Raw genomic sequence first — 101,866 nt, forward strand, 5'->3', positions numbered from 1 at the left:
TGGCGTTCCCACCGTGGCTCTGCAGATAATGAATCTGACTAGCATCCCTGGATGCTAGTTCCATCCATGGCCTTGCTCATTGGGTTAAGGATCCTGTGCTGCCATGAGCTGTGGTGTAGGTCGCTTTGCTGTGGCTGTGGCATAGGCCAGCTGCTACAGCTCCTATTCACCCCTAGGCTGGCAACCTCTATGTGCCACCGGAGCAGCCGGTAAAAAAAAAAAAAAAAAAAAAAGACTAGTTCCTCTCTCCCTTTTCTCTTTGGCTGTCAGGAAGCTAAGAGTCAAGTTCCAAATTTAACAAAAGCGGGTAGCCAGCTACAGTTGTACAACTGTTTTTTCCTTTGTCAAGGTCTTCGCTCCCACTTCATAATTACATTTTCTCTAACCCTGACTTTTTATATCCATGAGGGCAAATTGTTTGGTTTGGACAACAGTGCCATTTCACAAGTGTAAAGAACATCTTAGAGAGTGGTTATGGTCAGAATCACCTGCCGACCCAAGCAATGCCTAGGTAACAGCTTCCCTCCCTCCCTCGGAGCGAATCTCCGCCCCTCCTCGCCCCTTGGCTCCGCCCCGTCTCCCCGTCCCGCCCCTTCCCAACCGTCCCTCCAGTCTCTCCGTCCCCTGCGTCAGCTCGGGCACCGCCTCTTCTCGCGGGAGCTGTGCCCTGGTGGGAGGGGAGGGGTGCCAGGGCCGTTCCTAGGATACGACGGGTAACAGAGAATTCGGCAAGTGTGGACTCTGCTGTCTAGGAGCCTGAGAAACCGCTTCCACCAAAAAACCCCTGCACTTATTAGTCAGGTAGGAGGACAGGTTCTGGCTGCCCTCTACTGGCGCGACCCCCCAGACCGACCTTGAGGCGGTGGCAAACGCCCTGGGTTCTGTGCAGGGCGCCGAAGCCGCCGGGGCTCTGGGCGTTGTTTTTCTTCTCTAGAATGTTCCAGCTGTCTCAAAAAAACTGCAAAGCATCTTTCTTGGTCACTTTTCTGGCTCCAAATCTCTTATTTGGGATTCGGAAGCAGAAGCACCAAGCTAGGATGTGTACCTCACCTCACACCCGAGTGCTTATCACGGTTAATAATATTGAAGCAAGACGTTTCTGTGACCCAGATCTGGCATTTGAAAATGTTTACCCACTCGTAGTGACCGTTTTCAGTCTTGAGAAAATAGCGCTCTCAGACGTTCCTCTCACGGGCTTCGCTGTGGATCTTAAAAAACTTAAAAACTCAAGAGGGCTATTTGATGGAAGGCAAAACTGGATCCCTGCCTTTCTACCTACACTAATATTCTGTATATATATGTATGTATATATATATATATATATCAACGAAATTATGTATTTTTAGGTCAAAGAGGCACGTTCTGCGTGCAATCATCGTAGTGTTTTTCCTTTTTAAACAACTTTTAAAGATTATAACATTTACACTTGAATAATACATTAAAAATGATTAAAAAAAAAAAAAAAGAATGGGAGTTCCCGTCGTGGCTCAGTGGTTAAGGAGTCTGACTAGGAACCATGAGGTTGCGGTTCGATCCCTAGCCTCGCTCAGTGGGTTAAGGTTCCGGCATTGCCGTGAGCTGTGGTGTAGTTTGCAGAGGGGCTCGGATCTGGCGTTCCTGTGGCTGTGGCTTAGCCTGGCAGCTACAGCTCCGATTGGACCCCTAGCCTGGGAACCTCCATATGCCACAGGAGCGACCGTAGAAAAGGCAAAAAGACAAAAAACAAACAAACAAACAACCCCCCCCCCCAAAAAAAACTGAAAATCTGCTTTCCACCCATGTCCTTCTGCCACCACCCCACCCTCCACTTCACCTTCCAGAGAAATTCTATGCATATACAATTATGTAGTTGTGCCGGTAACACTGTGCATACTGGTATGTTCTTTGGAGGAGGTTCTTGAAAGGACTTGACCCCTGGTTTACCCAGTACCCAGGTGGGCAGCTGAAGACTCTTTTCCCTTTCCTGTCCTTGGAATGTCCCTTCTCCCATTGTGCCTGAAACAGGGCATGTGTTATTGAGACCATATGAACTGTATATATGACTGAACCCAGTTAAAGTCTCAAAACTCTTAAGATTTTGGCAGGTGGATGTTGAGATTTACTGTCTTTAGGCTGCCCAAGACAACCCTTGCTACCTGCCACCTACAATTTGGAGGGGTCTGCTTCTTTCTTCAGTTATCCTTGCGCTCTGTGTTCCAGGCTCAATTTCCGCTCTACCCAGGGAATTCCAGAGGTTGCGAACCAAAAGCTTTGCTTTTTCACTTAATTAAACCATACATGATGTAGCTTTTAGAATTGGCTTCTTCATTTAGCATAGCTCATTGGAAATTCATCCATGTTGTGTGTGGCAGTGGCTTATTCCTTTTTACTGAGGGGGTGATATTCCATTTTGTGAATGCATGCATCATAGTACGGGTATCCATTCCTCAGCTAAGAAATATTTGTGTTATTTCTGGTCTTTTGGTGAGTAAGAACGAAGCTTTTATTAACTCGTGTGCAGATCTTGTGTGAATGTAGTTTTCTTGGATACAGATTGCTGGGTCATATGATAAATGTGTGTTTAGTTTTACCAGAAAACTGACAAACAAGTATCTCAAGTACTAAACCAATTTTCACTTCCAACATCAAGGTACAAGAGCTCCACTTGTATTCATAGTCATTGGCTCTTGATATTGCTGGGCTAAATTTTTTTTAAACTGTTTTAATAGATGTTTAGAGAAATCTCATCTGAAGTTTTATTTCTCTAATGACCAATGGTATTGAGTATCTTTTCATACTCAGGGACAAGACTAGAGTGAGGTAATGAGGCAACTAGGTCCAACATTTTAGGAGGCATTTATTCTCAGGCATTAGTGTGTGTATAGAGCAGTGCAGGTGCCACACTTGCCTCAATATAGTCCTGGCCCAGCTTATTTTCTTCCTATGTATAATCTTTGGTGACTGATCTGTTTAAATCTCTTACTCATTTTTTTCCCCTTACTGTTATTTTTTTCAATTGTGTTTGGAGAGTTCTCTTTATATAATCTGGGTACAAGTCCTTTATCAGATATGAGTTTTGCAAAAAATTACCTCCCAGGCTATGGTTTGTCTTTTGATTTTTCTAGGTGTGTATTTTGGAAAGCAGAAATTCTTGATTTTGTTACCGTTGCTGTTTTAGAAGATGCCGTCTTGGCCATTTTGGGGGGAGGGTGACCCAACCAGATAGAAACAAAAGCATTACCCCAGATTCTCCAGAAAGGGCGGATAAGTATGATGCTACGTGTTCTAGCTTCTTTGTGTTACTTTCTTTCCTATCAGGCCACTAAATTTTATTGTGGGAGAAAATTATAACCAAAAGGAATTTTTTTTTTCCTGGTGATTGAGAGCCTAAAGAGGTTTCTTGAACTTTTAAAAAATTGAGATCTTGTTTAGTTTTGTCTCATTGCACTTTTTTTTTCTTTATTGTTCTGGATTTAAAAACTTCATTCAATTCTTTTATTGGTTGCTGTTGAAATTTAACCACATTTATTTATTTATTTTTTAGAGCTGCACCCATGGCATATGGGAGTTCCCAGGCTAGGGGTCGAATCAGAGCTGCAGCTGCCAGCCTACGCCACAGCCACAGCAGTGTGAGATCTGATCGGAATCTGACCTATACTACAGTTCAAGGCAATGCCAGATGCTTAACCCATTGAGTGCGTCCAGGGATGGAACCTGCATCCTCATGGATACTAGTTGGGTTTCTAACCCACTAAGCCATAACAGGAACTCCCTCTTTCATATTTTTCATGTGCTTATTTCTTTACAACATTCTATATAAAATTTTTTTGTCTCCCAGTTTACTAATTCTCTCTTCAGCTCTAATGCTGTACAAGTGTATACTCTTTTTTTTTCTTGAAATTTGTCATCTAGTAGCCAGAGAACTTCACTGACTAAAGTTAATTTTTCTTCCTACATAAGGATCTATGCTTAAAGTAGAAGTTCCAAGCACAGCTTTTCCATCTCACTGTGTTTCAAGTTTTAATCTTCCCTGTGCGGTTGCCACAGAAATCAGCCTCAAAGCCACTTCCCCTATCCTATATTCCTGGCTGCCAATTTCCATAAGTAAGTTCCCAGCTATACTGGCTCTTCAACACTCTGACCCAGCTCCTGCCTCTGAAGCCTGGCTCTGTGCTGCTCTGGCCCACCCTGGCCCATGCTCCAAGATGCTCTCATACCATCTCCCAAGCCAAAGCTCTTGATTGCTGTAGCTCAGGCAACCAAGCTTGCTGTCTGCTCCAAGATCAGTCTACATTTGTTGATATGTTTGTTTTGGGAGGCAGAGGTCATTGGACATCTCTGCTACAATTTGTGAGAGCAAAGCTCCTATGAAGAGTGCTGTTCATTTTTTTTTCATTTTTTAAAAGTTTTATTGATTTACAATGTTGTGACAATTTCTACTGTACAACAGAGTGACTCAGCCATACATGTACACACATCCATTCTCTTTCAGATTCTTTTTCCACATAGATTATCACAGAATATTGGGTAGAGTTGTCTGTGCTATACAGAAGGTCCACATCGGCAAATCATTCCATATACCTCAGTGTGCATCTACTAATCCCAAATGCACAGTCCATCCTTCCCCTACCCTGTCCCATTTGGTAACCAGAAATTTTTTGAAGTTTCTATTCTGCAAATAAGTTCATTTGTATCCTTTTTTTTATATTCCACATATAAGTGATATCATATGATGTTTGTCTTCACTATCTGACTAACTTCATTTAGTATGATACTTTAAATGAGTGGAAAGATATGCCATGTTCTTGGATTGGAAGAATCAATATTGTCAAAATGACTATAATATCCAAGGCAGCCTACAGATTCACGATCCCTATCAAATTACCGATGGTATTTTTCACAGAATTAGAACAAAAAAATTTTAAATTTGTATGGATACACAAAAGACCCCAAGTAGCCAAAGCAATCTTGAAAAAGAGAAATGGAGCTGGAGAAATCAGTCTCCTTGAGTTCAGACTATTCTGCAAAGCTACAGTCATCAAAACAGCATGGTATTGGCACAAAAATAGACATGCAGATCCATAGAACAGGATATAAAGCCTAGAAATAAACCCATGCACATATCGTCAATTGATCTATGACAAAGGAAGCAAGAATATACAATAAGTGGTGCTGGGAAAACTGGACAGCCACATGTAAAAGAATGAAGTTAGAACACTCTCTAACTCCATATGCAAAAATAATCTCACAATGGATTAAAGACCTAAATGTTAGACCAGATACTATAAAACTCATAGAGAAAACATAGGCAGGACACTCTTTGATATAAATCACATCAATATATTTCTGATCCATCTCCCAGAGTAATGAAAATTGAAAACAAAAATAAATAAATGGGACATAATTGAATTTAAAAGCTTTTGCACAGCAAAGGAAGTCATTAACAAAAGGAAAGGCAACACACATGATGGGGAAAAAAATATTTGCAAACAAAGTGACCAGCAAGGGATTAATCTCCAAAATATACAAATATCTCATACAGCTTTATATCAAAAAACAAGCGACCCAATTAAAAAATGGTCGGAAAATCTGAACAGACATCTCTCCGAAGAATACAGACAGATGGCCAAATAACACATGAAAAGATGCTCAACATCACTAATTTTTAGAGAAATGCAAATTCAAACTGCAATGAGGTGTCACTTCACACCAGTCAGAATGGCCATCATCAAAAAGTCTACAAACAATAAATGCTGGAGAGGATGTGGAGAAAAGGGAACCCTCTTACATTGTTGGTGGTAATGTAGGCTAGTGCAGTCACTAGGGAGAACAGTATGGAGGTTCTTTAAAAAACTAAAAATAGAACTACCATACGATCCATCAATCCCACTCCCAGGCATGTATCAGGAGAAAAACATAATTTGAAAAGATACATGCACCCTGGTGTTCATTGCAACACTCTTTACAATAGCCAAGTCATGGAATCAACCAAAATGTCCATCAACAGAGGACTGGATAAAGAAGTTGTGATACGCATATATAATGGAATATTACTCAGCTATGAAAAGCCTAATAATGCCATTTGCAGCAACATGGATGAACCTGGAATGAACATACTAAGTGAAGTATGTCAGACAGTGAAAGATAAATATCATATGAGATCACTAATATGTGGAATATAAAAGAAATGATACAGTAGAACTTATAAAACAGAAACAGACAGATTTTGAAACCAAACTTACGTTTATCAAAGGGAAAATATGGAGTGGGAAAGAATATGATTAGGGGGTTGGGATGATTACATACACACTGCTGTATATATGAATATGAGGACCTACTGTATAGCATGGGGAAATTTACTGTACTGTGTTGTAACTTATATGGGAAAGAATCTGAAAAGGAATGGGTATATTTATATGTTTAACTGATCTACTTTGCTATATACCTGAAATTAAAACAACTTTGTAAGTCAACTATATTCCAATGATTTTTTTTAAAGAAAAAAGACCTGTATACTTTCCAAGATATAGTCACCGTGGAGATGACAGGTTCCTTGGAGCTTCTTAACAATTGTAATGCCAAAAGTATAAACCCTGTTAGTTTTGTATTTAGAAAAAAAAGTTATTAAAAAAGTCCTTTTGCAAGGTATTGTTCATTGAATAAGAAATGACAATATGTTTTAAATTATTTTTAATATATTTTTCACAGGCAATTTATCTCAAATTTATTGCATTTTGATGCACATTTTTACTTTATGTGGTATTTTTATTAAAATTCACCAATGATTTTTTTACCTAATGCCATTGCTAAGATAATATTTAAAAAATAATGAGCCACGGAGTTTCCCTTGGTGGCGCAGTGGTTAACGAATCCGACTAAGAACCATGAGGTTGCGGGTTTGATCCCTGGCCTTGCTCAGTGGGTTAAGGATCTGGCATTGCTGTGAGCTGTGGTGTAGGTTGTAGACGAGGCTTGGATCCTGCGTTGCTGTGGCTCTGGCGTAGGCCGGTGGCTACAGCTCCAATTAGACCCCTAGCCTGGGAACCTCCATATGCTGCGGGAGCAGCCCAAGAAATGGCAAAAAGACAAAAAAAAAAAAGAAAAAAGAAATAATGAGCCATATTGTAGTATGTATATTATGAACTATGAACATTACTGTGTAACAGCAAGAATTTGATATTTGGTGTAAAAATTTTATGTGTAGTAGGTGTATTTTTTTTTTCTTTCACTTCAGGAAAATGTCTGATCAGGAGAAAAAATCTGATGCTCAGAACGTTGTTGATTCATCAGAAGAAATAAAGGATACTTTGGGGACTATCAGTATTCCAGTTTCCTCAGAAGAACTTCCAGACTCAGATCAAACTGAAGACAATGAATATGAACTAGAACTATCTGGTTGGGACCATGAAAGACCTGTTGAGGATTCGAGTGACCAGAGCCTTTCAAGTCTGGAACTAAACGATATCAAGCAGCTCATGGAAGACGTTATGTCAACTGAACAAGTGTCACATTCTCCCAGAGACAGTGGAGATTCTCTAACTAAATCTGATAATGAAGAGCAGTCAGCCAAAAAATATTCAAAAGATTCCCTGAGATTTCTGGAAAAAGTGAAGGCTGTGAAGGAATCTCTGAGAACATCAACAAAAGACTCTTCAGCAACAGGTACCACCCAGGGAATCGAGGCTATTTTTTTCCCCTCATTTTGAAGAATGGTTGCTTTTTGTTTGTTTTTCCTTGCATATTTGTTTTATATTTGATATTAGTTTCCTTATCCCTCATCTGCCAAACTTCTGTGACTATGCCACTTGAATTTCTTAATTATTTGTGAAGTCTGTCTTTTCTCTTTCTTTCTTTCTTTCTTTCTTTCTTTCTTTCTTTCTTTCTTTCTTTCTTTCTTTCTTTCTTTCTTTCTTTCCTTCTCTCTCTCTCTCTCTCTCTCTGTTTCTTTCAAATTTAAAGTCTGTAGATATAAAAGTAAAAAGTTTGCTCCATGATAATTAGTTTTTAAGTACTATATATTTTCTTCCTATAATTGACAAACAGATAATCATTTTATAACAGTTTTTCTATATTTTTAACATGTGAGTGTCTTGATTTTTTTTTAGAGTTGAGAGTGAGCCACATTATGTCCATTTTTTCCTGAAAAGTAAATTTGTGCAGTTATTCCAGATATTTGTAATAAACAATGATTTTCTGTTTTGCATTTTTCCAGCTATAGACATCAATCAGTTATGGGAAGAAGAATGAATTTATTATTAGGTAACCTTTTGTAATTGTAAGGTCAAAGAAAATTTTCTTTGAAAATTTCCCTATTTGTTTTTCTTCATGAATAAGAACTGATTTCCTGATGCCTGGTATCAATATATAATCAAAGCATGGACGTCTCCAAGTTCAAGTTTCAGGGTCTCCCTTTGTAATAGTACACAAAAAAGCTTGATTCCCTGAGAAATTTCCCATGTTTATAGCTATATAACATATTCCAGGAGTTCCCGTCGTGGCGCAGTGGTTAACGAATCCGACTAGGAACCATGAGGTTGCGGGTTCGGTCCCTGCCCTTGCTCAGTGGGTTAACGATCCGGCGTTGCCGTGAGCTGTGGTGTAGGTTGCAGACGCGGCTTGGATCCCGCGTTGCTGTGGCTCTGGCGTAGGCCGGTGGCTGCAGCTCCGATTGGACCCCTAGCCTGGGAACCTCCATAGGCCGTGGGAGTGGCCCAAGAAATAGCAACAACAACAACAACAAAAAAAGACAAAAAAAAACCATATTCCAGGTAGTGGGAGTCTTTAAAATTTTTAAATGATTTTAGAAGAATCCTTAAAAGAAGCTTTCATTTCCTATTTCTCATTGTATTTTGGGCGAAGAGGTAATCTTGAATGTGCACTGATGCTCATAGCAGGCAACGGAAGAGAGGTCTGAACTTTGAGCTGGAGTTGGGGGAGCAGACGTGGACCACTGATGCTAATTCTTGAGACTATGGATTGATTTTCAAAGCAAAACGTTGCAACTGTATGTTTGCCACTCTTCTGTCTAGAAAATGAAAACTAATTATCATAGAGGTGTAGTGTGAGAACATGGCAGAAATAACTTGCAAATTATCCCATAATTCTGTCTCTGCTTGTGGACTCTAGGTTGTTGACCCAACATTTAACTGTAACTCTTTTCTCTTTTTATGTGCAGTAAAAGTTGTACTTCTTCCTGTGGGCCAGGAAATTATAATGCCCTTTAAAATCGACATTGTTTTAAAAGAACTCAAGGAGCATTTTTCATCCCTGTTAGGTATCCCACCTTATAGCCTACAGATAAGACGGGCAGGTAAGCCTGGAGGCGAATAAAACTTATCAAGACTTCTCTAGTTTTAACATGCAAATAATCAAGATCTTCAATTTGCTAAATATCTTGGTATTTATTATTTGAACATTATATTGTAGTTATACATCCATTCTTTCAACATATTATTATTGAGGACATACTTTGCTCCACGTGCTTTGCAAAAAACCAAAGATATAAAGAAACATGAAATAAAATCCCTGTTCTCAAGTTGTTTACAGACTGGGAAGGAAGAAGATGCATGTAATAGTTACCACACAATGTGTAAATGTTTTAATGGAGATATGCTTAAAAACTGTGGGAACAGGGAGGAAAGAAAGTGCGAGAGTCTAGAAAACCTCATCTAATAAAAATGATAATACTTGTGCTAACTCCTAAAGAGGTGAGAAAACCTGGGACTTTGGGGAAGTGGTAAGAACTGGAAATAAGTTATATATGATGAGGAGGAAACAAGGTTAAAAAAATAGACGATGAATAAGCATGTATAGAAAAAGACCTCAAAAAGAAAAGAAAGAAAATGGTTTATCAGTCTTCTATTCATTAAGGTCAGTTCACATTCTGATGAGGTTCCAGGTTCTTTATATTTGTAGGCAATATTGAGCAGCCCATCTTATATTAGCCTTGTGTCATGAGAGGATGTAGTCTTCATAACTATGATAGAATTAAGCAGACTTGTGTAGCTAAATAAATGTGTCTCTAGAATATGCCTGCATATCTATAGATCATAATTTATTTTAAAAGGTTTTTTTTTCTTATTTTTAAATGTTTATGGTTGCATGGTTATTATATATTTGTATTTATGATGAGATGAGAGTTGTATCTTTACTTAGATTCTCAGGAGGACCACCTTAACTTTTTCTCTTTTTTGGGGGGCTTTTTTTTCCCCTACGGCCACACCCGTGTCATATGGAAGTTTCCAGGGTAGGAGTAGAATTGGAACTATAGCTGCCAGCCTTTGCCACAGCCACTGCAACGTAGGATCCAAGCTATGTCTATGACCTACACCACAGCTCACTGAGTGAAGCCAGAGATCAAACCCACATCCTCATGGGTCCTAGCTGGGTTCGTTATTACCGAGCCACGACGGGAACTCCCCTTAATTTTTTTCTACTGTGGAGTTTTCTGTATTAACATTATAGCAAGAGGTGAACATCATCAATACTCTATTTGGTAATTAAACAATATGCATTCACATAAGCACTTTTGGTATTTTCCATCCCATAAAGTGAACACATATAATCATTTCTTTATCATAACACTTCTAATAATTTCATCTTGTTTTTAGGAATGATTCTTAAAAATCAGGAGACATTACTGCAACATGGAGTTAAGCCCCAGGATGTTGTACAAGTGGAAATCTTCTCTTTACATCCAGATCTATATCCAATCAGAAGAATAGCTAGATTAAGTGATGTCTCTCAAATCATAACTGTCAGAGTACAAACTGGTTAGTTATTTGTTATCTTTTAGATAAAGTATTTTACAGTCCTTCTGTGGTTGAACTTTCATGGAATCTTGGCTGTATATCCTCAGGCATTGATGAGTATCAGGAAGTGGCGGTTGAGATGATAAGATCTGAATTTCACAAACCATTTCTTGGTGGATTTAGACATAAAATAACAGGAATAGAATATCACAATGCTGGAACACAAACTGTACCTAAAAAGAGTCCTGAAAAACTGAATGTATTTTGTAGGGATACCCAGGTAACATTTTTATTTTTCCATATAATCAACACATGTTGCAATGTGTATCTCTCTAAAATTAAAAGCTAAATAATTATATGGCATTTAAAATAAAAGATAATCTGTAGATCCATCAATATTGTTGCAAATGGTATTAATTCATTTTTTATGGCTGAGTAATATTCCATTGCATATATGTACCATATCTTCTTTATTCATTCCTCTGTTGATGGACATTTAAGTTGCCTCCATGTGTTGGCTACTGTAAATAGTGCTGCAGTGAACATTGGGATGCATGTATCTTTTATCATACTGAGTAAAGTCAGATAGAGAAAGGCAAATATCACATATCACTTATATGTGAAATCTAATTTAACAATGAACTTACTTACAAAATAGAAACAGACTCACAGACATTGAAAAATTCGTGGTATCAAAGGTGAAATGTCAGGAGATGGGATAAATTAGGAGTTTGGGATTAACATATATACACTACTGTATATAAAAGAGATAACTGTCAAAGACCTATTGTATAGCATAGGGAACTCTAAATATTTTTTAATAACCCATATGGGAAAAGAATCCAAAAAAGAATATAACTGATTCACTGTGCTGTATACTTCAAACTAATGCAACATTGTAAATCAACTATACCCCAATACAATTTAATTAAAAAAGTAAAAGAATATTAACCTAAATGTATAGGACAATGTGTTCTTTACTAACTTTATGTGTATACAGTGGATATTTATTTTTTATGCTTTTATTTTTAGACAGTTTTTCAGAGAAGGAAGCTCCAACAAACTACAAATACAACATCCACACAGATGACTAAAATTGGTGTATATATATCAAATGTGACTGATAAACTGGTAACACCAGGAAAATATCTTTCAGCAGCAGAATATCATGCTCGAAGATTAGAGGCGGTAAGATCACTTTTATTATAGGTGAATACTAAAAATTAAATCTGAGAGCCAATTTTTCTGTGTGTGTCTGTGTGTTTCCCTAAGCACACTTGCCTGTGAAAGAACTCATGTGGGTGTTGTAAAGAAAAAATTATTGTTGGCACTTGTTAAAGATGGTAAGGCATAGTTTATTCAAAAGGAGATACTGCAATGGAGTTTTGTAGTAGGAAAGAGAGATTGTGCTCAACTTTGAATGCAACAAGGAAAAGGGAGAAATTATAGCCAAGGAGCAGGGTAGGGGTCAGTGGATGGAAAATTGCTAATTGAAGACTTCAAGGGTAAGGGGAGATTCTGGCTAAACCAACCTAAGAGGATTTTTTTCTGAAGTCAGGCCAGAGTGATTAGTCATCTTCTGAAGGATGGAAGAAGACCCTGATGAAATATTGAGGGCAAGATATCAAGGTTGGGGATTCTGGTTAAACTGATTTAACAGGACTCTTGCTAAAATTGGATGATGCGGAGATGAATATGGAAGCCCAAAAGTCAAGACCTAGTTGGAAAAGAGCTCAAAGGGACTTGATTAGAATTAGGTCAAGGAGAGAGTCATGAGCAATGTTTTATTAGTAGTAAAAGCATTGTTGTCTCCAGTCTTCTCCCCCCCCACCCCCCCAGTGTAAGGAACCATTATCCCAAGGACTCCTCATCCTTCCCTTTCCCTTAGGGAATCATAGGGGCTTTGGGTATTGCCCTTGGCTATTGTTAGCTTTGTCCCCTTTGTCCCTTGGTTTCAATCACTCTGTCCTTTGGCCTTAATCCTTGTCACAGTAGAATTATCTATGAAGCTTTCCAGAATAACTGAAACCAAAAGATATTAAAATCTATTTTCTCTGATATTAATAAAGCCACTCCATCACTTGTATGTTTTGGTTTGTATGGTCTGTGGTTTTTTTTTTTTTTTTTTATCCTTTTACCTATTTGAGTCTTTGAACCTAGAGTCTATTTTTTTAGACAGTGTAATTGGATCTTGACTTTTTATCCAGTCTGACAATCTCTGCCTTTTGATTGGAGTATTTAATACATTTATATTTCATATAATATTTATTATTGTTTGTCTTTTTAGGGCCACACCCATGGCATATGGAAGTTTCTAGGCTAGGGGTCGAATCAGAGCTGCAGCTGCCAGCCTACACCACAGCCACAGCAACTCAGGATCCAAGCCATGTCTGCAACCTACATCATAGCTCATGGCAACACCAGATCCTTAACCAACTGAGCAAGGTCAGGGATTGAACCCACATCCTCATGGATAATAGTTGGGTTCAATATTGCTGAGCCATGATGGGAACTCCCTATTTCAGGTAATTATTGATGAAGTTAGTGTTTATCAGTCATTTTGCTATTTGTTTTCTATGTTGTGTCTCTCTGGTTTCCCTATTCTTCCTTTAGTACCTTGTTTTATGTTAAATAGATACTTTTTAGTAATATTTAAATTATTTTTTAAAAATTTAAAACCTTTATTTTCTATATGATGTATACTTTTAAAAAAAGTGTACAAATCAGTGATTTTTTTAAACTTTATAAACATATTATGCAACCATTACCACAGTCAATTTTAGGCCATTCTCATCATCCCAGAAAGAATCCCACTTCCACACCCTATTTCTCTCCAGTCCTCTCTGCTTTAGGCGGCCATTAATCTACTTTCTGCCTCTTTTTTGGGGGTGGGGGTCGCACCTACAGCATACAGTACTTCCTGGGCCAGGGATTGAACCTGTGCCACAGCAGTGAAAATGTCCGATCCTGAATTGCTAGGCCACCAGGGAGCTCCTACTTTCTGTCTCTTTTGATTTGCCTGTTGTGACTATCTCATATACATGTAATCATACAATATACAGTATTTTGTGACAGATTTCTTTTACTTAGCGTAACGTTTTCAAGGCTCACCTACATTGTAACGTGTATCAATACTTCATTTCTCTCTGTTGCAAAACAATATTCCATTGTATATACCCAATTGTATAGACCTACTGTAGGTATGTCAATATATATGCACCACATTTTGTTTGTCATTTATCAACATTTATCATCATTTATTTGATGGATGTTAGGTTTGTTTCCACTTACTGGCTGTTAGGATTAAAGATGCCGTAAAACATTCATGTACAATTTTTTTGTGGACATGTATTTTTCATTTCTCTTGGGTTGTGCCTAGGAATGTAAATGCTAGATCATGTGGTTATTTTATTTTATTTTTTTTTGTCTTTTTGTCTTTTTGCCATTTCTTGGGCCGCTCCCACGGCATATGGAGGTTCCCAGGCTAGGGGTTGAATCGGAGTTGTAGCCACCGGCCTACTCCAGAGCCACAGCAACTCGGGATCCGAGCCGTGTCTGCAACCTACACCACAGCTCACGGCAACGCCGGATCATTAACCCACTGAGCAAGGGCAGGAACCGAACCCGCAACCTCATGGTTCCTAGTCGGATTCGTTAACCACTGCGCCACGATGGGAACTCCCCATATGGTTATTTTGTTTAACCTTTTTGAAGAAATGCCTGATTGTTTTCCAAAGCAGCTGCACCATTTTATGTCCCACCAGCGGTTATGAGGATTCTGATTTCTCCATATCCTTATCAACACTTGCTATTGTTTGTCTTTTTGATTATACAGCCATCCCAGTGAGTGTAAAGTGGTATCTCATTGTGGTTTAGATTTACATACCCAGATGGCCAATGATACCGAATATTTTTCATGTGCTTATTAACAACTTGGGTATATTCTTAGGAGAAATTAACTTCAAATACTTTGTCCATTTTTAATGAGGTTTTCTTTTTTATTATTGCTTTAGTATTTAAAATGTTTTTTCTTAATCATTTCCTAAAGGCTTGCTCCAAGTGTAATTTAGGGATTAGAATATACAACTCAATTTATGGCAACATACTTCTCATTAATAGTAAGTGAAATTCAATAAAATATTGAAATCTTGCTCCAATAGAACTCCAATTTTATCCCCTCTTTGCACTATCATTATCACACAAATGTGTATGTTCTTTGTATATTCTAAGCCCTGAAGTTCCTTTTATAATTATTATTTTTATGCAATTGCATTTTAAATAAGAATAGAGAAGAGGAAAATATATATTTATACAAGATTTTACATTTACATACATAATTACCTTTTCTAGTACTGTTTATTTCTTTATGTAAATTAAAAGTGACGTCTAATGTCATTTTATTTCAATTTGAAGAATTCCCTTTAGTATTTGTGCATGATTGTTTGCTTGATGGTGTCCCCAAGGTCTCTGTCTCTACTCTGTTACTTTTTTTCCCCCTCTTCTGTGGAGTGGATAGTTTCTAATGACCTATAATGGAGTTCATTATTCTTTCTTTTGCCAGTTCAGATCTACTGTTGAGCCTGTTTTTTGTGTTTTCATTTCAGTTATTGTACTATTAACTCCCCACATTTCCATTTGGTTCTTTTTTAAAAAAATCTCTTTATTGATATTCTCTCCCCATACATTTTAACAAAAATCGATTCAGTATCTAACCCTGAACATACTCAATGTGATATTTTCCTTCTATTTTTTCAAATGGCATTAATCATTAAAAAAATTGCAGGAAATTCTTCAGTTAGCTTTTATGTTTTCTTACTTTCCACTGGGAATTTATCATACATGGAACTTTAAAGAAGTTTCTTGTACACCTACAACTATATCATAAGCATTTCTCTACCTTTTATTATTTATTATAAACAATTTAATAGTACTATATTGTTCCACAATATAAATACCATAGTTTAATTACTCTCTTTTGTAGGACATAGAGACATGTTTTCATCAAAATCTTCATGCTGTATAAATTATAATGTCCATTTAAGAAATACTTAGAGAAGATGTTAAAAGTTGAATTACTAGGGCAAAAATGATGACATTTTTAAAGTCTTGAGATATTACCAAAGTGTTTTTCAGAAGTATTGTACCAAATTATACATCCATAAACCATTTATGAGCCCATTCCACATTGACTTTACCCAGAGTACATATTATTTTTCAATTTTTTTTCCTTTTAGATATCACATACATTATCACTCACACTTAGTTTATGATGTCCTTCATTATAATCAGACTTATTTGGTTTTGCATTTTATATATTGGTATATATTGGTGGTATTATTCCACACATAAATATAACTTTCTTTCATAGTTTTTGTGTATATGATTTCATCTGGATTTTTAAAAATGACATGAAGAAGAGTTATAATTTTATTTTTTTCCAAAAGTAATGCCAATTACTCAGTACCATGAACTTTTAAATTTGTTCTCTCTATAATAATTTAATGTATACTTAATAATTTAATGTATACTAAAGGGTCTTGTTCCTTTGGTGACAGAAACACATCTGTTTCTGATTTCTTCATTCTCTCATTAATATATATGTCTTTTTATTCTTTGTCAGTAATGTATTTTTTTTTTTTTTTGCTATTTCTTGGGCCGCTCCCGCAGCATATGGAGGTTCCCAGGCTAGGGGTCTAATCGGAGCCGTAGCCACCAGCCGACACCACAGCCACAGCAACGCAGGATCTGAGCCGCGTCTGTGACCTACACCACAGCTCATGGCAATGCCAGATCGTTAACCCACTGAGCAAGGCCAGGGATCAAACCTCCAACCTCATGGTTCCTAGTCAGATTCGTTAACCACTGCGCCACGACGGGAACTCCAGTAATGTATTATTTTAATAACTACTGGTTTATAACATATTTTGAGACCTAGTACAGAAGGTATTGTACCTCATGGTTCTTATGTTTCAAAATTGTCTTGACTTTTTTTCTTTTTTTGAATTTTAGGGCCACATCTGTGGCATATGGAAGTTTCCAGGGTAGGGGTTAAATCAGAGCTGCAGCTGCTGGCCTACACTGCAGCCATGGCAATGCCAGATCTGAGCTGCATCTGCAACCTAGTGTGCGGCTTGCAGCAACACCGGATCCTTAACCCAATGAGCGAGGCCAGGGATAGAACCCGCACCCTCGTGGGTATTTGTCGGGTTCTTAATCTGCTGAGCCATAATGGGATCTCCTGTTTTGACTATTAGTGCAAAGTTTTTTTCCATAAGAATTTTAGAGTCTGTTTGCAATTTTTATGAAAATTGGAGAACTTTATCAGAAGTACATTGATCAGTTGGGGAAAAATGGATACCTTTACCCTATTAAACATTGGGGATTTCAGTTAAACATGACATAGGAAGCATACATATTTTATCTCTGCTACCTCCTAGCATTGTTATAAGTAAAAAGAATTGAAAGCAGTGATTTTGTTTTTTTTGCATGATAAGCAGCTAGACTGCTGGTCTAGCCCAGTTAGCCCAGAACCTTGAGCGATGAGCCTGTGGTCTGAGTTGGTTGGCTCATTGCACCGAAGGAGACTGCACACCAGGGGCACCACGGGGCTGGTTTTGTAGCTGACTTGTCAGTGCAGTTATTTACTTGACCTGCAGTATTCCAACCTGAAGAATTTCTACTTTTTGAGTCCAAACTAATTTTCACCTAAGGAAAAGATGGAGTTCTTATAGACTCTGGGGGAAGAGTGAGGTTTCGGTGAAATTTAAGTGATGCAGCATTTTGATTGTCTCCGTATAAAACAAGTCTGTGTGTAGATGGGTCAGCGTCAGGTCTGGACTGAGATGCGGATCAGGGTTCTGGTCCTTTGGTGACAGAAGTAGGAGAGAGTTGTGGAATGTTGTTTCCTCTCTGAAGTTCAGCGCATTGGTTGTAAATCGAGGCTGCTTATCTATGTCAAAGTAGCAGATATTCCAGGCAACAGTGGGATGTTTCATTCTTAGGGATCTCATTTCAGACAGCAAAGTTCCTCATAGGTTATGATTTTAGAGAACAAAGTTTCTCAGAGAGTAAGAAAATAGTAGTCACTCAGAGAAGGGGGTTCTTATTATGACATTTTATAGCTAAAGGGTGTCCTTGGGATGCATACTGTTTCCTATTAATTTTATGGCTGACTTTATTAATGCCAGTTATTCCAGCCCGATAGAATCTTATTTTCTCAGTCCAAACTAATTTTAATTTCTTACTGTTTAGGGCCTGGCTGGTGGCTCTATGATGCCATCAGGAATCTAAATTCCTTTCACCTTTTTACTCCATCAGTCTTTTCATGAGCTTGTTGGTATATGATGATAAAATTATTTATCAACCTTCAGCATAATGTGAGCATCCTGCAAGAAGGGAGAAGTCAAGGGAGCACATCCCATGTATGCCATTCAAGAATTTTCCCTAGGCGTTTCCGTTGGGGCTCAGTGGGTTAAGAACCCTACTAGTATCCATGAGGATGTGGGTTCAATCCCTGGATTGCTTAGTGGGTTAAGGATCTGGTGTTGCCATCAGCTGTGGTGTAAGTCACAGATGAAGCTTGGGTCATGCATAACTGTGGCTATGGTATAGGCCAGCAGCTACAGCTCCGATTCGACCCCTGGCCTGGGGACTTCCACATGCTGTGGGTGTGGCCCTAAAAAGAAAAAAAAAAAAAAAAAAGAATTTTCCCTAAAAGACCCACTGAATGATTCAACTTAATATCTTGTTGGCCTGAACTGGGTGATGTAACATCCTTACTGAGAGTGTGTTATAAATACATTTTTAAAGTTTTCTATTGTTGCTCCTCAGTAAGACTGAAATTTTCTTAGTAAGGAAGTAGGAGAGAAAGGCTCTTAGGTAGGGAAATGGACAGCACTAAGCTATACTGCAACACTTTCCAAACTCCAATAACATGATGTTAAAGGAATAAGAAAAGTATAAACATACAGGGACAAAGAATATATGAGAAGAGGGAAGAGTAAATGTCAGTCGATGTTTTAAAGTTGTAAAGCAGATGGAAAAGTGTTAACTTGACTTACGTGAGCAGAAGAAGTGAAAATCTAAATGCCTGCCAAGGGGGATGGCATCAAGAACCAAATCAGTTTGCCCCATAGAATCTTGGAAAGTGAATTGGAGGTTCTGTGGGAGATGGAAGTGGGATGGGAGCTGTAAACAGAGGGACTGGTTAAAAGCCAGTATAAAGAGTAAATTTCCATCTAATAAGTTCTTTGATCTTGATTGATTCCTTTCAATTTGTTAGCATGCTTATTTTATTCTTGAGCTTCTTGAGTTCAATGCTTTATTTTAAATCTTATTGTAAGCAAGATTATATTATGTGTGACTACTGATATTTTTGTACTCATTCCTGCCATCTCATTTTGTTTTTATTTATTATTCATTCTTGTTTATTTTTTATTAAACTTTCTCTTTTTTTTTGCTTAACTACACTTTTTCTTTTTTTGTTCTTTCATAGTTCAGGAGTAGGTGCTTTGAGTCTGTTTTTGTAGTGGTTACTCAAACATTTTTGATGCACTTAATATTTTTATACTAAATGTATATTTAATCAGGCTCTACATCTTTTCCATAAACAAGTCAAGGACCCTAGCAGGCTCTTCTTCATTTCTTTCTCATCATTCCTTATTTCTCCCATGCACTGAGGACTTGATCTGGAGTTACAATTGTATGTATATTACACAATTACAATTTACTATATAACATAACTTCAGATTGTTTTATATATTTACATTGATATATGTGAATTTTTTCAAATAAGATGTATTTAGTGCAAATCATTTTTTATTTTTTGCTTTTTAGGGCTGCACTAGCGGCATATGGAGCTTCCCAGGCTAGGAGTCCAATCAGAGCTGTAGCTGCTGGCCTACAGGAGAGCCACAGCAATGCCAGATCCGAGCCGTGTCTGCAACCTACATCACAGCTCACAGCAACGCCAGATCCTTAACCCATTGCCAGGGATTGAACCTGCAACCTCATGGTCTCTAGTTGGATTTGCCTCCACTGCGCCCTGATGGGAACTCCGCAAATAATTTTTTGGAAGTTTTTGCTTACTTCTTCGATTTTTCCACTTTATTACTCTTGTTGGATCATATTCTCTACTAATTATTTTCAGAGATTACGCATGAGAGGTAAACTAAGTCCTATTGAATAAACCTCATTTTGGATTTTAGTTTGAGTGGGTGTCGAAGTTTAGATTCAAATTTATTTTCCAAATTATTTCCTTTTATATATTGGAAGCTGTTTTTGATGTCAGTGGAATTCTCAGTCCTTTACTTCCTCTTTCTGGAAGCTTTCAGGATTTTTACTTTGTCTTTAGTAATCTTACCATGATGTGCTTGAGATTTGGTAATGGACCTTTTCTATCATAGAGCTCAGGTCTTTCTTTAGTTTTGGGAAATGTTCTTCTATTATATATGTTGAGCAGTTTCTCTAATCCAACCTTCTTCATTCTATCTGAAACTTGTATCAGACATATTTTGGAATGTCTATGTTTATCTCCCATGTCTCTTAATAGTTCCCCCTTCTTTCTAGTTTTTAAACTTGAAAGAAATAATCATCGTTGCCTTTCACTGTCTAGTAAAGTTGGCATTATTTCATTTCCTTTTAATTTAACTGTAGGTAATCGTGATACAGACTCACTACAGACGATGGCATGCTAAAGTCACGGTAGAGAATTTGAGAAGACAGAAAATGTTCAGGTTGAAGTGGGAAGCACAGGAAGAACTAAGGAAGATAAAAGAAAAAGAAGAATGGATGAAACTGGATTATTACCGGAGGCATAATCCTCAAACAAAAGAAGATTTTGAACTTCTTTATAATGCACTGGAATGTAAGTTTGAAATAGGCTTTGCATTGAATATTAATTTTATAATTTTTCATTAGTAGGAAAAACAGGTTTACCAAAGACAAAAGGAAGATCTTATTATTTTAGGAAGAAGATGCCTTGGGAATCTGGACTAGAGAATTTAAAAAGATGAATAATGTCTTACATTTGGGACAAGAAATAAGGCTGGAATGAAATTGGAAATGCTTTTTTATTAACAATAGTTAAATAAAATATGAATAGTGCTTTGTAAATTATTCAGTTTTAATATATTATCTCATTTGATCCTCATCCCTGTGAGATAAAAAGAGAAATTGTTGTCCAGTCTGATTCTCTGACAGTCTGGGGAATTTGTGAACTCAGAGTTGACCTGTCTTGAATCCTTCAGTCCAGCATCCTGTCTGTGATTCTGCTCTTTCTACTAGATACCTTTTTATTCCCCTTTATTAATGATTGTTTATGCCTGTATCTATATTCTGTACACATTCGACTTTTACGTATTGTTTCTTCCACCAGAGGTTAGTCACTGACACACTTAAAAACTTTAGTTACTTAGAAGTTCCCTTTGGGCGCAGCAGGTTAAGGATTCAACATTGTCACTGCAACAGCTCCTGTCGCTGCTGTGGCATGGATTTGATCCCTGGCCCAAGAACGTCCACATGCCATGGGTGTGGCCAAAAAAAAGAAAAAAAAAAATTCAGGGAGTTCCCGTTGTGGTGCAGTGGTTAACGAATCTGACTAGGAACCATGAGGTTGCGGCTTTGATCCCTACCCTTGCTCAGTGGGTTAAGGATCCGGCGTTGCCGTGAGCTGTGGTGTAGGTTGCAGACGCGGCTCGGATCCCGTGTTGCTGTGGCTCTGGCGTAGGCCGGGGGCTGCAGCTCCGATTCAACCCCTAGCCTGGGAACCTCCATATGCTGTGGGAGCGGCCCAAAAAAATAGCAAAAAAAAAAGACAAAAAAAAAATTCAGTTACCAGAACAAGCCAATCACTCCCTGCTTTGGGCAGTAGATACATTGTTCTTCTTGAAGACTTTCCCATCTTCCAATCTCGGCCTAAATGTCACCTTTACTCAAAGCCTTTTGCGACTGACAGTAAAACCTGGATATCTGATTATCACCTCATGGTGCTCACTGCACCCAAACCTTTATGTTTATAACACTACAATTTGTAACAAAACATTTTTAACATTAATTTTTACACTGGATTGTAAACTCCAAAAGCAAATAATTTACTTTTTGGATGATGTCCCTTTTTCTGTGCTTTGCTCACATGTCCAACAAATACTGGTAGAATGAATGGGTTATTCACTCATTCATTGACATGAATGGAAACCCAAATGCAGGGAAACCCAAAGATGTAACAGTACATCTAGTTTCTGCTTTCCCAGAATACCTCTAAAGTGGAAGTAACTGGAACAGGAAGTTAGTTATTACCTTAGATTCTGGAAAGTGAAGTTGGGCTCTTGTGATGATATAGAAGAATTAAAAAAAAAATGAATAGGTATATTTTATGATTATACATGATTTTTACAGAAGAAAATGAAATTTCTTACATAAAACATCTCTTAGCTTTCTTGGAGCTCTAAAATTCTAAATTAGAACTCTAAGAATAATATTTTTAAAGTTCCATTTTATTGTAGTTAAAATTCTGGCTCACAAGCTCAATAATTTATATAGCTCTTCTGCTTAATAAGGCTTCATTTCATAGTCTTTACTCCAGTCTTTGGAACGGCTGCTCTCTTGTGGTTCATAGTGACAATTACATAGTTTGAATTAGAACTAAAAACATTTACCTTTTCCTCCAGATACCCTGTTCCTTAGTAATAAAAGCAAAGTGATATCAATTTAAGAAAATGAACTTAACTATATAAGGTAATATACTATATAAAAGAGAGGACTATCTCCAGGCTACAATGTTTGATTTTTATGTCTTTTTATTTCTCTTTTAGCAATATATTGAGGGTGACTTTTTTCATTGATCTGAAATGTCACTCTCAGTCTCAGCATAGGAACAAATCTTTCCTGACAGCATGGGTTAGGCTCTGAGCCTCTTCTCCTTACCCCATAGTTTCTAAACACACCACGATTTTTTTTTTTTTTTGTCTTTTTGCTATTTCCTGGGCCGCTCCCGCGGCATATGGAAGTTCCCAGGCTAGGGGTCTAATCGGAGCTGCAGCCCCCGGCCTACTCCAGAGCCACAGCAACTCGGGATCCGAGCCGCGTCTGCAACCTACACCACAGCTCACGGCAACGCCAGATCATTAACCCACTGAGCAAGGGCAGAGACCGAACCCGCAACCTCATGGTTCCTAGTCGGATTTGTTAACCACTGCGCCACGACGGGAACTCCCACACCACGATCTTAACTGTCCATGTCTCTACCTAGGGCACCTGATAGGACCTTGCTCATTGTGTATAGTAAATGTTTGTTGAATTGAGTCTTCTACCCTTTGTCTTGTTTTGACTTGTGATAACTGTGCTTTCTGATCCTTCTTTAATTATGACCTCTTGAAGGTACCTTGACTTCTAGCTTCTGGAGACTGCCTGGGCCAGTCTATTGACAGAGCTGGGCCGGGGCTTTCAGTTTGAATCTTTCTTGGTTCTTTCTACTCAGGCTTCCAGTCTGTGACAAGAATTTTAAAAAGCCGGTGCATATAAATGCCAGTGGTGAACAAGATATTGTATGTTCTGCTGTTTAAAAATTGCAAGTTTAAATCTCAGAAGTTTTTGAATGTGTATGGACTTTATCTACTAATACTATCCTCTCATTTTGTAGTTGAACTTCAGACCCTGGAAATTAGGTAGACTATCCAAGAATTTAAGCGAAGGATGTAAGATAAATGTATTCTTCCACATGAACCAATTTCTTTAATATCTTTTTCTTTAAAAATATTGGTGGTTGGAGTTCCCGTCGTGGCTCAGTGGTTAACGAATCCAACTAGGAACCATGAAGTTGTGGGTTCGATCCCTGGCCTTGCTCAGTGGGTTAAGGATCCGGCGTTGCCGTGAGCTGTGGTGTAGGTTGCACACGCAGCTCAGATCCCCCGTAGCTGTGGCTCTGGCGTAGGCTGGTGGCTACAGCTCCGATTCAACCCCTAGCCTGGGAACTTCCATATGCCGCGGGAGCGGCCCAGGAAATAGCAAAAAGACAAAAAAAAAATGTATTGGTGGTTATTGATGTCTTTTATGGGTTGAATTGTGTTCCCGTCAAATTCAAATGCTGAAGTTCTCACCTTCAGTACCTCAGAATGGGACTGTGTTTGGAGACAGGCCCTTTTAAGCAGTAATGGAGAACAAGTGAGGTCCTATGTGACCCTAATCCAGTGTGACTGGTGTCCTTACAAGTGGAGGAGGTTAGGACACAGACACACAGTGATCATGTGAAGATACTGGAGAAGAATGGCCATTGACAAGCTCAGGAGAGAGGTACTCAGGATCACCTTGATTTGAACTTCTAATTCTCAGAACTCTGAGGGAATAAATTTCTGTTATTTAAGGCACCCCATCTGTGGTACTTTGTTATGGAAGCCTTAGCAAATAAATGCAGGATTCCAATTTTTTGTTCACTTTTATTATCATTTCCGGGGAACATATATTTTATGAAACAGGGGAGAATCTCTCATTTTTCTCAGTATCTTCCATGTAATGTTCTGGAAACTGTCAAATCAGATATAAGATCAGTTTTGTGCAGCTACTCCTGGCTACTGTGTTTTTCTGTTCCTTATTAGTAGTTGGGTCATGATATTTTTCTGATGCTGTGTTGTATCTTTCACTGTAGATTTACAGGGAAGTTGTTCATTTTATTGGAATTAAGGCCCATTATTTTCATTTCTAATTAGCTTCATTGGGTTGTTTCCTTTTTAAAACTCATACTAATGATTTAGGCAAAATGTAAAATCCAAATATATATGGATAGAAATGTATTTGAATACACATATGTGTATCTCCAGATTCACCCAGGACAGAAGGATTAATCGAGCAGACCAGTATATTGCTTTTTGGGGTTGGCAGACGAGCTTAAATAATATCCTAGTGGCCTAAATTTACTACCGGTCCCAAAGGTTTCTAATGTAAAACTGGGAAGTAAAATAGGCTTACTAATATCATTCATTTTTTATTTGCTTTCTGGGAACATTCATATAATCCCATGAGGTAAATATTCTCAGTTATTATTTTCACAAGCAAGCAATTTTCCTCTTATTTGTACACTGCCTTTTGGTATATGGATATTGTCAAATTTTTAAAAAGTTTTTTGGTTGGTAAAAGTACTCTTAAATGATAAACTCATCAATCATGGATTTCCTGGACTTTCATAACATAATTTAGCTCTTAAATTTACAGCCCTTTTGCTGAACACCATTTAGCTTTTAAATTTACCAGTGCCCTTTTTGAATAAACCAAGCAGTACAGGGTCTGAGTATTATATTCCTAGTAAGGAACAGAATAGATTCTTAGAGAGAACATGCGTGACAAGTCCTTGACCTGATCAGGATGATTTCAAGTCGAAATTTGAGAGGAGGAAGAAAAAAATCTGATAAAACTATAAACCTAAATCTCGTGAAAGGCAGTGGTTGTAACAAAAGGGCCAGAAACAACCACTTATGGTTTCAGATATTTACCTTTCAATGCAGAGACTAACGTTAAAGTAAACCTGAAATTTTCATAGAGGAAGGGAAATATGGTCTCTAATTATATAAGTTATATACAAATGTAATGTATTCTGAAATATCTCTGCAACAGGATGAGAAAGGAATCATGCCTGGAATATAACAATGGGAGAGTACATTTTACTTGATTGAATCATATCTAATTGATGTTAAAAGAAGTAATCTTGTGTCAAGAAGAGGTTTACCCAAAGAAAGTCTAAACCTAATGGTGAAAAATGTAGGCTTTTGGGTAAAGATAAATTGAAGGAGAAGCAGAAATTCTGTCCTAGTGGAAGGATTTTATGGTCTTTCCAACTAGGGAGAGGCCAGGAGATACATTTGCTCCTTCAAGAGGGCATTATGTCTTTCTTACTTTTTTTTTTTTTGCTTTTGCTTTTTAGGGCCACACCTGTGGAATATGGAGGTTCCAAGGCTAGGGGTAGAATCGTAGCTGCAGCTGCCAGTCTGTGCCACAGCCACAGCAACGCCAGATATGAGCCACATCTGCCACCTACACCACAGCTCATAGCAACACCAGATCCTTAATCCACTGAACAAGGCCAAGGATAGAACCTGCATCCTTAGAGATACTAGTTGGGTTCATAACCCGCTGAGCCACAATGGGAACTCCCATCTTTCTCACTTTTGTATGTACCTTCAAATCTATAGGGTGGCTTTTGGATAATTGCTCAAAAATTGAAGTTGGTGTTTTGAATGGCAAAGAAGTGATAGAGTTTTGGCAAGTATAATAATCAAATCAGGGAATTGGGTTTTTTGAAGTTCAGAGAAAAAATAGGTTTGATTCTATGGCCAGAGTGCAATTCATGAGACTCTGAAACCTCATCATTCTGACAATAAAATAATAAATCATATCTATGTAAAAGGAAAGAGTTACACGGCTAATGAAGTAATTACGGCTCTCCCTTCAGTAGTCAACCAAGTAATAAGTGTACATTGAAAGGATTAAAGTGACTTTATTGACTCTTTGTTCAGAATAAAGATCAGTAGATCACTGTTTCTGCTTTTGCTTTGCCCCCACGTTCTGTGAAGAACAGAGAACAAATATGGCTTAAACGAGTTTAGGTTCTTAGTCCAAATGTATATCCCAGGGGAACAAAGCCACACTGTCATCTTTCAGTAATCATGGAGAATGGGAGGAGTGCCCAGAAATGACCTTTTGGAGAAGGCTTGTGATTAACTGTCACAGGTATTACAGTGTTTTATAACTCTGCCCCATTCCCTGCCCCCATCACACAGTTCACAGGTTCCTGGTTTGAAGTTGAGGTTTACTTATGTAAAATTCCCCTAAATTTACCTTACTGCCATTTTTGTTCCATCCCATGCATTTTGATATGTAGTGCTTTTTTCTTTAATAGTTGACAGGCCACAACTTTTATTTCTTAACGTGATTAGAATGTTACTTTTGATAGTATTTCTTACGTTTCCAAGCAGTGCGAATATTTATTTTTTTAAATTTTGTTGTTAATTGTAGTTTAATTGTACCATGTCAACAAATGTGGTTTTGGCATTTCTGATTTGGGGGATTTATATTTTCTTCCATTCCTATTCCTAGAATTTATATACATTTATATAAATGTGTCATAGAGCTTTGAAAATAACATGTATAGTCAACCTCTGGTGTTCAAAGCTTAATGTGTATTAATTAATTAATTAATTAGGTTTGTGTAAATTTGACATCTGTGAAAGTGGAGAGGGAAGGAAAGACAATGAGGGATGGAGAGCCTCAGAGATCTTTGAGGAAGCCTGAGTCAGCTCTGATACAATGACTGACCACAGGGGAGAAACTGTGGGGCAGACCTGGTCAGGTCCTGATTCTTCCCGTGGTCCTCAGTCTTGGTCAGGGAGTCTGGTGGGGAGGGTGTGGCCTCTGCTCCAAAGTGGCAGCGGATCCGAAGGGCTGGGGCTGGTGCTGTCCACCACGTGTCCTGGCAACAGGTTCTCTCCTGGAGGGAGATCTGAGCCGTAGGTGTTCGTGGCTGCCACAAATCCAAGACATTTTTTTTTTTTCCAATACTAGGAAGTGTGCATGCTTTCTTAGGTATAATTTGGCATTATCTCTACTGCTGTCCTATGGCTTCTGTTTGTTTGGCTCTGCTTTTATTGCTTTAAGTCTCTCAGCTTCCATTTCATCCTGTTTTTTTCATGGATCAGGTGTACAATGTGAATGATTCTATTCATGTATAATTTTATTTAAGTTGATATAAAAATAAAATACTGCTTGTCAAGATGTGATAGTGAAAAATGCTCTGTAAAGATGTGGGGTTTTAAAAACTCAAGAGTCTTTCATGTTATTCCTTTAGTCTGGCGGCAAGAAGAACTCGCACGCATTAACCAGTCTTTCACTGGAGCTGAAAGGAAAGCTGCTTTGTGTGAACTTCTGGAAAAAGAAACCCAGATAATTGCTTCCATTGGGAGACATAGATACATTGCTTATACGGCAAACCGGGAAGCATCAATAGAAGCTTTTTTGGATAAGGTTAGTGAAGGAACAATTATTTAAATGTGAATGCATCCTGAGCTTAAAAATGTAGAATGGTGAACTAAAGAAGAGACTTACACTGTAAGAATTTGCATGAATTTCGTTTAGTATTTTGGTGACATATTTGTTTAAATTTTGTATTTATTTTTCTTTTTTCTTATACAGCTTTAGATTTTCACTGCAGCCTAGAATAATAATTAAGAACTAACATAAAATTAACATGCTCTTAACAAAAGAGATTTGGCCATGAAGTAAAAGACGGAGACACCTTCCTTGTGATTCTGTTCTCTTAGGCTTAGGCTGGCTATAGAAATCAGATGAATGGCACACCCTGATAGAATATAGAGTATTGAAGTCCCCAAATGTCTGGATCCGGGGTGCCCCCTGGTAAGCAACCTGGGGAAAATTGCTGTAGGCTAGTGTTTCTGCCTTTGCTCACTGGGTCCTTAACTGACTGGAAATTTCTGACCAGAGGAATATATGGAATAAATGAAAACATACAATTAAGGGAAAAACTATAGTAATTACCTTTTCGTGGTGAAACTGCCTGTTTGATATTGAATAGCCTGTTTCCATAGTGACCAATTTCCTTTTATAAACTAGATCTTTCCAAATATTAAAAGCCAATCCAATCCCAAGAAGAAAAGAGATGGAGTTCTTCAAGATACTCACCTGTAGTGATTCTGGTTGGATGATTTCTGTGATTTGAGAACATTCATTCTTAAAAACTATGTATTTTTTGATACTAGAAATGCCCGCCTGTCATCTTACTTACACACTCTCCTGTTTGATCTCAGTTCTTCTTGGGGCTTTAACTACTTTTTGCATCCTGGAACTCCCTGCAGTTCTAGGCCAGACCTCTGTTAGGAGATTCCAGATCACGTACTGAATTGCCTGCCATCATTGCTCTTTGAATTTCCTGAGAGTACCGTCAAGTCGACAGGTCCACCCCTAAGTTATATCATCATACCATTTCTTGGTTCCTCCCCTCCAAACTGATCCTATTCTGTTGCTCTCACGTAATTAATCTCTATGAATGTTTCATCATCTACTCAGGTGCTTCAGGCAGAAACCTGGGCATTATCCTTTTTTTCTTCTTTTTTGGCTGCCCTGCAGCATATAGAGTTCCCATGGCAGGGATCAGATGTGAGCCACAGTTGTGACCCATGCCACAGCTGGGGCAGTGATGGATCCTTCACCCACTGTGCTGTGCCAGGGATTGAACTTGTGTCCCAGTGCTCTAAAGACGCTGCTGACCCCATTGCTCTGCAGCGGGAACTCTGTGGACCTTATTCTTGATGTTCTCTCAGCCACCAGCCTGTCTGTTCTGTTACTATAATAATCTCTTCAACCCTTTACTTCTTCCTTTCCAAACCCACTACCAGTGTCTGCAGGGAAGTGGCTCTGCCTTGGTAGCATGATGACCTTGCATGTATCCCAACAGACCATGTAGGCAGAGATTTGAAGCGTGGCTAACCTGTGTCCTGGTGGAAAGCCTTTTGATCTTGCTGGGCCTTGAGAGGACCAGAAGCTCTGAGGAGATGTCATGGAGCAGCTCTCCTTCACTTCCCCGTCTGCCGTCACGAGACAGGTCTTGCCTTGTGTATGTCAGCCTGACATTGATTTAGTTGAATCTGAATTTTCTTCCCATCTGGATTGCTTTATGTCCCCAAATTAATGGGTTTGTACTCCCAGCCTCCTCCATCATCCATATTGCTGCCATCGTGACCTCAGCAAACACAACTGTGCCCCTGCCGCTCCTTGTTGGCCTCTGGGAACAAGGACCCTCCCCCCCCTCCCCCCACTATCATCTCTGCTCACACTCCACTTCAGCTACGCCCAGTTGCTTACATGTTCTCAGAAAGACCAGGTGCTCTCAATGGTTCTGCATCTGGCGCAGCCTCTGCACGGAACATCCTTTCCTTTCTTCTTTAGTAGCTGGCCGCGCACCCATTGAAACAAGCTTGGATGCATGTCCCTTCTTCCAGAAAGGATCACTGATCCTCCTCCTTTGGCCTGTACTATATGTCTTCATAAGACTCTCTTTTCTTCTGTCTTAGTACTCAGTGGTCAGTTTTTATTATATCTATTCATGGGTCTGAATCCTTCCTAGATTCTGAGCTTCTTAAAGTGAGAGATGTGTTTTGTTTCCATATCCTTGTGTCCTAACACAGTGCTTATCACAGAGCATCATTAAGTGCTTGTGGGAGTTCCCATTGTGGTTCAGCGGTGACAAACCTGACTAATATCCATGTGGACATGGATTCTATCACTGGCCTTGCTCAGTGGGCTAAGGATCTGGTGTTGCTGTGAGCTGTGGTGTAGGTTGCAGATGCGGCTTGGATCTGGGCATTGTTGTCCAGCAGCTACAGCTCCAATTTGACCCCTAACCTGGGAACTTCCATATGCCACAGGTGTGGGCCTAAAAAGACAAATAATAAAAAATTTTAAAAAATAAGTGCTTGTGGAGGAAGTTAGGGAGGAAAAAATAAGGGACAGAAATAACGGTTGTGTAATTTTGTATTTTAGCTACTGAAAGAAAATATGCCATGGAGATACTATCATTTCAAATTTTGAATATCTTCATTCCAGGAAAGATGACTTCTACTGTATGGAAGCCATAATATTCAGACTTCTCCAGAGTCGTATTTTGAACTAAATTTATTCCTTTAGTAAGTTGCTTTATGTTGACTCCAGCTTCATCACTGGCCACTGTGTTCCTTATGTGTCTGAGTGTTAACTTCTCCAAAGAGGATAGCATGGACCCAGGGCACAAGAGCATTTGAACGAGCTAGAGGCCTCTGAGGTGCCAGTGAACCTTCTTATAAGGCTGGACCTTCTACAGGATTTCCTGCTGTGCTTTATCTGCTGCTTTGTTCCCTACAAGCTACTTGGAATTCCTGTTGTAAATACTTATACGATGTCTTCTCTTCAGTATGCCTTCACACCCTCCTCCCCACCGCTTACCCCTGGCCTCAGGTCTAGCATCATCTCTAAACACTTTTTTTTTGTCTTTTTTTGCTATTTCTTGGGCTGCTGCTGCGGCACATGGAGGTTCCCAGGCTAGGGGTCTAATCGGAGCTGTAGCTGCCAGCCTGTGCCAGAGCCACAGCAACGCGGGATCCGAGCCGCGTCTGCAACCTACACCACAGCTCACGGCAACGCCGGATCCTTAACCCACTGAGCAAGGGCAGGGACCGAACCTGCAACCTCATGGTTCCTAGTCGGATTCATTAACCACTGCGCCACGACGGGAACTCCTCTAAACACTTTTTGAATTACAGAAAGTCCAAAGGTAGACCACGTCCCCACATGTAGAAGTGACTCTGGAGCCCGTTGAGGACCATTACTCCCTGTCCTCGAGCAGAGTGAGCACTCTAAGTTCTTTAACTTTCACTTTAAAAAAAGAGGTGATGGAGCAGTTTTGTTCACAAGAATTCCTATGAGGAAGGAAGATCTGGTTTTTGCTTTGTTTCTTTTTTTTGTAAATACTCTGATAACTTTTGTGGTAGAATCTTAGACCCTGAAGGATCTTGAGTGTGGAAAGAATTGCTGTGTGCCAGGTTATTAGAGGCTTTTGAGTGTTGCTGGGAGAGAATAAGTAGAGTGAAGAGACAGTCGGAAGGCAATGAGGCACAACGTGCCGTCTTGTGAATTCTCTAATTGTATTACTAAATAAATGAAATAGTAAATGCAAGGTGATTTTTTTTTTTTTTTGTAAGAGGAGAGGGAACTTTGAAGTGACTGGGCCTTGACATCCGGACTGATGATGATGCGGGGCGACACACAAAGATGCAAGACCGTGAGGCCCAAAGGAAGGATGGAAAAGTTAGCCGTGAGAACTTGAGGAACTCAAGGGAAAGGCTCTTGTGGGTCATAGGCTTTAGAACTGGGGTTCTGAACCCATAGTCACCCCACCTGATAAGCCAGTTAATCTCACCAATCCCCAAGCTAAGACTTAGAGGAAATGGACCTTTTAGCTGACACTAGGGAATTTTTCCTTAGTTTTGACTGAAGTCTTGTATAGGGCAGGACAGACATAAATACAGAGTGGAACAAATACATTTGAGCTCAATTCCCAGTCCATTAAGTAGCCTAACTAGTCCAGTCTTTGAAAATATTGGCTAACAGTGACTTTTGGTCTTCCTTTAACGTGTTATAGTGAATTGTGAGCTCTGTTCTTCGAACACAAAATCATTGTAGTTTATTTCTGTATATGATGCCATGCTAGAAATCATAGGAAACAATTAAGATAGATTTTTATAATTAGTCTTTTGTTGTAAATACTTACCCAAGTTCTGTTCCTTTTTAGGCCTGTCTTCCTCCTTTCACCCCCGCCCCCACCCGTGCCTACCATTTCTCTAGTAAATAATCAGGAGTCAGTGTTGATTTCATAAAACTCAAACTTATTCTACAGTTTTTTTGAATGCCGAGAAAAAATAGCTTATAATTAATACCTGAGGCTAGATAAGGTCAGTGTTTTTTCTAAATGTTAACTCTAACAACCAGAGCAGATTTTAAGATCCACATTTAGCACCATAACATGTAGATATATAAAGAGAGTATTTACTTTCCTATAATTTGGAAATAACTTTGGAAAAAAAAATTTTATGGTTTGGTTTTAGTTTAACTTCAGCGTGTCTAAGTATTACATGGTGTATTGAACCAATATCTTATTCTTCACCTTTTTATACTGAACATAAAGGATTTTTCTGAGTAATGAAATGATACTATTTTAAATTAGTCCAATCAAGACAGTTATTATGAATTCTATACTGAGCCTTCATTTTCCATAGAAGGCTTAATCTAAAGATTTTTGAAGTATTAATTAAATAATTTATAATTTTAATACATCAAACATTGATATCCCCAGGCCATCAAATGTTAAAAAAACTTGTAAGTTGACAGAAGTGAAAAAATTCAAGTCAAGAAATTTGAATGAAAAATCATCAGCTAGTTTCTAAACTGTGTAAAGAGACAATTTGAATTTCTGCAAGGGATTTTCTCTAGAGTTAAGGCCATTTATTTCTTTGATTCACAAACCACTTCTCACAATCACAAGCTAAAAAACTGCAATCTAGTTTAGCTGTGTCATTTAATTTTTTTTTTTTTTCTCCTTACTCAGGTGGCCAGCAACTAATGGGATAGGAGGATGCAGCCAGCCCTTGCCTCTCTCTGAGCCCCACAGTACACAGGGGTATCCTCTGTGGATGAACAAAACCCCTTTGCTGTGTAAAAGAAAAGCTGATCACTGCCCAATAGCTTTGGGGGGGCGGGGTCAGTGTTATTCTTAATGTGTGCCCTGAGGGACTAGAGTGTTAATTTAGGAGAAAGGAAAGAACTCCTCCCACAGTGCAGCCATTTCTTCTCTTCTGCGGAAGCTTGCTGCTCTTAAGGTTTTTGTTATCTCTCCACCTTCCCTTCCTTGAAATGTGTCTTCCTGCTGTTCTTCTGTTTCTCTCCTCTAGAGTCTGTGCTGTCTCATTTGCTGGCAGCTAAATGGAATTTATTATCCTCCTATTTTCTGAGGCAATTTAAGAACATGATTGTTGTACATCTCCTATTACAGCCAACGCATTCAGAGAAAAAGAAATAAGCAAAGCTGACATTTCCCTGCATCAGAGTAAAAAAAAAAAAAAAAAAGAAAAGAAAAGCAAAAACGACTTAAGGCCTGAAATCAAAGAAGCTTAGACCTGAAGACCCAGTTATCAGTGTTGGCAGAAATAAATCCACGTATAAAAACAGATTTGCCAAACAGCTTTTTTATATCTTTTCCGTGCTTACACTAGGGAACTCAAACTTTGAATCTAGGAATCTTTGATTGTATCACTCAGTTCCCTTTAATCTGGCTAATTCCTAGTTATTCTTCAGTTTTTTTATGAGATACTATTTTCTTTTCAACAGTTAAGTGCTTCATAGCAGTCTGTAGTTACCTGTTTACTTGCATCATCCAGCATAATCAACATTTATTTTAATTAATTTTTAAATCTTTCCATTCTCTTAGATTTAAGAGTTCTTGAAATCAGAATTTATCTACTTGCCACCTAGTACAGTGACCAATATATAGTAAACACAGTAAATATTTATTGAATGAATGAATGAATGAATACTGTAGGCCCTGTGAGATATATGGAACTACACGAGAGGATCTTATAATCTTTTGGGAGAAATAGAGTTAACAAATATAAAAAATTATAGAACAATTTGGATCCAAATTGCATTGTCCTGAGTGATTGAAATAGAGATGTTGATACTTCATGTGCATGTACGTATGTTTGTTTTTACAAATATAATAGCACTTCAGAGCTAGTGGTTTCAGTGGTTTCAAGCCATAGTAGTTAGGAATCTTTATAGAAAAGTTAGGATTTAAGTTAAAAATTGAATGGTAGAAAGGGTTTGGATATTGAATATATTTGGAAAAAATCCAAGGTATTACTAGGTCATAGTGCTTTAGATGGGGCTAGAAACTTGAAGGGAAGGTAGAGTTGAATCAGTACAATAGCTGAAAAAAATTCAATAAAGTAGATGAACTAAGTATTTCATTAAAAGGTTATTTTACTTGGATTATTACAAATGAAATAACTTACGAGCCTGCAGAACCAAAGGTATTGTCCACATTACTGGAAGAAAGGAAATTACATTTAATAGAACTACCCTGAGGAAAACTGTGTGCAATGATTAAGACTTTAGAACATTGCAGTATGAAACAGCCCAAGATTACTTATTCCTTCAAACTTTTTTAAAAAGAGCTTTGTGGCAAACATTAGAGTTCAGTAACACTCTAAGGCCTACCCCAAATAAAACTGTATCCAGTTAAAACAGTATTTAGGAGTTTCCGTTGTGGCTCAGTGGGTTAAAAACTAGTATCCATGAGGATACAGGTTCTATCCCGGGCCTCGCTCAGTGGGTTAAGGATCCGCTCTTGCCACAATCTGCAGTGTAGGTCGCAGATGCAGTTCAGATCTGGTGTTGCCATGGCTGTGGCGCAGGCTGGCAGCTGCAGCTCCGATTCCACCCCTAGCCTTGGCAGCTTCTATATGCTGCAGGTGTGGCCCTAAAAAGAAAAAACAGACAAACAAAACATTTTTTAAAAATTCTAAGCGATAATAATTAAATAAAATATTTAAATATTTTCTCATTGAGCTCTTTCCCTTTTATAATCCTTAATAATTTTATTAATTCTGTCAGTCTGCTAATTAACTCTGCATTATTTAATATAGATTTATGTTTTAAAAATATAAATTAATCATATGGCCACAGCTTCTCATTTGCTGGATTAAAACTAGAACTCAGGATCTAAATTTTCTGATGAAGATTCCTAGCTTTGCATAACTTTAATTTTAGTTTTGATCAGAAAACACTGCTGTTTCTTGGAAAACATGTCAAATATAGTTGTTAAATGTAGCTTTGCAGTTTTCAGTATAATGTAGCTAATATGAAATGTGTAAAAAAGGCAAATTGAGGCTGTAACTAAAAATTCCTCATACTATTGTCATACTAAATACAGCCTTATATGAATTCTCTATTTGGCTATTCTACATTCCTGATGATTTATTTGGATATGTGGACTTTTTAAACTTTAAATTATATCAAATCTAAGATTTAAATCATGGCTAGCATGACGTAAATTGCACTACATGTTTGCAAAGCAGTTACCAGTCAGCCTACAAAAAAATACAGTATTTGGACAGTTGATAGTCCTGATGAACATAGTCTCCTCTTTGATAGATTGTAATCAAGGAAAGAAACTGAGCAGCTTTATACCTTAAAGTAGAAGAGCCCGTGAGTTTTCACTGTGATTTCTAGGTCAATGAATCTTCTCTTTAAGTCTCAGTAGGAGGGAACAAAAGCAGTGGGCCACAGTCTTAATCGTTGCTAAAGATGGCGTTGGTGTCCCGAGTCAGCAGAGGACTGGCTTCTCGGTTTCCTTTCTCTGAATTCCTAGCCTGGAGTCCTCAGAGGAGCTTCAGGGCAAGTCAACTCCAGCTTTGTTTGACCCTCAGTTCAGAGGCAGGCTGGGTTGGAAGGCACGGAGCTAGAGGAGCTGGATTCGGAATAGGAAGTGAGAATCTTAGCTATCATGAGGACTGCAGGGGTCACAGCGCTGCTAAGATAGCTAATTACAGCTGTTTCATTGTGGACATCTGCTTTGTGAAGAACTGTGCATTTGTTACAGGTTTATCTTTATAGGAAACACAGTTCCATTTTGCTATATCTGTAAGTCTAAGGCATTGAAGGTTGTAACGGTTGTTCCACAAAGGTTGTCCTCAATTGGCAAGGCATGATCAAGACACATTCATACAACTCAATATAATAGAACCAAGTAGATAATTATTTTTAGCATTCTAAATAGCATACTTTTTCCCCAAGGGGGTAATGAGTTACTTCATAAACCCATCAAACTAACCATGATACTAGTTAGTACAACTTAGTAGCAAATTCTGAATCCCAGGGAAGTGTTTGCACTTCTATAGACTGAAGCTCTTTCATGTTTTTTTCCTATACTGTTTTATTTATCCATGGTCTAGAAATTCTTTAATTAATCTTAAGTTTTAGTCATATTTTCATAAAGCACATGATAATAAAGTTAAGTTATAGTAGAAGGAACAAATTATTTTTGAACCTTTGATTAACTGATAATTATAAACACATTATTTTTAAGTGTTCAGCCCCAAAGGTATGGAGAACGTTTGATGGCAAAATAATTGAGATGGATACACAGTTCACCATAAGATCCAGGGAGCTGCAAAACATCTATAAATGCATTATGCTGAGAAATATCTCTCAAGATGAGAGGCTGGATGTACTTTTAACACTTAAACATACTGTAAAGGTACGTTAACTTTCTCTTAGTTTTTGAATATCATTATCACTATCAATAAAATAAATAAGATGTTTTGAATTAATTGTAGATCTAATTAATAAATGTTGACATGTGTGAATTTTATTTTATGAACAACTATATTGCTTGGTATAATTTGGGGAGGATATGATTTATGCATTAATACTTATCTGAAAGTTCTAAAACTATATTATGACACATACAAGTGTAAATATGGCACAATAAATATTCTTAATGTAGATATCCTTAATTTTGCAATGAATCTCAATATATACAGCATGAGATTAATATAATCTCAATATATACAGCTCAGTATATACACTCAGTTAAATAAAATAGCAATTGTCTATATTTCAACACTTTTTGATCAAAATTTTATTTTTAACAGTTTTGAAGTAGCATTGGTATAAATATTTTTATCTCCTTTTTCCTCATCAATTATTGATTTAAGACCCATTAAGTAGTTGAGTAAAGGATTTTTGTTGGAAGGTAAGTCTCCATAGATCTTCCACATTTCTGCCCATTTTGAGAGCAGAGAAATGGACTCAGGCATTGACTGCCTTCGTTCTGGACTGCCTTTTCAAAGATGTTTGTCTGGTGACTATGCCTTTGAAGATAGGAGGAGAAGGAGAAGCAGTAGGTCCAGAGGAAGGAGACACACATAGCTATAGAGGGCAGTAAAAAGACCAGGTTGGAAAAAAGAGAGTGCACATAGGGAATATGGTAGAGATCCTCTTAACCTGACATAATTAGGACCATTAGCTGGTTAATTAAAAAGCCAAAATATGGACTCACAGAAGATAAGCTGTGCATATTTTAAGAAGTTTGACTTAATATATCCACATATACACTTATTTGATAATGTTTGATGGAGGATTAAGGCCTTTAAGCATGACTTGAATTCTGGCTCTATCCTATTGTAGCTGCACAACTTTAGGTAAGTTATTTAATATTTCTAAAAATGTTTTGTCATTTGTAAAATTAATTACTTTGAGGATATGAATATATTTATGTGTATGTATAACATAAATAAAATGTATAATTTGTGTCTTGAGCCTCAATAAAAAGTATTGTTTCGATCGCAGTTGCTAATACAGATGTGAATCTTGAATGTGAATGTACATTAGAATCATCTAAGAGCTAGAAAGAGAGAGGGAGATACACAGAGAAAGGGAGAGAGGGAATATGAGAATAAATGAATAGGCATGATATCTAGAGCAGTTAAATTAGATTCTCAAGTGTGAGGGCAATGTTAAAATCTTTTAAAATCTCTTCTAATGTGCCTTGAGGGCCAGAGACCACTAATGTAGATGCTTGCATTAGCCATACCAACTAAGTGTTAAAAAGAACAGAAGAACATTGTTTTCTGGTTATTGACTTTACCTTCTGACCCCTTCATTCAAACTGTTTCTTGTAGTCCCTTTTGGGCACTTTGAGCAACTTTTATTTTACTACTTTTAAATCCTTTTACTTTAAACACTTAACTCTTACTTGGGTTTTCTTATTCAATCACACTCATTTTTATCACTTTATTAAAAATTATTGTGAATTATATAAATATGCAGAAAAATGTAAGAATTATGTATGTATCGTTTAACAAATGTTAAGACATTCTGTCACCCTAAATGGAACATTGCCATTCCCTTTCTCTCCATATTTGCAATTCTACCTTCTCATCCCCTAAAAGTAACTACCATACTGACTTTCATGGTATTCAGTTCCTTGATTTTTTTCATAGTTTTATCATCTCTGTATATAACTCTAAATAATAGGGTATAATGTTGCTTATTTTGGGGCTTTATTAAATGAAATGGTACTGTATGTATTATTTTGTGCTTTCTTCATTTGTTCAACATTAATTTTTAATATTTAAATGTGTTATTGTATATAGCTCTTGTTAATTCATTTCCATATGTTAGATAATATTCTATTGTATGAACAAGCTGTCACTCATTTTTGTAATCACTTTATTTATGAATATTTGGTTGTTTCTAATTTTGAACATCTATAAACAGTGACTCCATGCACATTTCTTTAAAGCACTTGAGTAGAATTTCTGTATTGTAGATTGTGCATATCTTATACTCTACTAGATAATGTCAACATTTTTTCCAAGTTAGTTATACTAATTTATACTACCATCAACAATGCTTCATTCATTTCGAAATCTAGTTTTCAGTTTATTTGGGTGGTAATTTCAAAAACTAAGTTAGTGATTTTTAAAATTCTGTACTGAATGTGTTTGTGTTTTATACAGGAACATGAATGTAAACTGACTCAGGAGATTCTAGAATTGATTGACAGGGAGGTTGACCTTATGATGAGAGGAGTCAAACATGAAAACCTTGCAGGACTCAGAAAAAGGATTGCAACACTCTTTTTTCATTACATCAAAACACCTCTGTTTAATCCAGAAGTTGCAAGACACCTTAAGGTACTCATACTTTGTTCCCCCTGTATTCCTTTGCCAGACTTCTAAGATTTGCTTTACTACTTTACTAGGGGTCCATATGGAAGACCATTTTATTGGTGAAATTTCCTTTGAATGATAATTTCTATGTTGATAAGTAATCATTTAACTTCTATCTGTATTTCCAACTTTGAATTCTCTCCTACTCTTTGAACCAAATTTCCAGTTGAATATTGTGCTATGTTGAATGCATCACGACCTCTCCCCCGTTCGTATTTTTGCAGGTACTGTTGCTTCCACCAGGGAGGCTGCCCTTTACTTTCCCAGCCGACCCTCTTCACTTTCCTAGACTCACTTCACATGTGTTCTCTTTCATTAGTCCTCAGAGAGAGAGTTAAACTCTTCATTTCTGAGATTCTACATGCATCTGTTTGTCTTCCTTTATAATACTTAGCATGTAATTATAATTATTACTGAATAGATCCATGTAGATATCCTGTGAGAACTTCAAATGTTTCATGTATTTGAGTTAAAGTACCTTTTCCAACTCCAACATGCTTAGGCTTCTTTGGGGATATTTTTCTCTAAAGCCAAGATAAATGTCTTTCTTACTTTGCAAAACTATTTAAAACACTCTTAGTAAAGTATTTTGTTGGGGACGAAAAATTTGAAGTAGTTTTTTATTCTAGTGATTATTTTTAGAGTTTATAATCTAAGAAGCTGATTAAATATCTATTTTTCTTTTTTAACAAACAAAAAAATCTCTATTCGGTCAAAAATTTTAGACAAATTAAAATTGCTTAGTTTTATATTCTTTAATGAATTTTTAAAACTTGATTTTATTGTAGGGGAATATGAAAATATAACAAAAGTTCAAGAGAAAAGTTGCCTATTGAATTATTTCTCATTCACATCAGTGTTTCATTTTTTTTTGTCTTTTTCTTTTTTTTTTGTTGTTGTTGTTGCCATTTCTTGGGCCTCCCGCGGCATATGGAGGTTCCCAGGCTAGGGGTTGAATCGGAGCTGTAGCCACTGGCCTACGCCAGAGCCACAGCAACGCGGGATCCGAGCCGCGTCTGCAACCTACACCACAGCTCACGGCAACGCCGGATCGTTAACCCACTGAGCAAGGGCAGGGACCGAACCCGCAACCTCGTGGTTCCTAGTCGGATTCGTTAACCACTGCGCCACGACAGGAACTCCCAGTGTTTCATTTTTTTCAAGCTACCTTCTAGACTTACTCAGTTTTATGTACTTGCAGTAGTATGATAGAATTTAATATTCTATATATTCACATAACATTATACAATTTTATTCACTTTTTAAATTTTCCTTTGGTAAAATTCAGTCTTTTTGGTGAGTTTTGACAAATGAAGAGTCATGCAATCAACAATCAGATAATCAAGATGAAAAAATAGGCTTAGCACCTTCCCCAAATTCCCTTACTATACTTGTGGCATATGAATGTTCTCAGGCTAGGGGTCGAATCGGAGCTGAAGCTGCCGGCCTACACCGCAGCCACAGCAACTTGAGATTTTAGCCATGTCTGCAACCTACACCACAGCTCATGGCAACGCCAGCTCCTTAACCCACTGAGTGAGGCCAGGGATCATCTGCATCCTCCTGGATCCTAGTCGGGTTCCTTAACTGCTGAGCCATGATGGGAACTCCCAACTGCTACACTTTGTAATCAACCCTTTCTCTGACTGCCTAACTCTTGGCAAATACTGATCAGCATTTTATTTCTGTAGTTATACCTAACCCAGAGTGTCACGTAAATGGAATTATGCTATATATAATAGCATACTATGCTTTTTTATTTATTTTATTTAATTATTTGTTTTTTATTGTTATTTCCCCGAACACACTTTTTTTTTTCCCCACTGTACAGCATGGGGACCCAGTTACACATACATGTATACATAATTTTTTCTCCCATTGTCATGCTCCGTTTTAAGTATCTAGACATAGTTCTCAGTGCTACACAGCAGGATCTCATTGTTAATCCATTCTAAAAGCATGGATTAGTTTGCATCCGTTAACCCCAAGCTCCCAATCTCTCCCACTCCCTCCCTCTCCCCCTAGGCAACCACAAGTCTATTCTCCAAGTCCATGATTTTCTTTTCTGTGGAAAGGTTCATTTGTGCCCTATATTAGATACCAGATATGAGTGATATCATATGTTATGTGTCTTTCTCTTTCTGACTTACTTCACTCAGTATGAGAGTCTCTAGTTCCATCCATGTAGCTGCAAATGGCATTATTTCATTCTTTTTTATGGCTGAGTAGTATTCCATTGTGTATATATACCACATCTTCCTAATCCAGTCGTCTGTTGATGGACATTTGGGTTGTTTCCATGTCTTGGCTATTGTGAATAGAGCTGCAGTGAACATGCAGGTGCATGTGTCTTTTTTAAGAAAGTTTTGTCTGGGTATTTGCCCAAGAATGGGATTGCCGGATCATATGGTAGTTCTGTGTATAGATTTCTAAGTTACCTCCATACTGTTCTCCACAGTGGTTGTACCGGCTTACATTCCCACCAACAGTGCAGGAGGGTTCCTCCCCCGCCCCAGGCACTTGTTATTTGTGGACTTATTAATGACAACCATTCTGACTGATGTGAAGAGGTATCTCATGGTAGTTTTGATTTGCATTTCTCTAATAACCAGTGATGTTGAGCATTTTTTCATGTGCTTGTTGGCCATCTGTATATCTTCCTTGGAGAAATGTCTATTCAGGTCTTTTGCCCATTTTTCAATTAGGCTGTTGGCTTTTTTGCTGTTGAGTTGTATAAATTGCTTGTATATTCTAGAGATTAAGCCCTTATCAGTTGCATCATTTGAACTGTTTTCTCCCATTCTATAAGCTGTCTTTTTGTTTTCTCTCTGGTTTCCTTTGCTGTGTAAAAGCTTGTCAGTTTGATTAGGTCCCACTGGTTTATTATTGCTTTTATTTCTATTGCTTTGGGAGACTGACCTGAGAAAACATTTGTAAGGTTGATGTCAGAGAATGTTTTGTCTATGTTCTCTTCCAGGAGTTCAATAGCGTCTTTTCATACATTAAAGTCTTTAAGCTGTTTTGAGTTTATTTATACTTCAATAAAACTTTTAAAAGTGAAAAAAAAAAGAATTCAAGGCAGTGATCATAAAGATGCTTAACAACCTCAGGTAAAGAATGGGTGAACATGGTGAGAAGTTTAACAAAGAGTTATGAAATATAAAGATGAACCAAACAGCTGAAGAATACAATAACTGAAATAAAAATACACTAGGAAGAATCAACAATAGATGATTCAGAAAACGATCAGCAAACTGGAAGACAAGAGTAGTGCAGATTGCCCAAGCTGAACAGAAAATAGAAGAAATTTTTAAAAATGAGCATCTTTTTTTTTTGTCTTTTTTGCTATTTCTTGGGCCGCTCCTGCGGCATATGGAGATTCCCAGGCTAGGGGTCCAATCGGAGCTGTAGCCACTGGCCTACACCAGAGCCATAGCAACGCAGGATCCAAGCCACGTCTGCAACCTACACCACAGCTCACGGCAACGCCGGATCGTTAACCCACTGAGCAAGGGCAGGGATCGAACCCACAACCTCATGGTTCCTAGTCGGATTCATTAACCACTGCACCATGACGGGAACTCCAAAAAAATGAGCATCTTTTAAGAGACTTCTGGGACAAAATCAAACATGCCAACATTAACATTATAAGGGTCTCAGAAGGAGATGAGAGAGTAAGAAAGAGGCAAAGAACTTACTTGAAAAAATTATAGCTGAAAACTTCCCCTAACTTGAGAAGGGAAACAGACATCCAGGTTCAGGAATCATGGAGAGTATCAAACAAGATAAACCTGAAGAGGTTCACCTCAAGGCATATTATAATTTAAATGGCAAAAATTATAAGCAGATAATCTTAAAAGCAACAAGAAAAAAGCAACTAGTAACAAACAAGGAAACTCTTATAAGACTATCAACTGACTTTTCAGCAGAAATTTTTCAGGCCAGAAGGAATTGTTACAATATAGTTGAAGTGATGAAAGGGAAAAAACCTACCACCAAAAATACCCTGGCAAGACTGTCATTCAGATTTGAAACAGACATAGAGTTTTATAGACAAGCAAAAGCTAAAAGAATTTAGCATAACTACCCACTTTTACAAGAAATGTTAAAAGGAATTCTCAAAACAGAAGAGAAAAGGTCATAACTAGAAATGTGAAAATTATAAAAGGAAAATTAATAAAGGTGAACTTACAGTAAAGATAGAGAACCAACACTTACAAAGATAATAAGAAAGTTAAAAGATGAAAGTAGTAAAATTAGTTATATTCATATTAAATAGCTAAGGAATACACAAAATAAAAAGATGTAAAATATGATGTCCAAAACATTAGACATGGTGGTGAGTGATGGAGTAAAAATGCATGGTTATTAGAATGTTTTTGAACTTAAGAGATCATCAACTTAAAGTTTATTTATAGTGAACCTCATAGTAACCAAGAACCAAAAAGCTATAATAGGTACATACATAGAAGAGAAAAGAATCCAAACATAACACTAAAAATAGTCATCAAATCACAAGGAAAAAAAAAGCAAAAATAAGAAAGGAACAATAAAATAAACTATAAAACAGCCAGAAAACAGTGAACAAAATGGTCATAAGTACATCACTATACTTAAATGTAATGGACTGAGTACTCCAATTAAAAGATATAGAATGGCTGAATGGATAAAAAAGCTAGACACGTATATACTGCTTATAAGAGACACTTCATATCTAAAGAGATAGACAGACTGAGAGTGAAGGGATGGAAAAAGATATTCCATACAAATGGAAGCAAAAAGAAAACCAAAGTAGCAATACTTAGACAAAAGAGACTTTTAAACAAAGACTGTACCAAGAAACAAAGAAGGGCATTACATAACTATACTGTGATCAGTCCAACAAGAAGATAACAATTGTAAATATATAGTCACGCAACATAGGAGTGCCTAAATACATAAAGCAAATATTAACAAACATGAAGGGAGAAATCGACAATAACACAATAATAGTAGAAGAATTCAACACTCCATTTCCATCAATGGATAGATCATTCAGACAGAAATTAATAAGGAAACACTGGCCTTAAAAGACATACTAGACAAAATGGCTTAATAGATATATAGAGAATATTCCATCCAAAAGTAGCAGAATATTCTACATTCTTTTCAAGTGTGTATGGAACATTCTCTAGGATAGATCACATGTTGGGCCACAAAATAAATCTCAATAAATTTAAGAAGATTGAAATCATATTGAGTTTTTCTACCACAGTGGTATGAGCCTAGGAATCAACTATGAGGAAAAAAAAAACCTGCAAAAAACACAAACATTTGGAGGTTAAGCAATATGCTACTAAAGAACCAATGGGTCACTGAAGGAATCAAAGAGGAAATAGCAAATACCTGGAGACAAATAAAAATGGAAAGACAGTGATCCAAAATCAATGGGACAAAGCAAAAGCAGTTCAAGAGGGAAGTTGTTAGTGATACAAGCCTACTTCAAGAAGTAAGAAAAATCTCAAAATAAATAACCTAATGTTATACCTAAAGGAACCAGAGAAAGTTAGTAGGAGGAAAAAAATAGTATAGATCAGAGCAGAAATAAATGAAATATAGGCCAATATCAACTAGATATGTAGCTAAGAGCTAGTTCTTTGAAAAGATAAATAAAATTGATAAACCTTTAGCAAGAATATTCAAAAAAAGATAGGGACCAAATAAATAAAATCAGAAATGAAAGAGGAGAATTTAAAAACAACAGCACAGAAATATAAAAGATCATAAAGATTACTGTGACTAATTATATACAATAAAGTGGACAACATTAATGAAATGAATAAATTCCTAGAAACATACAATCTCCCAAGAGTGAATCAGGAAAAATTAGAAAATATGAATAGACAAATTACCATTAATGAAATTGAACCAGTAATCAAAAACTCCCAATAGTCAAAAGTTCAGGACCAGATTATTTCACAGGAAATTCTACCAAACTTTTAAAGAAGAGTTAACACCTATCCTTTTCAAACTACTGAATAGGAAGGAACACTTCCAAACTCATTCTATGAAGTCAACATCACCCTGTCACTAAAACCAGACAAAGACATCACAGAAAATTACACACCAATATCACTGATGAACATAGCTACAAAAATCCTCAACAAAAGATTTGCAAACCAAATTCAACAATGCACTAGAAGGATCTTATGTCATGATCCAAGTGAGATTTACTTCTGGGATGCAAGAATGGTGCAGTACTGCAAATCAGTGTGATACACCACATTAACAAATTGAAGAATTAAAATCATACAATCATCTCAATAGATGCAGAAAAACTTGACAAACTTCAACATTTATGATAAACACTTTCAACTGAGTGACAATAGAGAGAACATGTCTCAACATAATAAAGGCCATATATGAGAAACCTACAACCAACATCATACTCTATAGTGAAAAGCTGAAAGTGTTTCCTCTAAGAACAAGAGCAAGACAAGGATGCCCACTCTTGATACTTTTACTTAATATAATACTGGTAGTCCCACCACAGCAATAATACAAAAAAAAGGAAATGAATACAAATTGGAAAGATGGAAGAAAACTATCACTATTTGCAAACGACATGATACTATAGAGAGAAAATTCTAAGTTACCACCAAAATACTATTAGAACTCATTAATGAATTTAGTGGAATTGCAGAATACCAAATTAATATACAGAAGTCTGCTGCATTTCTAATAACATTGCATTTCTAATAAAGTAATAAAAAACTATTTTATAACAAAATATTTCTAATAAAGGAATAACAAACTTTCAGAAAGAGAAATTAAGAAAATAATCCCATTTACAGTTGCATCAAAAAGAATACAATACCTAGGAATGAATCTAATTAAGGAGGTAAAACTTATACTCAGAAAACTATAAGACATTGAAGGCAGAAATTGATGAAAGAAATCTTCAGTTCTTCATGATAAATTGAAATACATGTCATGCTCATATGTTGGAAGAATTAATGTTATTAAAATGACATACTACCTAAGGCAATCTACAGATTTAATGCAATCTCTTTCAAAATTTCAGTGTCACTTTTTACATAACTAGAACAAATAGTTCTAAAATTTGTATGGAAACACAGAAGATTTTGAATAGCCAAAATAATCTTGAGAAAAAGAAGCCAGAGGTATCATACTCCTTGACTTTAAAACAGTACTACAAAGCTTCAGTAATCAAAACAGTATAGTACTGCCACAAAAATGGATCCATAGATCAATGGAACAGAAGAGAGAGCCCAGACATCAACCTGGACATTTAATCTATGGACAATTAATCTATGACAAAGAAGGCAAAAATATACATCAGGGAAAAGACAGCCTCTCCAGTAAATGGTGTTGGGGAAACCTGGGCAGCTACATGCAAAAGAATCAAACTGGACTGCTTTATCACACCAAATATAAAAATCAACTTAAAATGTATTAAATACTTAAATGTAAGACCTGAAACCTTAAATCTCCTAGAAGAAAACCTAGGCAGTAAGCTCTTTGACATTGGTCTTAGCATTATTTTTTTGAATACGTATCTTCAGGCAAGGGAAACAAAAACAAAAATAAACAAACGGAGTACATCAGACTAAAAACCTCTTGCAAAGTGATTGAAACTATCACCAAAATGAGAAGGCAGCATGCTGAATGGTAAAAGATATTCCCAAATGATGTGTCTGATAAGGGGATAATATCCAAAATATACGACAACTCATACAACCCAACATAAAAAAATATTATTGAAAAATGGGCAGAGGACCCAAATAGACATTTTGCCAAGGAAGACATACAGATGGCCGACTGACACATGAAAAAGGTGCTAAACATCACTCATCATTGGGGAAATGCAAATCAAAACTACAGTAAGATATCACCTCACACCTGTAAAATAGCCATCATCATAAATACAAATAATAGGTGTTACCACTGTGGTGCAGTGGGTTAAGGATTCAGTATGCCATAGGTGTGGTCAAAAAAGAAAAAAGAAGACAAACAATAAGGGTTGTTGAGGATATGGAGAAAAGTGCACTGATATTGGGAATGTAAATTGGAGCAGAACATACTATGGAGGTTCTTCAAAAATTAAAGACACGACTATCACATGATACAGCAATTCCACCTCTATTTATCCAAAGAAACAATAAGACAAATAGACAAATATATACAATGTAATATTAGCCATAAAAGAAGAGCTTACCATTGGCTACAATGTGGATGGATCTGGAGGGAAATTTATGCTAAGTGAAATAAGTTACACAGAGAAAGAAGAATACTGCACCATCTCACTTATATGTAGAATCTAAAATATAAAACAATAAAACAAAGTGAACATAGACTCATAGATACAGAGAACAAATGTGATTGCCAGAAGAAAGGGGATGGGGATGTGGGTGAAACAGTTGAAGGCAATTAAGGGGTACAAACTTCTAGTAATATGGCAAGTGAGCCTCAGGGAGGTAATATACAGCATAAGGAATATAGTCAATATTGTAATGACTTTGCATTGGGAGAGATGGTTACTAGACTTATCCAGGTGATCATTTCTACTGTATGCAAATGTTAAATCATTATGTAGAACATTTGGAACTAACATAATGTTTTATATCAACCGTATTTCAATAATTAAAAAAATATATTTCATAAGGCTATAGTTGCCATAGATAGTGATTCCTCTGATGGATAGGGCAAAGTAAATTGAATACTTTCTGTAAAGTTTTCACCATTGTGGATGCCATTAAGAGCATTTGTTATCCATGGGAAGAGGTCAAAATATCAATATTAACAGGAATTTGAAAGCAGTTTATTCCAAACCTCATGGATGACTTTGAGGGCTTTAAGACTTCAGTGGAAGAAGTAACTGCAGATGTGATGAGAATAGCAAGAGAACTAGAATTAGAAGTGGAGCCTGAAGGTGTGATTGAATTGCTCCAACTCATGATAAAATTTCAACGAATATGGAGTTGCTTGTTATGGATGAGCAAAGAAAGTGGTTTATTGAAATGGAATCTATTCCTGGTGAAGACGCTGTAAAGGTTGTTGAAATGACAGTAAGTGATTTAGAATATTACATAAATTTAGTTGATGAAGCAGAGGCAGATTTTGAGAGGACTGACTCCAATTTTGAAAGATCCACTGTGAGTAAAATGCTGTCAAACAGCATTGCATGCCATAGAGAAATCATTCATGAAAGGAAGAAGCGATTGATACAGGACACTCAATTGTTGTCTTACTTTAAGAAACTGCCACAGCCATCCAAACTTCAGCACCCTGATCAGTCAGCACCCATTGAGGAGGGCAAAACCCTCCGCTAGAAAAAAAAGAAGGTGAGATGGATGGTTAGCATTTTAGCAACAATTTTTAAAAAATTTTTATTTTTTGCTTTTTAGGGCCACACCCACGGCATATGGGGGTTCCCAACCTAGGGGTCGAATTGTAGCTACAGCTGCCAGCCTACGCCACAGCCACAGCAATGCAAGATCTGAGTGCGTCTGAGACCTATACCACAGCTCACAGCAATGCCGGAGCAGGAATTGAAGCTGTGTCCTTGTGGATACTAGCCAGATTCGTTTCTGCTGAGCCATGACAGTAACTCCCAACATAACTTTTTTATGCACTAGAAAACAAAAAAAAATTATGTAACTCTTTATTTTGATATTTTCTGTACTGCAGTGTTCTGGAACTGAACCCAGAGTATCTCCTCTTTTTTATGTACTAGAAAACAAAAAAAATTATGTAACTCTTTATTTTGATATTTTCTGTGCTGCAGTGTTCTGGAACTGAACCCAGAGTATCTCCAGGGTGTGCCTGTAGTCTTTTGAAACTGACATCCTTCATTTAGTATATTGCATTTGATATTCATCCATGTTTTTTAGTATATCATTAGTTTACTGTCATAAGTGAATAATATTTTTGTGACCTTAATGTACCAGAGTTAATCTATTTGCAGTTATAGGACATTGGGTTGTTTAGAGCCTTAGGCTTTTGTGAATAAAGTCACACTGAACTCAATTGTGAGTTTTTGTGTAAATTGGTTGTTTGAGGTTAAATACCTAGGAAGTGTGGTTATTGAGGCATTTGGTGAATGCATATTTATCTTTATAAGGGACTGACGAACTTTTTTTCCCAACTGACTGTACCATATTGCATCCCCCCCCCCATATGCAATGTATGAGAGTTCCAGCTGCTTTACATCCTTGTCTGCACTTGGTATTGTCAGTTTTTATTTTAATTTTGGAATTCTAATAGGCATGTAGTTTCCTTAATGGGTAATAATATTAAGCATCTTCTCATGCACTTTTTTTTTTTGCCATCCGCAGATCTTTTTTTTTTTTTTTGTCTTTTTGACATTTCTTGGGCCGCTCCGGCGGCATATGGAGGTTCCCAGGCTAGGGGTTGAATCGGAGCTGTAGCCACCAGCCTACGCCAGAGCCACAGCAACGCGGGATCTGAGCCACGTCTGCAACGTACACCACAGCTCACGGCAACGCTGGATCGTTAACCCACTGAGCAAGGGCAGGGATCGAACCCGCAACCTCATGGTTCTTAGATTTGTTAGCCACTGCGCCACGACGGGAACTCCCACAGATCTTTTTGTTGCAGTGTCTATACATATCGTTTTCCACCTGAGTTGATTATATTCATATTATTGAATTTTGAGCATTCTTTATATATTTTGCATATAAGTCCTTTGTAAGATATGTGATATTTTTGCAGTCTCTGGCTTGTCTTTTCATTCTCTTAACAGTATCTCTAACAGAGCACGTTTTTATTTTGAAGAAATTCAATTTATTCATTTCTAAAATGGTTCATGCTTTTTTTTTTGTATTTAGGACATTTTTGAAACAACTAGTATTTTTTAAGTGTCCATACTACCCAAAGTGACCTACAAGATTCAGTGCAATCCCCATCAAAATCCCAATGGCAAAGATCTGGCATTGCAATGAGCTATGGTGTAGGTCACAGATGTGGCTCAGATCTGGCCCTAAAAAGCAAAAAAAAAAAAAAAGGAAAGAAAAAAGAAAGAAAGAATAACAACAACAACAACAACAAAATCCCAATGGCATTTTTCACAGCGACAGAGAAAAAAAAACTCCAAAAATTTGTATGGAAACACAGAAGACCCAGAATAGCCAAAGCAATCTGGAGAAAGAACAAAGCTGGAGTCACCATGATCCCTGACTTAAAACTATATTATAGAGCTATAGTAATCAAAACAGTATAGTATTATCATAAATACAGACACATAGAGCAATGGAACAGGATAGAGTGGCTAGAAGTAAACCCATACTTATATGGTCAATTAATTTACAACAAATGAGCCAAGAATACACAATGGGAAAAGGATAATTTCTTCAGTAAATGTTGGAAAAACTGGACAACCACATGGAAAAAAGAAAGAAAGAAAGAAATTGGACTTTTATCTCATAACACAAAACCAACTCAAAATGGATTAAAGATTTATATATAAGATCTGAAACTGTAAAACTACTAGAAGAAAACATAGGAAAAAAAGTTTCTTGACATGGGAAAATTGGCTACAATTTTTTGCTCATGACACCAGAAGCAAAGGTAACAAAAGCAAAAACTGAGAAGTGGTATCCCATCAACCTAAAAAGCTTCTGCACAGCAAGGAAACAATCAAAATTAAAGGCAACCCGTGGAATGGGAGAAAATATTTTCAAACCATGTATCTGATGAATTAGTATCCAATAAACCTACCTTCCACAGCTCAATAGCAAAATAATTTTAATCCAATTTAAAAATGAGCAAAGGGCCTCAATAAACATTTTCCCAAAGAAGACATACAAATGACCAACATGTGCATGAAAAAGTGCTCACTATCACTAAAAATCAGAGAAATGCAAATCAAAGCCACCATGAAATATCACCTCACCAGTGTTAGAATGTCTATTATCAAAAAGACAGAAGATAATAAGCGTTGGTAAGGATGTGGGAAAAGAGGGCACCGTTGGTGAAAATATAAATTGATATCACCATTATGGAGGTTCCTGAAAAAATTGAAAATGTAGCCACCCTTTAATGCACGGTTTCAAATTTTGAACACTGATTATTGAGCCAATCCAAATTTATTGTTAAGATGAATGAAATGAGAACAACACTTGGTTTAATGGGCTTTTATTTATATGTGAATCTAGCTATTGCCTGTAAAAATAATTAATAAAGCATAGCACCAAAAATTAAATTCTTCCTAAAAATAAGTTTCAAAGCATTTGGAAGGTTTTCTTACTGCTGCAACCCAAAGTCTTATATTTTTCCATCAGTTAATTTTCAAGGTGATTTTACCACATATATCTAAAAGTTGGTGAATAATATTTTTAATATTTTGTTAAGGTAAATGTATAGTTTGAGTTATAAATTTTGTGTAAAGTAGGCAGTTAAGGGACTTTAAAATTAACTTTTTATCTTATTCCAAGTTAGTCCTTAGGGCTTTTCTTGGTTAGCATTTGGCCTGTTATAGTTTTCTTTCTTTCTTTTTTTTAAAAAAACTGTTTAGGTCCCTCAAGACCCACTGAAGTTTTACAAGAAGATTTACTTTTGCCACAGTTGCCAGTTCTATTTGCCGTCTACAGAGTTTGCTGTATCCTCCACCTCACACCGCATTTACCGGTGCCGTCACTGCGTTAACCTTGACAATGAGACTCGGAAACGAGAATCGTTTTTGAAGCACAAATGTTTACTTCAGAGGCTCTACAATTCAGAAGCTGAATATGAAGATGATTCTAAAATTGCTTTCCTGATGCAGGTATGATCCATAAACATTGCCAATTATGGATGAAATTTGTCCACTGATTTTCCAGAAAAGATTTCTGCTTCCCCATCCAAACCTTTCAAAATAATGATTCTTCTTTCTATGTTTATTCTTTGTGACGCTTGCCCCTCTGGCAAGTCTAAGTTTATATATGCAGACCTTGTGATAAGTCATTTCAAGAGCTTTGGCTAATATGGTTTAAATTGTTGTTGTTGTTGTTGTTTGTTGTTGTTGTTGTTGCTATTTCTTGGGCCGCTCCCGCGGCACATGGAGGTTCCCAGGCTAGGGGTTGAATCAGAGCTGTAGCCACCGGCCTACGCCAGAGCCACAGCAATGCAGGATCCGAGCCGCATCTGCAGCCTACACCACAGCTCACGGCAATGCCGGATCGTTAACCCACTGAGCAAGGGCAGGGACCGAACCGGCAACCTCATGGTTCCTAGTCGGATTCGTTAACCACTGCGCCACGACGGGAACTCCTAATATGGTTTAAATTTTTTAAAAAAGTTTTTAAACAGTTATTTCACTGCCTCCCTTTTCCCTCTTTTTTCATTAAAGCAACAAAGCTTTTAATAACACCAAGTGAATTGCTTGTTCTTCATTAAATCTTCATTTCCTCATTTGTAAAATTGGAATAAAAATGATCTGCAGTAACCCTGAGGATGAGATGATAGTTACTAAGGAATTTTGAAAAGTATTTAATACCATGTAAATGTAAGGTAAAATTAGCATACTCGAAGAAATATACACAGCTTACGGTGGGTTAAGGATGCATTCATGACTGAAACTGGTGGTGTAATTTTGGCAGAATGAGCAGAGATTTGGTGAAAAATAAGGGGCTATGTGCGTTGCAAACTTCATGAATAACATTTCTCTTAAAAATACACTCAGTGTAATTTTTTTCTCAAGTAATGTGATCTTAAAGAAGTTTTATGTTATTATTTGTCACAAATGTTTTGACGTACAGCTACAGGATATTCAGTACCTGACGGAGAATATCTGGGCATCCCAGTCAGTGCTCAGTGCCTGGAAGGACCTCAATGATCTGGTCATGGTCAGGTGGGATAAGTCCTTGGAGTGGTCGCCCTGGAACTGCATTCTTCTTACCAAAGACGAAGGCGCTACTCATCTCAAGCTAAAAAGTATTGAAGAGGTAAGAAAGTCAAACTTTATTGGGGAACTTAATTTGATCATTGGGATTATTAGGGAGAAGTTGACTGCCTTTTACTCTATTCCAAGCGTAATTTACATGCTTCTGTTGGACTGAGAAACATGACACGTGATAACAGTAGCAAAATACATGGATGGTATGTAAGGCAGAGATGAAAATGAAAAGGAAGCTAAGGCACATAAAATGTTAAGGATCAGAGATCTGAAAGTCTTACGAGTACCTCACACAATGCCATTCCCTCCTAATAATACCAAGTTCAAGCATGTTAGTTCCACAGTAAATTCCACAAGAGCAGGGATATTGTTTAGTTTAATTGTATCTATATCTCTAATACCTACAACAGTATCTCAGACTAGGGATTTAATAAGTATTTGTTGAATGAATAAATAAATATTATCACCAGATAAGTAGTATGGAACTTCAAGTCAGTCCTTTGATTAATCATCACTAGTCTGCCTAAAAGCACACTAAATTCTCAAATAAATTCTTTTCATAATTTTGTGCTCTAAACTGCAGTCATACCAATAGGGTATAGTTCTGAGGCTCCATTCTTCATTTCCTTCCATCCAAGTAGGAGTGAGGAAAGCACTGTAAAAATTAAATACCATTTAATTTCAGTAACTTACAAGATGCAATCTGTAAAATACTTGATGAACAGAATGGGCATCTCTGATGAGTTCACAGAAAGCTCTATTCATACTGAGCAAGCCTATATGATCGCAATGGCTGATACTGATTCTCTCTCCTCCATTGATTAAATTGCTGTACTTTAATTCCATGCAAGATATTAGCTAAGGGAAAGTAAAGAAATGGCTTTAAATAGTCATTTTGAATCATGCTGAATCCCCTGTCTGTGCTTCACTGGGGAGAGGGAAGGTAGGTGTAAAGAGGATAAACTAGTTAAATTTTTAGCTCTTTCGAATAATATTAGAGTAGAGGCCAGGCTTAGAAAAAAAAATCATTCTAAGGATTGGAATGAAGGGCAGCAAGAAATTGAAGCTATGTTAAATTTGATATTTTGTAAAGCAAGCGGCCTTATAAATATTTAATCACTTGGAAGCATAGCCAATACTAGCAATATCATTTCATCTAGGACCCATAGTGGGATTGAAGTTCATTCCCACAGCCCATATTCCACTGCTTCTTCAATCAATCCACACAGCTCCCCTTGTGTATTTAATTAAATTACTGCAGTATCAAATTAAATGTTCTATTCACATACATTTCTAATTTCAAGATGCTGATCTTATTGAATTTCTGTAAATAGAGCTCCATTTACACCAGGCAAGCCTAGTGTAAATAAAAGACTTCAAATATAATTTCCATTTAAGACAGACTAAAAATAATTGCCTTTTTGGAGTTCCTGCTGTCGTACAATGGGATCAGCAGCATCTTGGGAGCACTGGGACACAGGTTTGATCCCTGGCCTTGCACGGTGGGTTGAGGATCTGGCGTTGTTGCAGCTGTGGCTTAGGCTGCACCTGAGGCTCAGATATAATCCCTGGGCTGGGAACTCCATATGCCTATGTTGCAGGGCAGCCAAAAAAGTAAAAGGAAATAAATATTGCCTTTTAAGGTTTGGGGCTGGTGTAACCTTTTAAGTATTAATATTAATATTAATACTTAATATTAAAGAATAGTTAATAGTTAATAGTTAATAGTTAAAGAATAGTTTATTTTTTGTGGCAGGTTAAAACATTTCCAGAATTTCCCAAATGCTTTCTCAGTAAGTCCAAAATTTCAAAAGTTAAGATAATCTTGACTTCCTGCCATCATGACACAAATTGTAGGCAAAGCATGGAAAAAGACTTCTGTTCTTTCAACTATATGTGAAGCAGATCAATTTCTCATGGTGTGTGCATTGGCCAGAGTAGGACAATAGTGGATTTAATGTCAGGAGACCTGTCCCAGTATTTCCCCATTTCTGTCACTAACCATCTGGAGGACATTAAGACCTGCCTTCTTGGAGTTCCTGTCATGGCTCAGTGGTTAATGAATCTGACTGGGAACCATGAGGTTGTGGGTTCGATCCCTGGCCTTGCTCAGTGGGTTAAGGATCTGGCGTTGCCGTGAGTTGTGGTATAGGTTGCAGACATGGCTTGGATCCCGTGTTGCTGGGCTCTGGTGTAGGCCGGCAGGTATAGCTCCTATTGGACCCCTAGCCTGGGAACCTCCATATGCTGCGCGGCCCTAGAAAAGGCAAAAAGACAAAAAAAAAAAAAAAGACCTGCCTTCTTTCCTTCATACATTTTTATAAAGGTTAGCTGAAAACATAGACTCAATATAGAGGATTGGAGTAGCTTCGAATTCTGGCTCTATCACTTATGAGCTGGGAGAATTTGGGCAAATTTGTTAATGTATCAGTGCCCCAGTTTTCTCATCTATAAAAAGGGGATAATGGATATTTTCCCATATATTATTCTTTGAGTTACTTATTATTCCTTTTATTATGTGTATCATTCTATGTTTTCCCATCTTTAATGACTACTTTTTGGTTTTATTTATGAACTTTGAAAACCTATAAAGTTCTATACATGTGTCATTAAATGTCATATAACAGAAGTGTGTTAGTTTTTCTTAAATGAAATATGGGCTACGAAGTGGTGGAATAAAATTAGATTAGGTCAAAGGATGAGTATTTTGACCTGACGAATTTGTCTGTAGAGAGGAAACTTTTTTTTAAAGTATAGTTGACTTACAACATTATATTAGTTTCAAGGGTACAACACAGTGATTCAATATTTGTGTAGATTATTCTCTATTTAAAGTTATTATAAAACAATGACTATATTTCCCTGTGCTGTACAATATAGCCTTGTTACATGTCTATTTTATAAATAGTAGTTTATATCTTTTAATCCCACACTTCTGTTTTACCCCTCTCCTTCCCCCCCACTGGTAACCACTAGTCTGTTCTCTATATCTGTGAGTCTGCTTCTTTTTTGTCACATACATTTGTTTGTTTTATATTTTAGATTCCATACATAAATAACATACAGTATTTGTCCTTCTCTGTCTTATTTCCCTAAGCATAATACTCCATCCATGTTGTTGCTATTGGCATAATTTCATTCTTTTTATGGCTGAATAATATTCCATTGTATATATATTTCATAGAGAGGAAACTTTGAAATAAGCCCAGGATACTTCTGCATAATGCTTTCTATATGAATATTATATCCTTTGGTTCCTTTTTTTTTACCTTGACTTGACACTGCAGAGGGATCTTTAATAAGGGGATGCCTTAACTTTCGGAAAACAAATTTTACAAGGAAGTACAGGTAGTATTAGTGATTTGGCTGAAAGGAAGGGTTAAGAAGGAACTCGGACACAATTCTTCATTGTTTCAGTTGCATTTGAGTTTAGCTGAAAATAATAGATGCCGCAGTTTATAATTACAATTTAATGTGACAATTAAATAATTTTCTTATTTAATAAGAATTCTAGAAATTGGCAGTTGGGGCTTGTATGGTTGCTCCACAATGTTCTCAGAAACCCAGGCCCTTTAACTTCTTCCTCAGTCACATTGAACCTTTGGCTTTAATCCTAATGCTTGTGTCCTCTTAGAGATAAATAACTACTTTATCTAATGACTTCTATTAAAATATACATAAATATGCATATACTGCATAAATATGCATATATATATATGTAATGTGTGTGTATGTGTATGCCAGAAACTTGTCACATGGCCATCACTAGCTATAATGAAGGCTAGGTAAGCTGAGATCATCACAGAATGCAAAATCAGAACTCTAAATATGAATGGAAGAGAGAATAAATATTGTGTTGACAACTAGCAGTGTGCCCCTCTCATTAGAAAGCAGACTATCTTAGAATGTGGCAGAGCCACATAACAGGGATAGTTCAAATCTCTGTTATAGCTGTGGAGAGAGAAGATGCCTAAAAATTAAGCACAAATGAAAATGGAAAGGCACAAAGACTGAATAAAGGCAGGAAGGTTATTTTCTGTTTAGAATACAGGAGAGAAGGAGTGCAGGGACTCATATCTCAAGTAGTAACCTTTACTACTATTCTCTGGTTGACTAAAGAGAAGTTTACATTGTCACAACACCATTGTGATCTTGACTTTGAACTCTGGGGATATGGAGGGAGGACTCATTTTAGAAAAAAAAATTCAAATTAGTGATTGCATCAAGACTGAGATAGATTTAAAGAGAACCAAGGTGAAAGGAGCATGCACACAAAAATATTGATTGAATATTTACCTTATGGGACCAAGAGACACATAAATGAAAAAGACCCAGTTTAAATCTTTAAGGAATTTTTGCAAAGAAGAGACTTGCAAGTGGATAGTGAAATTAAAGGCAGAATGAACTAAATATTATAATTAAGATACATGAGAGTGTTTGTACTTATGGAAGTAGAAGAAATTAGTTTGGACTTAGGGCAGAGGGAGAATCAAGAAAGGCTTCCAAGTTAAAACATTATAAAAGCTGAGCCCTGAAAGATGATAGACCAAGTGAGAAAAATATGTGTTCTGGGCTGAAAGAACTGACAGGCAAAGGCACTGAGGCATAAGTGTTTTTACTTGGCAAAATATATCTGTGACGTTTAATAGAATTTGATTTTCTTTTCTTTCCAGGGATATGAACCCTTGTTTATTCACAAGATCAAACACAAACACTTCCTGGCTAAGAACTATTTTTCTCAAATTCCACTATTGGCTTCATTTTTACTTGATGATGGTGAAGTAGATGAGATCAGAAAGAAACACCTGTCAGAGCCAACATCTAAAATTATAGAAATTCAGAGGCCTAGTCCTTAGAAGATCCAGGACTGTTTGATGATCAGCATTTTTGTCCACTGCTAGTAGAGTAATACAGAGGTCACACAATATGGAAGGAGAATTTTTCTTTTTGTTGATTTTAATTGTTTTTCATAGTGTCATAAATTGTATGAAGAAAAAATATCCCTATGTAAATGCTTCATTTTTAGACAGTGTTAAATTTTAATATGATTTAGTTACTGAAATTAATATTTTAAAGTAAAAAAACATTTTATCTTTACATATTTCCACATTAAAATGTCTTAAAATTTCAAGTACACATATTATAGTTCAATTCAACATGTAGGAGTTCCCGTCATGGCTCAGTGGTTAATGAATCCGACTAGGAACCGTGAGGTTGCAGGTTCAATCCCTGGCCTCACTCAGTGGGTTAAGGTTCCAGTGTTGCCATGATCTGTGGTGTAGGTCACAGACGCGGTTCAGATACCACGTTGCTATGGCTCTGGTGTAAGCCAGTGCCTACAGCTCTGATTAGACCCCTCGCCTGGGAACCTCCATATGCAGCGGGTGCAGCCCTAGGGGGAAAAAAAAAATCAAATGCAAGCAAAAGCTAGGCCCTAACTTTCAACTCAAGAAATTTATTTTAGATAAAATGTAGTTACAGGACAATAGTCGGTATATGGATGAGAGGAAACATTATAGATAGATAAATAGGGAATTTTCCTAATTCCAATCAGCAGTTAATGAAGTTGTTCTCTCAAGTTTAGTGATCAAAGAATCAAGGAATTCCATCTAAATATTAATCTTTTTGTTCTAAATATTTACCAACATTTTAGCAACATTTTCTAGTATATAATTTTTTACTTATCAAATGTAAAAATGGTCATGTTTTTAAGGAACTAAACATCAAAAAGGGAAGTGCTATAAAGCCATTATTATTCTCAAGTTTTCATGGGCAGTTTAGATGTTCTGGGAACTTTCTACGCTATAAATTCAGACAGGATTAGATTGGGGACCATTCTGATCACTGATAAAGAGGTAAAAATTTAGCACAGACAAAAGTAGGTTTGCAGTGAGATGTGAATGACCAGGTTTTCACAAGACAGTCTGGAGAACCCCATGGCTCAGAGGAGGAGGAGCTGGGGAGGAGCAAAAAGGGCTGGGGTGGCAGGCAGGAAGGGGTAGTGGTCAGATAGGGGCAAACAAAGCCCTTTGAGAATCCCCCTGTTGCCCTAGGGCAATAGACTAGACAGCACTTGCTTACAGTAATGGAAGACCTGTGGAGTACAACTGAGAGGGGTTGGCCAGCCAGAGCAGTTGAATCATATATGGAAAAGGGTAGCACTTCATTTAGGGCTGGGAGAATAACCACAAAGAGGGAAAAAAAATTTCAACTCCAGACAGACTTTCCTAATAAAGCCAACCCTTCTGGTAAACCTTCCATCCTGGGAACTACAGTTCTTGTTCTATGCAGGTATCCAAAAATCTACAGCAGAAGGGGCTGGAGATGGTGTCCGGCTAGAGAGCAGGCAGCAGGGGAAAAGCCAGATTGTTACCTATTAGAATTCCAGCTCCAGGTTACTGGAAAGCAACTAGTTAGGAAGTTAAGCTCCTCTGCCTTCGATGTGTCTGCATTCCTCTAGTTTGTGACCTGATGAATAACCTCCCTTGGCCCACTAACAAGTGAAACGATAGAAGGTATTTCTTCTTTCTCCTTTAGGAAGACTATATTATATGGATAGAGGCCTAAACAATAGAACAGAACAAAATTTTATATTGTGATATTGAAAAAACAAGCTGATAAAGAAGTCACCATATACTTAAAAATTCAAAAATTGAAAAAAGAATTCTTTTGAAGAATGAAAATAAATATTCATTTAACAAATCTCTTATGCTAAGGTCATTTGATGGTATTTTTTGTCCTTTGGGAAAAATTGCTTATTATATAAAAGAAATGATTGTTGAGTTACAAAAAACAACACATTGGTGGCAAAGAAGGGCAGATTTGGTACTTGAAAGCTAAGCTGAAACAGGGATCTGGTAAATTAGCTCCCCCTAAAATTAGGAGGAAAAGTCAAAGAAATGAGGTAGATGATAAAAAAATAATAAGTTTAACCATTTTGCTTTGTCTATTCTAGAAGTAACATAAGCCTAGAATGGAGTAGAAAAAGAGAGACAATTAGCAAAGAGAGATTTAAAGCTAAATTCCTTAAGCTAAAAAGACATGAATCCTTATCTGTATAAAGTATCTAACAAGTACTGGGAAAATTAATACAGAGACATACATAGACACAACCTCATGATGTTTCTGGATTTCGTAATTAGACAAACATTTAAGTTGGAGGGAAAAAGCCAAAGGAAAAAAGTCAGCGACAACAACATAGATTTCTCTTCCCCAACCCTGAATGCCAGAAGAGAAGGGAGGCACATTTCTATTGAAGAATTTTGAATTCTGGGGGTAAAAATACGACCTAGGAAATTTATTTTCAGGAAATTTGTTTATTTGTAAAGACAACAGAAAGACATTGCTAGGCAGAAAGCGTATCATCCACCTGTGTGTACCCATCCTGTACTCCAGCTGATCTTGACGCTGTGGAGGTAAGGTCTGGGCATGGTATTGTGTGTGAGGAATGACAGTGAGCACCACAACTTCAAGATCCTTTCTAAATGATCATACTTGTACGGTTTTGAAACAATGTAGTGAACAAAATTTTTTCCAAATAAAAATCTATACTGCAAAAAATAAGAATCCGAATTAACCAAAAAAAAAAAAAAAAAAAGCCAGAGTGTTCTAACAAAATATCTGCCGTAGGTGGGCTCAGAGGGAGAAACATGGTCCATATCTTCTTAAGGGGAGGAGAGGCAATGGATATATAGGTAGGAAAGTAGATATTCAAATGTTTTGTTTAACAATTTAAAGGCTACTCCTAGCTGAATGAAAATAGAATTGTAAACTCCGTATTTCTAGAGAGGAAAAGAGAACAACAAACTTAAGAATTATTGTTAAATAAAAGGATTTTTCTTTGTTTTTTAGGTTAAGAGGGAATACATATGAGAAAAACAAGATTAAAAATATCACAGTGCGTAAATTTGAATAGGTTGAAATTCTAGTAAAGGATAGTTATTCTCATATAGTATCAAACGAGTGAACTCCATGCTGTGTACCAGATGTGTGCCCCCAATAAGATGCCATAAAAAGATATTGAGTAAAACTATCCGTCATTTATGCAAACAGGCAACAAAAAAATTGGTGGCAGTATTAATATCAAGGATGAAATTGAGAAGATAAGTAGCAGAGCAAAGAAAGTTACTTATTTTGATAAATTACTATTCACAATATTAATTAATAATTAATCTCTATATTACATAAGAAAATAGGTTTAAAACAAAATGTCAGTTGGGAAGCAATTCTCAATAGGCTTCTAATGTTTCTAACCTGTACTTAGTTCTCCTTTTATCAAGGATGTTTGTATAAAAGTAGTCTTGGAAGACACAGTGTTTACCATTCCCTATAAGATTCAGAGTCTTTAGCCCAGCATTCCTAGCCTGCAAAGCAGCTCACTGTGTCATCGGACTTTGTGTCACCCTGAGAGAATTAGGGCAAAATGCTGATATTCTGGCTGTTGCTGGTTCTGTGAACAATAAATTGTGCTTCATCTCTGACCCAGGAGTCTCATGTCTTCTACTATTGTTTATGAACTTGTGATACCAAACTTGTTAGCTTGCAGTTAGGGTAACATCTCAGACACTTCACAGTTCTCAACAGATAACCTTATTAACGAAAAAAGAGAGAGAAATGAGTCAAGAAGTAGAAAATGTTGTTTCTCTTCTTTTTCCAGGAACATTGGGTGGCTGATTGCAGTTCTTCACCCTCTGAAAGTGAAGGAGGGTTATGTAACCTGCTTTGTCTGATGTAATGCAAGGAAAATTATCTGTGTCACTTTTGAGCATTGGGTGTATGAATAATTCTAATTCTACTAGATATTCTTCCAAGAAATAGAACATAGTGAATATTCCTCAACTCATGAGGACAGTGTATCATTCAAAACAAAATTTAACAAGGATAATGCAAGAAAGAAAACGATAGACCATTTTCATCTGAGTATAGATGCAAAAAATCCTAGACAGAATATTAGCAAACCAAATCCAAAAAAAGTCTTAAAAGGTAAAAGAACACGATTTTTCCTGGATATTCCTCATGTGCCTCTTCAGCTCTACTCTCTCCCCTTCCTTTCTCTGCTTTGTTCCTGTGGAAGCTGATCTTTATGCACAGCATCAATACATCCCTCGGTTGGATTTAGTCATTAGGAAGCATTAGAGGAAGTTTGAGGTCTGAAATAAGGGCAGAAGTTGGGATATTTATTCCCCTCACTTTTCCCTTCTGCTTTTTGGTCTGTTGCTGTCAAGTGACAGTTTTTATCTGCCTGAAACTACAGCTCTGGTTGGATGGGCATCTGTCCTACTCCACAACACTCTTTGAATTCTGGAGCTCATTCCTTCTCTTTGCTTCTTCAGCTAATGGTGATAATGGCTTTCTGTTATAGCTAGGTTAGATGTTTCACTTTTTTTTCCTTAATGTCATCTCCCTTGTAAACAGTATTTTACTAAATACTTTTCTTTCTTTCTTTTCTTTTTTCTTTTTTTTCCTTTTTTGTCTTCTCAGGGCCACATCCATGGCATTTGGAGGTTTCCAGGTTCCCAGGCTTGGGGTTGAATCAGAGCTTTAGCAGCCAGACTATGCCACAGCCATAGCAACATAGGAGCTGAGCTGCGTCTGCGACCCACACCACAGCTCATGGCAATGTTGGATCCCCAACCCACAGAGTGAGGCCAAAGATCCAACCTGCATCCTCAGGGATACTCGTCGTATTCATTTTTGCTGAGCCATGATGGGAACTCCTAAATACTTTTCAAATTAACCAGTTTAGGTCTGCCAGCAGGGCCCTGAACAAAACAACAGTTGGTACCACAAGTGGTTCTAAAAAACGGACTTTAAAGTGTAATCCTAGGCTTAGGCTGCTCATGTATTTCAAGATCACACGGGTACCCTCCATGTGGGAAATGGGACACTGATAATATGCAGCATGTGGTAGCATCATGATTACTCAGAATGGGAGGCATGGAATGGGGTGCAGATAGAGGATAAGCATAGGGAGGTCAAATGGCAATTAGTTTTCTGACAAAGATTATGGTATAAGATGGCATTTCTTACACTAGAGAAAATTCATGGAGAAAAGGATAAATTGAGAGGCATGAATGTCCAACAGAGAGCCAGACAGAAGTTCTGAAAGCCCTAAGACAACTCTAAAGAACTTATCTTCTGTATATACAGGAAAGTTGTAGCTAAGGATTAAGTCTGGAACCTGATTATAAGAGTTAGAGGTGTATCCAGGTTAGAACTCGGCTATGTAAGGATATTGGTGAGGAAGAACAAGGTATGGCCTGGTGTGAGTTCGCTTGTTTACTGAGAGAGATGTAGGATCATGTCAATTTTCGCTAAGAATCAGGGGAGTAGGAGTTCCCACTGTGGTGCAATGGGATTGGCAGTATCTTGGGATTGCTGGGACACAGGTTCAATCCCAGTCCTGGCACAGTGGGTTAGGGATCCAGCATTGCTACAGCTGTGGCTTAGGTCACAACTGTGGCTTTTATCTTGATCCCTGGCCTGGGAACTCCAAATGCCATGAGGTGGCCAAAAAAGAGAAAGAAAGAAAAAAAAAAAAAGAATCAGGGAGGTATGTAAGAATTTATTGTAAGGAAGGGCATTAGACTAAAAAGGAAAAAAATGAAAATTATATTAAACCAAATTGATGTTCTTGCCTGGAATTCAGTATTTAATTGTTGGCTTGAGGCCCTGAGAATTGGTATATATGTTAACCGGAACCTCAACTCAAAAGTGGGCTATTTCAATGAACTTGAAATGCCTAAGCTTCCCTGGAAAACATTACTTAGGAAGATGGGTTGTTGGAATTGGATATGTTAGGTGAAACTTTATCAAACACATCTTAAAGGTGTCCATACGCCACCAAAGGGTCTCTACCAAGGCATTAAGAAATGCAGTCATAAGTGAATTACCAGCATTCTTAAAAAACTCTGTGGTGGCTCTTCCCTTTAAGCTGGAGATGACAGTGGGCATGTTGCAGTGGAATTAGACAACCTTACCTAATGAGAATAATGTGACTCCCCCCATGCAACAAGCCAGGTTGAAACTTAACCATCAGAGAAAAAGTGGGAAGGGTTATAATAAGAACCCTAGGGTCCATAGTGGTTTGACCCTGCAGGATTTATAACAATGGTTAATTAATAATCAGATCCACAGAAAAGAAATGCACAGCTCTATTAGTTTCTTAGGGCATCTGAAATAAATTACCACTGATTGGGTGGTTTAAAACAAGAAGGGTTTCTTCTCTCACAGTTCTGGAGGCTAGAAGTCTAAAATCAAGGTGTCAACAGAGCCTCGTCCTTTTGTGTGTCCTGCAGGAGAACTCTTTGTCATCTCTTCTAGCCTCTGTGGCTTCTGGCATTTGTCAGCTGCTTTGGCTGCATCACTCCAAATGTTGTCCTGCTCACTTTGCCTCCTCCTCTTTGTGTGTCTGTGTCTTCTCTTCCTCTGTCTCTTGTGAGGACACCTGTCATTGGGTTAAGGGCCTACGTGGGTAATCCAGGATGATCTCATCTCAAAATCCTTCATGTAATCATATCTGGAAATGTTCTATGCTCAAATAAGTTCACATTTACCTGGTCCAGGTATTAGGACATGGATATATCATTTTAGAAGCCACCGTTCAATCCACTGTAGTGGCCTACTATAGTTCTATTTGACATCTATATAAGTAGTACAATTCTAGTTCTGGAGGGCAGAAAAAAAATTTATTTAAGATGCCGTAGTGAGGAATCATGGTCTCTTACAGAGTTCTCAAACTATTTCACAAATGTTAAAACATACAGGCCTATTAACAAATTTAAAGATTGTGTTTTAGTACAATCTATTTGAACTGAGCAGTGTCACTCCATAAGCAGTTAGGGGTGCTCTGCTGGGCAGGTGCCAGGGGAAAGACTCATACAAAGAAAGGATGGAAGCAAAGAAAGGAAATTATTTGATTGCCTGTAGCTTAAAGCCTAGTTGGTTGATTGTGATTGGTTATTCTTAACATGTTGATTTCATAACCGTGAGGCATTTCCAGGCTGAGATTTTGGTTTCCTTAGGTAGGCGGCCATAGCATTAGAGCTACCTCAGTCCAATGGCTTTCTTGTTTAATTAACACAGACCTGCAGTCTCTTGATGGAGGGAGAGGCTGGAAAAAGAATGACCCTTTCACAAACATGTGTCTACTGTGAATGTTCCTCCAAGCCTTCTCCAGTGGGACCTATATCATCCACTAGAGGATAATGCCCTAGGGAAAAACAGTGACTTGACCTTCTCGGGGCTCTTAGATACTGGTTCTGATTTGTCTCTGATTCCCAGAGATTCAGAACATCACTGTGGCCCACTGGGTGTCTCTGATGACTAGGCAATAGACTGGTTCTTGCTTCAAATCTACTCAGTAATGAGTGCACAGCAACCACAGACCCATCCTGTGCTCATTTTGCCAAGCCTAGAATATAAAATGGAAATGCATATACTTAGTAACTGGCAGGAGTCCCCCATATGTTTTCTCATTATGCAGTGAAGATTATTATAATAGAAAGGGCCAACTGAAAGTCCCTGAAACTGTCCTCCAAATCTCTCCTTTCCCCCCCAGAAAGAGTAAACCAGAAGCAATACTGCATCCATGGGGGAAATGATACCAGATACTGGAAAGGTCAGGATTCCCACCAGATTCCATTTATTTACCCTTTGTGCTGGTGTAAATCTTATTCAGATCTGAAAGAAAAGCTGTTATCGTAAAGGAAATCTTATGATGATAAGTGCAGTTATGGTTATAGATGTGAATCTTTGTTGGAGCAAGGCTATACATCCCCACTTCTTGGCCTATAATCGTTGTCTGATTACAATTTCTTTTCAATTTCCATTAGCAAAATGTATTCATTCGGCCCTCATAAAGCAGGGACAGAAGTAAATCTTCATTGTCTTACCTTAGGGTTCTGTCAGCTTTTCAGTTTCCCTTCATAATCCAGAGGGACTTTGATTGTCTTGATTTCCCATAGAGTATTATGCTGGTCCATTACATTGATGATGTTTGCAATTTGGAACTGGTAAGCCTGAAGTAGCAAGCATCCTACCTTCTTTAGTAAACTGTGTTATCAGATCTACCCAGTCCTAAAGTTGACCATACACAGCATCATTCTGTTGTAGAGTGGAAATTGTATATAAGAGAATGACCTAGCAGATCTGGAAATTATACGTAAACCACATAAGGTAGATCAGACTCCCATGGCGTATCCTTCTACTGCTTTTCCACTTAACCATCACAAACTACTATGGCCTCGTGGAGAGTTCCTTGTAATCATTTACACAGAAGGAAAAAAATGACTTGCTTACAGAAGGACTGCATACCATGGTGTCAGTAGATGGTCTGATTTAGAGAAGGGTCTGCTTATATGCTGGCCACTGGATTACTGTTCCACTTGTGTATGGGGGGTATGTGGCCATGGAAGACACTAGTGTTTTCTTCCAGAGGGAAGAATTTCAGATGGTACATCTAGTCATTCCCTGTATATGGAATGGGACATGACTGGTGGTATAGATCTACAGAGATCCATTGGTAGTGACTAAAGCGTTGGTCAACTAGAAAGAGACTTAGAATATTTGAGACTCTCATACTAAGTGAAGTGAGTCAGAAAGAGAAAGATGAATACCATATGATGTCACTTATATCTGGAATCTAATATATGGCACAAATGAACCTTTCTACAGAAAAGAAATGCATGGACTTGGAGAACAGACTTATGGTTGCCAAGGGAGAGGGGGAGGGAGTGGGATGGACTGGGAGTCTAGGGTTAATAGATGCAAACTATTGCATTTGGAGTAGATAAGCAATGAGATCCTGCTGTATAGCACAAGGAACTATATCTAGTCACTTATGATGGAACATGATGACTTGGTCACTTTGCTGTACAGTAGGAAATTGACAGAACACTATAAACCAACCATAATGGAAAAAATCATAAAAAAATATTTATCTGTTTAAAAAAAAAGAAAATGGGTAATGAGGAGTTTAGGGGGAGATGTATGTGGATAAGCATGTTCTATGTAAGTGTACTCCAGATGGCATCCACTGCAGAGGATGCTGTCAGTGATGAAGTGGACAAGGGTATTCCTTCTGTGGATATAATCAGCTTCTTTCACTAGCCTTTCTGGTGCTTGCATAATGGGTTCATTTACAAAGTGACTTTGACAGTAGGGATGGAACTCACCTATGGGTTTAACAAAAGGAATTTTGCCTCATCAAGGCTAATTTGGCTACTGCCACAGCTAGGTGTCTAATTTACCAAGAGCAGAGGACCATAATAAGCCACAAGTTGATATATTCTCCAAGGAAACCAGCTGGCCATATGATGTCTAGTTGAGTGTATCAGATCCTTTTTATTGTGGAGAAAGCATTAATCTCATGAATGTAGAGTTGAGTATGCATGTGGATTTTGTCTTTCTTGCTTACAGTATTTCCATCCACACAAGCATTCATGGACCTATAGAAAGCCTTACTCATCGCCATGGTATCATATATTACATTATCTTCAACCAAGGAACTCACTTCACAGAGGTGGAAGTGAGACACTGGGTCATGCTCACAGAATTCACTGGTCTTACCATGTCTCTATTACCCAGAAATACCTGACCTGATAAAACTCTGGAGTGACCACTAGGGGTCAGTTATGGCACTATCTTGGGGGACAACACCCTAAGAGAACTGGTGATGATTTCACTTTTCCACAGGTTGAGAGCTATCAATACCTGGTTGAGAAGAAACATTATTCATATTTTTTTGATAAAGATTGTTTTATTCTCATCAGATCTCACAATAAGAGTCCTTTGCAACTCCAAATTATATTTCAGGTAGTATGCTATGGTAACCTCACAGATGCAACACATCGTGTTGCTTTAAAGGAATAGTGTATCATTCCGTAATGGGCATTAGGAAACTTCATTTTGGACTCTAAAAACTATCACACATTATATTTTATAGAATAGTAATGTATGTTTAAAAGTAATAATTTCTGAGGGAGAACTAAAAAATTTTCATCAAAATGTTTTTGAGTAAAATTGCTCTTGGCTTGAGAAAATGTGTATTCTGTTGGAGTTTGTAGTCTGTAGATGTCCATTATATTCAGTTGACTGAAGGTGGTGTTGACTTCAATTCTGTCCTTACTGATTTTCTGCCTCCTGAATCTATTTCAGGACAGACAAATGTTGAAGTCCCCAGTTATAAGAACGGGTTCATCTAGCTCTCCTTGCAGTTTTATCAGTTTTTGCCTTATGCAGTTTGAGGCTCTGTTGTTAGGTGCATTAACATTAAGGATTCTTATGTCTTCTTGGAGAATTGACCCCTTTGCCACTATGTAATGCCACTTTTATCCCTAGTATTTCCTTGTTCTGATGTCTGCTTGATCGGAAATTAATATAGCTACTCACACTTTATTAGTATTAGCATAGAATATCTCTTTCCAGTCAGTTATTAAAACTATATGTAAAGTAAATTTTATGTAGACAGCATATAGGTGGGCATTGTTTTATGATACACTTTGACAATCTCTATTTTTTAATTGGCGCATTTAAACCAATGACTTTCAATATGATTATTGATATAGTTGGAGTAATATCTATTTGTTAACTATTTTCTTTTTGTTATTGTCTTTGTCCCTACTCTTGGCTTCCATTCTTTTTTTGTCTTTTTTGGTTTTAACTGAATATATCAAATGAATCTATTGCCTCTCCTCTCTTAGTTATATTTATTATTCTTATTGTTACCTCAGTTATACTTCTTTTTTTAAGCTGTTTTTTAGTGGTTACCCTAGAGTTTGCAATGTACCTTTACAACTAATCTGAGTCTATTTTCAAATACTACTATACCAGTTCATAAATAGTGCCAGCACCTTCCTTATAACAATAAAATAAGACTAATTCATCCCCATTGTATCATTGCTATAATTTTATTTATTTTATATATATATAAACATGTATAGTCAAATACATTTTTACTATTATTTTGAATGAACTGACCTATTAGATTAATGAAGAATAAGAAAAACAGAAGTTTTTATTTTATCTTTACTTATTACAGCATTTTTTGATCTCTAGCATTTCTTTTTTGGTTCTTTCTTAGGATTTCCATCTCTATGCTTACCTTGCCCATCTATTCTTTCATGCTGTTTACTTTATCTATTACAGTCCTTAGCATATTAGCCATTGCTGTTTTAAGTTCCTGTCTGATAATTCCATATCCCTGCCATATCTGGGTCTGGTTTTGATGTTTGCTTTACCTCTTTGAAATGGTTTGTGTGTGTGTGTGTGCGTGCATCTTTTAGTATGTATTGTGATTTTTTGAAAAAAATAGTGGGACATGTTCTGAGCAAAAGACTTTAGTAATGTGGTAGTAAGGGGTCAGGGGAGGGAAGTGTTCTGTAGTCCTACGTTGGGTGACAGTCTTTAGTAAGTCTGGATTGTGAGCTTAACACGTACTTCTTGTTTTTATTTTTGTTTTTCTCTCCCAGTTAAGGAGAGAGGATGGTTAGAGTGAGCTGGGGTTGGCTATTTTCCTTCTCCCAGGTAACTTAGGCTCTGATAAAGTCCCAGTATGTTTGTCCCTGGTTAAATAGTTTATCCTGAGGGCAGACCTATTCAGAAGAACAGAATAATCTGGCATATTTGGAAATGAATCATTTCCCCTCTCTCTAGAAGCACGAGGGGCTTTTACTCTGACGTTTACTAAGAGACTCTTGTAGAGCTCTAGGAAATAAAACTTACAAAGATGTGGAGATGTCTGGTGCCTGGCCCCTCCTGGGGTTTCTGTCTCCTGACTTGCTCCCACCGAGCCTCTAGTAATTCATCATTTGCAGTTCAGGGTTCTTCTCCCGGTTTCCATGGAGGCTTCAGTTCCAGTAGGCTGTGATTCCCTGAATTTGCCTGGCACTCTCTCCACTCTTGGGGGTAGTGGTTCTCTTATGGATCTAAGAAGAGTTGTTGATTTTTCAGTTTGTTTAGTTTTTACTTATTAAGAAGAGCAGTGACTTCTAAGCTTTTACATGCTGGACAAAACCAGAAGTCCTCTGGATGCTCTTGACGTGGACAGAATTCTGATGATTCGTTTACCAGCTTTAATGCACTGCAGATTTTAAAAAACATTTCTTATATTACACAACACCTAACACATAAAAATAGATTAAAATGTTATCATTGAACGTTAACTTTAAAAACGTATACCTATACTCATGATCCAACATTAATGATTCAGGAGAAAATATTTCTGTTACAGTTCCCATAAATGTACATCATTATATAAATATGCAATTATGTAACCAGGAAAGGAAAATGCGTACTAAACTATGAAACTCTCTAATAAGAACAGCTTGTGATAATGACAGTCAAAGTCTGCTTTTCATAGGATCTTGTGGACGGCTGTTACAGGATATCTGTGATACATAAACTGAATTTGAATTTCCTCTCTCTCACATACAATGCAGAATTAAATTATAATCTTAACACATACATGGGGAGAGTGGTTGTTCTCAGATTCTAGAGAGTTGACATTTTTACATTATACTGAAATTAAAACATTTTTACATCATACTGAAATTAAGTGCGTATCAAGACTGAATTCTGCAATGTTTAGTCATTGCTGATTCAAGTGACTGGTGTGAAGACAGATATTGAGTGTGAGATACAAATAGATCTGAACAGAGTACAAAGTTTGGTTCAAGTCAGAAGTGTGTGTGTGTGTATTTTTTTTTTTTTTTTTACTTTCCCAACAAAATGATATATTGGAGTTTGGTACTACATTGTCAGTACTGGATTTGTGAATTGAATTAGGTACAAGGACAAGTAATTGAAAGAGGGAGATTAGGTTACTTTTTTCCTAATAGCTCTTCAAATTGTTCTCATCTATACTTAAAATCTTAACCCTCTTTGATTAAGTGTGCTGGATACTCCCTCTGGATTTCTTTTCTACTTTCATTTTTCTGCTTCTGCTTATTCCAATCCTATGTATTTTTCAAGTTTAGCCCAAATGTACCTCATTCCTTCATTTACACATTTATTCAACATATATTTCTTGAGTTTAATATGGACTACTTATTCTGCCTTGGGGCCATATGTAGAGTAAAATACTATCCATGCCCTCAAGGAACCCATCTATTCAGACAAATAATTGCAATCCTTATCTTTAAAGTGAAGTTGGCATTTTGAGCTGCAGGATTTTTAAAAATTAAAGTGTGTATATAAGATGCATGAGACACAGGAAGTGTTAAATGTTTGTTTAATTAAGGATTAATGTTTGTTTTAAGTGTTTTTTAAGACAGCCTAATCTTTTATTATTTCACATGCAGTGTGTTGATAGGAGACACACAGAATTAGGTTTACCCTTCAACAACTGGTCCTTTTCTTAGTGTCCTAGTGGTTATTAATGTACAGTAGTGACATGGCCATTGTATCCTAATTTGATCCAAATGTCATCCCTTATCCTGTTACCTTTTAATATACAGGAAAACTATTCAAAAGGGACAGAATAGACTCTACTTTCTGGAGGTGAAGCAAAGTGTGAACAGCTACTGCTGATACCTTGCAGCTATAAATTTTACAAGTTTTCAAGAGGTTATTATGAACTTTCTATGGCACTTCCTGAGAAAAACTTCCCCAATTTCACAAGTGCTTAATCTGTAAATGGGTTGCTCAGTCTCTCTCCTCCCACTCAGCGTGGCTTCCTGCTAATGCCTGTGTTTGGCAGCTTCCAATGGTCTTCCTAACCTGCAGTTATCTTTCCCAAATTAGCGGCAGCTGGGCAATTTTAGGAAGACAACAACTCACTAATTCTCTCTTTTCTAATTTGTAAAGCCAGTAATTCTCTCCAACTTCAGGAGACTGATTTGGCTTTGAAACAAAGAACTGTACAGAGTCTTAAACTTTTAGGCTTTATTAGTTTACGAATATTCTCTAACAATGTGAAAGTTTAAAAATATCAATTATTAGAAAAAAGATTATATATTGTGATAGCTCTATTCTCCTTACCTGTTTTTAAGCAGATATGAAAAAAATCAACTGCAACTGGTCTCCCTGTGTAAGAAATTATTTAATTTCTACTATACATAGCAAGTAGCCAGGAAAAGACCCTCGAGTTGAAAAAAAAATTTTAAGTTGCTTTCTAATAAAGAATAAAACATTCTTATTTGCTAAAAAATCCCCAGCTATTTTTTGTTAACTACATATATATATTACTCAATGAATTTTTTACGTTTACAGTTGTACAATGATCATCACAATCCAGTTTTATAGGATTTCCAACCCATAACCCCAGCGCATCCCCCCACCCTCCAAACTGTCTCCTCTGGAGACCATAAGTTTTTCAAAGTCTGTGAGTCAGTATCTGTTCTGCAAAGAAGTTCAGTCTGTCCTTTTTTCAGATTCCACATGTCAGTGAAAGCATTTGATGTTGGTGTCTCATTGTATGGCTGACTTCACTCAGCATGATAATTTCTAGGTCCATCCATGTTGCTAAAAATGCTGGTATTTCATTCCTTTTAATAGCCGAGTAATATTCCATTGTGTATATGTACTATACCATCTTGATCCACTCCCCTGTCGATGGACATTTAGGTTGTTTCAATGTCTTGGCTATTGCAAATAGTGCTGCAGTGAGCATCAGAGTACATGTGTCTTTTCGAGTCATGGTTTTCTCTGGATAGATGCCCAGGAGTGGGATTGCTGGGTCAAATGGTAGTTCTATTTTTAGTTTTCTGAGGAATCTCCATACTGTTTTCCACAGTGGTTGCACCAATTTACCATCCCACCAACAGTGTAACAGGGTTCCTTTTTCTCCTCACCCTCTCCAGCACTTACTATTTGTAAACTTTTTGATGATGGCCATTCTGGCTGGTGTAAGGTGGTACCTCATAGTGGTTTTGATTTGCATTTCTCTAATAATGAGTGATGTTGAGCATCTTTTCATGTGTTTTTTGGCCATCCATATGTCTTCTTTGGAGAATTGTCTGCTTAGATCTGCCCATTTTTTGATGGGGTCGTTTGTTTTTTTGGTATGGAGCTACAGAAGGTGTCTTTTTGTTTGTTTGTTTTTTGTTGGTTTTTTTTTTTTTTTTTTTGCCATTTCCTGGGCCGCTCCCACAGCATATGGAGGTTCCCAGGCTAGGGGTCTAATCGGAGCTGTAGCCGCCGGCCTACATCAGAGCCACAGCAATGCGGGATCCGAGCTGCGTCTGCAACTCACACCACAGCTCATGGCAACGCCGGATCCTTAACCCACTGAGCAAGGGCAGGGATTGAACCTGCAACCTCATGGTTCCTAGTCAGATTTGTTAACCACTGAGCCATGATGGGAACTCCTGGAGCTGCAGAAGGTGTTTATAAATTTTGGAGATTAATCCCTTGTCAATTGATTCATTTGCAAAGATTTTCTCCCATTCTGTGGGGTGTCTTTTCGTTTTATTTAGGGTTTCCTTTGCTGTGCAGAAACTTTTAAGTTTGATTAGATCCCATTTGCTTATTTTTGTTTTTAGTGTCTTTGCTCTGAGGTGGATCTGAGAAGATGTTGCTGTCATTTATGTCAGAGAGTGTTTGGCCTATGTTTTCCTCTAAGAGTTTTATAGTGTCTGGTCTTATATCTAGGTCTTTAATCCATTTTGAGTTTATCTTTGAGTATGGTGTTAGGGAGTGTTCTAACTTCATTCTTTTCCATGTGGCTGTCCAGTTTTCCCAGCACCGCCTATTGAAAGGGCTGTCTTTGCTCCACTGTATATTCTTGCCTCCTTTGTCATAGATGAGTTGACTGTAGGTGTATGGGTTTAATTCTGGGCTTTCTATCCTGTTCCACTGATCTATATGTCTGTCTTTGTGCCAGTACCATATGGTTTTGATGCTTGTTGCTTTGTAGTATAGTCTGAAGGCAGGGAGCCTGATTCCTTCAGCTCCATTTTTCTTTTTCAGGATGTCTTTGGCTATTCTGGGTCTTTTGTGCTTCCCAACAAACTTTAAAATATTTTGTTCAAGTTCTGTGAAAAATGTCCTTGATAATTTGATAGGGATTGCATTGAATCTGTAGATTAAGATGGCAGAATAGAAGGACTGGAGCTCAACTTCTCTCCTAAAAACAACAAAATTCACAACTAAATGCTGAGCAGTCTTCAACCAAATGGACGAGAAACCTTCAAAAAGATATCATACCCCAGAAAACAAAGAGGAGGCCACATCAAGAGGTAGGAAGGGCTATTATGCAATATAAACAACCCCATACCAAGCCCATACCCCATACCTCCCCACAGACTGGAAAGTAACTGGTTCACAGAGACTCACTTACAGGAATGAGAGTTCTGAGCCCCATATCAAACTACCACGTGTGGGGACTTGGCACTGGGAAAAAGACCCCCTGGAGCATCTGGCATTGAAGGCCAGTAGGGCTTGTGTGCAGGAGCTCCACAAGACTGGGGGAAACAGAGACCCCATTCTTAAAAGGCGCACACAGACACAGACCTGGTCCCAAGGCAAAGCAAAGTCTCCATAGGATTCTGGGTCAAACCTGACTGCAATTCTTAGAGGACTTCCTGGGAAAACAGGAGTGAATATGGCTTGTTGTGAGGGAAGGACATTGGAAGCAAAGCTCTTGGGAATATTCAGCAGCGTGCCTTTCTCTGGAAGTGGCCATTTTGGGAAAATCTGGCCCTACCCAACAATATATTTTTGTAATTGATTTCTCTGGACAAAATTCCAGAGATATTAACTATTTTTAGAACAAAATCAATATCTGCTATTTTTTTCTAGCTTTTTAATTACAATATTTTTTGACCTAACTCATTTTGATTCACCTTTTAAACCATCTTTTCCTCGTGAATAAGTCTTAAGGATAAATTTTAGTATGTATGCCAAAACGCCATGTACTGTTCAGTTTCCTTCCATGAGCTAGGCAAGTTGCGAAGGAAAACAGTCTTGGATAGTTGACACATCATAATGATATTTTGTTTTGAAAACATCAATATACCAGTAAAAATTCTGTGATAAATAGCAAAAATAGTCTTATTATGCTTTTACTAAAGGCTATACAAGATGTAAATCTGGCAACTTATGACTCAAAAAAGGACCCCAAGTTCCCCCAATAAACCTATAATAACAATTTTTATTTGCAATGCCTGGATGTACATAAGGAATTAATTTTTCTTGCAACATTTTATTGTTGATGTAAAATTTTTGAAAAGTGAAATATGTAGACCCTATGTGTATAATTCAGTGGATTTCAAGAAATGTGTACGCCTATATACCCAATATGACAGTCAAGTCATAAAACATTTGCATTACCTCAGAAAATACTTTTGTGGCTTGTGGCTTGTTATAGTCAGTTCCTACCCACTAGAGACAGTCAACATTCATATATATATATATATGAATATATATACTGGCTGCTCATGTGGCATATGGAAGTTCTTGGGCCAGGGACCAAGTCCGAGCTGCAGCTGCAACTTAATGCCACAGCTGCATTCCCCAGTGCTGGACCGGGGATCGAACCCATGCTGTGCAGAGATAACACCAGATGCTTAAGCCACTGGGACACAGTAGAACTCCACCATTATGATTTTTATCATCAGATATTGGCATTGCTAGTTCTTGGGTTTTATAAAGTACTCTTTTGTGCTTGGCTTCTTTTGCTCAGCATAATATTTTCAAGATTCACTGATGTTGTTTGATATCTTAGCCATTTGTTGATATTTATTGTTGAGTGATATTTTATTTGAATTATTTCCAGTTCCTTTGGCTATTATAAATAAGCTCTTCTGAACTTTCTTTTATTAAGTCTTTAAATGGATATATGCTTTCATTTCTATTGAGTAAATATCTAGAATTGAAATTGTTGGGTTATAGGATAGGTGTATCTTTGGTTTTAGCAGAAAGTGCTAAAGAGTTTTACAAAATTAGTTGTATTATTTTACACTCCCAGCAACAACGTATAAGAATTTTATTTGCGGGAGTTCCTGTTGTGGCTTAGCAGAAAGGAACCCGACTGGCATCCACGAGCATACGAGTTCAATCCGTGGTCTTGCTCAGTGGATTAAGGATCTGAGCTGGGGTGTAGGTCACAGATGTGGCTCAGGTCCAGCATTGCTGTGGCTGTGGCATAGGTCAACAGCTACAGTTCTGATTCAACCCCTAGCCTGGAAGCTTCCATATGGCACAGGTGCCGCTCTAAAACGACCAAAAAAAAGAATTTTATTTGCTCTGTATCCTCACCAGCAGTTGGTAGTATAGGCCTTTTTGTAATTTTGGTGCAGGTAAGTGGCATCTCATTGCAGTTTTAATTTGCCTTTTTCTGAAGACTAATGATGTTCAACAATTTTTATGATCATATTGATCATTCTTATGCATTCTGTTGGAATGTGTTTTTTTCAAGTGCTTCGCCCATTCTTTAATTGGGTTTTTTTTCTTATTATTTAGGTGTAAATGTTCTTTATAAATTCTAGTACAAATCCTTTGTTAGACTCATGTATTGTGGTTATTTCTCCTAGTCTGTGGCTCTGTTTAACATTTTTAATGGTGTCTTTTCATGAGTAACAGTTCTTAACTTGTTCAAGTCCAGTTCATCAATTGTTTCTTCAGCAGTCTATGCTCTCTAAGAAAAGTTTACCTTCCCCAGAATTGAGCAGATATTATTTCCTTCTACTTTGTAGTTTAAGCTTTACATTTAGGTCCTTGATCCATCTTGAATTAATTTCTGTACATTATATGAGGTAAGAATTGATTAAAATTTCTTTTTTTTAAACTTGGATATCTAGTTGTTCTAGCACCATTTGTTGAATATCTTTTCTCCCTGTTTTTATTGGTACCTTAGCTGGTTTTCTCTATTGTCTACTAAGTATTTTGTTAACATCTGCTCTTTTATTAATTCATTGTTTCCATTTACTTGGGGTTAATTTGCTTATCTTTTCCTAGTTTCTTCAAATGAAACTTAGAGAATTGCTTTGTAATTTTTTATCTTTCCTCAAAGAAATATTTCATCCTATAAATTTCCCTCTAAGTAGTGCTTTAGCTATATTTAACAAATCTAATATATTGTAATTGCAATATCACTTTATTTTATAAAAATGCAAAATAGTCAAGTGCTATTCTTTGAATAAAATCTGTATATTCCAAGATCAATATTCAGTCACATATCTTTTATATATTTGACTCTGTGCATATAGTGTTACTCAGATTCATGTATAACCTAAAGGCACATTTCTAAGAAGATTTGAGGCAGGTTTTTATTCATATGCAATTATATATGTACTGCGTAATTTGACTTTGAGCATAAAAATGATTTCCTCTAAAATAATGTATGAGTATATCATATCAACTGAATTTATTAGGTTTTAAAAACTACTCAATTGAAGAAATGTGTTCACGCAAACTAAATTTATTTTAGTAGTTTACTCATCTATGAAATCCAGATGATGAATGTCTTCAACTGTTAATATCAAATCACTCTGAGATTTTCTGTCTCTTCTTTCTACTTTATTTTTCTGTTCTCTGGATTGCTCTGATGGTGCATTATGAATGAGGCTAAATATGCCTCTGAAAAGTTCATATTTATTGAAAAAGATAGTGGGGCGTTCTCTTGTGGTGCAGTGGGTTAAAGATCTGGCTGACGTTGTTACTGAAGCAGCTCGGGTTGCTGCTGTGGTGTGGGTTTGATCCCTGGCTTGGGAACTTCCACATGCTGTAAGTGCAGCCAAAAAAAGAGAGAAAAAGATTGATCATATCCCTGGGAAGGAGTGCCAATCAGGAATCTAAGTAATGCACTGTGTGCAACAGTCTGTATTTTCATTTGCAGCATTACTCAGAGAAATGCAGCCACCCTTCACCTGTCCAAAGCAGTAGCGCCAATTAGCATTTCTGACTTTAATATTATCCATAGTTTGTTTGTCCCATATATACATACATTATCTAATGTGGCGGATTCCACAAGTTGAACAGGAAATCTAACTTTCGATTTTATACTGTTCCCAGGAATGTATCTGCATACTGCAGCTAAAGAATGAGAATTGTTATTGAAAGATGCTGTTGGACATTCTAGGAGACCTAGGCTTTAGTCTTGATGTTGCATTTTGCTATGTATTTAATCTCAGAGAAGTAACTTAATTTCTCCATCTTTACAATGAACTATTTGGCCCAGATAGTCTCTGTGGTGCTTACATCTTCAGAATTTTAGGTCCACAATAAACACAAACCAGGTAAGAATTTGGATAGGCTCAGGAGAAAGGTAACATCTGAGATATTCCATCCAAGTTCTTTAGCAGTGCTTGCTAATCCCCTCTCCCACTGCACCACAAGGGAACTTTCTCTTGATTCTTCCCAATCATTTTAGTGAGTGCCTGGTGGGGTTTATAGAGGAAAATCATGAAAGAGATTGGAAGACCTTATACTTCTGGATATCTGTCCTTCAAGAGCTTCACATTGTCATAAACACATCCCTTTGTAATTCATTAAGTGTTTTCAGCTGACTTTTTCCTGGTGTCTGTGTGTCTGACAGCATCTGCCACAGATAAGCAACTGCTTCTCCCTATGAGCACCTGGCCTCAGATTTCTGGTCATTTGTTTGCCCTGTGCCTTGAATCATCTGATTGGTTAGAGGAAACTTGTTCATTTGGTTAATTTGACATTTTCCGAGCTTTTTTGTAGTTGTTGCAGTAGTGGGAGTGATGCTCTTTCCAGTTTCCAAAGTGAAACTGATACAATAGCAATTGGATATTTCTCATCATCCAGTTAAATACCTTTTCATATATGATGTGTATATTATATTTCCACAACTTACTCCCCTCACAGAACTTTATCTTGATATAATTAACATATATTAATGCCTGAAAGTCTTTTATTGATCATAGTCATACTTCTCTGCAACAGAGCATTCAGATAAACTGGAATTTCAGTTTTTTAGCAATGTCATTTAATTTCTTAACCTCAGAATTATGTGCTAAAAACCATAGAATTCTGTTTTCAAAATATAATTTTTATTGATATGTTAGTTGGTGACTTAATTAGATTCTTTTTTAATTATGTGCAAGGCAAAGAACTGAAAACCACCTGGCTTACAGTAGAGTTTATTACTGTAAGTTTATTATAATCATTTACTTTCCTAATTCTGAGAATTAATAAGATTTACCTAATGACTTAGTTATATCTGTTAGTTTTTTATTTTTCAGTTAGAGACTTTTTAAGTCTTTTTTTTGTGTGTTTAACCCAATATGCCAAGAGAAGTCTATGAAAGAAATTTTTAAAAGATTTTTGTCAATACAGTATTTTGGTTAAGAGTGTTTTTTATTATATATATTTTAAACATATTCTTTTCAAGATTTAAGACTGAAGATTATAGATTTAACTCATTCAACTTGTGATAGTTATGGAACACATCAGTTAGATCTCTTGCCATGGGGAGCACAACCGGCTAATAGCTGCAGCTTCTGGTCCTTGGATCCACTACTGGGTTTGCACTGAGGTTATACTTTACTGGGGCTGTTCTCAACCAGTGGTGGGTATGGTAGTGCCAGTCTATTGCTGTGAATACGGGGTTCCTGTAACAGTCAGCTTTGGCTCAGGACCCTCCACATCCATAGTCAAAGCTTTCTCAGAACTGCATTGCAATCTAAGGCTCTTCCTACTCCATTCTTCCTTCCTCTTCTTTCATAGGTGTCAGAACTACATGGTAGTCTGAAGGCCATCCTGTCAACCTCAGCTCCTTCCTCTTTTTTCTCCATAGGGTCTTTTTCCTAGTAAATCTCTTGCATGTTCAATTCTGTCTTGTCACGTGTTTCTTGGAAGACCTGAAGTCACATAAATTTCTGCGTAATATCTACCACATAATGTAATTAACAAAGCTAATCCTCGCAGTCAACACAATCAGCCAAATTTCACTTCATTTCTGTTAGGAAATTTGGCTCTCTTTTTCAGTTTACATAAACATTTACATAAATATGAAATTTTAGAATATAATCAAAATGTCTAAAATAAATTATGGACTAGATCTCATAAAAGATTACTAAATGGAGTCAATTCAGTATTAAAATGATAAAAGAACTAATGAAGTCAATACCACTGTAACTAATGTAACTAGTGTAATTAAGTTTTAGGAAGGCTATAAAAACAATAATAAATATATTATTCATTACTTAATTTTAATAATACATTATATGAATCACTAATATGATTTATTTATGAAGCAAAGAAGATGCTAAGAGGCATAATATTCCTTGAACAAATGGGTATACATTCATATATCAAACTGTGATGGTCAGTTTTGGAGAATAATTAAAAAGGAATTATGTATGAAAAATCAGAAATAACCCTATTTACTTCTTTAGATGTTAATTTAAGCTTTTCTTACGTATTAACAAAAGAAGCAAGTATATGCTAGTAAACTGAACTAAACTATATATTATTAACAGACTGTGGTAAATATTAAACATTTCATAGAGTGAATTAGAAGAAGAATGGAATGAAGATTTTATTTTATATTCTACATATATCTATATGTACATGAGACGTGTATATGTCTATGTACATTTTATTATATAATTTGCCAAAATTGATTCTTAATTCTTAATTAATGCTAATTAATTAGCATTAATTCTTAAATGCTAAATAAAGTATATTTATTGTATGCTTTAATTTTATCAAGTTTAGATGGTCTCACATTAAATTTGCATCTACATATTTTATTTGTTGTAATTAGAATGATGTGGTACTTCTCATTCTTCTTTGGTTGTTTGGGGTACTTTTCATTCCACTTAATCACTCATTCTGTGGATGAATACCGAAAAAATGGAAAAACAATGCTTACACTTAAGTAAAAAAAATCCATTTTCAGTCTTTGTATTTTCGTGCACATTACCTATTTGCTTTACTTTCAGCTTCTTTGGTAACCAATTCTTTAATAATGCTTTAAGGATGGAGAGATTAAAGTTGTAAAAGGAAAATCTTCACTCTGAATGACCATGTTCTACAATATATCATTTTAGATCATCCTACCAGATACCCAGTCACTTCATACTTAGGTCAAATTGATATAAATCACAGGAAGACAAGAAGCTTTTATTAGGTTTGATGTACTTTGATTACTCATTAAATGCGATTCCCCAAGTTAGTATTTACAATTGCGCCTCAGTTTGTTATCTTGGAATTTGTTACCACGGAATTTGTTACCACTTGGACCAGTGAACCCTAGTGAGATTCCTAATGGCCAAAGGTATGACTTAGGGTAGCAGATGGGAGACTGTGAAAAGGGAGATGGAAAATCGAATCTGCTTGATGTTAGGAACGAGTGCAAATGAATATTAATTCCTTTTAAATTACTGCTGTCTTTACATCCCTTAAAAGGCCTCTTGTGCCCTCCTTGCCCCAGGACCATGCATTCTTCAGGTTCAAGATGGCTGATTTTGCCTTCCTTGCACATCCTATTACTGGCTCTAGTTCCCCTTGTACAAAAGTTCTGGGGCCATCACTGACCGAACCTCTGCAGATATTTGAGCTTTTAAATCCATGGTACAGTCAGAGGAGGCAGGAGAAAAAGGAAAAAGAAGAAAAGGAATTAAAGAAGAGGAAATGATAAAAAGGAAATATCCAAGTATGAATCCATTGATAGGAGATTACACACACACACTCTCTCTCTCTCACTCTCTCTCTCACACACACATACACACACAGGGATGAAGAGGATGCATCAACTATAATAAGACAATGGATATAATACTTAGTACTTTTGAAAGTACTTGGTTGAGATAATTGTTTTGGACTGATGTGAATGTTACAGTGAGTTATAACTTTCCCTTGAAATATCTATTGATCCAGTTTTTCTCAAGTAGATGGTCCATTGAAATCACTAAGGGAGCTTTAAAATATATGGAGTCCAATTCTCTTCTAGATTTATTGAATAAAAATTTCTGGGGTAGAATCCTGGGATATCTTGAGGCACTTGAACAACCTATTTTTTATGTCTGATATTGCACCCTCATGAGACACCTTCAAGATCCAGGAAACATGAAACACAATATGAGGACACTGAGGGAAGGTGACAGAGAAGGGAAGAAATAAAATCTCCAGAAGTTATAAAATGAGATAATCATGATAGAGCTTGCTTTTGTGGGCATATTTAAGAACAGGACAAAGAGTTCCCATTGTGGCACAGTGGAAATGAATCCGCCTGGTAACCATGAGGTTGTGTGTTCGATCCTTGGCCTTGCTCAGTCTCAGTGGATTAAAGATCCGGTGTTGCCATGAGCTGTGGTGTGAGTTGCAGACATGGCTCAGATCTGGCGTTGCTGTGGCTGTGGTGTAGGCCAGTGGCAACAGCTCTGTAATATTAGACTCCTAGCCTGGGAACCTCCATATGCCACGGGGGCGGCCCTAAAACACACACACACACAAAAAAAAAAAAAAAAAAAGAAAGAAAGAAGGAAAGAGAGAAAAGGACAAGAAGAGACCTACGTGAATGCAGACCTCCCTCAATTTCTGAGTTTTGGAAAGGAGTAAATGGGTATGCCAGGGTTCTAGAGGGACTGGCTGACCAGGGGACGGGGCATAAAAGTTTGAAAACATAGCAGCCATAATGAGAGAGGAAACTGGGAGGTGAACATGCTAATAGCCAACTCTGTCCATTTCATAAACATGCTTGGACCTAGATGACCATAAGCATTCTGCCTCTCATCTTTCTAAATCTCATCCTGGAGATCTAGACTGGGTGAGGACTGGTTGGTCATCTGGCTCCAGCCCTCTTTCTGTTCCACCCAAGTCCCCACTTCTAGCGTCTCTCTCTCCCGCCCATTACTCTCTTCCAGACACCACTTATCATTTCACAATTTCCCCTCATATTTCACATCTCTTTCCAATAACATTCACCATATATGTCTACTTAGCTTTCTCTTTCTACAGTGAGCCATGTTCTTTTAGGAATCAATGGAGATTAACTCTTGTTACCTGTCCCTTAACTGGGGAATGAATCAGTTACTGGGAAGAGCCCTGGAAATAGGCTAGGGACCAAGTGCATCTTCCTATCCCCACCCCAAACATGGCAGTAATAAATATATTGGTGAATACGGATTTCAAAATGCCCTCGCTAATGAAACCCCAACACCTTCCCTTGTTAACCATTTCACAGTCTACCTGTCCTCCATACTAGGAAATTCCTATTACTTAACCAGGCTTCTGCATGTCACAAACCAGACCTATGTCCTCAGTTCCATTGTACATGAAGATGGAGAACCATTATTACCATTAAAAAAAATAATAATCTTTCATTGGATACCTAGAAATGTCACAGTTAACTTTTTTACCCCATGCTTATGCCTAATTTCCACAGATATTATCATAAATTTTGAAATTCCTTATTGAGGAACACAGCACAGGAATCGTGTTTCACCCCACTCCATTTAACTCTAGCTTTACTCTATGGGAGATGCCACAGGGCAGTTTTCCCTAAGGCCTTTTCTTTATGTCATGTGACAAAACACAGGCTTCCTCTGCCTCCTATTTCTTCTTAAGTCCAAGTCTGCATCAATTGCTCTGTAAATCTCCCCCTTTGAAACTAAATGTTCAGAAAGGGTATCTAAACTGATGTGAGGCTGAGTTTTTTCAGTGCAAGCAATATCTCAAACCTCTATTTCACTATTTTTCATTCCAGTTATTAAAATTCATAGCAGCAAACTCTGTGAACACTGGATCTATGTGGGCTGGAGGTAAATTTAGGCCTTAATGGAGGATGTCACTCACAAGGCGAGATAATTTAAGGATGGTCTCTTTGCATTTGAATTTTAAAGCACTACAGCAGGAAGAAAGGACTGTTGCCAGTGTAAATTTATGTATGGATATGGATTTTGAAAAGTATCTTTAGAATCAACATATGGATCACAGAGATCCTATAATAAGCTTGGATAATGAAAGATCACTTATTTTTATTTCAGTTTATTTTTAAAGATGAATTTATACATTTTAATATCCACAAGAGCCAAAACTATATTTCTACAGGAGAAAGATATGTATGGTAATCCAAAAGCTTGAAGCGAATTATCTCATACCAGACAAAGTTAAAAGATGATCTCATTTGACCCTTGGGAAAACAATGTTAAGTAGATGAAGTCTAAATAGTGGCTATGACCTGTAAAACTAATCTTTTTATTCTAGTGGTATACTCTTTCCCAGACAGGATGGAAGTAATACTACCAAGTTAATTTTGACACATATAGGCATGGAAAAAACATTAATAAACAGAAAAATATTAAGATCATTTTTCATAGTATTAGATGTAAGACTATGTAAAAACTCACAGAACTGTCCACCACAAAGAGGTAATTTTACTGTATGTAAATAAAAAGAAAAAAATGACTATGATGTGGAAGGAACTAAAGATGGAAGATATACTTGACAAATGATTTTAACTGGTTCAAATGAATGGCATAACCACACTGAAGGGGGGTAAGAATGAAAGCAACTGACTTAAGTAGCTGTGAAAAGTAGAGTTTTGAGTGGATAATATAAAACTAAAGGCAAAATTACTAAACACAAGCACTGAGCACTGGTTGGTAAATGTGTTTCCTACAGGGACATGGGTTACCAATACTGAAACTACTTTATATGTAAGCTAGAATTGAACAAACAAGTTAATATGTTGTACATAATGTTGGCAAGGGTTTTTCATTATTGGAGAAGGCCTTGTGCATTAGGAAAGGCAGAAGGCTAGAACTGAACCCTGTGGCACTAAATAGGAGCCCAAGATATCAGGTAAACTCATGTTTTAAAATATGCAAAGAGATAGATACAGAAATAAATATGTATCTTGCATGCATGTAGGTAAGTGTACATTCATACATTTCTTAGCTCTACACTGAGGGAGCCTACAGGGTTTGATACCCTAGTAGCAGTGGGCCCACCTAGTGTCTAGACTTTGTTTCTCAATATCTTTCTTCATAAAAGGAACAAGGTTCTTTGGAGAAGTGGTTGATTCCCACCTGGGGCAGGTAAAATACAAGATGAGCCTGGAATATTTCATAGTTCCAGAAAGTATGGAAGTACAAAAGGATAGAGACTTGTTAAAAGAACATAGGAGCCAACCTAAAGGAACTCCTGAAAGATAAAGCTGGAAAAACTTGAGAAGCAATCTAAATAATCTGTGATGGTTAATTTTATGTGTCAGCTGGGCTCTGCCATAGTGCCAGATACTTGGTCAGATATTATTTGAGATGTTTCTGTGAAGGTGTTTTTTGGATGAGATTAAGCGGATTATTTTCCATAATGTGGATCAACCTCATCTAATCAGTTGAAGTCCTGAATATAGACCAGAAACTGACTTCACCTGAGCAAGAAGAAATCCTGCATGCTGACTTCCTTTGGACTCAGACTGCAACTCTTTCCTGGGTCTCCAGGCTGTTGGCCTCCCCTATAGATTTTGGACTTGCACCTCCATAATGGTGTGAGTTGATTCCTTAAAATCCCTCTCTCACTTTCTCTTACACACACACACACACACACACACACACACTTGCATTTACATGTCTTGTTCATTATGTACTCTGGAGAACTTTTGACTAATAACCAAAAGAATAAGATAGGTATCCATGAGCCTTACTAATATAAATAACTAAATAAATGAGGGAGAAGGGATAAGTATTCATTACAAAAATGTTCAATTAATAAATGAAGAAGTGATAAAGGAAATAGAAAATCACTTTAGAACACCAGAATAACACTTGTGGGCAAAACCCATCCATGGATACTCAAGTTAATGGGTAAAATAGAGTATTTAAATATCCTCAAAACGTCCATCTCAGTTACAATGAAAGACTAGTAACTTTAGAGTGGAGAAAACTGACAGCCAACAGTTACCACCTTATTAACCAAGTGATGAAGGTTAACCTCACCAATAATAAAAACAATTTGATATCATGTGGCCCTGAATGTGATGCAGTGAGAAGGGCACATCATCTCTATGGAATTCTCCCACGAAGCCATGACCTCTGTCTTACCCTTAGAAAATATCCAACCAACCTAAATTGAGGGACGTTCTATAAAATGCTTGACCAGCACCCCCAAAGTGTCAAGATACTGAAAGATAAGGAAAGACCAAGGAACTGTCAGATTGGAGGAATTAAGGGGACATGGCCATGAAATGCAATGTAGAACCCAGGATAAACCCTGGAATAGAAAAAGTGTATTAGTGGGAAAACTTGGGCAATCCAAAATGAATCCATCATTATTAGTATTGGTTAATAGGTCTTTTTTAAAGCAATGTTAATTTTTTAGTTTTTATAGTTATAACTCAGTTATATAAGGTATGAACATTAGGAAAAGTTGGGGGAAGGGCACAGAGAGCTCTTTGCACTATCTTTGAATCTTTTTTGAAAGTCTAAAATTTCAATATAAAATGCTAAAAATTTACAATCATATTTAGAGTCCATCATACGCCTTTAAGGGGATGATGTGAGTTTTATTTAAAACTCAGTACTTACACAATGCTAGAAATTATATCATTTCAACCGTTCAACCATATGACAATTTTTTAGATTTCAGCATAAAAATGTGCAAGAAGTGCAAAGGTTTCAAAATTCCTTTAGGAGGTATTTGAGCAAAGATTTTCGAAGTGTATTATTAGTCTAGGTGATTTGTCTTTAGTCATTTTAGCTCACCAAGCCCACCATTTCTTTACTTACATGGTATGTTTATTTGGGTGGCTTGGGGTTGCTGTGAGGGATTATTCCGGAGGTTTAATGCAATCTGAACACACACCTGGGCCCCCTGCTGGACCAGGCAGGTGACATGAATGAGTGAAGTTGAGGTCTAAGAATGAAAACTGCACGTATATGGAGTGATGGTGACCAGCACTAAGCCCCAGTGTCTCGCTGAACTGGAATGCGCATGCTCCATCTAACTGCTACTCAAGGCTTGAGGGGTCCGAAGTTCCGATTTGTCCGGAGGAGCCAGAATTGTGTATATTTATGTGAATTCTCTCAGTCTTTACGTGTTGGAAAATAATTTAAAACATTTTAAGATACCATGCAGTCCAAACCAAACACATTTGCTTGTCTTTGTCTTTTTTCCATCTTCCCCCATTCCCCTTCCTTTCCCATACCTCCTAGGTAGCTAATGTAGAAATAAAATGTAGGTATTTTAAATATTTGTGTTAGAATTTTCTATACCCCTTGTTCTTACTTTCAAGACCACTTCCTAATGTTAAAAACACAATAAAACAAAATCAAAACATGGAAACTGGCTTGAATTTTTCTTGTAAATTGTTTTCTAATAATTTCATTAGTTGATTAAAAATTCACCATCACTTTAATAATAATAAAAATAAATGTTAATCGAGTGTTTTCTATGTGTGAAAACAGCATTCTGTGTGGTATTACATGGACTGAATTATTTAATTCTTAAATCAATTCTATGAAGCATGCTCTATTATTAACTTATTCTGGGGATGAAGAAGCAAGGACTTTATGAGGTTAAACTATTTACCAAGAAAACAGAGCTGTATGTCTCCAAAGCCATGCTCTTGATTGTGACACTGAGTAAGACAAGAGCATTACAGGATAGAGTTGCCAGATAAAACAGAGAATGTCCAGTTAAATTTGAATGTTTATTTGCTGTATTTTTTATTTGTTAAATCTGGCTAGTCTACTATAGGGGTAATTCTCTGTGCTTTATGTGCCCCAGTTCATTTGGCCAAAGGCAGAGAATTGAAGAGAACTTTCATGGAACCAGAAAAATTATTTATTATGCATCTATTCCAATAAACTTTTTCCTCATCAACATGCCTTTCCACTTTCAAAAGCTAAAGTGCAGCAAAATAAAACAGGGCAGAACATGGTGAAATTCATTAATGGTGTTTTAATTTCACTTTTATCTGTGTTTATCTATACGAATAATTTACACCATTTTAATGATTACAGCAAGAGAAGCTATTTGTATTGTGTTTCAAACAACTTTCAAAGCCCTGCTGGGGCAGCAGAAGGGATCCTGCTTCCCAGTGTAGATTCCCTGATGTCTTCTGTTAAGTTTCTTACATTTTGAATAAGTTCAGAAAATCTATGTGCTGGTGCTCTAGTTAACTAAGCAACTAGGAGAGCCAACTTTTTAGGTCAAGGAGGGACATCAGGATCCTGCTTCACATTTTTGTGGATTTACATTCTTTTTCTTGGCAAGACACTAAGGAAAACAAGCCTGTGTTCCGAGGTCGAGGAGGCAGAGGATGGGCATGAGAGCATGTCCAGTGAGGACTTGGTAAGAGCAATAGACAGAATGGTCAACAGAGAGAGTTTCTCTGGGAAAGAGAAAGGGCAAGCCATCTCCAGCGCCACAGTGTACCCAGGGAGTAGCTGTTTGAGAGCTGCTGTTGCTTGTTGTTTGTCAGGATGACTTGGATTTCAAGCTCTTTTCCCTTCCTGGTGTTAATTTTACTTGCCATGTCATCATTCTAATTTTAATCCCCCCCATCCCACTTTGCTTTGGAACTGATCACTTTTCAGTATGTTTATCTCCAAGAGATTTCCCTGCAGTAACTGGGGGAGACAGTGATTGGGAAGGCAGGTTGGGCAGGGGATTTTGCAAGTTAGTCATTCAACCAGAGTTCTGTGATATTTTTATCTTTAGCATAATTTATTCTGGCTACAGTGTTTAGTGGCAAATATCTCCCCCCCCTTTTTTTTTTCAGGCTCAAGTTTGACATGATTTTACAGAGTTCCCCCTTGAAGTCTCATGAGTGTAGAAAAAGCACTTCCCTATTGAATTGAAAAGCTACAGTGATTTGCCAAAGGGCCAATGCTAAGCAAAATTCAGAACCTGGAAAGATTGACTGGGGACCCCTTTCACCCTCCCATGTATTCATCCTTTCTGGTGGCACTTCTTTGGCGTCAAAGACAAGGGCCTGATTCCCTCTACTGCATCTGTTTTCCTACCAGTGTTCTCTATCCAGATCTTCACCCTTTACCCATTCTCATCAATTCATTTGTTCATTTAACTATGTATTCGTTCATTTTTCAAGTAATTATTGAGTATCTCCTATATACTTGGCTGTTCTAGGTGCTGAGGTACAGCACAGCAGTGAGTAAAGCAATGTCCTTGTCCCCATGTGTGTGTCTTGGGGAAGAGACAAATAACATGTAAGTACTATAATGCCAATGTATATGAGTATAATTTACAAGTGTATAAGTATACATAAGTACAGTCGTCCCTCTGCATCCATCAGGGAATGATTCCAGGAGCCCTGTGGATACCAAAATTTGCAGATGCTCAAGTTTCTTATATAAAATAGCTAATATAGTTAGCTCTCTGTGTCTGTGGATGCAGAATCTGTGGATATAGAGAGCTAACTATATTTACATACAAAAATATGAATATATAACGGCAGCTGAAGATAAATGTCATTAATCAAGGTTAGAAGAGAGAAACTGGTAGTAACAGTGGTCAGGAAAGGCTCTTTGAGCAAAGTGTATTTGAGCAGTTGAAGCAAAGGAGTAAGCAGGCAGATACCTGGAGGTAGAGAGTTCTTGGCAGAGGGAACAGCAAGAGCCAAGACCTTGAGGTTGGAACAGCAAGAAAGTCAATGTGGGAAGAGATGAAGTCCAAGCGGCAGCCAGGGGCCAGATCACATAGGGCCTTGTAAAGACTTGAGATTCCCTTTGGTGTGAAGGGAAGGCAGTGGAGGGTTTGAGAAGCAAAAAAGTAACAGGGTGAAATTGGTACTGTGAAACTGTTCAATAGCACTTCCCAAACCCACCATTTTTTTTTCTTGCATCTGTAACTTTGCATGTACTGTTTCTTCTGCCCTCTAATGTTCTCCCTCACCCCATCTCTATGCCTCCATTGTATTTTGTATATGCATATGTTATATCACTTTACAGCATGCTATAATTATCTATTAGGAGTCTATCTCCACTGTGCAGGTGCAAAGGAAGCCATGCGTGTTCTCATGCACTACCCACAGAAGTTAGAACGCTGCGTGTAGCCCATCCCTTACCAAACTGTGGGCTGGGTGAATGAGTGCTGTTGTGATTCAGCTTTTTGTTTCACTATGTAGTTTCACATTAGAAAATCTCTTTAACTCTACAGATTGGTGTAATGGTATAGCACATGAACTTTTAAAATTTATTTTTCTGGTAAGCAGAGTTTAAAGGCTAGCTAGAGTCAATAGCCTGTTTTATTATTTTCTAAGAAAAAGAAAAAATTTAAACTTCCTTCAGTGGACATTTTTTGCTTGTATTAGCCTAGAGCTGTTAAGATCAAACCTGTTTTAATGGTATCATTTCTACCTTGTTATTTTGTTCTTAAAATCTTTAAGTGTGCTGGGGTGGGGGGGAATATTATCTGCTAGTACTCAACCACAACCCCTCTCTTCCATGCATTCTTTTGTTTCTAGAAAGACTGGAACTGCTTTCTTAGAATCCCTTGAGGGTCAGGTTTCAGTTAAGTGTTGCCATTAGGAGGAATGGAAGCCAAATGAGAAGGCAGCAGGTAGGCAGACACCCTTCTGCTCCTGGCTCTGGTAGTGGCAGCAGCTTCTGACTCCTCAAGGGTGGCGTTGGATCCAGCAGCCTCAGCAACATCTGCTCCACAAAGTTAGTAGAGGGGACTCAGGTAAAGGTAGGAGCCCCTTATCCACTGCAGTGGCAGGGTCTCCAGCAGGATCAGTGTTGAGTCTGGACTCCTGGCTCTGGCCCCTCAGTGGTAGCAGCTTCCTGGTGTCTCTTTTGCTCAGCCAGATCTTCTAACATATTTGTTACTGATTCTCTGATTTAAATCCTCTTTGTTGGAAATACCTAGAGAAGTTTCTGTTTTCTTCACTGGATACTGACCACACAAGGAGTAGAACACATTTCTGCATTCTCAGATAATGACCAAAACCTAGCCTGGGAGTCACAGTCTTCTCCTTACTCTAGTATCTAAGTACAAACGTCTATCCAGCACTATTCAAAATGATGCATCTTCAAACTAAATAACATTCCTACTTCTTTCATATTTTTAAAAAATTACAAAGGGACACAATCTTCTGTTACTTCATAGAGCCCAGCATAGTTTTGAGTTAGAATCGCATGTCCAAAAATATACTTACTGAATTGAAGTTAAATTAAAATACCAAAGAAACTATAAACCACAAAGCTAATAAAATATGGATGAATGCTCTGAAGTATGTCTTCAGGATCAATATAGAAAGTTGGGGCCTAAGAAAGGGTGGTGGTACCTTTGACTTTTACTGGTTTAGTGTTATCTGCTGTCTGTGCAAGGACACAAAATGTTGCGTAAGTTTTCCCTATCTCGTTCATATAAACGGTCCACTTCAGCCAGCCCCATGGAGTCTGAAGTGACTCCACCACCTCTTCAATGAATGAAGTTCCTCCAGTAAAGCCACTGGCTGGAAGTGAGTGGGTGGGTGTAGCATTCAAGGAGTATTTGGTTTTGGGGGAAATACTCAGTTACTTTGGAGATGTGCAAAAGCTAATTGCCTTATTGCTGTGGAAATAATAAAGCAGGATTTAGTAAAGCAGGCATACTTCTAAGCTAAGTGATTGTATATATAATGGGATACAGGGTTAAGAGAGAGAAGTGACAAAAGCCTTGGGTATAATGAAAAGGAGTTTGGACTTGAATATAATGAAAGGGGTATATGATGTATGACTAAGTGGAGGAAGTTTTAAATGTGGCCCAGTAACTGTGTTCTACCTACTTATTTTTTTTTCTTCTTCTCTTTTTCTTTCTTCCTCTTTTTTATTTATATATTTTAGTGATTTTTATTTTTCCATTATAGTTGGTTTACAGTGTTCTGTCAATTTTCTATTGTACAGCAAATTGACCCAGTCACACACACATGTGTGTGTGTATATATGTATATATATGTGTGTGTGTGTATATATGTATATATATTCTTTTTCTTACATTATCCTCCATTGTGTTCCATCACACGTGGCTGGATATAGTTCCCTGTGCTATACAGCGGTATCTCATTGCTTATCCACTCCAAATGCAATAGTTTATATCTGTTAACCCCAGACTCCCAGTCCATCCCAATCCTTCCCCTCCCCCTTGGCAACCACAAGTCTGTTCTCCAAGTCCATGCATTTCTTTTCTGTAGAAAGGTTCATTTGTGCCATATGTTAGATTCCAGATGTAAGTAATATCATATGGCATTTGTCTTTCTCTTTCTGACTTACTTCACTTAGTATGAGAGTCTTTTTTTTTTTTTTTGTCTTTTCTGGGCCACACCTGTGGCATATGGAGTTTCTCAGGCTAGGGGTCTAATCAGAGCTGTAGCCGCCAGCCTACACCAGAGCCACAGCAGTACCAGGTCTGAGCCATGTCTGTGACCTACACCACAGCTCATGGCAACGCCAGATCCTTAACCCACTGAGCGAGGCCAGGGATCGAACCTGCAACCTCATGGTTCCTAGTTGGATTCGTTAACCACTGAGCCACGACGGGAACTCCTTAGTATGAGAGTCTTTAGTTCCATCCATGTTGCTGCAAATGGCATTATTCTGTTCTTTTTATGGCTGAGTAGTATTCCATTGTGTATATAAACCACTTCTTAATCCTTCCATCTGTCAGTGGACATTTAGGTTGTTTCCATGTCTTGTCTATTGAGAATAGTGTTGCAGTGAACATATGGGTGCATGTTATCTTTTTCAAAGAAAGTTTTGTCTGGATATATGCCCAAGAGTGGGATTTCTGGGTCATATGGTAGTTCTATATTTAGTTTTCTGAGGAACCTCCACAGTTTTACATAGTGGTTCTACCAGTTTACATTCTCACCAGCAGTGTAAGAGGGTTCCCTTTTCTCCACATCCTCTCCAGCATTTTTTATTTGTTGACTTGTTAATAATGACCATTCTGACAGTTGTGAGGTGGTACCTCATTGTAGGTTTGATTTGCATTTCTCTAATAAAGAATGATGTTGAGCATTTTTTCATGTGCCTATTGGCCACCTGTATATCTCCTTTTGAGAATTGTCTATTTAGGTCTTTTCCCAATTTTTCTATTGGGTTGTTGGCTTTTTTGTTGTTGAGTTGTATATTTTAGATATTTGTTGGCATATTTTAGATATTAAGCCCTTGTCAGTTGCATCATTTGAAACTATTTTCTCCCATTCTGTAGGTTGTCTTTTTTTTTTTTTATGGTTTCCTTTGCTGTGCAAAAGCTTGTCACTTTGATTAGGTCCCATTGGTTTAGTTTTTGCTTTTATTTCTGTTGCCTTGGGAGACTGACCTAAGAAAACATTTGTGTCATTGATGTCAGAGAATGTTTTGCCTATGTTCTCTTCTAGGGGTTTGATGGTGTCTTGTCTTACGTTTAGATCTTTAAACCATTTTGAGTTTATTTTTGTGCATGGTGTGAGGGTGTGTTCCAGTTTCATTGATTTATGTGCAGCTGTCCAGTTTTCCCAATACCACTTGCTGAAAAGACTGTCTTTTTCCCATTTTATATTCTTGCTTCCTTTGTCAAAGATTAATTGACCGTAGGTGTCTGAGTTTATTTTTGGGTTCTCTATTCTGTTCCATTGGTCTGTATGTCTGTTTTGGTAGCAGTACCACACTGTCTTGATTACTGTGGCTTTGTAATATTGCCTGAAGTCTGACAGATTTATGCCCAAGGCTTGGTTTTTGTTCCTCAGGATTGCTTTTGCAATTCTTGGTCTTTTAGGGTTCCAGATAAATTTTTGGATTGTTTGTTGTAGTTCTGTGAAAAATGTCATTGATAATTTGATAGGGATTGCACTGAATCTATAGATTGCTTTGGGTAGTAAGGCCATTTTTACAATATTAATTTTTCCAAACAAGAAGCATGGAATATCTTTCCATTTCTTTGAATCCCCTTTAATTTCCTTGATTAATGTTTTATAGTTCTCAACATATAAGTCTTCCACCTCCTTGAGCAGGTTTATTCCTAGGTATTTAATTTTGGGGGGTATGATTTTAAAAGGTATTGTTTTTTTTGTATTCCTTTTCTAACATTTCATTGTTGGTATACAGAAATTCAACCGATTTATGAATGTTAATCTTGTATCCTGCTATCTTGAATTTTGCCAAATCTGTTGATCAGTTCACATAGTTTTGTACTGAGTCCTTAGGATTTTCTGTATACATTATCATGTCATCTGCATACAGTGACAATTTTACCTCTTCTCTTCCAATTTGAATACCTTTTATTTCTTTTGTTTGTCTGATTGCTGTGGCTAGGACTTCCAATACCATGTTGATATAAAAGTTGTGAGAGTGCGCATCCTTGACCTGTTCCAGATTTTAGTGGGAAGGCTTTCAGCTTTTCTCCATTGAGTATTACATTTGCTGTGGGTTTGTCATAAATGGCTTTGATTATGTTAAGATATGTTCCCTCTATACCCACTTTGGTAAGAGTTTTTATCATGAATGGATGTTGGACTTCGTCACGTGCTTTTTCTGCATCTATTGGTATGATCATGTGGTTTTTGACTTTTATTTTGTTAGTACGGTGTATGACCTTGATTGATTTGTGTATGTTGAACCATCCTTGTGAACTTGGGATGAATCCCACTTGGTCATGTGTATGATCTTGTTTATATGTTGTTGGATTTGGTTGGCTAAAATTTTGTTGAGAATTTTTGCATCTATGTTCATCAAAGATATTGGCCTATAATTTTCTTTTTTGGTAGTATCTTTGTCTGGTTTTGGGTATTAGGGTGATGGTGGCTTTATAGAATGTCTTTGGGGGTGTTCCTTCTTTTTCAACCTTTTGGAAAAGTTTAAGAAGGATGGGTATAAGTTCTCTTTGTATGTTTGGTAGAATTCACCTATGAAGCCATCTGGTCCTGGACTTTTGTTTGTAGGGAGTGTTTTTATTACATATTCAATTTCATTTCTAGTGATTGGTCTGTTCAGTTGATCTTTTTCTTCTTGATTTAGTTTTGGTGGGCTGTGAGTCTTTAGAAAGTTGTCCATTTCTTCTAGGTTGTCGAATTTGTTGGCATATACTTGTTTATAGTATTCTCTTTTTTTTTTTGTATTTATGCAGTATCCTTTGACATTTCTCCTTTTTCATTTCTTGTTTGTTTATTTGGGTTGTTTCTCTCCTCTTCTTGGTGAGTCTGGTCAGAGTTTTCTCAATTTTGTTTACCTTTTCAAAGAGCTAGTTCTTGGTTTCACTGATTTTTTTCTATTGTTTTTTGAATCTCTATTTTGTCGATTTTCTCTCTGATCTCTGTGATTTCCTTCCTTCTGCTGATTTTAGGTTTCATTTGTTTTTCTTTTTCTGTTTCATTTAGGGGTGGGTTAAGTTATTGATTTGAGATTTTTCTTTTTTTTGAGGAAGGCTTGTATCGCTGTGAATTTCTCTCTAAACACTGCTTTTGTGGCATCCCGTAGATTTTGAATGGTTGTGTCTTCATTGTCATTTGTCTAGATCTTCACCTCCACTGGCAGGACATAACCAGTAAGTAATATAAGGAATTTGGTATAAATTCAAAAAAGTTGAATTTAGTACCAAACATGGGCATACTTTCAAAAAAAGTTGGGGAGCCAGGATTGCTGAAGTCAACCAAGTTTTTCAGGTTGAAAGACAGAGCTGGCACACCCAGTTTCTTTTATGTTATTCTCTGGAGTGCATGTTTGTGAACTTGGCAGATGAAAGTCATCATCTGATTTGATGGAAAAAAGTGGTCATCATGGTAACTTTTCTTATCTTTGACTGGCTATAATTCATGGAATATTTGGGAGAAGTAAGGAGAATATAATATAATAGGCTCAGAATAGGATTAGAGCAGTGCTAAACAGAAATGGAGGGATGGATTTAAGAGACCACATGAGAAAATGGTCAGTAAGACTAGTTGATTTACATGTTGTGGAGAAAGCAATGGAAGGAGTCAAAGATGAGTGGAAAGATTCAAAGCAAGGAACCTGGTTTTGTTAACAGAGGTGGAAATATATAGAGTTGTAAAGATGCAGGAAGGAGGCCTGAGCCTAAGTGCCTTAAATGCCGTGCTATCTTACACGTTTCTATGATTTTTAGCAATTCTTTCTTTTGTAATGGAACAGTTGCTACTGGATTGGTGAGTCATGACTTTCTATGCATTCTTCAAGCTCACTCTTCACTTCTTCTCAGCAGTCACAGCATAGCACACAGTTGTGGGGGGTTTCCCACCTGTTAAAGCCCTACATAAGGACGATAGAACTTATGAAAGTCAGAGAGATAGAAGGAAGAAGATTTAATTCAAAAGAGTAGGAAAGTCTGCTGAAATGCAGATTTTCTGCTAGGGTATAAATCATCTACAACCTCTAAATTCAAGGTTTAGCAATTCTAATGTTAAGAACTTATAGTTCCAAGTAGGAAGACAATGGCAGGCTTGTATTAGAATGGAAAATTTATAAAGGTCAAGGAGTACAGCAGGATGGTTTGATTTACATATATTGTGAAATTATTGCCACAATAGGTTCAACTAACATCCATCTTTTCTTATAGATACAATAAAGAGAAAAGAAGAAAGAAAAGGATAAAGGGAAAATATTCTTATGATGAAAACTCTTAGGACATACTCACTTAACTTTCCTGGTAACATACAGCAGTGTTAACTATAGTCATCACATTGTACATTACATTCCTAGTATTTATCTTACAGTTGGAAATTTGTACATTTTGACCACTTTCACCCATTTCTTCTACTTTTACCTCCCACCTCTGGCAACATCTAATCTGTTGTCTTTATCTATGTGTTCAAGATTTTGTTTTGGTTTTTTAGTTCTACATATAAGTGGAATCATATGATATTTGTTCTTCTCTGTCTGACTTGACTTTACTTAGCATAATGCTCTCAGGGACTATCCATATTGTCACAATTGGCAGGATTTCCTTCATTTTTTTGGATGAATAATATTCCATTCTGTAGATATATTCCACACCTTTATCCACCCATCCATTGATGGACACTTGCTTCCATGTCTTGGCTATTATGAAATAATGCTGCAGTGAACATATTTCTTTTAAAAATAATGTTTTTATTTCCTTTGGATAAATAATCAGAAGTGGAATTGCTGGACTATATAGTAGTTCTATTTTTAATTTTTTGAGGACCCTCCATAATGTTTTCTCTAGCAATTATACCAATTTACAATCCTTCCAAGAGTGCACAAGAATTCCCTTTTCTCCACACCCTCTCCAAACTAGTTATTTCCTATCTTTTTGATAATAGCCATTCTAACAGGTGTAAGGTGATATTTCATTGGGATTTTAATTTGCATTTCCCCAATGATCAGTGACGTTGAGCATCTGTTCATGTAACTGTTGGCCATCTGTATGTCTTTAGAAAAATGTCTATTCAGATCCTCTTGCCTATTTTTTAATCAGATTTTTTGTCATTATTGAGTTGTTTGAGTTGATATATTTTGGGTATTAACCCTTTATCAGATATATGATTTGCAAGTATTTTCTCCCATTTAGTTGGTTGGATTTTTAATTTAGTTTTTTCAATGGAGTTTTAAATGGACCGTCAAATTTTCATTAAAATCTATGATTTTTCACCTTCTTTTGATGTGATAAATTTATTACTGGATTGTCAACACTGAAACACCTTAGATTCCCATAATAAAATCTAATTGGTCATGATATATATTTTTTTAATGTATTTTTCAAATGCCCTTGCTTGTCATTTAAGATTTTTGTGCCAGTTTTCTAAAAGGAGACGTCTATAGTTTTGTGTAATTTTTAATACATTTTGACTTGTGTTAATCTGCTTCATAAAAATAAATTTATAAGTTTTCCTTTTTTTCTAGGGTTAGAATAATTCAAGTAGCTTTAGGATTACTTGATCTTGACAAATCCAGTAAGATTCCTTTTTGAAGCTATTCAGGCCTGGTGTATTCTAGCCCAAGAGTTGTTTTACTATGTTCTTAATCCTTTTATGATAAATAGTCTATTTGGGCTTTTTATCTCAATTGGGACAATTTGCTAAATTTATATTCCTAGAAGATGAACAATTTATACTAAAATTTCAAATTCGAATTATGTGAAGTAACTGATAGCCTTGTGTTTCTTAATCATACTTTGAATATAGCTTTACCTTGAAAATTCATTTTAGGAGTTTCCTTATGGCAGAGTGGGTTAAGAATCTAGCCTTGGCACTGCAGTAGTTTGGGTCATTATTGTGGCTTTGATTTTATCCCTGGCCTGTGACGTTACATGGGCATGGCCAAAAAAAGTCAGTTGAAGTTAACATTTCATATAGTCAGTATTCAAGTTTTATCTGATGTCTAAAAGTCTTATTATTTTTTTCATATTCTTTCTCACACTGGCTTGTTTTCTTACCTGTTTAATACTTTATTATTTTGAAATCATACATTGCTGAACTTAATCTAATAGGCGCAAGTTAGGAAAAATTTCTCCCGGAAAATATTTTCTACTCTTGGGACCCTGTGGGCACCATCAGTGTGAGACTATGTGGTAGACTTGGAGATGCTGCATCTAGAGCCCTCTTCAAGAGAGAACTTGCTGCCCCACTGTAGAGACTGCTCTCAATAGACAACCTCCACTTTTGGCCCCTTGGACTCTGTTCACTTGTGAGAAGCCACCACTCCTGAGGTCATGAAGCACTTACAATGGCCTGTATCTGCCCAACGCAGGATACTCTGACAGACAGTACCCACCCAGATCACGCCACTGGGCTGGCCCAGGCTTTACCGCCCATCACTATTCATTCTCTCCCTCTGCTACATCCTGCTCCCTCTCCCTTCTCTTCACAGATGCTCATCCCTAACCAACAACGCACTCAGTCTCTCACCTCAGCCTTGCTTCTGAAGGACCCAACCTGCAGTATGTCACTTTCATTCAATATGTTGACATAGGTTTTTGATGACCTTGCAAATAACTTACACATGAATCCCAGGTCCAAAAGTCAGCAGTTCTATGCTTGGAAATCCCAAGAGGAGACTTTTATTTATTTATTTATTTATTTATTTATTTATTTATTTATTGTCTTTTTGCCTTTTCTAGGGCCACACCCACGGCATATGGAGGTTCCCAGGCTAGGGGTCCAATCAGAGCTGTAGCCGCTGGCCTACACCAGAGCCACAGCAACGCAGGACCTGAGTTGCATCTGCAGCCTACACCACAGCTCATGGCAACGCCGGATCCTTAACCCACTGAGTGAGGCTAGGGATCAAACCTGCAACCTCATGGTTCCTAGTTGGATTCGTTAACCACTGTGCCATGACGGGAACTCCAGGAGACTTTTAGATGACAAATGTATAGCTCAGAACAGCTAGATGGTTAGATCACAAAGGATTATGGTGCTATCTGGTGGTTGCTTTGTTATAAATAAGAAAACCTAGAAACAGGACAGGTTTTTTTTGTTTTTTTTTTTTTGTCTTTTGTCTTTTTTGTTGTTGTTGCTATTTCTTGGGCCGCTCCCTCGGCATATGGAGGTTCCCAGGCTAGGGGTTGAATCGGAGCTGTAGCCACCGGCCTATGCCAGAGCCACAGCAACGCGGGATCCGAGCCGCGTCTGCAACCTACACCACAGCTCACGGCAACGCCGGATAGTTAACCCACTGAGCAAGGGCAGGGACCGAACCCGCAACCTCATGGTTCCTAGTCGGATTCGTTAACCACTGCGCCACGACGGGAACTCCCAAACCAGGTTTTTTTTTAGTGCATTTTTAAAAAGACAGTAGGCCCAGTTGAATTCAAATAGAAATTATTAACAAGAAAGAATTATCAATAACCAAAAGCATACAAATCATGCATGGTGCCTGGAGTTGGAGCTGCCAGTGTGTGCCAATGCTGGCCACCTTGTTTTGTATATGTGGTACTGATTTATATGATCTTCCAGCACAGGTATGACAGCAGTTGGACAGAGTTTACTTCGAGAGGTTTATGTCATAAAGACAACTCACATTTCTGTTTTGCAAACATTCTTGCTTCTAGGATTCCATTCTGGGTAGAGTCTGGGTTAATGATGAGAATCAATCTTGGCTCTGCTCTTTTTTCACTTTTCCAGTGTTCTTCTGCTCCTCACTCTTCATCCATATGTCTCAGCAAATGCTCTAACAGGGTTGATGGTGTTATGCGTGGATATCTTGCCTAAAATGAAAGCCTAAAATATATTCTGAAAAAAGCCACGGTAACACCACTTTGGGCATAGCAAAGGTGACAGATGTTGCTGGGAGGAGGGCTGTACTTTGCATGGCTCTAGAGCACCTTTCGCTGGGGCCAGCATTCTGTTCCTTCCCAACTCACCATGTGTCAGTGATTCCAAATGCTCCTTCTGTGACAGAATAACAGAAGCGCCGATCCTTGAGGCTGTAATCACTCTTGCAGTAATTGCTCTTGTTATGTACACTCAGCACTGTCTACAATGTTTTCCTTCCTGATGGGAAAGAGCTTTCATGGGCATATAGAGGTTCTGCTCTGTGCTGCTTACAGAGTCTTGTGTTTATGCCAAGTCCCTAATCTTCCACTTCACGATTGCTGGCCTGACCAGAGAAGGGACTGGGCCTGGGTGATGTAGGACCTGACTTGGCCCCAACACAAAACTTATGAATTGGATCAATGTCTTCTCCATAAGGAGGAGTGTTTCTGATTAAATCAGACTCATGTTTTTTCCATTCTTACTGATTTTCTTGGAAGGATTTAAATTCTCTTCTATTTTTTTTCTGCTTATTTTCCATATATTTTTTATCCTTTAGAGGGAAGCTGATCTATACATACTGCCATTCAGATACTCACCAGGGGTTCCTTTAAAATGCACCTTGGAGAGATCTGCCTTGCAGAATAAGGCTTGCCGCCCTCAGGGTCTGCTCCTTGAGGCCAAGACCAGTAGCTCATCCACCAAGTAAAGAGGTCCTCTGGGAATTCCCCGAAACACAGTCCACTAAGGAGTTTGGAACTTATAGGAAAAAATCCGTTCTAGCAAGCCCACTCCTCTGAGCTTTTGCTCCCTTTTCACACCCTACCAGTACAGTTCTGGTGTTGCTACCCATTTAATAGGGGCTAATACTTTGCCAAGCATCAAAGAGCCTTCCCACCAGTGCTTCAGGACTAGGACTCTTGCCAGGACATCGGATACTATCTCACAGAAGAGTGTCTCTGCTTTATCTGGACATACTTTTCACCACCCTTGGTCCAGCACCATTAGCATCCCCCCAAGGCTTACTTTCCGGGTTCCAGCTGGTAGAGCCTGGGGCTTGTAGCTCCTTCAGAGTAAAATCTGAGAGATAGAAACAATACAGAGAAAAGGAAGGAGCTGTGGAAGAATCCAATCCCTGGTATTTTCAGGAAGAGTCTAGTGTCATCATCATGATTGACTGGGGAATTCTGGAATGTAAACTGCACCACAAACACTGTCCCACTTTGAGACAGGGAGTGGGGCTTTTAGACTCCTAACCAATCAATCATTGACAATGGGGCAGATGGCATCATATAGCTTCCACGGGCACACCTCCAGAGAAGATGGGAGGTGTGAACCGTTAATTGAAGCACCCTACAGCAATAAGGGTTTGGCCATATCGACCAAACCAGTAAAAGGGATGGTAGGGAATCTGAGCAGACCAGCCAGACAGTCTGTTGCACCATTTATCAAAATGTCTGATATGTTAATGTATGTGATAATTATAAAATCTTCCCTGGTATTTCAATCGGAATGTATTATTCCCTTTTTCACTTTTACATGTTGCTCAAAACTGTTTTTGATTTAAAGTTTTTGAGTTACATTTTGTTGTTTCTTACCCCAATTATAAATTTCTTAGGGGCAGTTAGTCATTTTCCACTGTACCTCATACAATGAACGTATATATAATATTTAATATTTAAGAATATGTTTGATTAGATGCATCTGAGTTGGCAGAGCAAAGCCTGTGGCAATTCCTTTTGTAAAGAAAAATACTCTCACTTTATCTTTTAGGTCAATCCGAATCTCCAAATGTTGTGTTTGCTTAGTGGTGTGCATACCAGCAAAGGTCTCAGGGATCCTTGGAATGAAATGGTAACCTAAG

General features: G+C 37.4%; 1 protein-coding gene across 1 annotated transcript; it reads left to right on the forward strand.

Moving 5' to 3' along the window:
- The first annotated feature begins 666 nt into the window (after positions 1 to 666).
- IQUB (IQ motif and ubiquitin domain containing) lies at positions 667 to 57,865 on the forward strand. Its single transcript, XM_047763770.1, has 13 exons — positions 667 to 801; positions 7,214 to 7,641; positions 9,155 to 9,289; positions 10,590 to 10,751; positions 10,838 to 11,010; positions 11,763 to 11,918; positions 20,385 to 20,595; positions 27,559 to 27,734; positions 36,400 to 36,570; positions 38,837 to 39,013; positions 51,585 to 51,833; positions 52,807 to 52,992; positions 57,617 to 57,865. Exons 2-13 carry the CDS (start codon positions 7,218 to 7,220, stop codon positions 57,797 to 57,799), a joined length of 2,403 nt encoding a protein of 800 aa, XP_047619726.1. The 5' UTR covers positions 667 to 801; positions 7,214 to 7,217; the 3' UTR covers positions 57,800 to 57,865.
- Positions 57,866 to 101,866: the final 44,001 nt, after the last annotated feature.

Source organism: Phacochoerus africanus, chromosome 16 (assembly GCF_016906955.1).
Source record: "Phacochoerus africanus isolate WHEZ1 chromosome 16, ROS_Pafr_v1, whole genome shotgun sequence".
Classification (NCBI taxonomy): domain Eukaryota; kingdom Metazoa; phylum Chordata; class Mammalia; order Artiodactyla; family Suidae; genus Phacochoerus; species Phacochoerus africanus.

Coding starts and splice junctions, on each gene's coding strand:
- IQUB (XM_047763770.1), top strand. CDS start 7,218: ATGTCTGATCAGGAGAAAAAATCTGATGCTCAGAACGTTGTTGATTCA. Junction 9,290..10,589: donor CCTACAGATAAGACGGGCAG/GTAAGCCTGGAG, acceptor TCTTGTTTTTAG/GAATGATTCTTAAAAATCAG. Junction 20,596..27,558: donor TCTTTATAATGCACTGGAAT/GTAAGTTTGAAA, acceptor TTATTCCTTTAG/TCTGGCGGCAAGAAGAACTC.